The 144,179-nt window shown below is 46.4% G+C and overlaps 12 protein-coding genes, besides 2 other annotated features; 7 read left to right on the forward strand and 5 right to left on the reverse strand.

Annotated features, from left to right (window-relative positions):
* The first annotated feature begins 16,066 nt into the window (after positions 1-16,066).
* Positions 16,067-16,091: a sequence feature (Short protein (GSTUM_00010073001, CAZ85281.1) was converted to a misc_feature.).
* A 61-nt stretch (positions 16,092-16,152) lies between these two features.
* Positions 16,153-16,172: a sequence feature (Short protein (GSTUM_00010073001, CAZ85281.1) was converted to a misc_feature.).
* An 18,555-nt stretch (positions 16,173-34,727) lies between these two features.
* Positions 34,728-36,210, forward strand: GSTUM_00010074001 (uncharacterized protein; the record flags this gene model as incomplete). XM_002841045.2 has 1 exon in its annotated part: positions 34,728-36,210. The coding sequence occupies exon 1, from the start codon at positions 34,831-34,833 to the stop codon at positions 36,208-36,210; it is 1,380 nt and encodes a 459-aa protein (XP_002841091.1). The 5' UTR covers positions 34,728-34,830.
* Positions 36,211-37,272: 1,062 nt separating this feature from the next.
* GSTUM_00010075001 (uncharacterized protein) lies at positions 37,273-38,592 on the reverse strand (the record flags this gene model as incomplete). Its single annotated transcript, XM_002841046.1, has 3 exons — positions 37,273-37,785; positions 37,848-38,177; positions 38,239-38,592. The coding sequence occupies 3 exons, from the start codon at positions 38,590-38,592 to the stop codon at positions 37,273-37,275; spliced, it is 1,197 nt and encodes a 398-aa protein (XP_002841092.1).
* An 8,021-nt stretch (positions 38,593-46,613) lies between these two features.
* GSTUM_00010076001 (uncharacterized protein) lies at positions 46,614-48,487 on the forward strand (the record flags this gene model as incomplete). The annotated part of the gene is made up of 2 exons (XM_002841047.1): positions 46,614-47,203; positions 47,263-48,487. The coding sequence occupies 2 exons, from the start codon at positions 46,614-46,616 to the stop codon at positions 48,485-48,487; spliced, it is 1,815 nt and encodes a 604-aa protein (XP_002841093.1).
* A 6,259-nt stretch (positions 48,488-54,746) lies between these two features.
* GSTUM_00010077001 (uncharacterized protein) lies at positions 54,747-58,396 on the forward strand (the record flags this gene model as incomplete). XM_002841048.2 has 3 exons in its annotated part: positions 54,747-55,269; positions 55,495-56,673; positions 56,779-58,396. 3 exons carry the CDS (start codon positions 54,747-54,749, stop codon positions 57,732-57,734), a joined length of 2,658 nt encoding a protein of 885 aa, XP_002841094.1. The 3' UTR covers positions 57,735-58,396.
* Positions 58,397-63,418: 5,022 nt separating this feature from the next.
* GSTUM_00010078001 (uncharacterized protein) lies at positions 63,419-65,428 on the forward strand (the record flags this gene model as incomplete). XM_002841049.2 has 3 exons in its annotated part: positions 63,419-63,532; positions 63,595-64,012; positions 64,146-65,428. Exons 1-3 carry the CDS (start codon positions 63,452-63,454, stop codon positions 65,426-65,428), a joined length of 1,782 nt encoding a protein of 593 aa, XP_002841095.1. The 5' UTR covers positions 63,419-63,451.
* A 1,105-nt stretch (positions 65,429-66,533) lies between these two features.
* On the forward strand, positions 66,534-67,188 carry GSTUM_00010079001 (uncharacterized protein; the record flags this gene model as incomplete). XM_002841050.2 has 1 exon in its annotated part: positions 66,534-67,188. The coding sequence occupies one exon, from the start codon at positions 66,534-66,536 to the stop codon at positions 66,834-66,836; it is 303 nt and encodes a 100-aa protein (XP_002841096.1). The 3' UTR covers positions 66,837-67,188.
* Positions 67,189-70,274: 3,086 nt separating this feature from the next.
* GSTUM_00010080001 (uncharacterized protein) lies at positions 70,275-74,710 on the reverse strand (the record flags this gene model as incomplete). Its single annotated transcript, XM_002841051.1, has 8 exons — positions 70,275-70,685; positions 70,758-71,044; positions 71,121-71,472; positions 71,528-71,842; positions 71,921-72,092; positions 72,156-72,862; positions 73,096-73,215; positions 73,292-74,710. The coding sequence occupies 8 exons, from the start codon at positions 74,708-74,710 to the stop codon at positions 70,275-70,277; spliced, it is 3,783 nt and encodes a 1,260-aa protein (XP_002841097.1).
* Positions 74,711-97,277: 22,567 nt separating this feature from the next.
* GSTUM_00010081001 (uncharacterized protein) lies at positions 97,278-98,489 on the reverse strand (the record flags this gene model as incomplete). XM_002841052.2 has 5 exons in its annotated part: positions 97,278-97,595; positions 97,642-97,713; positions 97,765-98,145; positions 98,203-98,334; positions 98,397-98,489. 5 exons carry the CDS (start codon positions 98,487-98,489, stop codon positions 97,398-97,400), a joined length of 876 nt encoding a protein of 291 aa, XP_002841098.1. The 3' UTR covers positions 97,278-97,397.
* Positions 98,490-101,914: 3,425 nt separating this feature from the next.
* GSTUM_00010082001 (uncharacterized protein) lies at positions 101,915-103,409 on the forward strand (the record flags this gene model as incomplete). XM_002841053.2 has 1 exon in its annotated part: positions 101,915-103,409. Exon 1 carries the CDS (start codon positions 102,327-102,329, stop codon positions 103,407-103,409), a length of 1,083 nt encoding a protein of 360 aa, XP_002841099.1. The 5' UTR covers positions 101,915-102,326.
* Positions 103,410-104,060: 651 nt separating this feature from the next.
* Positions 104,061-106,826, reverse strand: GSTUM_00010083001 (uncharacterized protein). XM_002841054.2 has 4 exons: positions 106,133-106,826; positions 104,652-104,935; positions 104,424-104,443; positions 104,061-104,365 (listed from the first exon to the last, which is right to left on the reverse strand). The coding sequence occupies exons 1-4, from the start codon at positions 106,647-106,649 to the stop codon at positions 104,215-104,217; spliced, it is 972 nt and encodes a 323-aa protein (XP_002841100.1). The 5' UTR covers positions 106,650-106,826; the 3' UTR covers positions 104,061-104,214.
* A 1,231-nt stretch (positions 106,827-108,057) lies between these two features.
* Positions 108,058-110,523, forward strand: GSTUM_00010084001 (uncharacterized protein; the record flags this gene model as incomplete). XM_002841055.2 has 3 exons in its annotated part: positions 108,058-108,453; positions 108,514-108,666; positions 108,756-110,523. 3 exons carry the CDS (start codon positions 108,058-108,060, stop codon positions 110,310-110,312), a joined length of 2,106 nt encoding a protein of 701 aa, XP_002841101.1. The 3' UTR covers positions 110,313-110,523.
* Positions 110,524-112,185: 1,662 nt separating this feature from the next.
* Positions 112,186-113,953, reverse strand: GSTUM_00010085001 (uncharacterized protein; the record flags this gene model as incomplete). XM_002841056.2 has 5 exons in its annotated part: positions 113,356-113,953; positions 113,261-113,285; positions 112,950-113,191; positions 112,526-112,889; positions 112,186-112,455 (listed from the first exon to the last, which is right to left on the reverse strand). Exons 1-5 carry the CDS (start codon positions 113,610-113,612, stop codon positions 112,186-112,188), a joined length of 1,158 nt encoding a protein of 385 aa, XP_002841102.1. The 5' UTR covers positions 113,613-113,953.
* Between the last annotated feature and the right edge of the window lie 30,226 nt (positions 113,954-144,179).

A 144,179-nucleotide genomic window follows, 5' to 3' on the forward strand; every position in this document is an offset into this window, starting at 1 on the left:
CAATATTATATTGTTAAGGTCTCTTCTCCATTGCTTGATGATGTCTAAAGCTTGGGAGGCACTTCCATATTTATATTCCACGTTTGAGTATTCACGGACTACATCTATCTATCATACAACTATGTGCTTCTTTAATCGTAATTCGCAACGTCGAGTTTTCTTCCAAGGTGCAAACACCTGTGGACTCTGAAAACCATCACACCCTCTTCGGTAATTATGATATTTCTTCTTAGGAAACGTACTGTCTCTAATAGTAATATACCGATTAGCAGAGTCTTTAGACTTATGGCCTAGTTCTCCAGTTGAACTGAGTTGACTCCAATTGTCTTTGCCATTGATAAAATGATCAGTTTTATCCATGGCTATATCTGCACAGGTGGTCGTTATTACAACCATCGTAGGTCGCCTGCCTCCGATCCTTTGTAACTCCATACCCAACTGATAGATTTTCTCTGGATGATTTCCTATTAACTCGCAGGAAGCTATTCTACCAGATTGATAATTAATCCCTCCGGTGGCAACCCTTGGTTGCTCTCTGGGTAGTAGGTTTCAGTATCTATCGCAGTATTGGGAATCACCCCATAACTATGAGGTGTTCCGAAACCCAGTTGCAACACTCTGTGAAGTTCGTTGGCTTCTTTGGTAGTGTCCTTTTAGAGTTCTAGACTCTTCTGGTAGATGTAAATGTATTGGTCTCTTGTAGAGATCCTTTACTATTTAGTGTCATCTCTTTGTGCGAAATCGTCCTGTCAGTTACGGCCCATACCAAAGGTATCATGTTCTTGGAGCCAGGTAACTCTCTAAGTAGTTGACGGAAATACTCCGTTCCACTTCCCTGACCTAGCCGAAGGTCCCCTCTCATATATCCTGCGAACCGGATCCAGTTGGACGGACAGCGGCGACGTATACGGTGTTATTCAGACACCTTCAACTCTGTGGTAACATAGTCACAGGACGCAACTGAGATTGATATATATGATGACGCGCAGGCCCCATAAGAGAGCCGGAGGGGGGTGTTGGAGACCAGAGATTCCAATTCCAAGTGGGGTTACCCTACTTAGGGTGGTTTCTAGGTATCGGATTCTGGTATTCCTAACATGAGCTCTCTCCTCTTAAGGCTTCGTCCTGAATGCCTTTTTGGTACATAAAAAATATACATAATTTAACATTTTTAAAACTTTAAACCTTAACTGCTTTCGGACCCCATGAGAGTAGGGTAAAAAACCTTTCGTGTTTGCTTGGCCACGGTAGGAAAACCTTTCTCTCAGCGTCCTTCCTCTGCCCGCCTTCGTATTTCCGGATTATCACGGTGAAATTCATTCACCATTTCCCTCAAATTATTTATGCCAGTGGCAGGTTCTCAGGTGTTCTCATCTTCAGAACATCCTTGCTATTTGACAAAGTACCATAGTTCACGTACCTGGTGGTAGCAACTGCGTACTCTTTTTCTGTAAGAGCATAACTCGGTTCTTACAATTTTCTCTATTTCTCCTTGTAAGTCGCCCTCAATATCCTCCTGCTCTCTGGGAGGTTGTTGTTGGTTCGCGCGAACTGACTCTCTATAGGGTTCTACTAGAGATACGTGGAATACTGGATGTATGTTCCACTGATCAGAGATATTGAGTTTGCAGGTGCGGTTTCCTCATTTCTCCAAGATTGCGAATGGTCCATATAATTTAGGACTGAGTTTCTTTGACTTTCGGCGTGTACGAATGTTCTTTTCGTTTATCATTACCTTATCGCCAATTTTAAAGTCAGGTTACTCTTTTGCCTTCCTATCGTAGTATTTGGCCATAGTTTCTCGTGTCTGTCGGAGCGATTCTCTTGCTTGCTCGTGGATTGTTTTGATCCAGTTTGCATATAGTGTAGCTCCTGGATTTTGCACCTCGCATTCCTTCATCCATTCAGTTTGTAGATGGAATCCTTAGTTTGTGTAGAAGAGTGTTATCCTGCGTGCATTGGTTGCCGAGTTGTTGTAAGCATGTTCGGCTAGAGGTAACAGTTGGTACCAGTTATCCTGATCATAGTTGACAAAGCTTCACAAGTAACCTTCCAGCACTTTGTTGGTTCGCTCAGTTTGTCCATCTGTTTGTGGATGGTACGCTGTAGACATCGTTCTTTTTATAGTAAGTGTTTTGCATAAGGATTCCCAGAATTCTCCTGCAAACTTTGAATCTATGTCGGAGACGATTTCTGTTGGTAAGCCATGTAGCTTTCATATTTCCTTTGTAAAGGCTGTTGCCACATCTTTTGCAGTGGTAGTTCCTTCCAATCCAACGAAATAAGCCATCTTTGTAAATTGGTCAACTACTACCATAATTTGGGTGCATCCTTGACTTTCGGGTAACTGTGTAATAAAGTCAACTAAAACTGATGCCCATGCTGCGTAGGATACTAACAGTGATTGTAGTAGACCATATTTCGCGTGTCATGGAGATTTGTTGTGTTGACAATCATCACATGACCGTACGTAATCGTTTACCCAATCTGCCAGGCCTTTCCAATAGAAATCCCTCATAATTATCTCAAGGGTTTTTTCTTGCCTGAAGTGTCCTGCTATTTTAGTGTCCTGACATCCTTCAGCTATTGCTGTGTAAAGGTCTTGATATTTTGGTACGAATTGTCTTTGCTTGTAGTAAAGCAACTCGTCAGATAAGGTCCAGTCTTTCGGGAAAGGTTTGCCATGGTCTCTTAAGTTTTCTAACTCATTTCTTCTTTTAAGCCATTCTCTATCCCCTGGGATGGCTTTTAGGACTTGCTCTAGAAATTCTGGTTTGAATTTCTTTAGTTCCATCCGGGCCAGTATGGCACTAGTCATGAGTGCTCGTTCGGGTACTTCGGCTGCATTATACCAATGTGTATTTTGGTTTATTGACGCATATAGTTGGATGACTACCGGTTCTAGTTCTCGGATAGTAATAGCCCTTGTTGCGATGTCTGTGCTGCCGAATCCCAATGTTCCTGTTTCAGTATTCTCTGGGTTGACTATTTCCATCATCTCTGCAGTATTAATTTTTTCTATCACTAGTTGGGCAATTCGATCACCGGCCTTGATATGACAGTCTGCATCTCGATGGTTAAATAGCAGTACCTTGACTTCGCCGGTATAATCTGTGTCGATTACGCCAGCACCGGTGGAGATACTGCTTTTGACTGCGAGTCCGCTTCTAGAAGCAATCCTTCCATATGTTCCAGTTGGTATACCAATTACAATACCGGTTCCAACAACTAGCTGTGCACGTGCTGGGACTGTATTTTCCTGCATTGCGTAGAGATCATGGCCTGCTGCCATTCTTGAGCCCTTAGTTGGCAATCTTGCCTTGGTGTATAACCGTTTTACTCGAATTACCGAGTCTGAGTCATTCCAGTTAGGAGTTTCCCTGTATCACCGATGCTTGTATCATTTGTTTTGCTGCCTGCTATTAAGCATATTTGAATTTCCCCTCTTGCAGTTCTTGTTACTGAACTGATTTGGAAATGTTTGGGTTTCAATAACGCCTGTTCGTGATATGCAGCTCCCTCCTCAGAACGATACTCTGGCCGTCGACTGAGTGCATCAGGTTTTCCCCCTCTCGTTCCTGGGCGGTAAACCATTCTGAAGTTGTAATCCACTAACTTCTGCGCCCAACAGATTTGGCGTCCGCTCCAGACCTTCGAGGTGAGGAAATATTGGAGGTTTTGGTGATTGGTGTACACAGTTATAGGTTTTTCAGTTCCAACGAGTCATTGGCGCCATTCTTTGAAAGCTTCCAATATCGCCAATAGTTCTTTGTCGTGGATCTCATAATTTCGCTCTGCAGAATTCAGCTTGCAGGAATGAAAAGCTACAGGATGTAGTCCTTTTTTCCACAAACTGGGATAGGATACAGTCCAAGGCAAAGTCGCTAGCATCTGTTTCCACCACTGTTTCTCTCTCTGGGAAGAAATGGTGCAAATTTGGAGCCTAAGTAAATCTTCTTTTAAGCTCCTGGAAAGCCCTTTCCTGTTCCGGGCCCCACCGGAACTTCTTTGGATCGCCTTTCAATGTTTCCGTAATAGGAGCACAAATTTTAGAGAAGTTTTCTATAAAACGTCGGTAGAAATTAGCAAATTCTTGAAATATTTGGACTTCTTTAACCGACGTAGGTGATTTCCAGTTTAATACTGAATCCACCTTTCGGGTACTCTTGGATACCCCGTCAACAGCTATCATGTAGCCTAAGAATTCCACCTTTTTAACATGGAAGAAAGATTTCTTTATTGATATCGCAAGTTGGAAATCTGTTAATCCTTGTAACACTTTTGTTACAAGTTCAATATGTTCCTTCTCATTTTTGGAATAAATGAGAATGTCATTCAAATAACATACTACCCCCTGATCTAGATATTCCTGAAGGACCTCATTCATCATGTCCTGAAATATGGCTGGGGTGTTGGCTAATCTGAAAGGCATGACCTTATACTCATAACGTCCATAGCGTGATCGGAAAGCCGTTTTCCATTCATCCCCTTCTTTGATTCAGATGAGATTGTAGCAGTCTTTTAAATCAATTTTGGAAAAGATGCTAGCTCCTGCTACGCGATCACGTAATTTCAACATTAATGGTAGTGGGTATTTGTTCAAGATAGTTATCTTGTTCAAGTTTCTGTAGTCTACAACTAGTCGTAGTCTTCCATCAGCCTTTGGTGTAAAGAGAATTGAGGCACCAAAAGGCGATTGGCTCTTCGTGATCTTTCCTTGTCGTAACATATCATTGAGGTATTCTCGTAACAACTTAAGTTGTTTATTGGACAGAGGATAAATGGGTCCCCAAGAGAGTTTTGCTCCCTCAACTAATTTAATTTCATGATCGAAGGTTCTCCTAGGGGCTAACTTTGCGGACGGTTGTGGGAGAAATAATTTTTTGAATTTCCAATATTGTTTTGGAACGGAGTCGAAGTTGATCTCATCAGGATTTTCTGCAACTCCGATTTTCCCTATTTGGATCGTGTTTTCATCCCAAGCGACAGCTTCATCTTATTCGAACATATCAGCAATTCCTTCATCCTCTTCTTCCCTGCAGCTTTTGCATTTAGTGTCCTGAAATTCCCATTTTGTAGGTTCTCCTACGTTGGATAGGGGGTGCTCTGAATGCCACTACCCGAAAGGGATTATCATCCCACAATCGCCTGCTGCTGCGATTTTGCACCCAACTTCAGACATGTGTTTGTTTCGTCCTATTTCAAGCCAAATAGGGTGTGTGTAAAACTTTCCTCCCGATGCAGTTGATACTCTATCGAAGCCTTGAATATTGACGGGATTCAGTCTCTCTGTGAATGGGACTTTTAATTCTTTTACGAGTTCTTTGTTGATTAGGAACACATTGGATCCTGAATCTAATAGCACTCGTATTTTGTAGCGCTAACGATTCGGATTTATAACGTGAATGCAAGCATGTCCCTCATGACAGTCATATCTTGTAGGCTTTGGTACGCTGAAAGTACGCTTTGTTGGGTAATGCGTCAAATCATTGTTTTGTCATTTTGACATGTTCGAGGTTTGATAACTGGGATGTTTGTTACCGCGCCCATGCAGTTTCGACCAATTAGGTCTCCTCAGACCAACTTGTTTCCACTTGGTATATTGGGCAGCCCACTACTGGCGGTCTTTACCCCCTACCGAGGGGTTCCCATACCTTCCACTTATACTTCCTGTAGAACCAATCAAGGGGGTCTCTGTCATCGTCCAGATATCATGGAAACAAAAGCCGGGTGCGTAGGGCTGGTTGGATGTCTCTTTGATAATCTTCCCGGGCTTATTCTCCACCCTAGCTTAACCGTGGACAGTGTCCTCACTTTATCGAGTTCCGTTCGGTACCAGCACGGCACCTAAGAAGCAGTAACTAAAGGTAAGGTCTAGAGCTCTTGTACCTATTTCTCCTGTAGATCGAAGATGTGCTTCACTTATCCTCTAGATTCTTCATCTTAGCCCTACTGTCGCTCCCTCCAGAACCCTTGGTGCTGTCTGTTTCCTGTCCAGGTTTTGGTCCTTATCTGAGACCTTTCAGTATCCAGATCACGTGCCAGACTACCCTAAGGATCATGTGTTAGTTCATTGGGCCGAGCTTGTATCACTCCGTTGGGAAGCATAGAGGCGCCGTCAATGTGTACATTACTCTTTATTAATCTCCTTATCATTGCAGCATGAAGGATGCGTGTACTCCCACTCAGGTCATGATTGCAAGGTCGTTTTCTTCTCTTCGACGTCCCCTTAATTTGCCATTGATTTCGACTCCTACAGAGTATGTCTCTTCTAGACTACCCGAACACCGTAGTTGTCGGTACCAATGAGATGACCTAAGTCATCTCTTCGTCATCACCTAGTTCCCAGAGTTTATTTCCTCTTGGAACTTGGGTGGCAGAAATCTTTCTGGGACAGTTAACTGTTACCACCCTTCTAGGCCTTAGTGTCTTGAATGGGCGGTCATCTGCCCTTGTTCTAGACCCCTGAATTTGTCCCCAGCAGGTTTTGTAGTAGTGGTTTTTCTTATCACAACGAGTACAATTGCCATCCCTCTTTCTTTTATCGATAGTTGACTGGTGGATTCCTTCATGAGTAGCTTTGAAGTTTGTGTGTGTTAACTTCGTAGTTCCAGTAGATTTCTTTACCGATTTATTTGGTTCTGGTCCCCGATTCCTTTTCTTGAAGGGACCACCTCCCTTTATAAAGTGTTTCTCCCTTTTTTCCTTTGGTTGAATTTTCTCTGCAGGTTTCTTGTCTGAAGACATCCTTACGGGTTTTGATTTGTCCCGGTCCAGGTGGTCCCATTCCTGTTGTTCCTCCTCATCCCTTCGTGCTTCCCGGACTGCCTTTTCCCATTCGGTATCAGTATCATACTTGTTTTAGGCGAGTCGACATCTAATCTTGGAGCGCAATTTCCTATCACATGTTATTCGCCAAGCTGGTCCTGTTAGTTGAGCGTGGAGATTCAGATTATGCATTTTCCCCATGAAGGTCTGAATATCATTTTTGTACTCTACCGATTCCATATCCCATATGGCCCTTCGTCCTTCTTCGAGAGAGGCATACCGACTAGTAAATTCGTGCTCAAAGCGAGTCCAGGAAGATAGTTCCGGGTCTTGTTCTTCTCCTCAGAGACCATCCATTGCACATCGATACCATACAGCTATTGGACTAACCTGATCCCCCATTGTCCTTCCCAAGGTGTAAATGATCCGTTCTCGATCATCATCTCAGATTCTTAGGTTTCGTTCGAAGTAGTCTACACATTGAGTTAACCCATAGTAAACGCATTGACTGGGTTTTGCTTCCAAAAATGGAGGCAGGTCTGCTAGTCGTTTAACTGTTTCAGCCAATACTTCTGCAAGTACATCAGCTGTTGCAAGCTGTTCAGGGGTTAATCTACGTTTGAATCTAGATGGTCCTCCTACACGTTTCTCTCTCTTTCCATCATCATCTCCATTATCACTCCCATCGTCCAGGTCACCACCCGGTATTAAGAAGGTTGGAGGTTCTCCTTCTCTCTGTTTCCCTTTTTCTCGAGGAGGGCTTTCCTTAGGTTCTCTCCATCCTGCCGCGTCTTTCCATTCTTCTCAGACTGATTCCAACATAGCATGCCGACCACTTAGTTGTCCACTATCTAGTGCCTTAAGCTTGTTAGGAACTAGTGATAGGGTATCGGATATGTGGGCTTGATCCTTCTGGATGGTACGGGTAAAGTCACTATACAATTCTGTGTCCCTTTCTTGCCTTGCGGCCAAATTGCATATTAAGGTTCACATTGCAGTATTTTGTTGGGTCTGTTGTACTCTAAACTCTGGGAAAGCACGTTCCAGGATGAGGTCTCGTTCTAGAGCTTCTCGCTGCAGTTGGGTGGTTACCCCTTCGTGATGCTCTTGTCATCCATCTTGTGCTGCCAGTTTGGCGGCAATCTCCCTATTGATCCTTTCTTGGATCTCTCAGACATTCGCTTCTACCATTGTACCCTGAGATAACATAATAGCAATGTCATTATCACATATGTCTTGTCCTTCCCACAATCATTGCTGAACTACTATCAGTTCTTGTACGTTGGCTTGAGAATCTGCTAATAGGGTGTCAAAGGCAATATTGGCAGTATCAATACTAGTTGATATGTCTTGTCGGATTTGACCTATGACAATTCCTACCCTAGCGGCAAGTCTTGCGAGATCTGCTGCATGGGTATTTGGACGTGGTGTGGGTGATGGTGAAGTGGGAGAAGGGGCTCTTGAGGATGGAGGGACACTGTGAGCCCTGCCATCTTGTTCTCCAATAGGTTTCCGAATAGCAGGAGAGAGGGAGGAAGAATGACTGAAACTTGTAGAGTGATCATCTCCCGAGGTATCCATTGGTTCACCTGGCAGAATCTGTTCAGGAGGTTGAGCCATCTCTCTTGCTCGCTCGCGAGCTTCTTTTTCTCGTAAGCGGGCTATGAAGCCCACGTTCTGGGAGGTTTCCGTTTAAGTAGAATATGCGGCGGGATACTTGGTGTCCTAGCCACGTTGTGCGGTAGGAGGAGGTAGATCTTAATGGGAGTTTGGATAAGTTCCGAGTCTCCATGCTAGAGGTATAGTAGCAGAGAACCTGCTGCTAAGAGAACTTTCCTCGCTGGTATCCCAGTCAAGGAAGGGTTTCCAAGTGCATTCTGGTCCGTACCAAGTTTCGTATATTTTTTGAATTTGTTCCTCCATAGGAACTAGGTTGTGGTCAGTATACCATGAAGAAGCTTCTTGTAACAAAAATGGTATTTCTGAAAGCTCAAACTGACTAGAAAATACCTGACCGATAGATGGCATGTGAATCTTAGTCCGTGGTTCGCAAATTGAAATGGTTCTGGATAGTTCTTCAAGCGTATCTAGGCCGACCGTAGTATCTATGACTTCACCGAAAGTGCGCATCGAACCCATGCAAGTGGTAACCGATTAGAGAGCCTTGGTAACAAGGAGATCTAACAATATACTGTTAGGCGGAGACAACTTGATAGACTTCAAGATTGTCTAGGCCAATCGAGATTCGTTTTTGTAGGCGGAGATTGTCTAGGAAGGCTCTGACTTGGCTCGTTTCGTTTGTAACTACTAGGAGCGAAGTAAAGTAGGTAAAGTAGGGTAGAATCGTATGAACAATATTATATTGTTAAGGTCTCTTCTCCGTTGCTTAATAATGTCTAAAGCTTGGGAGGCACTTCGATATTTATATTCCGCGTCTGAGTATTTACGGACTACATCTATCTATCATACAACTATGTGCTTCTTTAATCGTAATTCGCAACGTCGAGTTTTCTTCCCAGCTGCGAACACCTGTGGACCCTGAAAACCATCACACCCTGTTCGGTAATTATGATATTTCTCCTTAGGAACCGTACTGTCTCTAATAGTAATATACCGATTAGCAGAGTCTTTAGACTTATGGCCTAGTTCTCAAGTTGAACGCAGTTGGCTCCAATTGTCTTTGACATTGATAAAATGATCAGTTTTATCCACGGCTATATCTGCAAAGGTGGTCGTTATTACAACCATCGTAGGTCGCTTGACTCCGACCCTTTGCAACTCCATACCCAACTGATAGATTTTCTCGGGATGATTTCCTATTAACTCACAAGAAGCTATTCTACCAGATTGGTAATTAATCCCTCTGTCGGCAACCCTTGGTTGCTCTGTAGGTAGTAGGTTTCAGTAACTATCGTAGTATTGGGAATCACCCCATGACTACCACATGTTCCGAAACCCAGTTGCAACACTCTGTGAAGTTCGTTGGCTTCTTTGATAGTGTCCTTTTGGAGTTCCAGACTCTTCTGGTAGATGTAAATGTATTGGTCTCTTGTAGAAATCCTTTACCATTGGGTAACATCTCTTTGTGCGAAATCGTCCTGTTACTTACCGCCCATGCCACAGGTATCATGTCTTTAGAGCCAAGTAACTCTCTGAGTAGTTGACGGAATTACTCCGTTCCACTTCCCAGACCTAGCCAAAGGTCCCCTCCCTTATGTCCGGCGAACGGGATCCGGTTGGACGGACGGCGGTGACAGATACGGTGTTATTCTGACACCTTCAACTCTGTGGTAATATAGTCACCGGACACAACTGAGATTGATATATATGATGACGCGCGGGCCCCGTAAGGGAGCCGGAGGGGGGTGTTGGAGACCAGAGATTCCAATTCCAAGTGGGGTTACCCTACTTAGGGTTGTTCCTAGGTATCGGATTCTGGTATTCCTAACACAACCCTTGTCAGGAAGTAGGCATCCCTTAGGTCAATCTTGCTTTGGAATCTAGCCCGTCCCACTGCATTCAGGATCTGGGTTTGGTTTAGAATAGCGGAGCTGTCCATAACCGTGTTATCATTCCGTTGTTTGAGGTCAACCAAGTTGCGGATTCTTTTGCCCTCTGCTTTGGGTTGAACAAATATAGAAGCAGCACCTGGGGCTTCTGCTCGGTAGATGACTCCTCTTCTTTGTTGTTGGTTGATCCAGTCACATAGTGGGCTTTTGTATGCCTCAGAGATAGAGTAGGTGGGTTGGTTCTTAAGATTAGTGAGGTCTCGGAGGCAGATGTGGTGGTTCACTTCTCTCATAGGTGGTAGTTCTTTGGAAATCTGATCAGGGAAAACATCAGAGTGTTCATCCAATAGGTATTAGGCCATTTCTTCACAAACTGTGGCTCGGTATTCTCCGCTTGTTGGCTTGCAGGAAATTCTGACCTTCTGATCTGGAAAATCGATGGTCGATTTCCTACACCTGATTACAGCTTCGTGGCGATTCTGGAATGGCATTCCTATTAAGGTATCATATCTGGCTAAGTTTCCGACTAGCATTTCCTGGAGGGGTAGGATGTCCGAACCAAGTCAAATAGTTGCAATGTAGGTGTTATGGCTTGTGAATAGTAATCCCTTTACTGCTATATTGACTGGTATGCATTGGTTAAGGTCTCAAGTTGGGAGTCCATGGACAGAGATAAAGGCATTGCTGATCATGTCTCTTCCGATCACACCTATGTCGAATAGGACTCGAGCCTTCTTGCCATTAATCAAAATAGTACCTTCCAGAGCGGTATATGCTTTAAATGTAGCCGGAGGTCGGACACTGTTGCACTCCACATCGATATATCCGATATGGATTTCCTCATATTCACTGGATTGGGCATGATCACTATCATTCTCAATATTATTGGCCGATGCTTCTTGTTTAATCGCCTTTCCTTTCCCTTTCTTCATAGGGCAATTCTTTGCCATGTGTCCTGTTTTTCCACATTCAAAACATTCTTCTTTCTGCCATCTCGATTCTTTGAAGGATTTGGTTTTCTTCTTGAAAACCCATGAGGTATCGTCTTCAGAGTTGCTGGAGGGTTTGTGTCGCGGTTGGCTATTCCTGCTAGAGGATGTCTGTGTCTTGTATGCCTTGGTCTCATGGAGAATAGCGTCCTTTCATTCTGCTCTTGCAATTATTATGCCATAGCATTATCGTCTTCCTGGAGCAGTTCTACCTCTCATCAGAGCGTAGGGTGCATAGTATCATAGAATCGTCGCTTAAAGATGTAGTTGGAAATGCTTCCTTTCTTCATTCAGTCCTTGTACATCAATAGATCCGTAGCTACATCTTTAATCCTCTTGACATGCATTCCATTAACCTGCTAGAGGTGGTTGAATTTGTTGTATAGGAGGTCATTGGTGATAGAGGATTGGAATCTGCCTGTCAGGTAATCAAGAACTGTAGATCCTCTTAATCTCACATTTCCGCCGTACTCCTTATAGCATTGGTAGTATGCGTCAGTTGCCTTACCTTCGCAGAATGATCCAATGTATAGCCCGGTTGTAGGGTCTTCCACATCTTTCCCTTGCAGGAGAAGATAGTGTGTGAGTTCCGTCGCCTATCGGTCAAAGGCTTCAGGTTTGAGGTCTTTTTCTTCTCCTGTAAACTTCGCTGGGAGGTGGAGTTTAAATTTAGAAAATTCAAATACTGCCAGTACCTCCTCTTCTTCAGACCTAGCCTGAGATTTTCCTCCTCCAGAGGGTCCTCCTCCTGTACTAGCCATGTCTGATTCGCTACTAGATTCGGGGTCGATTAGAGGCTCGAAGGAAGGCTTTTTTGCTGGGTAGATGGGAATTCTCCAGGAGGTAGTGTATCTTCCGTGTTTGCAGGTTCTCCCAGCTCCTTAGCAGAGCGCCGTGATTGTTTCTTTCTTATCAGGTCTTGTCATGGGATTTGCTTCCCACTCCTGGTCGTCTAAGACTCTATCTTGGATTTGAGACGAAGCTGAGTGTGCGGTGATTCTGCCACTTCTCTCCACTAGCATTCTGAGGTAGATATCGATAGGTTGATTAGGCCTAAATCCAGGGACAGGTTCTTAACCACTTGCTGAGGTTAAAAAAATGTAACGTGTTCACAAGGTGCTAATCACATTATCGATAAAAGATACGATAGTTGACAGGTGGCCTGCTCTTCCAGAGAGGAGGTGAGAGTTGAGAACTACAGGAGGCTTCGGAGGTGTACTGAGGAACAAAGAAGTAACTATTCAACCAAGTATATTGAAATACTGTCTGTCGAAGTCTGTCTTTTCTATCGTAGAAACAGGCGGTCTTTAAATACACAAATCTGTTCATGTCTAGCATGAACAAAACTAATCAAAGGTATCAATCGATACACTTTGGTAAAACTACTTAAGTATCAAAGCGATACTTATAACAAAACATAAAACAAAAGCATGTATCAAACGATACTTAAAACAAACCAAGTATCAAAGCGATACTTAAAACAAAACATAAAACAAAACTAAGTATCAAACGATACTTAAAACAAATCAAGTATCAAAGCGATACTTAAAACAAAACATAAAACAAAACCAAGCCTCAAAGCGATACTTAAAACAAAACATAAAACAAAATCAAGTATCAAACGATGCTTAAAACAAACTAAGTTTCAAAGCGATACTTAAAACAAAACATAAAACAAAATCAAGTATCAAACGATACTTAAAACAAACCAAGTATCAAAGCGATACTTAAAACAATACATAAAACAAAACCAATAACTGAGTACCCATACCAGTTACTGTGACACCAAATGATACAAGACGGTATCCTTCAACCCAGATAGGGAAGGAGATATCGACATCGACGATGAAAACCTTAACTTAGGAGGATTTGGCGACGCCCTAGATCACGTTTCAGCCGAGCCCTCAAGGGTAGCAAGCCCAATAACCCCAGAGAAGGGATCACTAGTCGATTGCTCTCCTAAAGAAACCCTATAACCCGAGAGAATGTCGGGATCAGCAGTACCTGTACCACTAGCCCTAGCAGCTCCGGAACCAGGCACGAGAATACTTGAAATGACTGAGAATCAGTTTCAGGCATTTCTGGCAGCAACACAAAATACAGTAGAAGGAAATATCTAATGACAGAAAGCACAAGAACCCGACATATATGAAGGAGCTGAAGATAAGCTACGACTATTCCTGGCACAATGCGAAGGGTATTTTGCTGTCAAGGGATATGGAGAACACCACGATGAGATCAAGATTCCCTATATAGAATCTCTACTCAGAGGACTCGCAGGACAATGGATCATGCCCTTCCAAGATGGCAGGAAGCAGAGAAAATGGGTCACGTACGAGGAATTCAAGGCAACACTCTTTGAACAATTTGGAGATTCGAATGTTAAGAAGACAGCAAGACAGAAGCTGGAGAAACTCCAACAAGGAAAACAGACCTTTTCGGCATATTGGATCGAATGCCGACTATTGGAATATGAGGCAGAGTCTGATGATGCTACCCTCTACCTCATCATTCTAAGGACCTGTAGTAAGAGACTCTGAGAAGTATGGGGAATCTCCGACTCGCGCTATACAACAGCAGAACAATTCGCAAGATGGGCGATTGATAAGGAAAGCAAACTAAACATGGTTAGAAACAACTCTGAAAACACTGTAGCACACAGGGTGGACCAAGCATCATGATATGTGGATGGAATCTTGAGACCACAATCAACATGAAGTGAGAGCCGAATGTTACCACAAGTTGAACCAATGGAGTTGGACAAAATATGATCAGGACTTGCCTTGAACCTATTCAAGGAAGAATACGCTAGGAGGATGGATGGAAAACTCTGCCTGAGATGCGGGAAGGCAGGACATCGGATAAGGGAATGCCAAAGCCGACCAGACAATGGATACCAAGGAACTAAGGTAGCGGGAAACAACCGTTTCCAATTCCAAAAGAAAACCAACATTGGCGAGATGATAACTGAGGATGTATCAGCAGAAAAAGACAAGGGTCCCCAGTAAATGGTATTCTGGGAGACCTGACTTGTGGACCTGGAAAACCCAGCAAGTTAGTAAACTACTACATGGCACTACACATGCAATAAGGAGAAGGAGACTGAGATCATGTATTAATCAAGGTGAAGATATACAACGAAAAGCACGAAGAAACAATAATATATGCAATGCTCGACTTGGGAGTGACCGAAGATTTCATCAATAAAGAAATTTACGACCAATACAGACTCCACATGAAAAAAGTGCACAAAGCGAGACAAGTCTACCGAGCAGATGGAAAACCAAGCGCTATGGGTCCTATAACCCATATGGCAACAGCACCTATGGACATTGACAGCCATAGGGAAATGGCAACTTTTCAGATAGCAGATCTCAAGAACCATGAGATAGTCCTAGGGATGCCATGGTTATGAAAACATAACCCGACGATCGATTGGAATGAGAATAAGATGACCTTCACCAGTGAACTGTATGCGACATGATGTCTCAACAGTTCACCGGTGGTCTACTCGACACCGATACGAGAAGCAGCAGAAGAAACTGTACTTGCAAAGTTCACCGAGATACGACGAGATAAGAGAGTCCAGATACAAAAACTAGACAAAGGGGCAAAAGTGCCTACTAATAGTTCCAAAGGAGTAGGAGGATACGACCTGTATGCCAACAAAGAAACCAAGATACCTGCCAACAGGCAGGTAATGATAGCAATGGGAATAGCCATTGGACTACCAGAAGGCACCTATGGGTGGATAGTACTCTGCAGTGGTCTAGCTGATAAACTTCGACTCATGACAATGGCGGAGGTAATCGACGCCGACTATACAGGTGGAATCCAAGTGGTCTTGGCCAACCTGGCTCAAGAAGACTATGAAGGCCAGAAAGGTGATCGAATTGCACAGTTGATCATCAAAGAAATCAACAAACAGGATCTACATGAAGTAGATCAACTGGAAGAAACTACAAGGAGAAACTAGGAATTTGGAAGTACAGACCAAAACCAGCCTGATACAACAAAAAGGATCCAGATCAAAGAGATTACAGCACAAGCCTTTGGATAGTACTATCGAAGAGGAGATACAACAGGGATTCTCAAATGGACATATGAAGGCGAAAAAGTAGTTCTAGCGAAGATCAATATCAGTACAGAACTAGCAGTCCAAGACAAGAAATACCAAAGCAAAAAAGGTTGGAAAGAATTGCTCCCAAAAGAATATCATCAATTTAGGAATCTATTCCAAGAAGAGGAAGCTATGGGACTACCACCCTGAAGACAAGAAATCGACCATGAGATTCAGCTGGACAAAGACAAGAAAATGGGAAAACTAAAAGAGATTTCCTATAAGAAGTTATACCCACCAGGAGAAGCGGAGCTCAAAGAACTTAGAAAGTATATCGAGCAAAGCCTAAAGCGAGGATGGATCAGAGACTCCTTCACATCAGGAGGATCTCCAATACTATTCGTTAAAAAGAAAGATGAAAAGATGAGACTCGGTGTAGACCTACAGAACCCTCAATTCTGTTACCAAAAACGATCGATATCTACTACCTTTAATTGAAGAAGCACTGGATAGACTACGGTCAGCAAAATACTTCACCAAGCTCGACATCAAGGATGGATACCACAATATACGCATCAAAGCAGGAGACAAATAGAAGACAACATTCGCCTCAAAATACGGAATGTTCAAATACTTGGTTATGCCTTTTGGGCTTACCAATGCACCAGCTTCATTCTAAAGATGGATCAACAAGGTACTTAACAAGTACCTCAACATATGTTGTATCGTATACTTAGATGATGTACTCATCTACTTGGAAAACATGTAACAATATCAGAAGAATGTCAGCGATATCATGGCCTCAATACAAGGATCAGGAATGAAGATCAAACCAACAAAATATGAATTCCATAAAGAAGAAACTGCATACCTCTGATTTATTATCAATCAAAGCAGGGTCAAGGTCCACCCAGTCAAAACAATAGCAATATGGGATTGGGCTAAACCAAACAACAAAATAGATGTTCAATGCTTTATGGGATTCTGCAACTTTTATCGAAGATTCATAAAAGAGTTTTGCAGGCTTGTAAAACCACTCTATAACCTGACCAAGAAAGACAAGAAATGGGAATGGGGAGAAACAGAACAAAAGGCATACGATGTCATCTGGACACATCTGACATCAGCACCAATACTGATACACTTTGACTCAAACTGAATGACAATGATTGAAATGGATGCCTCGAAGTAGGTATGTTCAGGCATACTATCACAACAATGCAAAGACGGAAAATGGATGCCAGTGCCTTCCCGATCTAAGACAATTACCACCACAGAATGCAACTACAACATTGCAAACAAAGAACTATTGGCAATAGTTCCAGCATTAAAGGAATGGAGGAGATACATTCTGAACAACGACCACCTGGTCCGAGTTCTAACCGATCACAAGAATCTGGTCCCATTCATGACTACAAAGAAATTGAATGACCGCCAGATAAGGTGAATGGAACACCTCAGCAAATACAACTTCAAAATTAAATACCGACTAGGCAAAGAGAGCGGAAAGCCAGACGCTCTCACAAGGATTGCAAGCAACAAATTACAAACAAAACAAGAAGCGAAAAAATCAAACAAAAAACACGAGCACTATTACCAAAGACCTACTTTGAGGCAATAGAGGTTATCCAATTCACATCAATGGAGGAGAAGGAAATTGAAAAGGCAAGCAAAGGAGACAAAACAATTCAGGCAATAAGAGAACCATTGAAAGAAGGAAAAAAGGAGATGAAAGGAATTGCTCTGGGTTTATGCCAATGGGAGGATGGAAATATGTGGTGCGATGGAAAACAATAGATTCCTGAAGAAGAAAAGATAAGAACAGACATCATACAACAACATCATGATATCCGAACAGCAGGACACAGAGGAACAGCAAAAACCACAGAATTCATCACGAGGTCATTCTATTGGCCAGGACTGTGTGAAGATGTCAAAAGATATGTCAAGAATTGTGACATATACCAAATGACGAAAATGGCTAAACACGTACCATATGGATTAATGAAATCAAACGAAGTTCCCGAATGACCATAGGAAGCAATTACTATGGATTTCATCACTGGCCTACTGTTATCGGAGGAATGTGATAGTATCCTGGTCATGGTAGATCGTCTGACCAAAATGATTCATTTCATTCCAGTCAGAAAAGATATGGACACGAGGGATTTTATACAAACATTCTTCCGAAAAGTCTTCCGACTTCACAGCCTCCCAAAGAATATCATTACCGACCGAGGAACATTATTCACATCAGGACTGTGGAAATAAATAACTGGGGAAATAGGAATACAAAACAGACTGAGCACAGCATTTCACTCACAAATGGATGGACAAACGCAATGGGTAAACGCAATACTCAAACCATATTTATGGGCCTACATCAATAACCAACAAGATGATTAGTACAAACTGCTATCAATGGCTGAATTCGTTTACAACAATGGTAAACAAGAGATAATTGGCATGACACCCATCTTTGTGAATTGTAAACAACATCGACAAAGGCGGGCCACATATCATACAATTAACAGTATAATACCAGATAAAACACACATGGGAAAACTACACGAGACATTACAATATGAAATGAGTCAAGCACAACAATGGCAAAAATAACAATACGATAAACAGCGAAGACCGGATTTAAACATACAACCGGGAGATATGGTATAGCAAAGACCACGCAATATCCATACGACGTGACCATCAAAGAAATTGGACTACAAGAAAATCGGGCCATTCATGATAATGGAAAGAGTGGGCAACCAAGCTGATAAACTCGACCTTCTCCCCTCAATGCAAATACACAACACATTCTACATCTCACTCCTCGAATTTTACAACAACAATAAGTTTTCCTCCTAAACAATTATTCCACCTCCTCCGATTGAACTCAACGGAGAACCAGAATAAGAACTCGATGATATAGTCGATTCACACTTCTTCTACGGAAATCTACACTACCGAGCCAAGTAGACCGGTTACTCACTAGAACATGATAAAACTTGGTACTCCACACACAACTTCTAACACACACAAGATGCCATCTGAACCTTCTACCAGCGATACCCAAAACCTTCCACCAGTGATACCCAGGCAAGCCCGGTCCAGGTAACAATTATATTCCACCAAGACAAAGGTGAGGGAAAGGCTCCCGAGCTATTGAAACCACTCCAGGGCTGGGACAATAGCCCCCACCAAACTATACCAACCAGCTCCGAATACTCATTCATGGAGCTGACCAATGAAGAACTCAGGAAAAGGGAAAAGCAAGCACAGCATAACGCCATGTCATGGATGGTATGCTACGATGATGGATGTCCCACATACTATGGGGACAAGGAAGGCTTGGGGTTGTTCCTGAGAGAATACAAAAAGTATGGTCCATGCCCGGACCATGCTCTAAAGTACTGGAAATAGTGCTTCAATAACACATGCAAGATGTACAGGATGAAGAAAATCACTATGGGATACTACCCACAGAAGGATGGAATAAAGAAAGAGTTGGATGGAAAGGACACCACGATATGGCAGAGGACTAGGACCTTGAGGATGAGGCTCAGGGAGGGCAGAGTCTAAAGTTCATCTACGGAAACGGAACCGGATACCAGAAGCCAGTACAGGCAAATCAGAGGACTCTGGAAACAACTTGGCCAGGCCAAGGCCACAATCTCAGGAAACAAAAAAACAATCACAGAGCTAAGACAGCTAAATGACAGTCAATAGCACATGATTGAGATAGCGAACCTCACCTTAGAAATGGTGGGGATAAGATGGCAGGAGGCGGACGACAAGTTCAATAGGATTCGGAGGCTCAGACGTTCGGCAGGACGGGAACTATTGAAACTTGGGGATAAAGCCCGATGGGACTCAGGCTTAGGAGGAGAGGAGCTAATGTCACGAATGTGGCTTGGCATGGAAAATGTTTTCACATGACTCATGATTATAAGTCATAGGTATATTATTGTTTTAAGCATATGACTCATTTGGGTCATATGACTTATTATGTTATGATTTGTTATGTTTCACACATGACGTAAGTATGAGTCAAGAGACGTGTGCCTGGCGAGTATGATTTGCGAGTGTGCCTTGTGGGTAAGCCTTGCACATATGATTCATGTTTTACACATGACCTCATTATAAGGTCATAGGTTTCATGCATATGACTCAGTTGAGTCATATGACTTGTTTATTACCTTATGATTAGTTTATGAGTTTTCGCACATGACCTTACTATGAGGTCATGGGTTTTGTCCCTGTGACCACTTTGATCACATGACTAGTTTGTTATGATTGGGTTTCGCACATGTGACCACTTTGGGTCACATGACTACAGGTGGGAAGAATACTATATAAGGAGGCCAAAGCGGCTGAGGAGGATAGGTTCTTCACACTTTGTTCTAAACACATTTCCTACTTATTAATTTAACAAATATACAACACCTTTACGATCTTTATCTTTATTGCAATGTTATCGTTATGCCAAGAAATGCTCTTCACAAAGAAAAGTTAGAGAAAGTTTATGATAGGCGTTCTCGATAGAAGACAAAGGTCTTGTACTATCGGTAACATAGGCAGAGGCCTAGTGCTATTGTAAGACTAAGGAAAGAAATAGAAGAAGAAGAGAAGTATCGTTCCCTATTGCTAAGAACTATCTATCTGAGGAGGGATCGTTACAAAAGGACTTTATTAGGATATTCTTCCAAGAGATCTTCCGATTACACAGCTTTTGAAAGAATACCATCACTCATCATGGAATACTATTCACATCCTGATTATGGAAGAAATCAACAAGAGAAAAGGGAATATCGAAGCGGCTGAGCCCGACATTTCACCAGCAGACTGACCGACAAACTAAACAGGTGAATGTAATACGCAAAAAATACGTATAAGTACATGTCAATTGTCAACCAAACCATTAGCACAAACTATTGCCAGTCACCAATTTCACCTATAGCAACATGAAACAAGAAACAGTAGGGACTACAACCTTTTTTGCGAATAACTGTGAACATCCAAAAAATCAGACCACAAATCATAAGACGAGTGCTATGATTGAGGATCAATCCGATATGAGAGAATTGTATGACACATTACAATACAAAATGGATCATACTCAACAAATGTAACAAGAATACTACAATAAATACTGAAGGCCAGATCTGAATTTACAACTAGGAGACATGGTGTTATTACTACTACACAATATCTGTATGACCAGACCATCCAAGAAATTAGATTTCAAGAAAATGGAACCATTTCGGATACTGGAAAAAGTAGCCACTCAAGCTTATTGTAACGTGTTCGCAAGGTGCTAATCACGTTAATGGTAAAGATACGATAGTTGGCAGGTGACCTGCTCTTCCAGAGAGGAGGCGAGAGCTGAGAACTAAAGGAGGCTTCGAGGGTGTACTGAGGAACAAAGAAGTAACCGTTCAACCAAGTATATTGAAATACTGTCTGTCGAAGTCTGCCTTTTCTATTATAGAAACAGGCGGTCTTTAAATACACAAATCTGTTCATGTCTGGCATGAACGAAACTAATCAAAGGTATCAATTGATACTCTTTGGTAAAACTCCTTAAGTATCAAAGCAATACTTAAAACAAAACATAAAACAAAACCAAGTACCCGTACCGGTTACATTCCCCAAAACAAAACAACTGTTTAAACAAACAAAACTTAATAATCATCAAAAGCGGAGTCAGAGAAACTAAAGGCTTCAGTTTCCGCTAAAAACTCTTCATCGTAAGTGTCACACCAGGGACAAGAGGAAATTCTAAGGAAACACTTAGACTCGAAGAAATCTAAATCACAGTAGTCACGAATACCAGATTCGTGCTGTACATCAACCCAAGCATGATCGCAATCAGGACAGTAGTCAATCCAGAGGATTTCGAAGTAGTCTTCAAGTTGGATAACATCGCGGTTCAACAACAGTCCAACAATCTGTTGTCGCTGCCTCACATTGAGCTCGACATAGTTTGACATCGTTAAGGTATTCGGATGGTGATTGGTGACTAGATAAAGTTGTCGAGGGCCTGCTCCATAGCTTGATTCTCCTCATCGCTACTCTCGAATTCCAATTCAAAGCATGGTGCCGAAAATCCATCTCTAGTTTCAAGTTCTGCATGTCATCGTTCAGTTTCTGGCATCGTGGGTGTCCAGCACATAGTGATGTAGTTGATTGTTGGGGGGAGGGATCCATTCGGCATATTGTCTTTCCACCATTCATACACCATATCCATAGCGTGCTCTAGTCCTTCCAGTTGTTCCCAACTGTTTTCGCTGGTTGGATATCCTTTCCATTTGACTAAGAATTGATCATTTCCATGCCAAAGGCGGTGGTCTCGGATTTCTTCAACTTCCCATTCATCTTTCTTCTCAATGATGATAGGTTCGGGTCGAGAGTGGGTTCTTCCAGAGAACTTAGAATCGTCATTTGGGTGGAATCGTTTGACAGCAGAGGTGTGGAATACTGCAGTGTTACGGTGGTACATGTGTCCATCCATCTGAACAGTGTAGTTCTCTGTATGTTCGTCAAAGGCTAAGACCTTAAAAGGTCCTCGTCATCGGGGTTGCAGTTTCTTGCTGTGTCCAACATTGGTGATGAACATGTTTCCATGTACCATGAGCATATCACCTGGTGGAATAGGGACATGTTTGCGTCGTCGCCTCTGAGCAGTAGTGGTACTTCGGAATCGGGCAGCCTTAACAGCTTGGAAAGTGTCATTCAGAATTGCTTGATGGCGGTTTAAGTGGTCATCGGAGGCAGGGACTGAGGAGTTCTTGAATAGAGTTGTAGGAAGGAGAGGGTATTGGCGGCCAAAGACTGCCTTGTATGGCAACATCCCCAAGGTATCTGAAAATCCGGCATTGATATATGAAGTGAGTTCGACAAGGGCTGGTTCCCAGTTGGTTTGTCGTTCATTGATCATGTTTCTAATTCCAGTCTTAACCTCGCAGATTTTTTGTTCTGCCTGGCCATTAGTCTCATGGTGTCCTGGGGCAGCCATAATGTGGTTTATTCCGAGGGAGGTCAAGGTTTGCTTCCAGAATCTGGCAGTAAAGTGGGGATCAGCATCACTGACAATAGATAAGGGGTACCCATGGGGGGTAAACAAGTATCGTTGGAGGTTATTCCAGGTGTCTTTAGAGGAATCGGTAACCTTCATTGGTATTAACCAGGTGTATCCGGAAAATCGATCCACAGCTACCAAGAGGGTGTCATATCCGGGGGACTTGTTGAATGGTCCTGCGAAATCGATGGCATAGGATTCAAATATTTCACATGGTAGTTGGAGGGTCTGAGCTTTCCCTTCAGGAAGTTGTGTTCGCTCCTTATTTGCCTGACAGAGTTCGCATTGCCTGACAAAATCACGGAAGTCCTTTCGCATTTCAGGCCAGTAAACATATTCTGAGGCATATTGGAGGTTGCGATTTGTACTATGGTGTCCTTTGTTGTGAATTTCGGTAATAACATATTCTCTAATAGTCATTCCATTGAACATATGGCCTTTTGGTATGTATAGGCAGTGTTCACCATAACGGGTGCTGGTATAGACCATTCCATTTGATCTGTTGTAGGGGGCGAGGTCTCCATGCCTGGAGCTATCCATGGCTTTGAAGTAAATCGGGTCATGGCGGTATCCTGCTATCATTTGGCTTCGGAAAGAGGAGGTTAATTCTTCTGTGGTCGATCTAACATCTCGTTTATCTTCGATTAGGGATCCTCTTGTTGGTTCGATAGGGGCTTCCTCTTCCTGACAGGTTTCATAGAGTTGACGCCGATGCTCGGGAATAGTAGGGGGTATGACCGAGACAATGGTTTCATTGTAATATACTCGTAAGGGTCCACCATATAGTGGTCGTGAATCGATTATGGGAGGAGAGGGTGGCGGGGCTGACTGTGGGGGGTGTAAATAGGATATTGCATCCACGTAGGCTGCTGCTTGTTCGAGTTCTTCAAGATCTTGGTATCGTGTTGGAACAGGATTAAGGGTATGAGGAGGTTGAGTCGATTCATCTTCATCGATCATCTCTTCTGCTCCTTCTACGGTGTCGAAGCTGGTGTCTTTGGAATCATCAGCAGGCATATAGTACGGTCGCTGGTATCTGTTACCGAACTTGATCTCAGTCAGGTGAAAAGGGCAGGTGTCGTGATAACAGTGGGACCAGTGGAGTTTGCTTTGTTCAAGTTCGTGAGGAGGTGTGCTGCGGAGTGTGCAATTGTCTTTCCATTCTTCATCAATGTCCTTTCCTCGTTCTGTTCCGGCAGCACTGTACATGGTGTAAGAGAAAGGATTGGAGGGAGTGGCAGCACTCGCGGCAGCCATCGATGGTTCTTGTTCATAGGAGGTGTCGTCAGGGCTGTCCTCGCTTTGTCTTGTATGGTCGTGATCAAGGGGAGGGTTTGCGAGATCTTGATTCTCATATAGGCGGGAGAGAGCATCAGCTAAATAGTTCGTTCCTCCAGGGGTGTAGATAATTTTTGCATCGTATTTGCTGATTTCGCCTATCCATCTTGTTCTTCTTCTTCCAGGTATCCTTTCTGTTTTAAGATTAGTGAGAGGTTGGTGGTCGGTAACAATAGTGAAGGTATTGCCCATGAGGATGTGGTTGAAAGCGGCGAGGGCATCAATCACAGCAAGGGCTTCCTTGTCTGTTGTCCCATAGTTCATCTGTGAATTAGTGAACTTTCTGCTATGTAAAGCGGCCGGTCTTGCCGTTTCATGGGAGGCTCCTTGTCCAACCCATGCTCCAACTCCAACATCCGATGCATCAGTAATCAGCCATATTGGTTCTGGTTTGCTGTAGTCGATAGGTTGTATAACGTTGGCATTTTTTATCAATTCCTTGATGTTGGTAAAGGCTTGGTCATGAGTGTGGATCCAGACAAATTCTGCATTGCCGGTAAGGTCTGTGAGCGGCGCTGTCACAGTGGCATGGTGTGGTAGGAACCGGGCAATATAGTTGACTAGTCCTAGGAATCGCATGAGTTCCTTTTGATTCCGGGGTGTCGACCATTCCGTTAAACAGGCTATTTTTCCTGGGGCTGCATGTATTCCTTCATCATCTATAACATGTCCTAGAATATCGAGTTTCTCGGCAAACAGGATTGATTTGTTTCTGCTAGCGTAGAATTTAGCTTCCCTAAGTTTGGTACAAACCAAACCTATATGGTAGGCGTGTTCTGTTGCAGTGTTCGAGAAGATGAGAATATCATCAATGTAGACCCAAACAAAATGGTGGAGGTATTCGCTCAGGAGGTTTTCCATAATTCGCATAAAGGTGGCAGGCACATTCATATCACCTTGTAGCATAACTCGGCTAATGAAACTTGCGAAGTGTGTTTTGAAACCGTTGTAGCGTTCGCTTTCTGGATCTAACCTTGTTTGGAAGTAGGCATCGCTTAGGTCAATCTTACTTCGGAATCTAGCCCGTCCAACTGCATTTAGTATCTGGGTTTGGTTTGGGATAGCGGAGCTGTCCATAACCGTGTTTTCGTTCCGTAGCTTGAGATCAACCAAGGGGGGGATTCTTTTGCCATCAGCATTGGGTTGAACAAACATAGGAGCGGCACTTGGGGCTTCTGCCCAGTAGATGACTCCTCTTCTTTGTTGTTGGTTGATCCAATCGCAAAGTGGGCTTTTGTATGCGTCAGGAATAGAGTAGGTGGGTTGGTTGTTGAGATTAGAGGGGTCTCGGAGGCAGATGTGGTGGTTCACCTCTCTCATAGGCGGTAGTTCTTCGGGTATTTGATCAGGGAAAACATCAGAGTATTCATCCAATAATTTTTGGGTAGTTGCTTCACAGACTGCGGCTCGGTACTCTCCGCTTGTTGGCTTGCATGAGACTCTGACCTTCTGATCTGGGAAATCGATGGTTGATTCCCCACACCTGATTATAGCTTTGTGGCAGTTCAGGAATGGCATACCTATTAGGGCATCGTATTTGGCTCGGTTTCCAATCAGCATTTCCTGGGGGAGTAGTATAGCAGAACCAAGTTGAATAGTCACAAAACAGGTTTTGTGGCTTGTGGATCGTGATCCTTTTACAGCCATATTGACTGGTATGTGTTGGTTAAGGTCTCGGGTTGGGAGTCCATGGACAGAGACAAAGGCATTACTGATCATATCTCTTCCGATTGCGCCAGTGTCGAATAGGGCTCAAGCTCTTTTGCCATTGATCAGGATAGTACCTTCCAGAGCGGTGTGTGCTTTGAATATAGCCGGAGGTCGAACACTGTTGCACTCCACATCGATATATCCGATATGGATCTCTTCATATTTACTGGATTGGGCGTTATCGCTTTCAACATTGTTGGCCGATGCCTCTTGCTTAATTGCCTTTCCTTTTCCTTTCATCGTAGGGCAGTTCTTTGCCATGTGTCCTGTTTTTCCACATTCAAAACATTCTCCTTTTTCCCTTCTCGATTCTTTGGAGGATTTTGTTTTCTTCTTGAAAACCCGTGGGGTATCGTCTCCAGAGTTGCTGGAGGCTTTGTGTCGTGGCTGGCTATTCCTACTAGAGGATATCTGTATTTTGTAGGCCTTGGTCTCATGGAGAATGGCGTCCTTTCGTTCTACTCTTGCAATTATTACTGCAATATCATCGCCATCTTGCTCGAGTGGTTCTACTTCTCGCCGGAGGGTAGGGTGCATGGTGTCGTAGAATCGTCGCTTCAGGATGTATTTGGAGATACTTCCTCTCTCCATCTGGTCCTTATACATCACTAAGTCCATAGCCACATCAGTGATTCGCTTGACATGCGTTCCATTAACTTGCTGGAGCTGGTTGAATTTGTTGTATAGGAGGTCGTTGGTTATAGAGGATTGGAATCGTTCTTTCAGGTAATTGAGAACTGTAGATCCTCTTAATCTTATATTCCCGCCGAAATCCTTATAACATTGGTGGTATGCGTCAGTTGCTTTTCCTTCGCAAAATGATCCAATGATAAGTCCAGTTGTAGGGTCTTCCACATCTTTTCCTTGTAAGAGTAGGAAGTGTGAGAGTTCTGTTGCCCATCGTTCAAAGGCTTCAGGTTTGAGGTCTTTCCCTTCACCTGTGAACTTCGCTGGGAGGTGGAGTTTAAACTTAGAGGGTTCAAATGCTGCGGGTACCTCCTCTTCTTCAGGCCTTGCCCGAGATTTTCCTCCTCCAGAAGGCCCTCCTCCTGTGCTAGCCATATCTGATTCGCTACTTGATTTGGGGTCGTTTGGAGGTTCAAAGGAAGGCTTCTTCGCTGGAGTAGAAGGGAATTCTCCTGGAGGTTGTGTATCTTCCGTGTTTGCAGGATTGCCCGGCTCTTTAGCAGAGTGCCGGGGTTGTTTCTTCCTTGTAAGGTCTTGCCGTGGGATTTGCTTCCCACTCCTGGTCGTCAAAGACTCTATCTTGGGTTTGAGATGAAGCCGAATGTGCTGTGATTCTGCCGCTTCTCTCCGCTAGCGTTCTGAGGTGGATATCGATAGGTTGATCAGACCTAAATCTGGGGACAGGTTCTTAACCACTTGCTGAGGTTAAAAAAATGTAACGTGTTCGCAAGGTGCTAATCACGTTAATGGTAAAGATACGATAGTTGGCAGGTGGCCTGCTCTTCCAGAGAGGAGGCGAGAGCTGAGAACTAAAGGAGGCTTCGAGGGTGTACTGAGGAACAAAGAAGTAACCGTTCAACCAAGTATATTGAAATACTGTCTGTCGAAGTCTGTCTTTTCTATCGTAGAAACAGGCGGTCTTTAAATACACAAATCTGTTCATGCCTAGCATGAACGAAACTAATCAAAGGTATCAATCGATACACTTTGGTAAAACTCCTTAAGTATCAAAGCGATACTTAAAACAAAACATAAAACAAAACCAAGTATCAAACGATACTTAAAACAAACTAAGTATCAAAGCGATACTTAAAACAAAATATAAAACAAAACCAAGTATCAAACGATACTTAAAGCAAACCAAGTATCAAAGCGATACTTAAAACAAAACATAAAACAAAACCAAGTATCAAACGATACTTAAAACAAACCAAGTATCAAAGCGATACTTAAAACAAAACATAAAACAAATCCAATAACCAAGTACCTGTACCGGTTACGCCGGTTACGAAGCTACTTCAGTATGAGATATCCATAGCCCAGTCCCGGTAATCACAGTGAGTGGTCTTGAGCGAGGATGGCATCTTCGACAGCCTCTTGTGACACAGATTTCTGTCTGTCTTTGAAGGTGTCGTCTCCTGGTTAGTTCGACTCCATCCCTTTCTTCTCACTTGTGACTACCCATGTGGTCTTGTCTCTCACACCCATTTCCAAGGCTGACAGTGGCCTTATACGTACAACTACAAAGTCCTACGTTGCCACCAGGCAGTACTTTTGTTTCCTACCCATTCACTACTATCATGGGTATCAGAATGTAGTAAATCTTCTATTTAAATAATAGGTTTTGCAAATAGTCGCTGATGGGACTATTGCAAAGATGAAAGAAGTATAGGTTTCTGTCAGGGGTTTCCTAATAGTGAAAGGCTGTTCAGCCACTTGTAGCTTGGACAACAGCTCTACCATAGAACTCTCTATTAGATTCAACTCCGACTGTAGCTCAGAGTACTTTCTGGCCCCAGAACCCTCCACCCCTAAGGATACTTAGAGCATCATCCCTGTCTCCTCCCTCACTCCAACCAAGGTTTGCTCGAACCATCTCTACCATCGAAGCTAGTTTATCATCTGTTACCCCTTCCCACCCTGTGGCTGTCAACAATAAGGTACTCTGTTTCCTCCTCCAATGCCCTACCTGAAGGACTGGCTCAGATACTCTCTCCTTTCTAGCTTGAATATCATTTAGTGAAAGGGCACTTTACGAGAACCTGGAGTTCCAGCTGGATGATCTGGAGGATGAGGACTAGAATCCTGCTACTGTTGGGATGCACCGCTATACATAGTCAGAGTCCTCCACCAAGCAATCCTCCACCTCCCTGCTTGGTCTGCAGTTTTTAAGAGCCATTAATGTTGATAAGGGTAGGAGAAAACAAATTGTCTCTGCTCTCTCTGGCATGCCCCTAGACTTTCATCATGGGCAACTGGCCATACCCTCCCCTGTAGTGCTCTCATCGACTATTGACACCATCTCCACTTCTCCATTCCAGCTAGCTATCCAGAATTTCCTTCCCACCTCTGAGGTGATACCTAAAGATACTGCCATGTACCTGGAGAATGGATGCAACTCTGAGGTAACAGGTCTGTATGACAGTCTACATGTCCACTCTCCAGTAATGGCCTAATTACCTCCAGCCTTCTATTACCCTGTAGAGTCCTCCCTTGGAGGGTGGTTAGAAGGTTCTCTTCAAATCCCTCACAGTGCCACGTTAGAAGTTCAGCTACCCGATACCCATCCCGAGGCCACCAATGCCACTTTAGTGCAGGCCAATTCGGTCATTGCAGGTGTCTGTAAGATGTTACATGCAAGTGATACCCCCTTCCTTAGACCTCGCTCACATAGTGTAATTGAATCCATGTTGGAAAGTTTGTAGGACATCTCCTTCTACAATATAGAACCCTTCCTGTCTACAGAGTCTTGGTCAATTGAGAGTGATGTGGTCCAGGATGTCCAGGGTTGGATGAACTAGGGCCCTGTAACCGATGATAATAGACCAATAGCTGGAGTGAAATACTAGGGAGGAATCTACCAGTTGAAACCAGCAGTCAAGGTGCTGACTGATATTGTTGGCAGATAAGGGGACGTGATAGAGACCCCGCAGTGTATGTTATCCTTACGCCATTTTTTCCCTCCCCCTGCAATATCCCACAGCAACCCTACTCTCTGTTCCGTGGCAACACTACACTCTGCTCCCTCAAAGGAAAAAGAAACTACTACAACAGCTCCTACTGCTAAAGCCTTCTTTATGGAAATAGTAAAACAGATAGCATACACGCCTAAACCCCCTGCCGCTCCTCATAAACCAGCACCTCTCCCACGCTTAACGTCAGCAGCTACTTCCCATCAGTCTAGTAGTAGTAGCTCATCCCATGATAGGGAGATAGTACTGCGCATAACATGTGGGGGTAGAGGTAAGACCATCTACTGGGAAGAAAACTGTAGAGATAAGAAGGAGAAGAAGGAAGGTAGGCGACATAGTAGATGCCTGAGTGGTACTGACAAAAGGAGAAAAAAGGCTAGCAGGAAATATGGTGGCAGGAAGGAATTGACGACCGTGGCCAGGACTCATGGAAAGGGGACTGACAAGCACATACTAGTCCCTACCAAATCAAATGTTCTTGTTATTCGGTCTGTTCCATATAGCCCTGCTGCCACCGCTAGTGTCAAAGTAACCACAATAAGGCAGGAATTCCATCAAGTCCTAATGTGGCATCTGGACCTGCTCAATTCAGTGCTAGTACTACTGTCATCATCGCTGAACCTGGATGCTAGAGGGAGGCATATCACTACGCACTTCACTACCCGCAATCTGGTTGACTTACCCATAGGCATTACTATGGAGATGATTCAGAACTGCATTAAAATGACACTCTCCAATGAGGAAAAAATTCATAGGAGCGAGCCTTGCATTCACACTAGCCACATCCGACCCGAGATCAAGTGCATTTTCCTGATCTTAGTAGCACACTCTGTACTGAAACTAGGTAGCTGGCTCAAGAAGGCTAGGCTGGACCTGCTCAAGCACCTGTCACTCCATGAGTTTGAGTTCCAGAGGAACCTGCAAATAGTAAGAATTTTTCTTTCTTGTATCCCACTGGCAGACACAGGAAAAGGATCAATTTAGAGGATTCAGGGGTAGACTGGAAGTGCAGCTATCGATGAGCTCCACACTGACTCAGAGCAATCCAATACTAGTATAGTTACCCTCTCCAGGCCCAACATAATAGAGTCCATCCATGCTATTAGGTTGGACAATGTCGTCACAGGTGGCATCCACTTCATGGTCGAAAAGAACAAGGTGATTAGGGAACGGCTGACTGAGGATATGATCTGGCTGCAAGAAGGTGCCTGCAACATCAGTATCTTTGAGGAACACTATCTCCTTAAGGCATGTGTTAAGTGTTTGGAGACCCACCATTTTGTGGTAACCCATTGTTATCCTCCATACTGTCAGTTGTGTTTTGAAGTACATTTCTCTCAGGAACATATCTGCTGCAGGCTCACTTGTCCTAGAGGTTTTGGCCAGGCCTGTGGACTTACCAGAAGGCAATGTTGGCTCTGTAACAGGATGGATCACTTTGCAGGAGATTAACATTGCCCAAGTATTAAGTGATTGTCCCCCACTCCAACCTCCTCACTACTAAGGCAGGAGACAGCTCTACCTGTGGAGCCCACCAAGGAGCAAGGACAATAGGACGGACAGGCAAGAAAGAGCCAAAGAAGATGCCGCAGCCATGGAAGATCTCCCACATCCTGGCTCGTTGAGATCACTAGTGAGAAAGAACATGATGAAGCCCCCCACTATAACTCAAACAAGTCCAAGGATAAGGAACCAGAATATTCCTCGCCCTCCCCTTTCCTTGCACTTGGAATTTTGGAAACCACCTCTACCACTAAACAGAGCTAAAAAGATACTTTCTAGACTGCTCGGGATTAGAATTACAACTCCCACTTTTCCTCTGGCTCCTGCAGCCCAAGTAGATCAGTTGAAGCCCTCTTTTAATACTTATAACAACAATAGCATTGAATGTAAGAAAGAGTAGTCGGAATCGGGTACAGGTATTTAATTTGTTTTCCTTTGTTGATTTGTTTTTTATTATTGAACCTCCCATTGATTTGGAGGAACAACATGTATCTATAGATATTGATGGGTGGGGTTTGTTTTCCTTTGTTAAAGGGTCCAAGGTTGAGGTATTTGTTCGTTCCCATATTGGTTGAATTTTTGAAATGATTGGGCATGGGGAAGGTAGTGCTCATGTTGGATATTGGTAGAAAGAAATGAAGAGGATACTTGCTGGAGTATATTGTATGTTAACAAAATGAACCACGATTCAATAATCAGTGGCAACCCACTCCTCTTCATCATCCCACACTCTTAGTAGTACCTAAAGAAATTGCTCTAAGTCAACCAAGAAGAAACCATTCTGCTCAATTCTTTTTTTCAATAAACTATGCCTCCTATTCTTAGCAGTCACGCCAAAAAACCTATTCCCTCCACACATTACTCTGAGTTTACCAGGGGGAGGATTCTCAGGTTACACAAGCCTCAGATGAGATATCAGCAAATTTCCCACTACCTTAATATCCCTTACACTACTGTCAGAGACACAATTGCAAAGAAACATCAAGAGGGCAAGGAGAATAAGGATAGAGGAAGACATCCTAAAACTACCAAGTCACAGGATGATGCTATGGTGGTGGAAGCTCTTAAAAATTGCCATATTACCTATTCTGACATTGCTGAACAAGTTGCTCCCAATGTTTCTAGTAAGACAGTAAGGAGAATACTTGAAAAAAAGCATCTTAGAAAGTGGATGGCACAAGAGAGAGTTTATTTTCATGAGAATCTAGCTCAAGAGAGGTTGGAATGGGCATTAGCTCATAGGCATTGGACAAAGGAGATGTGGAGAAGGAAGGCAATGTGGGGGGATGAGGTAGCTGTGGAAAGGAGAGGAGGAAAGAGGAAAAAATGAGTTTTCAGATACCCATATGAGAAATAGAATAAGGATTGTGTTGAACCTAAGGCTAGGAGAGGGGAGAGAGGGATTAGCCAGATGATGACTGGTTGCTTTTATAGTTAAACTCATGCTTTTTTTTTACCTGTTTTTCCTGATCCTTCTTCTGCTAGGAGTAGAGTTACTGGGAAGTCAATTATTGATGTTTATGATCATTATGACTTTCTAGGGATATGGGAGAATATCAGAGAAAAGGCTGGAGAAGAAGAGGTATTTTTTATCATTGACAATGCTAAGACTCACTTGCCTTTTAGGAGATGGCTCAGAGGGCAAGGAATTACACTGATGGAAATTCCTGCCTATTCACCAGATCTCAATCTAATTGAAAATATTTGGTCTCTGGTGAAAGGTAAGCTTCACAAGCACTACCCTGATCTATATCTTATGAAGGGTGATGTCAATTTGGTCAAGAAGGCAATAGTAGAGGCCATCACTCATTGTTGGGAACTTCTTGACCCTAAGGTTTTTGATACTTTAGCTGGATCAATGGTGGATAGAATAGAGGCAATTATTAAGGCTGATGGATGGTATACCAAATATTAATTTCTACTATGTATTTACATCTTTTAATTTTTTTTTTTTTGGTTTTCATGATAGTGGATTGGTGGGTGAGTGTGGTTGTCATCACCGAAGATTTTCCTCTGTTGAATCACGGTTAATTTTGTCCACGCACAATACCATCGAAACCTTCCTGCTAGCCTCCCCAGCCTTGTCACTCGTAAACAAATTACATCCTTGCTGGCTTGACCCATATACCCAGTAACCCGTACTATTTACAGATTGTAATAAATTAGTAAGAGAACTGCATTATTTGTATTTATTTACTCGCCCTAATGGTGCCAGGGATGGCCTTCCTTGTTACCATATGCCGGTTCACGTAGGGCACAGGTCTAGTGAATGCGGAAGATCAACTCTCATCCCGACAGCGTTGTTGTTTTTTGTAGCACTAGTCTAACAGTAGTTCACCATCCTCCTACATTTACTGGTGCTTTGCCCACAGCAATTTCACTCTCACTGCTTCATCCTTCAGTGCTTTCAATAGGCTTCCTTGGTATAGATATTTCGGAGGATTTTTCGCACTGATTCCTGAAGTGTACAAGTAGGAAATTTCCAGACGCTATTGCTTTCGAGGCACACGCCAAGAGAACGGTTTGTATGGGAGACTTACATTGCAACATTGGTGATCCATCTCCAATATGTTCAACCTGGTTACCTGGATATGCGCTTCCGGAGATGGGGGAAGCCGTTTGCCGAACCAGAGATATAAACACATTGTATTTTTTTAGATCTAACCCCAAGGCCATCTTCTCCTCTCTGATCCGCGAGACAAAAACATCGGTTTCGGTGTGCCCCCGCCTACTCCCTCCTCTACCGCGTTCACCCAATCGCCGGGGAAGCAGGGGTGTGAGGGTTAGGTGTGTGCAGCGTGCAGCGCGCCCGAGTGAAAAGGTGTGAGCATTAGCTATAAATGAGAGGAATGTTGTTTCCCACTTCTGATACTCCAAGTACTTATGGTGTGCGCAAAAGTCTGTCGAACCTTACTCTCATACCAGCTATCTGCGCACAAAGCGGCTGGGTTTCCTCGCAAGTTGGTGATGGGATAGAGAGCCTGATGGAATGCTTCCCCCTAGGTAGAGAATATTGTTTGATATTTTGTGATGGAAAAAAGTCTGTCGAACTCTTGGCGTGGTGCAAGAACCAACAACCGTTCCCTGAGTGGTCGAGAAGGCCATAGAGCCAATCGGAGGAATCAGAGAAAGTTCGACAGATTCACTCACAATCCCCCGTACATGAATCGCTGACGTAGGAGGACATAATCATTGGTTTTTCTCTCGCTATTTCTCATTGTTTCTGTTTAGATCTCGTAAATGGCACAGCCACCATGAGCAAAACCTTGCATGCAAGCCCTATGAGGTTCCACTCCCCGTTGGCATTTGCGTGGTCTCTGCTTGGTTGAATTTATGTGTCGATTGGCCTCGCAGACGAAAGCAAGGATACTCGTCGGCGAATGTTGTAATCAAAAAACAAGCTTTGCCCCAAGCCCCCCGAGACTCCGCTGATGCACCTCCCTTTTTGTGTTTCTCCCCTTCCCACACTGCGGATCCGGGAACCTCACCTTCCGTCCTAGTGCTAGGACTATTACCTATTGCTAAGGTTATCCCGAGAGGTTCCAGATTAATCTTACCGTAATTCTTGTCTATCAGGTAACTTAGCTCTTCCAGTTGGCTTCCTATCCGTATCAGCCTCTCCCCCCATCCCTTCTTCTTCACTTCTAAAGTTCAACCCCAAACAGAAAGACGATTTTAAAAAAAGAAGGGACCTCTGTTGCGTTGCTGGTCCTAGGGATCGATTTCTTGGACATTATTACTTCTCTAACACCTATCATACTCCCAATATATTGCGGTACCTGAGGTGTTTCTTTCGAGACGTGACATAATATCCAACCTCCAAGGCATTGGGGAGAATAAGCAAAGAAAGGGCAGAAGAACGGTATTCCCAGATACGAGCGGGAGATTGATAGCGACCTACCATCTGCTCTCTTGATTCCTCACGTTGAATAATTAGGGGATATACGCTAGCCATTGGTGAGAAATGTAGGGCTGACATATGAACAACTTTCTGCACGCCGCACCCAGCCACGATGGAGGAGATGTGAGATCCAGCCTGCATTCAGTAGGAATTATGCGAACTCATACAAGTAGCTGTAGTTTTCTCCTATTTCTTGATTAGAGAGGAGGCGAGGCTGAGAGACATAATTGTGAAATAAAGCAACTCCACTGCCCCGACTTCTCTCAATCTTGAAGTCCCCTGCCATCCTGTTTGATCAAGGACCTGACGCAGATGAAACCTTCAATGCGCGAAATCCACATTAAAGCCTTCGTTACACCAATTTTGCTTTTCTCATGTCTTTCACCCTTGCTATCTCCTGTGTTCTCCCTGCCCCTCAGTTCGACAGAACTACCAACGCTTCTCCCTCCCGTTACCGCCAACAAAACCATACTCTGCGCTCCTATCCAAACGGATGCGCCAGAGCCGCCTCTCAATGTTCCACTACCATCGAAGGTAGAGGCTGCCACCTCCCAAATTAACGGTATGAGTATTTTTTGGATTATAATGCCCTTGTCCATGGCATGTATGACCCATCCGATCGGTTCAGCCTTTGGACTCGAGCCCGCCTATCGCCATCGAATTCGGATTGGACCGCTCATATCGCTATTTGACACTTTACTCCTACTATACGAGATACTCGACCACTGCAGAAATACAGGAGATGTCATCAGCGCAATCTGCCGTATTCCCAATTCTACCCAAAAGGTGGTAGAAATGCGTCATCGTACGAGAAGGGACCACAACGACTGCGACCCACAGGGCGGTCCGTGGACTGTGACCTTACTCGGCCGCTTTGAGACCTGTCTCTATAACACTCCAATCAGGCACCTGCTCTCCGTTGTGTTGATATTGCAGTATGTGAAGCTTTGTGGCTTCCATGGCATTCCAATGTCTTTCTCTCTGGGGACTGGATATTTCGCTTCATGGATTATCATGGAAATGATCCTGCTAATCGGTGAGGGCCTCGGTGGGGGCCGTGCTACGACGGAGCCCCGCCAGAGGGTCCCTCTGGGGTCATCTCAGAGCGAGACGCCGACTATTCTAAAATCAGTCGGAAGAGCTGTATTTTTGCTTCAGAGCATCACGATCCTCACCGGGGTGTACAAGTTGCTCTGGAAAACGCAGAATGACTTCAAGCTTCTGCCAAGGGACGGAGAAACGGTCCCAAGTTTCATTCTCCGCCTCGCCGCATTTTTGACCATTTCGTCATCGCTCATGTACTGGGCCGACAGCATGCCCCTGTTCATCGGGATCTCCCTCATGTCTGGACTCCAGGCCCCGGGCCACAAAGGTGCGACTGGGGTCTCCAATTTTATCGGTCTCCTCATGGCCATCATGTACGTTACCATTACCACCACTGTGTTCTACAGCGGTTGGGTTTTCGGAGCAGCTCACCTTCCATTCGTATCTTATATCGCGTTTGTCTATGCATCTCGTTTGCTCTGGAAAGGGGAGGGGTGGGAGGGGTGTCTGTCTATGGCGCGGCTCGAGCCTGTGCTAATTTTTGGCAGTTCGGCTTTTACGTATGCCGGAGGATTGCTCTTCTTTTATTTCTTCGTTTTCAACCCGGAGGGGACGTGGAGGGCGGCTTGGACGGAAAGTTTGCCGTGATAGATGGAGGGCGCAATATAGAATAGACTGGGTGTAGTTAGCATTATATCATAGCCGGGATAGCAAGAGAAGGGGCTATGCCAGAACGCTTATTTTTGATGCTGCCCCTACCCTCAGTGCAGGTCATCCCATTTATCCCTGGTGTGTTGTGTGGAGACACCGCCAAGGGATATGAACCGGAAGAGTCTTAAACATTTCCTTTTCCTCCTTGACCACAAATATGATACAAATGGATTTTTTATTGATAACACGTTTCAACTTCCTAGGTCTACACCAGGAAAACATAAATCACCTGTTGAAGGTTAACCGTAAATTGAGACACGGTCCACGCTACAGGGCTAAATCACCTCTCACATTGATACACACGATATCATCACGGGCAGCAAGCTGTCTCGCCCGACCAATATTGGAGAGACTCCGGCAAAACTACCAGCATCAGCACCCGACTTACCATAGGTATACTACCATCACTCTCATATTGTAGGTAGTGCCTTAGGTTTGGGACAAGATCAAATGGGATTAAGAGTGTAGTCACGGACTATTACTCGAAAACATGGGTGTATTGGACCCAATCCAAGACTAATCCGAGCTTGCGACTACCGTAAAAGCTCGAATATACCGAGAAGTTTCTGCCACTCCCCAACCCAGGGAGGGGGGAGAGAGGCAGCGTCCTTTCATGGCCCCCTACCCCCCCCTCTCAGAAGGAAACTTTGGACTTCATGTAACACGATCCAATTATTCGAGTTTTTACGGTTAGCAAGGCCCGACCTTGGGGTACAAAGCGCCAAACGTAGCAAAGAAGTCAAGTCATAAAGGGAGCAATTGCCATAGCGAGCAATGTAATATGCTATAGATCAATCTAGGATTTTCGGCATTTTAAGAGATGTTGCATGAAGTCAGGCTGGTTTCAGCGGTTTTCTATGATAATATCATAAGAAATATGATAATTATATTATTATCCCCCTTCATCCGGGTTCGGGCGAAACCCGGCACCCCAAGACGACGGAAAAAATACAATTCAAAGAACCCCCTGAACCGTTCAGTAAACGGCTTTTACGCCCGCTAATAGCACACATACCCCTGCGCGTCAATATCCAACCCATGAGCCCTAGTACCCTTAAGATGCTCAGGAGTATCGTCCTCACCGATGTTGGCAGCAGCACTCATACTGGCAACCTCGGTGGTGGCTGCTGCCGCCTCCAGCCCCGATGACTTACACCTCCTCTTCTGCCCAAGATGCTTCCCGATCTCGGCCGCCTGCCCAGTGAGCCTGATCTGGATAGCATCAGCGAGCTGACTACCCCAGGTAATCTTGTTACCATTGGCATCCTTAATGGCGGAGACATTGTACCCGTAGGATTTGGGAACTTCGAAGACAGCACGGACCCAGTGTGCTGGGCGGCCGCGGGAGGAATCCGCCGGTGTGCCGCGGGTGAATTTCCAGAACTTTTGGACGTCTTCCTCGTCCGGTGCCTCGAATTGACTGCCATCGAAGGAGTCGATGTAGAGACCCACCGGGTCCGCCAGCGTTAGGAGGGGCCCTTGCCAGGCGAGGTCATTCACATTTCCGCCGATCTGTGGAAAAGTTAGCTTGGCGCTGAGGGATGGGTGTGTTTTGGGGGGGTGGTAAGGCTTACGGTTGGGTCGGAATTCCGGTAGATGCCGCCGTATTGACTGCACCTGATCAAGCGATCGTAATCGTGAATAGGGTTGCCCTGAGAATCCACACGGAGAACGGTTGCGTCTGCGCCGAGTTGGATTTCAGCTTGAAGTGTGTTCGCGCCCTGGATCAAATGCATTATTGAGCCGGTGGTTGTGTTGTTGTTCCATTTGTTCTTGCGATTGTAGCGGAGTGACTTATTGATGTAGAGGTCTTCACTCTTGATCTGGCTGGCGTATTCTGGGTTGTTTTCTTTGTAGAGTCTCAGGAGGGTGTCGGGTTGGAAGGTTGCTAATGCTTCCCAGTACTAATCCACTCTTTCAATGCCTATATCACCTAGGATGGTAGGAAGGGGGGATGATACATACCTCAGGACCCTCACAAGTAAACACAACCTTCTTGATCTCCCCTTTCCCATTCCGGAGAACGGACCACTCGCAGTACTCGTCTTGATTGTCCCTGGTGGAGTCCGCGACCCTCCATCTTTCTTTCTCGGGGGTGTTGTGCTTCACAGTGTTTGGAAATGCCGTCCAGGTAATTATCTTCGTGTTTATTTCACCCTCCGTTGCGTGGGTGGTGGCATTGTAGAATTGGGTGACTTCCGCGGTGGAGGCGCTTTGGTCCATCCAATTGCTAATGTAGTCTTTTGACCATTTGCTTGCATTCTCCTTGGTGAGGTCGGTGAGGTAGGCCGGGGGATTGAAGTACTTAAGGGTAGTCATAGCTGCTTTTGATAGTGGGGAAAAGTGAGGTGTATATTTGTATGGGCGAGTTTTTTATGAAGAAGTATTTGAGCTGGTGACTTGAGTGAGATAAGGGGGGACAAGTGGGGGACCTTGGTGTTTATATATCGTGAGCGAGTATCCATAGAAGACTTTAATATCTCAGAAGTTCAGTCGTCTCGCTTACTTGCATACAGGCAAATCCCTACCAACCCTCATAACAGTTGCTTCAGGTCCAATTACGTACATATCATTAGCGCATTTACGGGGACATTCTCAGCTTGTTTCAGCCCGGAAACCCTTGAATATCGTGACGGAAACTTTGTGTCGTGATCACCCAGAGCTTCGAGGGATTTTTCTCAGTCCGTCATAGAGTCGACCGAGAGATGCGTCAAGCCTGCTTTCTTTCGCAGGGATATTAACGTCAGCCATTGATGGCCCTCGTTCGAATCTAAATTTCAGATGGCAGAAGATTGCGATTACCGCAAGCAAAGCTATCCAGAAAGGCCCTAGACTATGGGACGTACCGGTACTCTACGGTGCGTCCTCGAGACGGCCCGGCAACGTTCCATGCAATGCGACAAAAATTCAGATAATTGAACAGTGTGCTATGTCGTTCGAGTTGCCCCCTCTGGCAAGGTCTGGGAAGGGGTTTTTTTTTTTTGCTTTTTTATGTCTCTAACAGGGAGGGGCTGAAGGGCATACCTTTTTCCTAGATTTTCGACCCCTCTCCAGAGAAGGAAATTTTGGACTACCGAGCACATGGTCCAATTATTCGAGATTCTGCGGCAGCCTACGAGTAGTTAGCAAGGTGTCGGCAGTGGAGTCCCAGTTAGCCCGAAAGTGACGATAGCCAACCGGGATGCCCGGGAGCATTGCATGATACTGGACGGTAGATGATGACCTACCGCACTCGAGCGCTCATGTAGCATAACCATCACCGGATGTTCAAGCCGTTGGTATCGGTATCGGCCTTCTTCCCCTTTCCCTCCAACCAGGCCCGTTGGGACCTCACTCTGCGCGCTCATTAGAGGAGGCTTAGGTGATCGGATCGGAAGCTTACAAAATTCGGCAAAGATATGCGGAATCCTAATGAGCTCATACCATCCCACCAAGGCCCTTGTCTGTCAGATTTGCTATATATGAGCGTTTAATCTATGATAGTAAGTCATAAGGGATCTTCGAGCGGCCCCAATCGGTTCAGATGCTAGACGGAATCGTTCGCCGGGGGCCAGTGCATACGAACAACTCACGATTCGACTATCAACAGAAAACTGATAGACTACTTGAGTGCAGTACTCCACTGCAGCCACCCCACTCTGTTGTGATGAATACCTTACGGTGCTCGCAGAACCATCGACGAAAACGGCGCCCTACAGGACGAGAAAGCGAGCTGAACCCCCAGAAGATCAGCAAGGAGAGAAAAACCACAAGACTCCCGCCCCACTCCCGAACAATCCAAAATGAGTGGTAAATGCTACAACTGTCACAAAAATCCTATCAAGTCAGCTACTGCGCGGTATCTTACCGTACGCAGATAAGAAGCAGAGCAAAAAAGCCGTCATTCTCCCCCGGAAATGCTTGATGTTCAATTACAGTTGGGTTTTGACCAGGCCTTGGCGTTGCACATGCGGCAGTTTCTGTTCTATCTTTGGTGAGGGTTAATTACTGAATTGGTTGTTCCTCGCCTCTTGAACAGGTGGGGAATGGGAAGCAAACCTTTCGGATACTGCACAGTACCATCGGCCGGGAAATATACACCCGTATCCGCAAAGTTCTCGCACCGCAGCACCCGAGGTATCCACCAACCTCAGCCCTAGGGACGACTCCTTCGGAAAGTCATTCTCAATCTATGAGATCATAATTATGATAGTATGATATGATATCCTGATGGCAGATTTAATAGGGGCTATTCGTATTCTTTTTTCCCAAGTAAATATCATAGCTTCCGCAATCCTTCAGTTGAAGATTTCCAAGACTTTGCCATGCATTAGACCGGTATGATACGAGTACAGTACCAGACTTTAATCAATATAAATCTATCCTAACCGATACCAATCCGGCCTCAGATGGTACTAGAACTTTGCGGACACAAATTTCCCCATCGAAAAAGTGTCACACTTCGTCTATCACAAAATGGTGAAGAAATAGGCAAAAAATAACCTGGTTAATGAGCCGTTGGATTTTTTATTTTTTTATTCTATTTCTATGTCAGTCGGCCCTCGCTTTATGATGTTTCGTGCGATGAGCTGCGCCAAGAATTCCGAGGAGACCACTAAAACTTTCACTCAGAAATTAGAGGGGGGTAAATGGTATCCAGGAGCTTCGGGTTATGATATTTTCAACTGTTTCCCCTCGCAATCTCCCTAAATTCCCCTGGGTTATCTGAGGAATAAAGGGATTGTCGACAGTCTGCGAGTACCCCCTATCTGTTGTTACGCGAAACCTTTTAGATGGCATGCATTGGCCAAGAATGGTGCGGTATCCGAGAGGTACGATATGCACAAGAATGCATGGTATCGAAAAAGATTTTCTCGTGGAGAAATATCATATGATACTTATTTTGGTTCGAGGTTTGTGCAAGCGGTAAGAGTAGGTCGGGGGGCTTCAGCCCTGCGCTGATTCTCGGAAAGGGTTAATGTCAGGGAAGACGAATTCAGGCGGCCACAGTGCTTGAGGATTTGCAAGATGCGGGGTCTCGGGTTGAGGTTCGCTAATGCAGCTTTAGCCCGATAAGGCTATCGCAAGCAGTCCTTGGGCTACGTCGGTGTGGTGGTCCGGCATAAATTGCGACTTGGGGAGATTTTATATCCACCTTACTATAATAGTAGTTTACCCTCGATTAACGCCTGGGCGGGTCAATTCTTCCCAGCCAACAAGTTCAACTCCAAATTACGGCAGTGAATGGGAAAGGTAGATTCCGACCGCTATCAATGCCAAAGTATCATAAGAAATCATACGGACCCTAGAGCTTGGATCTTCCCCTCCAGTTCCCTCTCTTCACTATGAGTGGAGTCCCGCTAACAGCATTTTTAGCCATCACTTAAACTCGAATATTTGAATATAATGGCTGAAGTGGGGGGCAAATACTTACTGGTCTCTAGTCCGCGCAATACAGGTCACTAAAACATTGCAGATAGTAGGATCCACTAAAAGGACCCTCAACCCTTCTCAGCTGAGAAGATGAAAAAGGCTAGCGGGGCCCGCAGGGAACACTCCCTCACGACAGGTTTTCCAAAGCAACGCCTCCACTGCAGCTCTTTCGCCCTTATCTGCACTCTTTACCCCTCCCCTCCTCCTCTTTCTCCTCCTCCTTTCCAATATCCTCGATGTCCGATTCCACAAGGCGTACTTTGTAACACCAAACCGAAGGTGAATTGGCAACCGGAGACGCTCCCGGCTTATTCCCCGGAACAAACTTTCCAGATGATTCTCCAGTTAGACAAGGAGAGCAGTCTTTTAGGCACGGGGTGTCGTGTCTCATGCTTCTCATCGCCATCATATCATCGAGGTCTTACCATTTTCCTGCTCGCTAGTCGAGACGGCCAGCATAACACAGATGTGAGACACTACGAGCAGCGCAGAAGGAAATGATTTGGGTAACATAAAAACCACCGCCAATGCAGGCGCTAGAGGGGCTTTTCTGGTAAGGCACACGGAATAACTTAAATTCTCCGGAAGTGGGGTAGGCTGTGATTTCCCCTCACCGATCACTCAACTTGCCGATCTAACACACGGTAAGTGTTCAAGCGCTGTAGCTACACTACTCTTATAGCTGAAGCATTGCTTCTAAGGATGGAGTTCTGTATGTCTCGTCCCTCAATCCTTTACTATAGAGAGGGAGGGAGGCGGGGGGGGGTAAAGTGAGCGGGAAAGAATCTGCGGGGCATGGTGCCCAAAGATCTATGTTTGGGTGACACCGATTGTAACTGTACTGTACTTGTAAGGTACGGCAGACCCACGAGACTACAGATACTCGAGTACTCGAGTACTCGTAGGGCGTGGTGCTACAAGTATAAGATTTAGAATGACCGAGCCTCCACGCTAAAACTTCCAGAATTCCCCTCTTTGGATAAAGCGGGGGGAATCGCGCCGAAAAAGAAAAGAAAACTAACTTTCAGCCCCGGCGGAAACAAAAAAAAAATAACAGTGCTTGCTAGGAGGGGAAACTCCAACTTCTTAGCGGAAGGCTCAATTCCTCTAGCGCCGTACTCGAGTACTGTACTAAGTAAGGGTATTCAAAGTTGAAAAGATGATTTTTCAGTAATGAGTAAACACGGGAAGTTGCATTAGGTTACCTTATGGTGTTAGCCAATAGCATCCGCACATTTTGGGTAGCATATTTGAGTGTATTGAGGCACAGTAGCTGAGGGTAAAGTATAGATATTTTCACCGATCTTACCAATACCATAAAATCTCTGTTATTGTTAAGGCAAAGCCAAAATAAAGAGTTTTATTGCTAGAGAAAGTAGAGAATTATTTTCAATGTATGCTCTAATATTTTAGAATTTTCTTCTGATTCCTAAAAAAAATTATTTTCATATTATGTATCAAGTCTAGGCTCTGGTAGAGTTCAGTTAAACTGTAGATACGGACCTCTTGAAGTCCATATCTACTCAAAAAAAAAGTATGGTATGGTAAAGTAAAGTAATGGTAAATTAACTGTTTCTGGGTGTGCCAAGCTTACATGAAACAGTGATGTAAGCTAAGTTTTTTCAAGTTTTTCAACTTTGAATACCCTTAGTACTCGCACAAGAAACTCTACTCGAGCGCTCGAGTATTATACAAGTCGCAGCAACCCCCCCAATCAGCTCTAACGATAAACGAGTGCAGATCCAGCTAGACGATTAGCCAAAGGGCTACGGCACCCCCCTCCCTAAGCTGTCAATTGAGCGTTTTTATTTTCAAGCTTGATTTATTCCTTCCTATCCGATCTTAGCTTAATCAGCGTTTATTTTATCCTATTATTGGTCAATTGCATTGCAGATCTTCGTGTTTCGATCTTCAATAAACTCTTTCTCTGCACCGAACTCACCAGGGTCTGCATGCCCGTACATGCCCGTATGTATTTACGAGCATCCATGTTACGCAGAGACGGGAAGACTCTTTGTTCGCAAGGGATTGAATGACCGAATGATTGATTTTTCTTTTCTTTTTTCCTCTGTGCCCCATCGACTGTACGGTGCTTGAGCAGCTCAGCTGAGCTTAGAAGATGTCATCCGAGTTAGCCTACATAGCACACTCCTACGGAACGTGTAGTTTATGCGGTCCTAATGGGGGCGCCTCATCTGCCGTAGGGGGAGATGGGGATCAACACTTTCTTGCGGATTAACAAAAATTGGGAGCAGTGGATCGGCACGGGTTCGGTACAACCTGTCTAGGTTTGCGAAGGCTGGAGCTAAATTACTAGAGCAGTGATACGCCGTGATCTACCGAACAGCTCCCCAGTTTTCCATGACGGCTGCTCTTTACTACATTTCCGTGCCATGTTGGGGTGGTGTATATGGGGTAAGGCACTCGTTCTCGTATGCCTAACTGTAACAACTTCAGCCTAGAGTTCCCGGTTTCAACGAGGAGCCAATTATTTCACTTATCTAAAGGGCATTTCCAGCTCTATAATCTCCACCCCCAGGGTTCCCCCCATCCAGCCTTCCTCCGCTCAATTACCGATACCTCAAACCATCATGCCATCCCAAATATACGCTCTGATTGAGGGTCGCGACCTTGCCCCCAGACTCATCGAAGACCCTGTGGCCGCTGGCCTGACAGATTGGTTCGGAAAGTATCTGGTCGACAACGAAAATTCTCAGTACCCTATTACCTTTAGAAGTCTCCTTACAGACACTATCCCTCATAAGACTTGGGTTCCTTTCGCAGTCGGTGATGGAACATATCTCGAGTATAGGCCCGAGAATGCAAACATCTCTCGAGATTTGAGGTTTGTGGTTGTGGCTACTCCCACGAGTCCGTCCACCACTAACCCACGGGGGTGGCCGGAGGATGCTATCGTGGCAGACGTGAACCACATCCAGCCGGAGGCGTTTAAGAGAAACATGCCGACGTTGTTCGTTGTTGGGAGCACGGCCTTCGACAGTGAGACGGCTTTCTTGCAGATGGCAAGTTGGGAGCCGACCTCCGGGCGCTTGAACTTTTATCAGGTGTGATACCTTTCTTCCGTCTCCCCTTGGTAATTATTCAGACCATGCTAAAATTGCCGTGTTTGCGTGCAGCGCGATATAAAATTTACCAAACAGTCTGAGAAATACCCCAGCTGGTTATACCTAGGTTCCTCTGGTGATGCGTTCGAGCCAGATACACGAGGGAAGGGGCCATTCGACGGACACGTCAATGGAACCCTTGTCATGAAGGAGCTCAACTTCCCATGGGTCCATTGGCATAGCATGAAGTTCAATATCTCCCAGACATTCCCACCAGATTCACCTATCCGTACCGAACCATTACTCCACCCTTCAAACAATCTCAACAGCTTCGACTTCCTTGCCGGCGCGGAACGCTTGGAGACAATCGTTAAGAAGGCAGCAGACAAATGGTAATTCCTCCGCGATGGGCAATCCAGAGCTTGTTCTAAAGTGAAATTTCTTACAGGTTTACTGCGCGAGAGCGAAAGGACTTTGGCCCTATCAATGCGCCTAACCCAACAATCACCCACGTCCGGGACTGGGTTCAGCACATCCTAGATACGACCACAATAAATATTACTGCAGCAGGCGTCAATTCAGAGGTAGTCATCGCAGACGAAGGTGATTTCTGGACGCCACCAGGGATGTTCTACGATTCCCAGGCTCTAGAGAATGTTGTTAAATCTCTTGGCACGACTGGCTTCGAGGTAAATTGTACCCTTTCGATCGATCGGTAGCGTGAGCGACGCGCGCTAATATTACTACGAGCAGATACCCCAACTTGGCCCCGTTTCATCCAAACACTATAACGCTACCATCCAGAACAGTGGCTTTGCGCTAAAGACGCTCGCTAATTGGACGCCGGAGGTGGTGGCGTTTGATCACGAAGGGCAGGTGCGTAATATTAACCCTGTGCACCCTTGTCTAATGACAGCGAAGCTTACCACCATTACAGTCCCCATGGACGATTCTAGTTACAAGCCTAGAAGATTACCAAGGCTATCTAAGTGTCAGAGATTCGATGCTATTGGATCACAAAACACTGTCCTCATTATTGATGGTAGACTTTTAGTGAGTCATCCCCCGTCACTCGAGATCCCGAATACTAAAATAGCATCATGAAATAGCAACCCAGTCTATTCCTGGCGTAAACATCAATTAATGCGACATATTCCCTCGACAACAAACCGTGTTGGTGACGGTTACACCCTCAGTGAGGACCTACGCCTAGCAATCAGCCTAACGCAAGAAGCACAGATCCCAGGAACTCCGGAACACGAGTTCATACAGAATATCAGTCTCCCAGACGATAAATACGACAACATTTTTGCGCAGCGAGTGATCGATTACCTGAACAAGATCAAAGAAAAGATCGCTACTTCGGCAGGCGTAGAGCAGTATATGTTGCTTGCAGAGTCCCGCCGCAGAATATTCAGACCGCACCCGCAGAGCACAGGCGGAGAGACCAACCCGCTTGCCGAGTTTCCAATGACGCTGCCATACGCTACCGGCTTGCCGCCGAACTCCCCGTTCCAGGAAATGACTGAGCAAGGTGAAGTCGTCGTCATGCATGAGAAAGGCCAAGCACTGTACAATCGCAAGATCCTCGAGCGATACGAAGATAGGCTGCAGCGATTCGCGAACGTTCAGAGCCCATGTGGTGATTTCAGAACTTCCATGTGTCCGTTCGCAGGATACCACATGCCAATTCTCAACGGTATCAAGGATAACGAACCGGAGACCTCCAAATTGTGGGAAGATCCCAAAAATCCCGTTAACGCACCGGGCAATGCTAAATGGGCTGGCGCGGTTGGGGAGCCCCTTGCTTACCCAGGCGTGTCTGGCGATGCCAGTACTGTTTCTCCGGAGGTCGAGAAGATCATGGCTCTTCAGAAGTTGGATGCGAGTGTCGAGGGCCCCGACACCAAGAAGCCGACTTGGGACGACCATATTGCTGCGCTGTTCACCAAACCTTTCTGGATCCCTGAGGGTGCGGAACGGGATAGGGCCACTGCGCGCTGGATCGGGGCTATGAAGGGGTACATGATGGATCTCAAGAGCTATGAATCCGTCAAGCAATGGGCCGTGACCACCTACTATCACCTCCGCGGCAGGTCAATGCCTCTTCCGGGAGAACTTGGAGAGAAGGAGTACTTCCCTAGTGAGGCCTGCGAGTTGATCCGTTTGTGGATCAACCAGGGTATGCGTAAGACCACTAATGACGAGATTGAGCTCAGGGAGGAAGAAATTGAAGATATCGACCAATCGGAATGGGAGATCCCGAAGGTTAGGAAGGATATACTTGAACTCACTCAGACTGAGCTGGATCACTATCGGATGCAACTTGATGATGTCCTTCGTGCCGGCGATCCAGACCTTAGTTCCCCGTGGCAGAAATTGGGAAGTATCCACACAGAATGGTGTCTGCATTACCAAGAAGCTTTCTTGCCCTGGCATAGGGCACACCTCTTGTTTGCCTTCTCCCATCTAACATCAATTGAGCGAAAGAGCTATATTAACACATTGACAGATACATGGAAAGCTTGATAAAATGTCCCATCCCATACTGGAACTTCTTCGCAAAAGGCGCAGATGAGTACGGCAACCCAAGCGCAGGCATCCCTCAAGCCTTCCTCGATGAGGTGTACAAGCATCCTCTCACAGGTCTAATGCGCCCGAATCCTCTAAAATATGCATGTGCAAACGGAGGCATGTCCAAAGCCGCCATATCCCCCAGCTACCGCGGCGAGTTCAAAGACATAGCATCAAAGAGATACGTCAAACGCGACCCGCTCCTGACCGGCGGAGGGACAGAGAAAGAGCGTCGCGAGAAGATCTCACAGGTCAAGCTATACCAAGACCAGATCCTAAACGCCCTTACTTGGCCCATATTCTCCCAACCGCAAGGATTGTACGGCTACCCATGGGCAAACATCCAATCCTTCGACCCCCCACCCGGCGACGACCAATACCCCAACCGTGAAGACTTCGACGGCCTCTTCGAGCAGCCGCACGATAACTTCCACGGGTGGATCGGCCCGGATATGGCGGACAACTCGTACACGGCTTTCGACCCTATCTTCTGGTCGTACCACGCGAACGTGGACCGCATCTTTGAACAGTACATCCACGACCACCAGGACGCCACCTTCTCCTCCATATTCCCCCTACAGCCCTTCACCGGTGCTCGCGCGGACGAGATGAGTCTTGGAGACCCGCGCAAGCACATATACACCACCATCGGAGACATGGCCAAGACCAGTCTGGCCCTGGGGTACTCCATCGCGCCACCAGTGCACCAAGACTGCCCACCGAAGATTGTTCTCTTCGGTCGTGAGGGCCCCACCGCTGGCTCGAAAACTCCATACGTGCTGTTCGAGGGCGTAAAGTGCACGACCGAATCGTACACTATCGACGTGTATATCGATTGCCCGGAGACCAACAGACTGGCCTTGGCTTCGAATAAGCATTACATCGGCAGACTAACGCGCATGGGAATGGGTGCCAGTGCCAGTAAAGGCCGATGCATAAAGAAAGGGGTTACAAGGGTGTTGAACGCTGCCGGGGCAGCGGAGTGTTTGGCTATCAGGGACGATGCGGAAGCGGTGCTCTCGCAGGTGGTCACGGATGTCAAGACCGGCGAGACGGTTCCGGAGGAAGTGTATAAGAAATGGGATGGGTTCGTCGGAAAGTTGGTTTGGGGGGCGGCGATGCCGCAGGGGAAGGGTAGGAGGGTTGAGAAGCCGAGGGGGTAAAGTTGTGCTTGTGTACACATTTCACATTGTAGAGTGGTATGATAATGGAGATGGGGTTGCCTCTCACTGTATCTATATGTGCGCTTTGTGTGAACTTTCGTGGAGGACTGGGGAGGTAACGGGCTGGCGATAACGAATTCCTTATCGTACCGTACTGTACTGTACTCTACACCCTCACATTATTCCTTATGATAATTTAAAAAAAATATATATTTGGCCGGACCGAAATTTGAAAATTATTGTTGATTCCCCTAAACGCTTAAGGCCTCCACGGCTTATCGACAACCCATGGAGATGTTCAGATAGAAAAAATATACGGACGGACGTCATCAGAAGGAAATAGCTATCAACCTTTGTGTATATTCTAGATAACTATGATACCATAAGTATCGAGCACCGCGAGCAAACATGACTACAAATAATGCCCGCTCTCACGGAGCGAAAGGGAGAGATAAAGAATACCAACCCAAGGAGGAGCGCTACATACGCCAGGTCTCAGAGTCGCTCCCAGATATCGACCCCACCAACACTATCCAACCCTCTTCCCTCCCCCCCCCAGGCAGGTTCCCAAATTTAGCACCTTAACTTTCTACGTCACCACTCTTCCGCACGATTATAGCTTTAACTCGCCATGTGCTGTACTAGTACCTACATTCCGAAACAATGCATTTGTAGATTATTATACAGTTTTCGTGACCTTTATTCAGTCGGCAGTCTTGAAAAGAAAAAGAGAAGAAAAAAAAGCTTTTTCCCCTCATCGACCAAGCTTCAATCACACTCCTTAAGATTGCGGAAATTCGCCAAAGAATTGCTCTATAATAGTAGTGCCCTTCCTCCCCCAGGAAGCGGAGGGGGGTGGGGGGAGCGATATCATGCGCAAATTTACAGGTATTGCTTCAGGCAATTTTGTTCTTGAGATATTGAGAGGAAGAAAAGCACCGCTATTACGCTCCGAGAAGAAGAAAAAGGTGGGATTTCCCCTCCCCCCCCCACCCCCACTTATCCGATCAATACAGATATGCACACTTGATAAGATTTTGGTATTTGAGGCCTTGATAAAGAAAGAAAAACTGTCAAATTGGTATCGTCAAAACCGCACCATCCTATTCAGAGACCGGTATTCACAGCAAATCACTCGTGAGACGGTCGGATATAACCAGAGATGTAAAAATCCCAAGTAAAACAGATTCAGCTTATTTTCCAATAGCCCCCCCCCTTGGTCATCATACCCGAGCAATTTACCTTTCCTGTCCACCGACCCACCAGGGACGCCCATGGCTCACAGTAACAGGATTCAATTCCAATAAAACACGGCTCCCTTGAATACTCCACCTTCAACAGCCTTCCCCTCGCTCCCTTCCCCACTTGGGCACCGTGAGCCAATAACTACCTTTACGTGTTCGACCCATATCCATAATAACCCCGACAACCCCCCCCCCCCTCCTCCTCCTCCTCCAGTCGGGTTTAATGAAGAGGATAGGTTGGTGCATATAAAAAATAATAATTTGAAAAATATCATAAGGAGAGGAGAAGGAGCCCCCAGTATATCATCGTTTTCAGTCGCATGTTATGGATGGATGGGATCCGGCCGATGAGATCTGCGGGGTTTGTATCATAGATTTGCCAATTGAAAAGGCCTTACTTTTTACTCGATGTAGGGTTAAGTTACCGCGCTGTGCTTTGTTTGTTTGTTTGTTAGGGTTTGGTTATTCAGTGTGATACTATCATAATATTCAATAAATTTATCCGGCTTTAAGCTGTGAGCACGATATCATATGGTTCCCTCTCCATCATGAATTTTCATCCGTGAGGAAGTGTGTGGGAGGGAGGGAGGGGAGATACAGTAGTACAGCAAGGTACGCTTCCCAGGATTCTGGTGGTACAGTACCTGCGGGAAGGAAGGAAGGGAGAAGAAGGATATGTGTGGGTTTTTTTTTTAGGGTTGAGTTGTCAGCCAGTTGTACAAGTACGAGTACTTTTACGTTGAATTTGAGTGGATAGATCTCCATGGGGATCATCTCCATGGAGAAGCTGGGGTAGAGAGAGAGGGGAGGAGGGGGGGTAGAAAGAGAGAGATTTTTTTTTAGGGAAGCATGATGCAGTTTTTTTTTTCTTCCTAGCTTTTGTCTCGCATTTCCCTCAAGGTTGAAAAAGAGGTTTTTTTTTTTGATTCCCTTACTCTCATGAAATTCCAAACTCCTCATGAGCACCTCCAGAAGTTGTACGATGTAGAACCATACCGAACAGAGCGGTTCAGTTGGAACAAAAAAACGTACATGAAAGTGATTATTATATACCATTGACACCAAAAGAAAAGAAAAGAAAAGAAAAAAGTTTCCTTTACGAAAGTGTCATCAAGAGTGATACCCTCTGATTCGGTACCTCCCGCCCGAAAGACAAGCAAAAACAATCAGGGTCCACACCCCGGGTCTCGCTTTTTTCTTTTCTTCTTCTTCTCCCTTATCACGGGGGAAATGGATTGATAATGCCCCCCCATTACAATACCCTTTCACACAAAAGATATTACGACCAACCCTCAGACTCTCAACCTGTATTCATCATAGCTCTGGATATGATAGCAGTGCAACTCATTCGTCGCGAGTTGGGTAAAGAAAAAAAAGAAAAAAAAGAAAACCGCCATCCGCAGCGCATAACTTAACTTGAACCCCCCCTTCCCCAGCTCAGATAAACTCATTAGCAGGTAAAGTTTGTATGATATCGGAAAACCGGGGGAGGGGGGGAGAGGAGAAGCAGGAGTCCGTATGTGAACCATATATCTTGGAAATCCTCGTATTCGGCTGTACCCCTTGCCTGTCCACGGGAGGAGGAGAGATAGGTAATGTAAATCGTTATGCGCAACTGCTTATTATTCCACTTCAACTCGTTATTATTATAGGGCCCCTCCGCCCACCGCTTGTAGATGTATAACGCGGGCGAGCGATTTTTTTTTTTACAAAAGTTTCAGCGAAACAGTAATGTAGAAGGAAAAAAAAAAAAAAATGCGAACGCTTACCGTATCGGTTTGTTGGAAACAAGATCTCTCTCTCTTGTTTTTTTTTTTTTCCGTCCCAATTCTTTTGGAGGAGGGGGGGGGTTTAATGGGCGGTGCTTGGGGCGAGCTGAGATTCTTACCGATATATATATGCGCCTACCGATTCGTGAAATTTACAAACCAACCTCACAGCTCTTAGCGACCGAAATCCTGGGGAGGAGGGACGACGACTCCAGTGTCACCATTCATTCCCACAACCACCACCCAGGCCGCCCGGAAAGCGGGCGCCATTTAAGCCCCACAAAAAAAAAAAAAAAAACAGTTCAGCCCATCGATACTTTGTATCATACCAAACATTATGTAATTACAGTAGCTGAGTTACATGCTACCCCCTCTTCAAAAAAGAATAATCACCATCAAAGGCCAAAAGACCCTGCATAACTGTGCTCGTACAGTACATAACGGTGCCCGTCAGGCAAAGTGATTTAGCTCCACTGCAGTTATCATGAACAAACCGTAGTGGGGGGGGACTCCCTAGATCGGGAGTCAGGTAACGACATTTATCTTGGCCTGCCAAATTGTACAATAGATTAAATTTGGGTTATCCGCCCAAGTCCCCAAATGAATAGTCGGTTAAATTGTTCTTGGCATACAAACTGGTGTATTATTAACCGTAAAAAAAAATTAAGTTTCGAATTATCCCGTTAACTGGTTTTTTTTTTTTTTTTTTTCAAACTCCAATAGCCCAATCAAGAGATATTTATTAGATTCGTTTCTAATCTGTGATTCAATAGCCCTGCACTTGGAATAGGTGCTATTATTCAGCAGTCTTCGTGAATCCAAAGTTGGCTAATCCCTGGGTTAATTATCATGCAGCCAAAAGTATTGCTCCGGGAGTCCCCCACCATCATTCTCCAAAAACACTCCTCTGTCTTACCATCCTTGTCGGTACAGTGTGCCATGCCATGCAAATGCGGCTTCCATAACAGGAAAAAGGGAAATGTAAAGAAAAAGAAAACAATGGAAAAGAAGAAAAAAAAGTACCAAGGACCTAAACCGCATTCGGAGATATTCCTTATCTCTCGTGGTACCCGAAGAAATAACGCCCCTTCCTCTTCCCAATCCCATCCTCTCTCCCTCTTCCGCTATCTTCACGCCAGATAATTGATTCGTGTCCGGGTTTTTTTTTTGGGGGGGGGCTTCCCTTTGTCGTTTTTTTCTCACACACGCTGCTTTTTTTAGGTTTAGGTGAAGTAAACTGAGATAGATTGGATGGATGGGGTTACGTATAAAGTATTCATCCACCCCACGTTTTTTGATCGTCCTGTGTGGGGTTTTGGCCAAGAAAAAAAAAAAACAATACTGGTTGACGGTGATGATGGCGATGGAGGAGCGCGCGAGGAGCAGCATGAGAGAGGGTTGGGAGGAGCCGCTGGAGGAGCTGGTGTGAGGTGAAAGCCTTAAAACTTGTTATTGTCATGTTTCCTTTCCATCTCGAGAATTGGATTCGGCTTTTTTTTTTCATAAATTTACCATGTGCTTCTGGTAAATATCCTCCTACTTGCGCAAGTACCCTGGGTACAGTGCTCGTACTGTACATGTGCCCCCCAAGTATGGCACGGGAAAGGCAGTCGGTCCAGCAAGACGTCTTCCCCTTTACGGAGAAACGGTGAGGCACATCGTCGTGCCATTATCACGAATATCTTTAGGCCATCATGCTTCTTCTCACTTAAGAGACAAGATAATGGCAGTCCAGTTATTGATACCCGTACCCTCATTGTTGCCCATCCAAGCTATAAAGGTTACCGGTTGCCTGCCCCCAGTTGTAGATTCCCACGGTACCAATTAGCTTACCGGTTAGACCAACATCGCCAGACAGTAAATGGGGCTGCTTCATCCCGCCACCCCCAGTTTCCCTCACATTGTACCACCAGTACAGTACCCTACTGTAATCGATTGCACACTGCTGGTAATACCTCCCCCCCCCTCCCCCTTCTTCCTCCTTTGATCCTAAATACCGTAAGACTTTTCGATAAATTTCATCTTCTCCCTTCACTTCCCAACCAAACATCCTTACATATAGCTCGCATGGTAAAAAAAAATAATCATCCGGATGTAACCCCAGTTGATGGGAAACCTATGGTGGCTCGCATCAAGACAGCCGGCGTACAACCACATTCTCACCTTCCTCCTCCTTCCCTGGGAGGTATCATGCTATATCCTACATACTTGTATGATACACAGCCTTTCTTTTTTCCCCACGGGGCGACTGAGTTATTGTGTAAGTGAGTGAGCGAGTGAGTGAGTGAGCTTGGATGCATAAGAAAACATGAGGAGAGGAAGAAGAAAAAAAGTAACAAGAGTAATTAATTATACACTTATCACTGACGTGAACCTGTCCATAACTCTATTGCTTTCTTCATCTTCTCTCCTTCATAAAAACTCCCTTTCCCTTCCCTCCCGGTACCCCGACGCACTCCTCTCCGTAATCTTCAGACGACACGATAATCCTTACCAATTATTCCCCGTATACCACCAATTCGAGAGGGCAGAGAAAGCATTTACCGTATCTACATCCTATTACCAATATTTCCAAGGTCTAAACCCCACAAGGCTTATCTCATTGCTCGCAGGAGAGGCCCCGTTTCAGATTCCGTTGTCTTGGAAGCAACGAGGGAGGGAGGGAAAGGGAAAAGAAAAGGTAAAGAGAGAAGAAGAAAAGAAAAAGAAAGAAAAGAAAACTGAACCGGGGTGTGTATCCTTCCCGTAATCTACCGGTAATCTAATCTCTTCCACCCGTTGTTCTGGGGGGGTACGTGGGTAGGGAAAGTTGCCCAAGTGAATGGAAAATGGGTATGGTACCGGTATGGTTATGGCCTGGTATTGGGGGGGGGGAAGGAGCGATAAGGCAAGGCGAGGAGTCGAGCATTTACCCCTACCGGTACTGGGGCTCAAGTTGGTTTTGGTTGGCGGAGGTTTTCTCTTTTTCTTCCTCTTCCTCTTGCACACCCGTATCCTCGGTAGCTATTCTTTCCTCCCTTTTCCCTTTCCTACAAACACACCTTTGGAAGTTCACGATAGCTCTTTTTTTGTGTTTTTTTTTCTTCTTCTTTTTTTCTTTTTTTCCCTCTATTTTGGAATGAATTTCTGAGAATTCCGTGACTGGATAAAAAAAATAGTGAGGGTTCGCAAGCTTACGGGTTTCTTATCTCTAAATCAAGTTTCACGATGAAATCGAGCGAGAACCCTCCGACTACTCCCGCGACTATGGGAGCCAGTAACGGGATAACTACCAGCGCGAGTGCTAGTGGCGGCGATGTTACGACGGCACAACCTGCAACCACCTCTACCTCCACTACCAATTGTAGCAGCGGCAACAACAATTCTGGCAACAATGTCAGTGGTAATATTGACCGCAATGCTGTTGCGTCCTCCAACAATTCTACCGCAGGGAATAATGGTACAAAGGCGAAGCCGGCCGCATTATCGGTGAATACTTCTACAACAGCGAATGGGGATGGCGCAATGGCGGCGGCGACGACGACGACGACGAATGGGACTAAGGGACGGCGCGATAGACCCTGTGATGCTTGTAGGAGACGGAAGAGCCGGTGCGTCATGAATGAGGGTGCGGAGATTTGCGTGCTTTGCCAGTTCCACACCCAGGAGTGTACATTTGTGCAGAGTCCACAGCCTCGGAAAAGGAGACTTGCTTCGTCCAATGTGGGCTCGGAGGATCAGGTTGTTATAAAGAAACGGTATTATCAAGTTTTAGTTTATTCATCTTTTTGTTCTTTATTCCTTAGCTCTTCTATTCCGCAACATTTCGCAAAAATCTCTTAATCTTCTATTCCCATCCGCCGTATACCTCATATTATGCTCCAACTAGTGCAATACCCTAAACTATCGTTCCGGCTCTTCCCACCCTTATCTCTCTCCCTCTTGGGGAGAGTGGTGATATATTATGCCCGAATTCTTTTTTTTATTTTACCTTGGCGATTGATTATCTGTGAAGCTAACTTTCCGGAACCCCCTTTAAGTAGGTCTACGGAACCAGAATCTCCCCAAGAAACCGCTATCCGGGGAAACATGCCAGTTGATGATTATGCAAGCCTACGGGGCCCTTCCCTCCTTAAGACAACACTGGGACTACAAGGCCACCGCCACTCCCAGCTGATAGGACCAACGAGCGAGTACGAGTCGTGTCTGATAGACCTGTGTCCCTTTGACCGAAAGGACGAGTACATGTTATCCTCCGCGGGCGGGTCTTTCAGAAGAGCATCTGATGAAATCACTTTCCTAATGTTTCCCGACCACCCAACACAGAATCACGGCGAGATCTTCGACGACTTGGATGCGATAGAGCGAATCGTGGCCCCGCACGGCCAATCGCTGATAAACCTCTACTTCAGGATCGTGCACCCGTCCTTCCCAATTCTGCACAAAAAGGTGTTTCTGGAAAAGTACTCGCGAACGCACCGCGAGTTCTCACCGCCACTGCTGGCGGCTGTATACATCCTCGCGTTACACTGGTGGTCATACGATAGGGACCTGTCCCCACAGAAGAAACCGGATGTGGCAGCGCTGGAGAAATTGGCGAGCAAAACCATCGCAGACGTGATGCACAGGCCGAAACTAGCCGCTGTGCAGGCTGGTCTCTTGTTATTGCAGCGGCACTCAGATTTGAAGGGAGGGTCGTGGGCGCTGACATGTCAGCTTGTTGCTGTGGGGCAGGAGCTGGGACTTCACTTGAACTGCGAGGGCTGGAAGATACCGCCTTGGGAACGGGGACTTAGGAAACGGTTGGCGTGGGGCTTATTTATGCAGGATAAGTGGGGGGCGTTGACGCATGGTCGGCCTTCGCACATAACTCGGTCGAATTGGGCAGTGCCTGCGGTAACCGCCGAAGATTTCCCGGAGAACGCGGCGGACGAGGATGATGGAGAGGGAAGCTCGGAGGTGGAGAAGGGAAGGATGCTGTTCGAGCAGATGATCAACCTAAGCGGCATCATGGCAGACGTCTTGGAGACATTTTTCACACTCGAAGCTCAGCAGAGCCTTGCGGGTAGAGGAGGAACTAATCGCGTGCTCGAAAAGGCGAAACCTATACAGATTAGGCTGAAAGAATGGTTCTCAAAGTTGCCGGAATGCCTGAGAATGGATGCTACCAAGATTAGAAAGCTATCTTCCAACGGTTAGACCCCCAATCACGTTTGTTGGTTTGTTTGTTCATTCCTCGGGAGTGCCGATAAAAAAAAAAACATAACAGAGCAAAAAGGTCCTAACGTGCACTGATTAGGTTACCTGCACCTCGCGTACTTTGCAACAGAAATAACCCTGCACAGACAAATATTGCGCTCATTAAGCCCCCCGACGAACACCGAATCCTACATCCACCACATTTGCCGATCCGCCGCCAAAACCCGATTGATATCGGCAATGGACTTTGTAAACCGTTTGAAACCCGAACACCTACAATCATTCTGGTATTTTGCTTCGAAAGTGAATTTCGCCCTTATCGGCACGTTCGGCTCCCTTCTCTGGGCAACAAGTCCAAACACCCAAGAGGCAGAATTCTACAAAGCGAGGCTAAGCGAATACCGCTGGACCCTCCGCGTTTCCTCCCGCGGAGCAGAATTCATGGAGTACGCCGTGGGCGTGTTGGACGCTTCAGTCGGGTATCTGCAGCAGGAACAGTTCCGCAAACGCGGGTTGGGTAACGCCACGCCGGGGTACACCTCGACCGTAGGAGCGGGCGAGAACTTCGGTTTGGGAATGGGCGTAGGTTTGAACCCACCTTCGTCGTTGTCGGTACCACCGCCGCCGCCGCTTCAGCTACCGCATCCAGAGCCAACTCTCCCTCCGCAGTGGCGCGGGCCGGATGTAACACACAATGAGCGTGATGGCCACCTATCTCCTATAACGGGCTATGATAGTGAAGTCGACGACGACGGAGAAATGACGGATGGGTCGAGCACATCTTCGCGAAGAAGGCTAAACAGCAGCTCCGCTTCTCCAAGTATGAAGGCCTACCAGGGTTTCCCGTTTGTGGATTCGGGTCCTACTGATCCCCTCGCGACCAATGCATCCACGCCTACGTCTACCACCAGCTCTGCATTCGACTTCTTCATGATTCCAAACGGGATGCCGGGGGGCCGGATGCAGGGTGCTGAAGCCGCCGGCGTTACAAGGGGAGAGCTGGATTTTCTGGCGACGACTGCTGGATGGAGGAGCAGGCGGGATGGAGACGATTGAGGGGGAAGGAAAAAGGCACGGAAGTTCTGTAACGGTTCATTTTTCTTTTACTTGTAGTAGTAGTTTTTTTGTTTTCCGTTCGTTGTTGCCGGTTCCGTTGTCTTGGTGGGGAAGGGTGAATGGAAAGAAAACGGGGAAAAGGAAAGGGTGCTTTGGTTAAGTAAGGGAGCAGGCGAAGGAAGCTTCCCACGAGCATTTCCGCGGAGGAACCCGTTCTCTACATGGAATCCCATACCACACTTTACACCACCACCACCCACCACTACGCACTTGCACTTTTTTGCTATCGTATTTCATCACCAGATGGAGATATTGCGACAGCCAGCACATGGTACCATTTATTCTTATTATTACTGCTACCACCACAGCCGCCACAATCGCCCCCCTTTTCTCTCCCCTCAAGGTTTCTATTAGGGGCTTGCTCTAGCGGTTCCAGAAAAGCCTTGTTTTTACTCCTCCCTTTCTCCCTTTCTCCCTTCCTTCTTTCCTCCCTTCCTTCTCTCTTTTATTTTCTTCCACTCTTTCTTTCGTTCAGGGCTTCTCGGGATCGGCTGGCTTTTTCGCTTTTTTTTTTTTTTACTCGTTCTTTCTCTCCCTCTTTTCAGTATTATACTCGTAACCAACCCTGGCAGTTTTAGCGGTCAAAACACTTGAATTCATCAGACACTTTCCAAGATAATCTTCCTTTTCCATGGTAGGCCCTGCGCCTTATAATACCCCACTGAAAGCGCTTTCCCGTTCCGTGTGTAACCGCCCAAGCCAACGAGTGACTAACTGTTATGAATAAGTTGTGAGTGGGGGCTGAAACTGCACTCCGAATTTCCCTGTACAAGTACCGTACTCGTACTTGCCGTCCGAAGTTCGTGAAGTAATACCGGCATACTGGTATCATACTTTCCACAGTATGTACGATACAGTACTGCATGGAGCGCTGTTTCGCCACTTGGGGGTAAGTGGTTGTTAATGAAGGATAGTCATATTGCGTCACTCGTGTTTTCTTTTTTTTTTCCTTGGAGAGTGCAAGGTAATCCTGTAGATGTAAAAAGAAGGGACTGGAGAAGTTAAGTTTCTACTGGAGGTTATTCCACAGATTTATCATTGCCCGGGACTTACAGTACAGCGCACGGGTGGATTCCCAACAAATTGTTATTTCACAGAACCTGATAGCCATGCTGGAATCGGAGTGTCTCCCACGGGGAAGGAAGGAAGGAAGCAAAAGCTCTGGGATCCCGATCAGGGTTTGCCTAATGGAGTTTTACACAACACGACATCCGAAAACCGTTACGGTACAGTACGGTAATGCCAGTTCTGGATAAGTGCCACAAGGAATAGTAACAAATATTGATATTTGTGAAACCTGCATCACTCAAGTTCCCAATACGGCAGTGGACAAGGGGACGCTACCGGATTTATCGTACGCTCTTGGCCAGAATGAGTAAGGTACCGTATGACAGTTAGTTGGCTTTTACCTGTATGATGCTGTACTCGTACATTTAACCCATTTTGGAGTCGCCACTTTTTTTTTTTTTTATCACAGTACTGTACTCGTACTTGTACTCCCCTAGCACGTTTTCACGAACTTGAGCTACAGTAGTCTAACGGTATCGATGATCAACCCGTGCAATGCAAGAAATAAGATAATGCCCCGAGACGACAACCCGACTGAGCATCCTACAATCCTGACAGGTCGGTCCTCTTCGAGGAAATTGTTGGCCAGGCCATAGTGCAGTATAAAGATCGTTGACTTTCTCGTATGATACTGGCTGGGGATCTTCGTCGTTTGTACTGGGGCCATGCGGAATCTGGGAACCGCACAGAGGGGGGGGGGTTTGGGGGTGAAGAAAAGTTTAATTAGAATGCCAAGTCGTGCGATTCCAATCGCAACTACTTGGGGTAGGAGGCGGTCTTGCTGATGTACTCTACCCGCGATGGATACACAGTAGTTACTGGCGCTGTCGTTATGGTACAGTATGCATTTCAATTTGCGAGCTAGCCTTTTCAAGCTAAGGGGATTAGAACTTTGAGGAAAATTATGCTTTATGTCGAGGTGGTCGGTTTTCCACGGTGTTTTCCATCCCCTATCCAAGAGAGGAAATTTGAACGTCTTAGTTAGTGCAAGTGCCAATTATTCGAGTTCTTACAGTGCTTGAGTTTCAGGATTTAGGTTCAAGACACGATTATCTTGCAATCATCCGTTACTAGGTGAACTTGAATGGGACACCTTAATGCTCTGGTTTAACACGGCCTATATGTGTATGAGTATATAACCGTAATTACCGGTGTCATTGAAACTAGACCCGTTCAACTGTTTCCACTGGCAGTGTCCAAATAAGTTGACCTACATCTTAGTTTTACCTCGCAGATCTCAGTTTCTAGAACCACTCATACTATGCTAAAGAGAAAAAGAGAAAAGAAAATCATTACCACCACGCCGGTTTCAACATGACTGCCTTCCGTTATCAACATATAAGTAGCTTGAACGATTCACTCGTCAATTTTCCTGTCAACTCTCCAACTATCCAACATGTACATTCAGGTTACATCCAATCTTGATCTCGCCCACCAGGATAAAAGGGGTCTATCTAAACACGACTCTCTTTTGATCGTCGCCATTCTCCTCTCCATAACCACCCTCCTAACTATCGGACCAAAGGCGTCGGATTTCTGCAAACTAAAAATGCCAGGAATTATACCCCTTAACCTGTTACGCTGCTTGGAGAACCCCTTTGCAGACATGTCCTTGCATAGGCCACACTACTCCTGGGAAGTAACCAGAAGATTTAACTATGCAACGGGCCTCGTCAAAGCTATCGCCGGGGATGTCGAACAAGTGAATGGTATTAACTCTCAGGACGCGTTACTCTTCCTCGAGAGGACTGGTAACGCCATGAACGAAATTCGGGAATTGAAGGATAAGTGCATGGGCATGGGCCACGAACTCACCTATTCCGAAGCGTATAAGGGAATGGGTGTGTTGACAAAGGAGCTCCGCGAGGTCTCGGTCGAAGTCGCAATGTATTTGGGAGACGCGGAGGGACTTGGGGTTGAAGTTTTGGAGATCCCGCCGGAGGGCGAAGAGGGTGGGGTGAATTTGGGGGCGGAAGGCGGCCCCTCCCGCACGTCCTTGGATAATACCCCTGCGTCGCGGCCCTCACCACCACTCCCTCCTCCTGCCTTCCAACGGCCCGACGGAGCCCCCGTCGGGGGTCTTGCTCGGAGGTTTGGTGAGGTTGCCCGTGCGAGGGGCCTATCGCGTTCTAATGCCACGGCCCGTCGTCGTAGACGTCTTTTCCCGAAAGTTCCCCCGGAAGAACGTCAGCGGTCGGCGTACGTGACTACTATTATTAGTCCGGAACCGGACAGAACCGGGCTTCTTGGTGCTCGTAATCCGCTTTTGGATGATGCTGGGGCTTCCAACTAGCTCTGTTTGGATGGCCCGGCCTGAAGTTATTTCGTGGGGATTATATAGATTTATTACGGGTCGGAGTGATGAGCAGGAATTGGTATTACGGTTTGGATGTTGTGGTTTTTTTTTTTTTACTAGGCGAATGCTGTTTCGAGTGACGGATGGTGATCAATGTATCGGGCTTTCTGATTGGTATTGACCTGATTTGTGGTATTTTTCATACATCAATTTAGCAAGGGGTCGGATCATAAGGGAACAAATTTAGCCGGAATATCGGCCGACACCTAATATTGCACCAGAATAGGCCAGGTCCCGTTCTTATTTGGGAAAAGCAGGTTAAGGGTATAGAGACTACTCGAGTAGTGTAACTTTCACACATCCGCTTTGTTCTGTACTGGGCTTATAGGATTCCTTTTCATCGAGGAAATAGGAAAATAGGAAAAGCGAAAAAAAAAAGCAGAAGATGGAAAGGGAGGGCATCCGGGATCCATTGTTCCATAGAGGATTTGTAGGTGGCTTGGTTGTTCGGCTCTTATATCTAGTTTAGGGTGGTGTTGCATCGGCTGTACTGTACGGCACGCTGGTTGTTTGATCCTCAGGTCCCTTTTAAACAAGCTCTTACTTTCATCTCTTATATAACCTATCACAGTTTAGAAAATATTTTCAGGCTCAACGGCCACTCTAACAGCGTTTCCTCGCCTCTAGCTTATATCCGGATACTGGAAAATAGGTTGAAATGTTGCGTCTATCGCATTCTAAACAGCTGCAATGGGGGCTTGCTTCCAACTAAACCTATCATCCCCTGCAGTGGTGATAAGTGCTGAATTTCCCTACTCGTACATCCTACTTAATCTTTGGTCAGTCGTAGTATCATATCATAGTAGCATTAACTCACGGTGGGGCAAGTACCGGCAGCATTCGCATTCCGCAATCCAGAAGTCTACCCGATGGTTGGACTCTACATATACCGGGGACGCCAGAACTCCCGTGAAACCGAGCGAATGGGAAGAAAATGGAGGAATATCTCTACTCGAGTAGAGTGTTTTGTCCCCACTGGAGGTATCATAGCTGCCGTTCAGTTGTGCTACCGTAGGTGCCGGTGAATGTTTTACGTCCTGGTTTCAGCTCTAAAATTATTGCCATATCATATCATACTGCCAACCAACATTAAACGTGATGCGGGGCAGCTCTCTCCTGCCGCCGCATCCGTGAAGCTCTCATGCCCTCCCTTGTATCTTGGGAACTGTGCCAACCAACAAGAAGGGGACAAGCAAAACCTTTTAACTGGCTGTTGTTAGATGTGCCTCTAGGGGTACTGCGGAATTTTAACACAATTTATTTTTGCTGAATAAAGAGTGAGAGAGGGTTAGCAAACCGTTTCCAAGGGCAGGGACCCGCTAACAACCTGATTTATCTAGTGTTTCTGTGGTTGGGGTTGAGTTGGTCCCTGCTTTCATCAATCCAGCTCTTTCTCAGCGCTATTATTCGTGCTCTTGTCGTATCGGCGTCGGGTATATAATTCTTAGCCATCATTGTTCAATTCAACTGATCGCGTAGCAAGAACATCAGCTACACCCGTGGAAAAGCCTCAAAATCAATAAAGATCTGTACTGAAAAAGAGTTTGGTCCTCGGAAGGAAAGAATGAATGGCCCAAGTCTACGCATTGAAGAGCAGTAGGCATGAGGGAGGAGGGCACAAGGTTTGCTGAGATATCGCATGGTAAAAATACCTGCCATAATATTTACTTCAGCCTACCAACGATTTCAAGTCAGTTTCTACCAACACTTGAACTGGTCAATTTTGAACACATACAAATTTTTTAAGGCTGGATCGAAATTGCGCTAGTACGAGAGTAGTAAAGGAACTCCCTGTACGAGTAACTATTCCATAATATACGAGTACCGGTACTCGAGTACAAGTACGGAATAGTTACTTTCCTGTTTGGGATTGGTAACTGAGGGACATTTTGATAGTGACAAGAACACGCCAGGGGTGGACTCTTTTAGTGTCCCCTACCATGCCTGTCCAATACTGATACTCGAGATACCGGTGCTTGAGGATCTGTGCTTGTGCTCGTATCGTGCAGCGCGAGGTGGCACGGCGTCAACGCCCCGTCACACAGGTGCAAGCCATGTCCAGACAATGGCAGACGGAACATGCCGGAAGCCCAATAGCAATTCTTCACTACTGCACTAAGCTTCAGCCTCACAGCAATTGGTGCAGTAATAAGTTCAAAGGTGCCCTGACCCCAGGGCCGAAATTTTGACCTTCGTTGCGCATCCTTCTCTCACCTTGGCATGGAATTCAACCATGAGGAAACTTTTCAAGCTAGATAAACGCTCGAAGCCACGAAGCAATACTTGGCAGAAGGCGGAATTGGATGGAACAGAGGTATTTCGCTACCTAATTTTCCCTGGAAGAGGATGGTAGATTGACTGAAAGTTTCTGGGAAGGTACAAATATCGCCGGAAAAACAGAATAGGACTGGATCAGCATTATCCGGGAATACAGCGGTTGAGAATTCCCTGAACTTTGTAGATCCCAACCGTGGTTTCGCAAAAGCTATTCAAGAGGATGAAGCCAAATCTTGGCCGCATGGAAGCGGTGGGTCCTCAACGCAGAATGTTACTACTCACGAAGGATTCGGCAGTTGGCTCTCGACATTTCAGCCGGAGGCGATGTCGAGTAATGAACACCAGAAAAACTTGGAGAGGTTGAGCAAGTTATCGTTGATTGATGCGCGGGGGCAAATGCCCGCTCCAGAACCACTGATCTCCCCGAAGGTGCTCCCGGACCCTGCTCCCCCTCATGGGCTATCCCATAAAGCACCTCAAAATTGCACCATTGTCTTTGAAGGATTCCAGGAAAGCGGTAAAATAAGGAGTACAGATATCTCCTTACCGCCGGATACCCCACTAACCACCATTATCCAAACTCTACAAGACCAAGGTTCTCCACCGACTGCTTTTTAGTGGGTCTTGAGCTAATATAAGAGGTCACCCAGGCTTCAAAAAAATCCTCGGCTTTTCCCCACACACCGCTAGGGAGTTAGCTATAGCCCCATGGATCAACAGATCGAACGCATACACTATAAGAGTTACTTCAGGCCCATCTAATTACTCCTTCGCTCACGGCTACTGCATAAACGAACACGAATCATTCATCGCCTTCTTCAACGCGAGCATCGCTAAGTCCGACCCAATAGAAGTTATCAAAACCGCCGGTGATGAGCTCTCTGTCGATGGCGGAAAACTGAAAATTAGCTTTCAACGCTCCCTGCGGATCCCCGAAACCAGGAAGACCTACGATCTACCTCCTAAGATCGCGAAGTTCCCGCTGTTCAATGTGAATGACTTTGCTAAGCGTATGCCCGGGAATATGGCCGCAAAGGGAGGTGTTTGCATGCCACTCTTTCAGCGGGAGGCCATGTGGATTGACTTTAATTACCCTGGGAAAGGGGATCCTGGAGGGTTGAGTCCTCAGTATGCTATAAAGGTGTTTTTCGGGGGGGTGAATGCCATTTCCGGTGAGACCTGGAATAGCTCCGCAAAGAAAAAGCAGGACTACATCGTTGTCCCACCACAGCCATGGCTCGACGGGATAGCTACTGGTCCTGGGGTTGTAAAGCAGTTTGTAGCTATGCCTTTGGGCAGTGGATACTCCGTCGAGCAGCAGGTGACTGGAAAAGAAGACATCGGAGGAATACAAATGGAGATATCGCCAGTGTACAACAACAAGTTTGAAGTGTCTGCACAATGCAAATACAACTACTTGGGCAGGGGCACCAGTTACGGGTACGGCTCACCGCCCTCGAGCTGGAGCAACTATAGTACGCCGAAAATGATGGCGTGCACAGTGGGTATGAGAATCTTCATCAAGGATTACCGGCACGGGGATATTTCCCGAGACTTCAACTCACAAGAGATATACTATGACCTTCCCGTCGACATGGCCTGGGGTGATTCGAGTATGGGTAGTAGCTTTGACAGCCCGTTCGTGCGGCCGGCGGTGCTCCGAGATCTGCTCGATTTGAGTCCTCAAGAGCACAATCTTCAGAAACCGCTATTCGTGACGGCATTGAACGTGTTTTCGATTTTCGTGGAGCAAGACGGATCGCTGGAGTACCCACCGCAGGTTATTTTCGTTGTGGAATGTTCCCCTTTTGCGACTACACCGCAGCTGATACAAGCTATCGAGAAGGCGAGCTCAAAGAAGCATTGGTATACCAACGCGGATTATAAAGTACAATGCAATGGAGTAGACATGGACGAGAGACTGACGATCTAGGAGCACGGGATACGAAGCGGTGCAAAGGTGAAGTACTTCTGCTTATCATACGTGCAGCCTCAAATTTCAGAGATGTATACTCCAGCCAAGGACAGTAGCAGCGGATACTGCAGGATACCCAACCCCGGAGGTTACCCCCACAGCCCATATCTACCGGTGTCACAGCCAATACTGCAAACGCAGCCGCCAGTTCAGCATCCCCCGCAAGCATACAGTCCCCGCCCCCCGGCTGGTTATTCGGGAATTGCTTACTACCCACCCCCCCCACAGCAACCCCCAAGTTCCGGTCCGCCTGCACAGACCGCCCATTACCCCTACCAACCTACACAACAACCTTCACCATCACCATACCCATACTCAACTCCACCCCAGAACCAGATGGGTGGCCAGAACCTAGCGCCCAACTATGCACCTATGCCGCAAACATGTCCCCAGCCCTCAGCTAGCCGTCCGGGAGCCGCTTACAGCTCCCCCCCCAAACAGCAATACCAAAGTTGCAGTGCGCCCGCACAAACTACTGAATATACCTACCAACCCACACAATCTACCTACCTACCCACACAGGAATCGTCTCCAGCATACCCGTGCGCAGCTTCACCCCAGAACCGGATGGAGGGCCAGAACCTTGCGTCCAACTATGCATCTGCACCACCGACAGCCCACTCCAGCCTCTCCCCATCATACTCGCAGAGCTGTGCACCCCCATCATTGCCACCACCCCAGCAGCAACAACAGGAAGAGCCCCGTTGGGACATGGGCCTGGCCGCCGGCGGCCGCATTTCCCAAAAAATACACCCAGATCCACTTCCAAAAAACTCATACAATACAAAAAACGCACGCGTGCTAAACATTCAAATACTTAACTCTGTAGCATTCGAAACCTGCACTGGGATGCTAACCCCCGAGACACCAATCACCACCGAGTCCTACGCCAAGGCTGGGCTGCCATTTTATCGTATATATGAGGAGGAAGGGGCGGGTGTTTATGGCTTTAGTGGAGATGGGAACGGGGGGATAAAGAGCTTGGGCACAATTGATCAGGAAGTGGGTGTTTTAGCGGATGTAAAGGTAGATCCTAGGCGGCCCACAGTGTGCTTGAGATGTAATGGACGATTGGTTGATTGCATGTTTGTTTCCCTCCCCCCCTCCTCCCTTCCCTGGCTTCGCTTTTTCTAATAGGTGGAATGGGTTGCCGGTTGTTAGATTGCGCAAGTGTAACCATGCCTTCTGCGCGGAGTGTGTTCGGGGAAAGATGACGACCCGTGAGGGGATTGTTTGCGCGTTTTGTGGAAGGGTTGCAGAATTGCTGGTTGGGATTTCGGCGCCCATGAGCATGCCCGGTGAGGACGATGTAGTGTTGACTAATGTTGTAGTTTTGCAGGAGAGTAAGGTTGTGGAGATAGGTTGAGTTGGGTTTATTGGAGCGGTATGATATATTGGCATCACATGGAAGTAGGGTTATCATTTTGCACGGCAATAAAAAAAAAAGGTTGATATCATACTTAGAAAGGAACTCGGGATGATATTGAGTCTGTAAGGGCACCGGTCGAGCTTGTGAATAATAGTTCTGGGGAAAATACCTGTACTCAAGTCGCCATCCAACTATTTCCTTCGGAAAAATGTGGTTGCTGCTTGGCTCCGGCTCACTACAGACTTAATCCCACCCCGAGAGTCTTTGGGTGGAATACAAGTACGGGATAAACAGTTTGTCCGAAAAGTCCTCAAATAATACACCATGTTTCCTTGTCATAGATAACAAATCCCTTGCGGTATTTCACAGCTAAGGTACAAGGCCGGTAAACGACATCACTGATGAGAAATCTAATACTCGGGGGGGGGGGGTAGCTTACTTATCCATTTTGCCAATGCTTGAAGCCGAGCTTTCTGTGTAATTCTTGAGTAAAATGGTTTTAACTCCAATCCCTCTCCTGAACTCCTCTTCCGTGTTCTCCCTTACCCCCCCAAAATTGTGTTACCCTTATTTTTCTATAATATTATAACCCCCAATAGCCATGATCGGCCTAGTTGGCGGCTTGTCACGTAGTGTAATGTAAACTCAACGCTCCAGAAGACGAGTACTTATCTGTGAAGATGTTAAGCAGCCAGGAATTAATACGCTAGGTCCAACAATGGTGCTTAGCAGGCGGCGATATGAATAGATGGGACAGCAACAGGCACCATGAGCATAAGCCATAGCAGTACTTTTTCCACCATTGGGAGTATGTCAAGAGTGCGTACGATACAGCATCCCTGGGTCCACCCTTTTGTGTGCTTGTTTTTTTTTTTCGTAAGGTCTAGGAGCAAAAAGAATTTTGGGCTCTGATTAAAAGATCATTGACTAGCTGAAATTTTACTAGTCTTTACCGCATCAGTTCCTGGGTTGGAGCCCATGTTGACCAATTTACGCTCAAACTGAAATTAGTGTTAACCTAGGGAACAGCAAACGTAGCGGCCTACCATACTCAGCTTCACCCTCCCAGAATCCCTCTCTTCGCACCCATTCAGATCCCATTTTCCAGGCTCTCTGTGCATTAGCGAAAACCTGCCTGACATTCCTTTCTCCCAGCATGTCAAAGGAGGGTCCACCCGGAAGTGGGGCTCTCGGATTGTCCGGGAGTGGCTTGCTCTGGAGCTTCTTGTCCTGTGTAATAACCACGTATCAGCCCCCCCCCAAAAAAAAGAATACAGAGCACAAATTAGATCCGTATCATACAAGTTCCGTGATATTAGAGACTTTTCACTGTTCAACAGACAGCACTGTGTATTTTTCTCCGAGACAGACAACGCTGCGCCTGCTCTGATAGAGGCGATGTCGAACCAACGGGACTGCGCCTAACACCCACTCACAGGGCTCTTCAATGCGGGCACGCGGGGATGGCTGTGGAGAGGGGGGGGGAGGGAGTGGAGACGTCAGTCCCTTAAATGCCAGGTTCAAATCACCACCAAGCCCCCCGGTTGTATGCTGCTGTAAACGAGCATACAAGAGCAGTAGAGTTACCACGAGACCAGACATCCCAAGTCCTCGGGGGTGGATTAAACCCGAAAAAGCATTAGCTTTCCTACCGCTCTCGGGCATTACTACTCATACCTTCTGGGACAGCCCCGGGTATGCTTATCACTAGGGGTCCCCTCCCTTCCGCCAGATTCCCGGGGGGGGTGTACGATAGGATACCCCCGTGGACATCACGGTTTTCCATCCACTTCCCAACTTAAATTGTCTTTATCGGATCTTGACCTTGGGAGGTGTCCTCGGCCGTTGTCGGCCCGAGGGAGATCCATGGGAATTCACACCCTATTCATATACACACGCAGTACCTGTGCGGTCCTCTGAGAATTCGAGTTTTGAGTAGAATTTTCTTTCATAACATTAAAATAGTCTTTATTTTTTTGGCTCTAGATCCTGTTATTCGTCTACCACATCCTTTAACTTTTTATAAACTTCTCCGCTCTCTCCTTCCCAATGTGATAGTAGGTCTTCAACAAATTTTACCCATACCACCCCGACACATAAACAACCTAATAAAGGGGTGTATGAGGGGGAAAGGGGCGCAAGTAGAAATTATATAATACCTTCAATAGTGAAAAAAAAAAGGGGGGGGGTTAATAGATATCGGGAAAGAAAAACAGGCCTTATTTTGTCCTCTCAGAGATAGATTTCTACCATCCCTCTCCTCCCCCCACTCCATGATATGATAGACATGACTTGATTTGTCAGCTAGCATCTAGCCATCCAGCCATCCAGCCAGGGCTAACTATTGGGAAATACCCCCAATGTTAGACCGACCACCACAGTATATAACCCAATTGGAATATCCATACTCGTACTCAAAGCACCGTACTGCACTCTGAGTTGGTAGCCCTTCCAGAAGACATGTGTTCGTTCTACGTCTCTTACTCGGGTGGTAAGGATAGAGAAGTATAGGCTAAAGCTCCCCTGACAGCAAGCGCTAACGCCAGCTGTCGTACAGGGATTGACATGGGGTCAGGTTGATGTAAAGGAGAATAGTTCCTTGCTTATAATACTTGTACTATCATACAAGCACACATCTGCCAGTGAACCCGCGAGAGGACTTTACAAAACAAGAAACATCCCCTAGCAGTATTTACCGCTACCCCATCTCTAGCGCGGTCTACATATGACCCTCCCTCAAAGGCCGGTATCGTTTTGAGGCAGAAGTTGAAGGAGGTGGTACGAATCTGTCAAGTTGACATGGAGGCGAAGTGAAATCACAGGGAAGGGAGTGTGGCCCTCATGCATCACTGACTTGGAGATTATCCAAACACGGCACCCACAAACTTGTGTGTGGATTTCAAAGGCTGAGGAGGGTATCGTAATATAAGTCACTATTTCCTCAACTCAACTTATATCACGAGTGATGTACCATGCCGCACCACCAAACCCATGATGAAAAAGCTCTAAACCTCGGCCATTTTTCGCAATATGATACATACCTACAAAAGGCAGACAGCAATCCAGAGGGATGAAAGAGAGAAGAAACATATCAATAGCTGAGGTGGATAAAATGCGAAGACGACCAAAAAATGAAAATGGAGGGGAAAAAAATGATATAGATCTGTACCCACTTCCAACTAACACCAAACTTACCAATCGGCGACTCAATCAGTCAAGCATACCATATCATATCATATCGTACCATATACCACATGTATCGCGGGACGCCTAATATACAACTTTCACCCCAATTTCAAAAGAAAAAAAAACAACCAAGAGCATTAATTAGCCCGCCAGAAATGCCCAAAATGGCTCGCAATATGCAAAAATGCCATGCAAAATTAGACCAAAACTAACAACAAAAGCCCAGCATAACAACCAGGCCATTCGTTGTCAAGACTTCCGTTGCCCAACACCTGGAACATACTTTCCGCCACCCCCACCGTTACTACAGCTGGCATTCGCATATACTTTATCGAAAGGATCCGGGGTGGTGCTTGCACGGGGCGTGGCCTGCGACGAGCGCTCTACAGTGCCAATATCTTTGATTTCGGGGTATTCGACAATGCCTTTTTCCGTCACACCAACTGGGACAGAGCCTTCCGGTCGTATTGCTGGTGGCGATAGCGCAATCTGAGGTGGGGGAGAGGCAGGTTTCCTCTTGGCCTGGCACCACTTCAACAGCATCTTCTCCAATGTCGCGCTGCGGACCGGTTTTGCAAGGTAATCGTCCATACCCGCTTCCTGGCACTTCTCCCGATCCCCGCGAATAGCAGACGCAGTCATCGCCACGATCGGCACGTCCTGGAGCCATGTCGCGACAGGGGAGCCCGGGCTCTGTAGGGTCTGAGAGAGTTGCAGGATGTCCTTGTCCACGTTTGCGTGGCGGTTCGGGGCGCAGGGATATGAGTAGAGTTTCCCCGAGCGGATGATTCTGGTGGCGCTGTAGCCGTCGAGTTCTGGCATTTGGACGTCCATTAGAATTATGTCGGGGCGTCTGGGGCATAGGGGGGTGGAGGTTGTGGAGGAGAGGGAGGTGGTGATGTCGCCGTTTGGTGCGGCTTCTTTGAGGAACTCGAGGGCTTCTAGGCCGTTTGAGACCGCCGAGACGGAGAAGTTTAGTTTTTTGATTAAGCGGATGGCAATTTGTTGGTTTATGTCGTCTTTTTGGAAGCACTACAGTCAGTCCCTACTCTAAGACAAAGCTGTACTGGCTGAGTGAGGAGGGGAGATGCGTACTATCTTCAACAACCAGCACATGGGTTCTCTTCCTCTCTTCCGCACTCTCAGGGGACGGTCCCAGCGGTGGAGTAAGCCTTTTCAGCAATTTCTGCGAATTGCTGGAGGATCTTGCCCTCTGCTTGATTGCTGGATCGATAGGACTTTCGGGGGGAGTCGAGACGCCGTAATCTGAAGATTGGCAAGACACAGATAAGTCTGACTGCAGCCTATCTGGCAACGTGCTGACATCAGGCGGATACACCAAACCATTTTGATACTGGGGTCTGTGAAATGGTATGATAAAGTGGGCTGTTGTTCCAGCACCAAGACTGGACGCAAGGCCAATAGAGCCGCCCATAAGGTCGACGAGCTACAGAGGTGTTAGACCTGAAAAAACAGAGAGCTTTAGAACCAAATGAAAACACATTTTTACTAATAGTCAGCCCTAGCCCGGTACCTCCAAACCGTCTTGCAGTGGACGAATCAGCCTGCGTAAAGGGCTGGAATAACTTCTGCTGAACATCCTCGTCGATGCCTATGCCAGAATCTTTGACGACGAACTTGACGACAATTACGTCCTCGTCTTCCTTCTCGACGCCGACAGCCAGCTTGACGAATCCTTCGTGAGTGAACTTGATACTATTTGTGAGTAAATTGGTTAAAATCTGTCTCACCCGACCGGGATCCCCGATCACCGTCATGTTCCCGCCAAATTCGCTAAAGTCCACGGTGTGATCGAACTGCAGCCTCTTCCGCTCGGCATCCAGGGAAAGCATTTTTGTGACGTCCTGGATAACTAGCGGAAGACTAAATTGGACTTCCTCGATGTCTAGACGACCCGATTCGACCTTGGAAATATCAAGGATGTCATTTATGACAGTTAAGAGAGCGTTTGCAGAGCGTTGGATATTTTCCGCGAATTCTCGTTGCTCTTCTTCAAGTGGGGTATCCAGTAGAATTTCTGCCATTCCTACTACTCCAGTGATAGGTCTACGTTGGGTTTAGTACAGCCCATATAACCAACAAAATTGGAATTTGGAGGGGAAAGCAGACGTTCGGATCTCATGAGACATGGATGCCAAAAATTCACTCTTCAACTTACTCGCCTCCTTTGCGGCACTCTCATTCGCAACTAACACCTGATTCTCTCGTTCGCGGGCCTCCAATTCCATGCTCTTGTTATGTATCTCCGTGACATCCACACTAACACCGATGATCCCACCGATATAACTCACGTCATATTGCCCGGCGATGCCTTTCTTCCCGAGTATCGGGACGTACTTCGTCTTTAGCCACCTGCCATGTAACGCGGCCTCGGAGAACAATTCCCTCTCCCTCCCTTCAAGGACATCCTCTATCGGGGAAAGAAACTCTGTACAATCCTTGAACAGGTCGTAAATGTTACTTCCTATAACCGCTTTCGAGGCGTTTGCCGCCTCCCATATCGCTCCACCTTCTAACAGTGTGATGTGATTGCTCCGATCAATCGCCCAGAGCGTTATTTGAGAGTGCTGAAGAACCTCGCGAAGTTGAGCACGAGTGCGACGGGCAGTCTCGCGGGCTTCGACAAGATCGTGGATGTCAGTGCAGGTGCCATACCATTTGATGATTTGTTTAGACTTCGGATCACGTAGTGGTAGTGCTCTGCCGAGCATCCACCGCCAGACACCATCTCGACGTCGACACCGGTATTCTACGGTATAGTCCTGTCCTGTCGCTAAACTGTGTTGCCATTCCTTGCTTACAAGTTCCATGTCTTCCTATTAACAACCAAAGAAGTCAATCAATCTGCTATGGAGGAGGGCAGGGCCATAAGAACGAAAGAATGTAGCTAGTAATGAGCAAACAACAACATCAAATGCAAATTAAAAATAAATAAAAAACGGCAACACAATATGGGCCTAATAAAGCTAGGGGTTTACTGCAATAAATGGTAGCAGCCAACCCTGTTTTAAGGAACGCAGAGTCAGTACTCAAAAGAAAAGGATCGTACTTGATGACAACCGATAGATTTGTCTACCATTCCCAAAGATTCTTCCTTAGTGAGTCCCGTATAATCGTACCACCGCTTTGAATAATAGTCGTGATATCCATCCGGCAGGGTGGTCCATATCTGCAAATTTGCAACCTCTTGTTAACCAATCCCGGCCGACAAGAACTACGATTTTTTGAATCTCTCACAAACATACCAGCTGTGGCATACTGTCGCACATAGTCATAAACCGTAGCTCATTCGTTTCCTGCTGGGTCACCAGCTTTTCTTCGTACTCGGTTATATCCCTAAGCCAGACCAAACCGGCAATAAACTCTCCCGTTTCATCATCATATATGCCCTCCCCGCAAGTATCGAATACGATTTTATCCCCGGTGGCCGAGAACGTTCCAACCCTTTGGGGGGCAAGGACCTTCTTGCTCTTCAAGAGGCGAACAATGGGAACCTCATCCTCGGTGAGCCGCCGCGAGAAGTCCTCTGTCCAGATGTTGTACCGGCTCGCGAAAGTTCCCAATTCGGCATTCTCTGAACTCCTGTCGGTGGGTTGCAAGTCCCGTGCCGCACGGTTCGCCATCCCGATCGAGCCATCATGCCACATGGCAAAAACAGGGATTTCCATCGCGTCCAACACAGCATCTTTCATTCGCGTGATCTTCTGCAGCACAGAAGGCACGGATGAAATGTCAGATGATGCGGGGGCCCCAGAAAGTAGTAAATCCGGCACCGATGCGCCGGATTGGGGGGCCTGGCATGACCCGTCCGCGGTCGTACCCTTTGTTGTGAAGAAGGCGATTTCGGAACCGGGACTGCTCGCGTTAAATGTATTGGAAGACGGGGTCATGGAATTGAACGTAAGTGTGAAATATCTCTCCCCGCCCAGCGCCCATATAGAGACTATCATCTTCGCCTCCACCTGACGCGGCTTGCCCTCCGAAAAATCACCCAACGTTGAGAACAGGACGTCTATAGCCGCATCTCGTATCAGAGTCTGTGGAGCCGATGGATCTTCAGACAAGGGGGGCGTTTCTGTAGAAATATTGAGAAGGGAATTCGCATTTTGGAATCCCTCACCCCTCTCAATATCGCTCGCCAAAACGTCCAAGAATTGCTCCCAGCTCACCCACAAGGGCCACTTCCGCTGAAGAACAGCGAAATGGAGATCCCCTAAGCCCTTCCCGTAGAGTAACTCGGTTATCGAAAGCTCCGGTAATGTCCCACCGACCCTATTTGTGGACTGACCATTTGGTTCCACCCCCAGTAATCGCCCCATAGCCTCATTCGCCAAAACCACCGTTTTATCCTGTGATAGGACGAGTAGCGGGGTAGGGAGGAATTTCAGCGCTGTGAATGCTAAAGACGCACTTGACGGCGGTGGTGGATTTGAAAGGGGAGGATGCGCCGCATATTTTTGGGCAGTTGGATTATCTCTATCCGACGAGCGATACGGGAGCGCGGGGGGAGGAAGGGAGGAAGATTCATGTTCCGGATCGATGAGCAGCTTCTCCGGTTTCTCCCCACCATTTCCTCCGGGGATTTTACTGTTTGTTATCGAAGCCCGAGTGTCACTATTATTATTTGGCACCGACATCCCATCTTGCAAAGGAGGAGGAGCCATAAAGTCGCGTAGTGGGGTTGAAGAAAGTTAGATGATTTTGACCGAGTTGGCGCCTCCGCCTTCACCTCTCTCCCCCCGATAATGTTTTCGATCCTAACTCCCTCCGCTCGGTGTCGTATTTTCGCCTCCGCCCGGATGAACAATACCGGTAACTCCTAAGTGTATAAGGGGGATGATCAGTTATAATGGCAAAGTCGGAAATTCCGTGGTTGAAGTAATCGCAATGTTGAAAACCGATACCAGTTCCGTACTTTGTTGTGCCTCGGAATAAATTATCTCTCCCTCCCTCTCTCCTACTTCCCTTCTCTGACAAGCGCTCTCTTTCGAAAGGTTTTGCTGAATGGGGTAGGTAGCGAGAGGAGAGTAGCTTTTGAGGAAACTGTTTTTCTGTATGATGCTAGGAAATCCCCGGGGGGGGTTTTTTTTTTTCCAAGAGTGAGCGGTGTATGTACCGGTGTCCCTAAAAACCAAAGGTTACATAAGTAACCAGGAGCTAGGATAGTCTACAAGTTCGAATGTCGACCCCTTCCCGAATGGTTCAGAAAATGGTATGATACAAGTACAACGAGAAAAGAAAGCCCTTGCCACCACCGCTCCTCTTCTGATATCTTACCCAACACACCTCGAGACTAAGCTTCTTGCCCCTCTCTGACCCACACACTCGGACTCACTCACACAGGCGTTCAAACATGCAGCCCTTTGTTTTCCCTCTGAATGCTATGATATGATGAAAGTTCACACAGGCACACACCTATCTTCCTTTGCTTGGTCCTCCCCCTCCTCTCCCTTTCTGTCTTGTCCGTCTAGCGAGTTTAAAAGCGGGCTAGCTGCAGAATGTTAGATATGGCTGGGCGACCAGAAAAAAAGGTGCGCAGGCTCAATTAAAGCGGACTAGAGACCGTAGTCATGTGAGGTGGACACGCGAGACTGTACTCTAGTCCGCAAGTAGGACAATTGGTCGAACAGGTCAATGGAAAGCGCAAAAAGGAGGCCGTTTCTGAGAAGTTTGAGCGATCAAGAGGCGAAAGAGTGAGTGAGAATAAGGGGCGTGAGTGGGGGGTTAGTGATGGAGCGACTCGAGGGAGTGAAGGGAGTTGGATAGGGGGGTAGGAGAGGGGTTAACGATTGTTGCTGCAGCGGTGACAAAAGCGCCCAAAAAATAGCAGAAGTCAAGGAGATAGGCTAAGTGTCACGGCACTGTATACTGGAGTAATACCCCCTGATAAGGGGCTATGATGAATTGGCTGCAAGCGCGCCAGCTGATGGCTGAACGGTTGGCCATAAGAGACAAGCAGTCTGCGCCCTCCCCCCCACACCTTCTGTAAGGAAACCCGTGATGCTTTGCTCGCAGGCCACTGGGAGTTGCTTGTCCTCTTCCCTTCCTCACCTTGGGGGTTCCGTTGGACAAAGGTAAACATTCCACCGGTACTCCAAATACCCCCAATCCAAGCGGTTTCTTTAACCCCGCTTAATACAAATTTTGCCCTTCCTTGTTTAGTCGATAGAGCACCGGTACTATAGTATTAGATAGCACAATCCCTCCTCCAGTCTCGACATCAACTCTACTCCGAGAAAGAGCCCCATATGATAGTCCACAGTACTCGTACTTGAGTACTCGAGTGCTGTACCGGCATTGTGGAGGGTCGCTCCCAAGAGGAATTGGAGTCTTGGCGTATTGGCGCTAGCTAGGATGGCAATTCTAAAATCCCCTCTTCCCCTCCATACCTCAAGCCTCCATCGCATAGGGCAACCTGTATGATACAAGTGCGAGTATGGTATTTATATATGAACAACATAAGCCTGTACTCGAGCACAGTACAGTTCTCGAGTAGCTACCGGGAGGAAGGGTTGGTAGGGGAAGCGCTGCGGGTTGGGATCACCTTAGCCAAGCACAGCAGCTAGAAGTGAGAAAACGATGAACCAGACGATCGATAAAGATACTACGAGTAGCTAACAGTAGAGTAGGGGATATATAATATTTGTATCTCCAATACACTAACATCCCCTGAAACAAAACAAAACCACGCAGACCATAGCGAATGAGCAAAATGTAAGGAAGGATTCCGACAATGATAAGAGCTCCGCAGAAACTCCGGGGAATTAGAGGAATGATCCACCGTCATTCCGAACACCGCTACCCGACGCCTACTGGCATAGGATGCGAAAACAATTGCCCATGAACGCATGCCCCATAGGTAATCCAACAACCGAAATGGGCCATAAAATAGTATTTACGGGTAGTGAATTCCCTGCGATAAAAGTATCCATAATTATGATACTTAAATAACTCAAGGCGCTACTATTGGCACAATACCAACGAGCATATTAAGCTCTATCCATCCACCCCACCAGAGTCCGCCCACATTGAATCTTCACTTCCCCTCCGTGCGGGGTGACTTATTAGTGCCTACAAACACCCAGCACAGTAAGGCCACAGAACGCCCGAAATGGGAGAGGGTTTTGGGGAAAAACACCCAACACATTTTGGAGGAACCCTTGCCCCCAAGTATGACCCAAGAGGCATTGTATAATTCTCGCACATACTGTAACGTAGGACCTCTTTCCCACACAAGCAATGGTCCATTGAATGCAATGATCAGGTGTTTCAATACCTAACTCGTTGTTCGTCAATGATGTATACGCTCCATGGTTTCTCCAATATTATCTCGACCCTGGCAAGCCTTGAGTCATCTCGGAGATGTCGAGGAACTCGGAGCCTTTGGACAGCGCAAGTACTTGAGTATGGTAACTGCGATAACCACCTTATGTTATCGGTGGTCCGCTAATTGAGTTAATGTGATCTAATGCCGGTGCGACACAAGCAGCGCCAATCAGTCCCATCCTACGGTAAAATAAACGAATCAGCATTCTGCAGTATTGCATCATACTTGGACTGTGCTCGAGTAGGATTTTTTTTCCCGTATTTCCAACCAGACGCTTCAAATTGTATTTAATCCACCAGCCCAGGAAACTCATGCTGCACTTACCATGCAGTTCAGACACCCCTAATCGCACTGCCAAATGAGAGACGTGTTGCTGCGTTTTTTGTTTTTTTGTCCCCGCTTTGCTCGAAGTGCCCGGCTCCCTCCGGGCAAGGAGGAACACGCCACTACTCGTTGTGAGCTTGGCTCCGATAATCGAGCCCGCTGAGAAATGAAAGCGAATTCTGAATTCCGGACTCGGGGTTCATCGGCTGCGAAAGGGTCAAAGACTTGTTCAACTATCACGCCGCTAGGTATTGATAAGCAGCCTGACTAGGTGTTAGTCTATAGTTCCAATCGTTGACCAGCGAACATTGAGGATTCTGATCGGAGATTGCTCCTTCCAGCATTCGTTTCAACCATTCCTGATAAATGGTCCGGAAATTCTGCTTTGCCGGGGGGAACATGAAGGAATACATGTAGGGGAAATCGATAGGCGTTTACGATGTCACCAAGGCACTCAGTCGGCGCAAAAAAAAAAGAAAACTGAGCGACGCCGACCGGAAAGGACCCCTTTCGCCAGTTACTAGACCATCATACCGGTAGTCCAACTAGAGTTTGGTATGAGACGGGGTTGCAACCACCGGGCATTCCCCAGCAGGGGCGAATACTTGTCATCAAGCTACCGGTGGGCCCAACTTACAGTAATCCTCGCCCCTCTGGAAGTGAATCCTCACCACCACCCCCATCGCCGTCATACGCAGAGTGTGGCCTAAGATCTGCTTTGGCATGACCAAAACGAGATTCACCGAGAAACAGCCCTATTTTTTGTCTGACGTCTCGGAGATGAGCACCCCCTATTTATTAAAGAATCACTGCCCGGGGAAGCAGCACCCAGTGGATCTGTGGTAGCCACTTCCTATCTTTTACCCTTTCATATCGTGTCACCCATCAGGCCCGGGGGGGCGATACCTCGAAGTGTGCCTCCAAAAGACACCAGAACAGGACTGGGCTTTTAACATTCAGGTATGATGCCCGGGTAAATACCGGTAGACTAGACTATTATGAAGGCTGCGGGAAGCCACCACTCGACCCTCTCTGCCCTGCCCCAATTGCGTGAGGCTTTTAAGTTAATGCTCGAGTATGGTATGGCCTATTCTCCATCAGGCACATCTCTTGCCGTGGTGCACGATGGCAATCTAACCACGATGAGTAAGGTTGCCCGAATACCGTGAAAAGAGCTCCATAATTTCCCCACTGACGTAGGCGGCTCAGGGGGCGTGGTAATCGGGTCCCCACCAACGGAGATCCCCACCGATACCAATACCAATCGTATCTTGCACAAGAAAGAAATCGAGGGAAAAAAACGAGAGAGAAGGCCGGTATTTCCCCCGAAGATCCATCGCGGATAATCCACACGAGCCAGAGCACACCACCGACCGCTGAAACCTGAGAGGAGAAACGGAGCGGGGGAACGCTGAAGGTATTAGCCAAGGCTCGGAGGTTGAACTGTACGAGTACTAGTACAGTACGTACTGCACACGAGAAGCCGAATTCTCTTGTTTACTGCCACCAGTTATTGCTCAGTAACCATTCGTATCCAACCTATTTAAGGACTTTATCCGCACCAACAACCAAGCTATGGTAGCGACACACATCTCTCATCTAAGATTACCGGTACAATCTGCTTCCCCCTCCCGCTCCCCTGACTAATCTTACGACTATGATGCTTGCTACCGCCCTGTAGTAGGTTCCGATTCTGCGAGCAACTCGGGTAACGATATTCCTCCCCCTTCATTTTTCCATTATTGAAACTCACTCGTATTCTGTTCCGGGGATCTGGTGACTAGATTCTTGTATTGGTAAAAGAGATATATTTGCGAACACGACAATATACAAGCTACTGCACTTAATATGGTTCCTGTTATGATAAAGGGGCTTGCCTCCATAGGAACTATTAGGAAGTTTCGTAAGTATAATATCAGGTAGTGACGGGCAAGGAGCCGCAAACTGATAAAGTGTACAAGTACAGTACAGTGCCATACACTGAGGTTTCGTTTGATGCACCTATCGGAAAACGCCTATTCCCATAAAACGTTATACAATAACGGAAGAGGATATCTCGTCATGAGCCAAATTGAGTAGAGAGAAGGTAAAACCATTGTAGGTAGGCTTGTTGCGACGCCTCTACAATAGGCAGGCAGTATCTAAACTTCTTGTGTTGTCTTGCATAAACCCAAACTTCTCCATTAACTCCTACCCACTACTTTTTAGATTTAAGCAATACCGGTCATCAAAACACGTTTCTATTCCCTATTGCGCATTTGGAACCTGTTTTAGTTTATTTGACCCTCTGAGCACAAACTTATATCTCGCTCGGATTTAGAAGACCAAGTAATTCCAAGCCTTTCTTACCCAAAAGACCCGAGTGGGGTGGAGAAAAAAATAGGGCAGGATGAGCGAACAGGTGGGTCAATTCCAATATTGCGGCTCCTAGGGTGAGGGCTAAAAAATCCCCTGTTCCTCAAGTTTGGTTGCACGAGTGAGAGAAATTGTGCCGGCATGATTATTCCTTTAAAACGCTGAGATCAATAGAGGGTGACAGACACAATCAACAGATTCTCACTTTGAACAACTGTAACTCTACCAGTCTGTGAGACTTCCTTGCTTTTTCTGACACCTTTCAAACAAGCAGTTTTTCAGAGGGCTATATCGATAATCTATCTCTCTACCCCTCGCAGCATTCGCTTCTGATAGGGGGTGATAGGGGGCGGCGCCAGCTCTTGCTACAGCACCGTACAGTAATGTGCCACAGTAAGGACTGGAATAGTTGATCTTATATCCTACTGGCAAAGTGATATCCCCTTGGCCAAGTAAAACTCTTTGCTGGTGGGATAGAACATAAACCTAGTCCATAATTATTATTTTTTGACTCTGGAGCTCTCCTAACTAGAACCCACAATAGCCCGCGCTTGACTGAGCTGGCGCATGCCTGCTCAAGTACCTGGCATTGCACCGAAAAATAATTGTTGCAACTTGCCAAAATATTCACTAAATATTACAGTATATAACGAGTCCGAGAAAAACGGTCACATCACTTGAAAGCTCTCAAAACAATCCCATAACACCAGGACACTTGTTTTCTCAGAAAAAACCAGGTCTGCTGCACTTGAGTGGAGTACGGTAGAATAGTCTTGGGCTCTAGAAATTACCTAATGGGGGGCTCTTTTTTCCTTTGGTCATGTTTCAGATGCCCAGAGAGGGGGTTTTCCCCCCTCCAGCTTGCCTTCATGAAGACTTTGAAGGGACCGTGCGTCAAGGTTCTAGTACCGTACCTGTGGTTGAGCCTGTGATATGGCACGGGTGTGGCCGGGATAGAACCTGGGAACGATCCCAACAACGATCATTACCGCGGAGATGTGGAGATACGGGTAGTTTAGCGATGCATCCATCCCTTATGTATTTGGATCCTGGGACATCGCTCGCACATTGACACTGTGAAACGCCGAATCGAACCTTTACTCTTGCCTTCCAACTTTCCAAATTATTCCCACCGCGATGACCTTTCTATAGTAAACAAGCCAGCAGACCAACTTCAAATCTGGAACCAGTACTTTGAGTCCCCAGAGCCCCGCAACTATCCGATCCTCCAACTCCAAGATCGGATTTACCCTGCCTTTCCTTCCTCCCCGCCAGCCTCGAGCGGCCCAAGTAGCCCCGAGCAGGCAATGAGCGCTAAATATGAGCCTCCCGAAACCTAAACTTAAAACGGGCTTAAGATAAAGCTCACAGCAGCGATCCGGACACTCGATCGTGCGTGGCATCAAACAGGTCTCGACGCACACGCGGTAGTTTAGGCGATCGGGACAACTGGGTGGTGGCTCCTGACGGGACGATAGGAGCGGGGCACCGAGCGCCGTAGCGTCGAAGAAGATGAGGAGGAGATTCATGTTTCGTGATCTGAAGAAAGAAAGAAATAGTTTGTCTGTGGGTGCGGGAGTGTGTGGGTCGTGAAGGAGATTGCGGGGATGTGACGACGGAGAGGAATTGGTTTAGTCCGGGGGGAGGGTTGTATAGACATTTCTATCGATCCCTTGGGTGCATTGGGGACGACTTCTATCGAGACAGCTTTCGGTCAAAAGTTCTTTGGGGGGTTTTGGTGGGCGTTGATATCTTGAAGTCCTGCTTCGGATGAGTTTTTCGCGATACTGGGAGGGGAGCGCGCGTCGTAGTGGTGGCTGGCATTCCCAGGGTGGATGAAATCGTAAACTTTGATATACTATGCTAGGATACTGGTAATATTTGCTTGCAATAGTAGTAGGAATGTCGATTGATATTTGGTTGGATAAATTGTTTGCGGCAAATAAGGGAACACGGTGGGAATATATTACGGTCCTCTTGTTCATACAGGATCGAGATATCTATTGTTTTGGTGTCTCTTTGTAACCACCTAGTGACCATGAATTGAGAAACAGCTAATGGCGTGGCTAACATTCCACTATTTAGGCTCAGCAAGTTCTTCCCAAGGCACCCAGTTTCTGAACACACCACGTAAACTGATACCGAAAATATCAGCTACTATATCATTCTGCTATCCATTGCTGGTTAGTGGAAAGAGAGACTATTTCAGATAGAGGACGGTTCGACCATGAATCGGTTCCAGCAGCGTCTTTACATCCCCATCCGTTAATCCATCCATAATAGAGTAGCTAAAAGATGGTTAATATTGCGCTCTCCCTGAAGCTTTACACGAGAAATAAGACCAGTAACATCCACCCTTTGGTCTCATCAATATCTTGAAATTTCCCCAGAGCAGAGTGATACAGGCTTTGGCGAGTTAGCCCACTGTACAGTGCCAGCGCTCTCTACCTTCGGTTAAGGATAGGGGCCATTAGAGATATTTCCATGTGGAGAATTCTGCACAGCAATTAGTTGCTAGCGTCTAGTTAGACCTCACTCTCCGCCGACCGAGATCCGCTGTTTTGCGGTAATACACCACCATCATACCTGTACGAGTACTGTATGGTATAGTATTCTACCCAAGCCACACGAGCACCATCGGCACTTAAACAAACTTAGAAAAATAATATCAAAGTCCGTCGATCACCTCCACCAACCAAGATCACCAGTGAACGCACCTTCGCCCGAAGAAGCATGCCTGGAGCTGGTGAAAGCCCAGATCCTCCTCCCCCGTGAAGACTTGCAAGAACGGTAGTAATAACGGTGGGGAGAACGAAGTCTGCGATTTCATCTTCCAGGCTTGCGGAAAGACTAGCCTTAAATTAGCTATCACTTGTACTGGAGTAGAGTTGGATTAGATCAATAATCATTAGGATAATAAACTATATTGTAGTCACAAGCGCTATTGTCCACCAGCCGGTATGATATTACCTTTTTTTTCCCTTCACCGCCACCACAGGCTATCGCACGATAGTACAAGATAGGGAGGTGTGATTGTATACCATCCCACCCAGCATAGCCAGCACAGCAGAGTGCGTGTCTCTTGCCCCAACCACTTGCCAAATGCTTTTTTTCCCCACCCGGAGTGCTCTACTCTATTTCTCGGTTATGGACTGAACCGAAGGACTGATGGTTTTTGGAGTGGAGGGGGATGCTGTCGCATGTAAGGGGTGTTGGAGCATTCCCAACTCTGTACTCGAGTACGAGTACCCGGGAAGTTGAGGCTTGAGGACTGCAATAGGAATCTTGCCGCTATCTCCAATCTTGGAAGGCATCCGGATTGGGTCCAGTAGCATGCCGAGGCTAAGTACGTCTCTCGAGAGATGTGCATCCTACCGTGGATATCGGGCTGGTGATTGCTGGATTCTGGCCCACACATTGTGGTGAGGATAGTGAGTACAATACTGCATTAGGAGCTCATTTATCGCATCTCGTGTAGTGTTGGTGGCACAATTCACGTCGTTTCGGTCCCGGTGGATGCATTATATTGAGAGATCATATTGTGTCACTCGGGTATTTCAAAGTATGGTGTGTTGGATATTGTCATCCAGCCTACCACTGGTTGTGTCACAGCGATGTCTCTATGTCGTAGTATGACATCTCTGAGGGAGTTTTTTTTATGTATTTAAGGGGCCCGTTTATCCCACTTGGAGAGAGGGTCACAACTAAGATTTGTTTCTGGTATACTTCAGTCCTCCATATTTTCCAATATTACAACATGGTGTAAAGCGTTCAACGCGTGGACCACGGCGGGTGCACCCATGTAACGCTTGTATTTGTATAGAGCAAAGGGCTTTCGCTATGGTTGATGGATTTTGGAGTTCTAAGGTTCAACTGAAGTCTAAAGTAGGCTTGCGTTTTTTTTACATTTTTCATTATTGCTAATCACCATCTATTTTAGAAATCTATCCAGATTATGACAAAAATAATTACAGCATACTAGATGTAAATTGGAGTTGGACCTTGAAGCTTGGAGCTCCAATATCCATCAACCATAGTCAAAACCCTTTACCCTATACAAATACAGGCATTACATAGGCTATGGGTTTCTTTTTTTTGCGGGTTGTTAAAGACTTCCGAGAAAACAAACTCTTATCATAGAAACCTAGTCAAGTGTACTAAAAATACTCCTATGCGCCGGACTGTGGTATATACATAGATGAGGGGAAGTAGATATACATAGATGAGGGGAAGTAGATAACAAATAGAAGAATGAGAAATACATGAATAACCAATAACCAATGTGAAAACAATGCTAGGCAAATAAAGCCGTCTAGGGTGTGGTGAAGATTATACAGTAGACAAAACGCCGTGTGCGATGAACCGAAAAATCAAACATGTTTCCTAATGGGGACTTGAGTTTGCACCGGAATCAGGCCTTGATATATCGATAGGCCCTAATATTTCTGACCCCTGATCAAGGGATACGTCTGCTATGTCCATTTCGAGCATGATGATACTTCGAGATCCCTTTCCGTCATCGTGTTCTACGCCGGCTTCGAGATCGATATTAAGATCTTGGGAGCTTAGGTTTGCGACAGGGAATGGATCTGTAGAAATGAACCCCGGATCCGGGGTGGAACGGAACGAGAAGGCCCGCCTGAAAGGTGATTGAGGGGCGGTTTCCATTATGGGGGTAGGTATATGAAATGAGTTTTGATTCCAGGCTGTGTCTGGCCTGTCGAAAATCTTAGACAGTAGCTCAGAGATGAAGGGAAAGCGTTTGGTGAAGAGGGGTCGAAGGGTTGGTAAGGAGCTACATATTATTCCGACGGTTGCTTCAACGCTATTTTTGTTTCACTCTACATCAGCCGAGACCTCCCTGAGCATGAGGAATAGAAGGGGAAACAAAATACACACATTGACCAAAGATTGATCTGATAAGTCATCCACATAGGATCACCGGTGTCAGGTCCAAACGTACCCAGCGCGAGGATCAGTGATATCCTTACAGAAGCTGAAATGAAAACCCTGCGCATCGCACATGCATGAGCAACCACTCCGCTCTGTATATAAAAAAGGAACACTTCAAACCCCTACATTGCGCCCAGTATAAACACCATATACAAGCCGATCTTCTGCGCCCTTGGTAGCTTCAATGGATAAATCAACTTCAGCGGTAGCAGCCATAGAACGAAGTCTATCACTATACTTCCAGCGGGCACCCAATACTGTAGAGCCTTGAAATTTCCACAGCTACCCTTGCCATCGGTTCGGTCCATCCTATCCCAGGCATACGATTGTGGCGTGCAGTGAAATACCGAGGCCCAGAAACTTGCCATAGCAAATCCGCCCATGAATCCAAAAATTGTCCATACTGCTATTGACATTCGGCGGTTCCGGACCAGTCGTATGAGGAGGAGGAGAATGGAGGCTTTTGTGAAGGCCATTACGACCACGTACAGGATTTGCATGCTGTATCCTATCTAAAGGAGTCAAAATGCTTAGCTTTTGGTTCTCTCTTTTTTTCTCCCTTCAAGGTGTGCAGAAGTGTGGAAGACCTTAATAATTTGAAGCAGGTCATCTCTTGGAATTTCCGATACATGCTTCCCAGCTCCGTATTCGGCACCTGGTTTTCACGCAAAAGTCAGACCGACTGTTTCCAACCATCTTGGTAACTGCGGTGAATATACTCTTGCACAGTAACGCAGTCAAAGCAATGGCTGTAGCCTGCGACATACACACTAATTATCAGTAGGCGCCCCCTTTGAAATTCCCAAAATAAAATTACTTCATGGTTAAAAATTCACCATTGCACACAAAATACAATAATCATCCCTACCCACAAACCTCATGATAATTCCCCTACTGTACATCCTCGCGATGACCACCACGCCAGTTACCGACAATAGAATAATTGCAGTAGTAGTCCCCCAGGGGCCCTTATTCGGAACGACAAAATTTGGTCCCGTCCTCTGCGGGTTCGAAGACATTGGGTCCGTAGTTGGGGTCGTGTTATAGCATGAAAGATGAATAAACGGTCTTCGGTAGTGTAATCGGGATGGGTTGGCGACGCACTCGTTTTGGTTGGTTGGTTTAGTTGGTCGATAGAGGAGGCCCCTTCAATTCATTCCCCCTTCCCTTCTGCTCCCGAGGACTTGAACCAAGATCCACAAGAAGAAGAGTGCGGGCCCCGTGCCTTTTCAACTAACTTTGGCTGAGTTCTTTCCTCAAGCCACCATGATGCTCACTGACACACTTTTTGGCTACGGTACTAACGCTGCATCCCGTCGAATATCAAGGTGCTCGGCGGGATCTTGTTTGTTAGTGTGTGTTGGGGGGGGGGGGTGATCGGTCTACAGTATCGCAAAAAACTGATCGACGCTTGGACTACCATGCGAAAATTTGGTATCGTACTAGAGAATGGGTGTGTGATTCTAGCACGACGCAGTTGAAGTTGGACACTTTTTATGGGAATTATCAACTTAGGTATCCAACTTCAACTCGGCCGCGCGAGTAGTGGTTGGCTATGGTTTCACGAATATCCTCTACTGTACTCGTACAGTAGTGTGCCAGAGCATATTGCCCCAGTTGCTAGAGTGCGAGTGGAACATCGTGGCTGTAGCCAAGGTGCCAACCGGGTTGTTATGATAACGGTGCTACTGTACTAGTACTAGTGCGTTGGGATAATTTGGGTGTCGAACAAGATGCATGTTTGAGTCTTTTTTCACCCAGATGTCTTTTGAAGTGCTCAATGTTTCGGGTTGTCCCTACTCGTGCTTGAAGTACCAGGGGCAATGGAGTGAACACCAGGAAAGCTCCCGCATGTTAGAGCGGGATTTTCCACTTCCCCACTCCCCTCCAAGAGCCGTGTGATTATGTGGGGTATGGGGTATCACGGGGGATAACGAGATATGATCGGGTATTGCACCCTCAAGTGTTCCTGCCCCTATTCACCCAATACGAGTATGATACCTCGTACGGTAGAGGCTATCGAGGAGCGGCGGGGGTGTTAAGTTTTGGGTCCCCAACGGGGGCTCGACGAAGGGGTACAGTACAGTACCGTATTGTACGAACAGGGCTAACTTATGGGCAGGCAAAAAAGTGGATTGGTCAAAGTAGGGTAACAACAGGTTTTTCCGATCCTCTTTGTTAACCCTAACCCGCTCGTTTTCGTTCCCAGTTGGAGACCGCAGCTACGAAGGCTTAAATTGACACTCCCGTTGCCTAACTTTACTTAGTAAAAGCGGAGTATGATCCTTGTTCTTCACTACTCGTACTAGTAACACTATCTTAGAATCCCAAGACTTCCGGGCTTGTACGAGTACTAATATGATAGGCTCAAACAAAATTCTCCAGGGGGCCAATCGTTGCAAAATAAATTCTTTGGGTGAGTTTAGGTTTCTGACTTACAGTACAGTCAGTGCTACAGTATCTCCATCGCCAGAAAAGTCCACCCAGAAGGGAAAAAAAGGCCTTGTGCAAGTAGAGGTAAAGTCCTAACTCAGCCCTTGTGCTTGAGGCCTCATGGGTGCTGGTGAGGTCAAACCTCTACCGGTATCGAAGACCGCTAACCTTCCCTATCATACTTGTACAGTACGAGTACAGGTACTTGTATGACTTTCAAGAAATGTATGATAGTCTACCGGCACTTGTAGATCCATTTGTACCGCGCCCTTTGGCGATCTGCCCTGTCGGGGACCCGCACTTCCCCCCCGGGGTCACCCCAAACAAACCAGATGTTCGCTCCTCGGTGACTTACTTATTACGCACCTATTAGCATGTAAGCCCTCCCTTGGATGTAAAACAGATCGTAGAAACCCGAGTGTTTGAACTCTGATGTGCAGTTAAGAAATTCCTTCTCTGGCGAAAAACATAGAAAAAGCACAGTCCCCTCCTCTGGGACGGGGGGGGAACAAAATTACTGGTACTAGACCTTACCAATAGAGGAAAACCCCTGTGACAACGGTTCAATTATTCAACCTTCCGCTGTATCATATGATGGGGCGTTACATACCTTTCGGCCGATGGAAGTGCTCGGCAAGAGACTAAGCCTCTCCGCACCATCTTATTCCCGCAATTCCGCGATTCAGCACGGTTTTGTACAAGTAAGTCAATTTTAGCACCGACTGATAAAAGGCACAACACGCGATGGAGTAAGCCCTAGTGAAAAAGATCCCTGTTCCCCTATGATGAGTACTGTACTGTGTGGTATTGGCACAAGTACTCATACCGGTGTCATACTCGAGTGCCTTAACACCGGGGAGCGAAAACGAGAGGAAGAGAAAGCGACACAGCGGGCCAACCCATCTGAGCTCTCCGAATTCAGGATAAGGCGGACAGCCCTCTCGGCCCGAGGACCCTACTCGAGTACTCGAGTATAATACATGTATTGTAGCACTTATGCATACTGGAGCAGTAGGCGCATGGCTGGCCTCCCGCCTCTCTGAAGCTCTCTCTGCTACTCGAGTGCCCTACAGTACTGTACTCGCACAATACCGATAGTGTAAGTACTGTGCCATATGAAAAGTGGGCTTGTTTAGCTGTGTCCCATGCCGTATTATCTTTTGAAGGAATTGGAAGCCTGAATAGTAGTTGTTTGATGAGTTAATAGTTAGTTTGAGAATTTCGCTAATCGGGGTGTGTGCGCTCGACATGCGTACTTAGCTACCCACGTGTGAATAGGGAGGGCTGGAATGATAGCTACTCCTAAGACATGGTAATGTACGGTACAGTACGAGTACTGTACTCGCACGAGAACGGTAAAGGACAAGCCACTCAGACACCCTCCTTATTCAAATGACTACCGGTAAACTTGAATAGGAAAGCTTCTTGTAGTAAACTTGGTAAAGTGCTGCACAGAATACTTGCTTGTCAAATCCACCACCGAGAAGTTCAACAGAAATCACTATCTAAACCACAATAAGATTGATAAAATAAGTTGATAAAATAATAAATACTAATTTACGAGATCCTGTAAGCTCGGCCTTCCAAAGCTATTCCCTATTTGGATAACACTATTCCTTTATGGAGTGTTTTGGATCTGATTAGAGAAATCCAAGCCTGATCTGAGTTGAATGCAGTGCTCCAAGTGTGGAGATGAGTAGGCGATTTCCTTGTTCGAGTACAATTAGAAAACTAGCCAAATAACATGCGTCCAAGTAGGGAATGTCCTAGCAGCATTCCGCTTTGTCTGGGGTGGAAAAACGGGGTGGCGGTAACGTACCGTATTATTTGAACACCAGGTATGAACGTGGGCGATCGGGCACCCAGGGACCGGGAGACACTAGTTTTTCCTGCAATTTGAGCAATACTGTGCTCGGGTACCCAAATTTACTCCCTTCTTTCCTGTGAGGCTAATAAATTAGGGGTCAGGCATCTACAAGTAGAACCTCCAAGTGTCCGATCAACCACGTGAATGCACGAGCACAATGCGTCGTTAGGTTTTTCGTAATGTGGGTGGCGCCTGGGTGGCACAAATGATCATTGGTCGTGGACTTCACACTAATACCGGTACGCTCTTTTTGTGTCTTTGGAACACAGCGGGAGTTGCCCGGTTACAGCTGTCTATTTGTGGAGTGAAAGATACGGCTATTAAGATAACCATATGGAGACTTTAATAACAAATCTCTAGTGTCAACGTATCCTGCGTGGACATCTGATATTGGAAGTTTTTAGTCCTTGTTGATATCAGGGTCCGTAATTATTCAACTCGCTTGGACTGAATTTCCAAGAGCTCCCGCACCGCAGAACCTGTAACAAGTTATCCCTATATCTATGGATCTGTTGGGTGGTAAAGTGAAAGCACCTACAGTATATTCTCAGCTACCCAAGCATACATTTTCGCAATAATTATGTGGATGATTAACATCATGAAAATTTCCCCCATTCTAGTACAATTTTGCCGTATTATGAGGTGGTATCATAGGGGCGTTCATTCTCGGGGTCGAAAAAGCGTTTTTTGAGTGCCAATTTTCAAGTGGGTCTGTCAGATTTGTGTGTAAAAAAGGCCTTAGACACATCAAGGTCCTTCAACTCGGGATGATTTCATAAACGCTTTCCAACCCCTGGTCTGAATGCCTTTGGTCAAGTGGGCGGGCAATGGTGAGTTATGTCCAAGAACTACAGAACAACGGGGAGGAAGGTGGAGTATCAATTTCATGTGGCCGCCGTCGGAGATTTCTAGGTGCAAATTGGCGGATCGTGGAAATACTTGATCGCGGGAGGTGGCGGTGGTCCCGGGGCTTTTTGCGCCGGGAGGTGAGAAGCTCGGGGTGTATATGGTTAGCATTGACATTGTAAAAATGCTGGTAGAAGGTTTTGAGTTGGCTACTCTGTGCGCTAATACCGTATTAGTAAAGTTCTAGAGGGAAAAGGTTAAAGTTAATGGGTGACCGTGGTCACCACGTTTGGGTTATGATCGCCTACCGTACCAGTAGTATGGCGGGAAGTGGGTCAGATGTAGGAGTGAGCCACCATCCGTGTGAATCCTGGAAAGGCCAACCCAGTATCCCGGTACTATACCGTGGCTAGTGCTATTGATCTACGAGCGCGGCCGATAGATCTATTCGTCACGTGGGTCTGATAAGAGATTTTTGGCCTGGCTTTCTCACCAAAAAGTTTTTTATCAGACCCACGTGACGAATATATCTATCGGCCGCACTCGTACTGTACGAGTACTCTTCTGGAACTTCCCTCCTAATGTTGGATGCCAATTGAGATTCCAGGTTTCTATTCCTTTTGATATGTTTTAACTATTCATTCCCCCGTCTGGCCCACTTCCGGGTCCAGCACGTTTAGTTATGATACCCCCTTACCCAAATGTCTGTAACTCCAGAGTTCACCAGAAAGCTCGATTATGTATGCTAGCAGGGTGAGCGCTTTAGTCCGTGAGCTAACTCTCAACAAAGTTGCCATGAGTTTTACAAAGCACATTACTAAAACGTTACTTTATTTTTTGTTCAGCCTTCCTTTGTAGGTGTGGATGCCAGAAGCTTACTACAAAGGGAGAAGACTTTATGTCTTGGTCAGCTCTGAGTGTAAATCTGTCACGCGAAACGAGAGAATGTAAGGGCCAGAACGCTAGGGAGCGGCCTGACTGCCACATTTTCCGCATGGCCAGTATTCCAGTAATGACCAGGGCTTAATCCTTCACAGCTTTATTAAGTTCCGGTGTTAGTACTGGCACTTTACTCATTCAAGTTCTTTTTCACTTCAGGACCAAGTTGAGCAGAGAAAGTCTAAATATGCAAGTATGTTCATCACACGAGTTATCAGAAAGTAGGACCTGATGATCAGAGAGCGGATAAGATGGGATCTCTTATCAATACTGACCTCTGCGTCCGGTAAAAATGAGCATCCCTACCGTGCCAGGAGGAGGATGAATAGAAGGAAGAAGAAAAGAATCAACATGTATCTCTGACTCGGTCGGAAATCCAAATGAAGGCTTCCCGCCAGTTCTCCCCATTGCCAGGGGATGCTGTTAGTTTATTGAACTAAAGGCCTCAAACCAACTACGAGTACCGTATCATACACAAGAAGCAAATACCGGTACAATCGCTAGACAAAAGTCTTGGTGATGATGCTATCTGACACACTGTCCATGCTCTACCAACAAGACAATCAAATCCTTCTCCCTCTCTGTGAAACGACCGAGGAGACGTCAGACGAAAAAATATACATTTAAAAATTCAGTGAAGATAGCGATGGATGGAGGACCCAGCCAGGGGCCACTTTTCTTTCTTTCTTCCTTCCTTCCTTTCTCCCCCGACGACCACATCGTCTGGAGAGAAATACAGTTTCAAAAAAGTCAAAAACCCGGACTAGTTGCTTTGAATTTACACCCAGTTGAACAATTGAGCATCAAAGTCTAGAGGGAATTTTCATTATCTCAATAAACTCGTATAAAATTGGGCTATCTCTAATTCTGATTTACTGTACTATCATGTTCTTGGGGTATCTTATCAGGCAGCGTAGCTACTCCAAGTTGCTATTGTCTCCCAAAGACCAGTTGTTTCCACGTTAGCCGCTGTTTTGGACCCTTAGCAACAAAACAAGGATCTCGCTAGTTTCTGGTTTTAACGATCCCCCGACTTCCACGAGATGGCGCAGTAACTTACCGGTTCTGGACTCATTGTGAGAGAAAGGGATTTGTACGACACAGGTTATTCCGATTAGAGAAATAGCCGAATGTGGCGTCGAGATTGTTCTTCCACCGACCCGGATCTAATTGCTCGAGCACTAGCCTCGGAAGCTCAAGATCACCAGAAATCTCTGTCCGCACATTGACAGGGGGCTATATCTCCGGGGAAACGAATCCGGAGTCGCCTTTCGCCTATCGTAAAATCTCTATCATATCTCTGCTACGACTTTTTGTGTATATAGAGAGGTGATAGTGTTTGTGCCACAACGTCGACCGGTTCCCCTGATTGGATTGAGAGTTGGTGTACTGACTAGTACCGTGGGTGGGCTGCAACGTGTTTTCAATTCCGCAGGAGCTACCGTGCCGGCGTCCTCCCAGTCCTGGGTCGTGAGATCGGGATTTGGGGAGGGAGTGCCGGTACTCGAGTATTCACATATGGTCACTCGGGAAGGCTAGCGCGAGACTCGGGAAGTTCACCGAACACCGGAAACACAGACCAAAATCATGGTATTTTTTTTGGTGGGGGCCTTTCGACCTCAACAGAGCGCGGGGGGGCCAACTTCAAAATACGGTAATGTGATGCGGTAACTCTGTGTCGTGGCTAAGTGACTTTTCCACAATAAAAAAAGCTTGGGGGCTCATGCTTGTGAGGCAAAGTCCCTGGGTGATAGCAAGCAGCTACAGTATACGAGAGGTGAATCTATATTTCTCATCCGCCCATGGAATACCTGTACAACTGTATACACTTCCTCCGCCTCTACCTGCGTTATGCATAGAGCGAGGCGCATCAAAAATTAGTAAAATCTACTGCCATGTCTTTCCCATGCAAAACACGTACTGACAAGCACTGCAGTGGTGCGAAAAAGAGTTCCAAATTTTAGATCCTGAGGGTCTATATCCCAAGGAATCTCCTGTATTAAACCCTTTTCTTATACTTTTTCTCGTGGAGGATGATTTAGTAGTGATGTCATCAAAACCACTGGTTTTACAAGTAGTATTCCCCCAAAGTTTTTGGTTTCCAATCCTACCGTAGAAAATATACTTTCAGATTAGAGACCTTGTGATGGACACACCCAGACCTTTTGTACGCCAAGAATTTGGTTTTTATATTTGGATGTATGGGTCACAGGACTTTGCAGTGGATGGCATCGAAAACCATAACATTATCATCTAAGTTCAAGAAGTACAAAAACATTCTCACGTGGTACCGGTATAGGGATTCCATCACTCCATGCCACCCAATTCAAGATACAATAGCGGATTCAATTTCGTTCCCGAAAAACCCACGCTTATTATTAACTACAGCAATTTCAGGTTGTAAAAATCCATAAGCCTTGATATAAGCGCAGTGCAGTGCCTGAAGTATGATATGTCTTCTACTCCTCTAAAACAAGCACCTCTAGGTTATACGCTCCTTCATTGCACCTTTGGCTTCTCGATCTCCTATTGTAGGAAAGGCTTACTGGTAGGTATCAAGCTTGGCCGGAGCGAGCTCAATGTCGAATCCAGCTAAGATTGAGGTTACTCATTTTCCTCATTCTCAGGCCTCTAAGGGATATATCAACTCCTCGAAAGAGAGGAATTTTGGTGTAGTCTGGGCAAATGCCGGAATACGGAGACCTATAGGAACGTTGCATCTTTCACTGTTTTCCATTCTTCCATTCTCTAGTTCTCCTTCAGATTCTTCGCTTTCCTCCCCCTCCTCACTACTTCCTTCCCCCATCTCACCTGCCCATTCTCTTCTTTTTCCCTCCTCTTCTCTCGCCTACTTTGCTTTCCCTCTCTTTTTCTATGCTTTCTTTCTCCTCAGGGGTGCACTCATGGTACTAGGCAAGTCTCCGGTAGGTCGCATAGACATAGATATTCGTGGAGGTCACTTTATTAGAGGAAATAGAGGAAGGACAACAATTGGATTAAGTAGTTTTGCTGTTGAGAGTTGGGTAGTAAAATTAGACCCTAAAATATCTTGTAAAAGAGCTGCATTCGGGGGAAATGGATAGTGGAGTACGGGGTTATTATTGGTAAAAAGAGGATTAATGCCTACTCAAGTGGCCCCACCCCGCCCATTGAAGGACTCGTGGTTGTACTCGCGCTATTCACAAGGAAGACTACATAGCATAACTTACTACAATTCCGACCTACACCACCCCCCTCGTTCACGAGGTCCATTGACTTGAATCAACCCTACTCGTCACCGGCGCATATAGTTGAGGAGGCTAACTACAAGCACTCACGCCCAATTCTTGGGAAGATTGCTACCGGATGTTTAGAACATTAGATTACCGCAAACTGAAATGGCCCCCACGAACTAATTTGGCCACGATAGGTATCTGGCGTATCAGTTTCGTGCAGGACATACTGTAGAAGCGCCGAAAATAGATAGCCACTCTCGAACCTTCACCTCATATCCACATTTCTGATCCCTATATATATATCGACATCACCTACTTACCTCCGATGGATATCAAAACCTCGGTGGGGTCTAGTGGTCGAAGGGGTCCGTGATATTCTTGCGATTTACCAAGTTTGGTAATATCAGGAGTGAGTTTCTTTTTGGTTCATAGGTGCTACTTGTATATTGGCGTGTGTTTATCTAATACTTCAGTGTCTTTCCGCTCTTGTCGACTCCTGGATAGTAATTCAGAGACGACGAATTTTCCGCCTAGGGAATCGCCTGGGAAGGGTACCGCCGAAAAGTGTGGGAGGTTCGACTGGGAGGAGGACGCGGAAGTCCGGTTTGGCCACCTTCCGTGTATGCAGCCACGTTCTGGAATGGATTGTCTCCTACTCAGCTCGAAGGCGGCGATTTCCTCGCGTGAACGACGATCCTCCGGTCTAAGGAATTAGCTTTCGCAGGGGTGCTCCTGGAGATCGCCGAAGGGCTTAGAGAACTGGTACACTTACCGTACTCGAGTGCTCGTACTGGCCCCACACGGGGGGATTGCAAGGTTGAATCCGGCTTCGCGCGTGGAAACTTACAACGGCCGGCAATAGAGTGCTCGGATTACCTGATTTCCGGCAAATTCACTGAAACCTACTATTGGAAATAGTCTCTTCTCGTGATCTAACTAGTCGACTTCCTAGCACACATTTCAGTGAATGCCGAAATGAGGTTTTCACTAGTTACGCCCCCACTAAATATTTAGCTTTCTTGTCATGGATGGATCTCGGCGGCGACCGCGAATTTCCCATGATATATAGTCCTCTGTGCCCACTGGCGTGAGAGTTATGCGTCTCCCGCACTTTTGAACATCTGCACCCGATTTGCCCTCCGGGTGACGGCATATGAGTTTGAACACAGAACCAGGTAAGTAACCGGATACATACAACTAACCTCAATTCAAGAACTCCCTAACGCAGGGTCCAGAATATCGGTTGCGCCAGCGGGTACGCTCCCGGTGGGACACCCAGCTCCACCGGTACCGAGGAGCCGGAACATCATCACTGCGAACTGTTATTAACGTCGAGCCTTCACGAGGGAGCTGCTCCTTCCGGGTAGTCCAGCAACGGCGTCTAGCTAATTCCACGAAAGCCTGATCAGAACAAGTACCCAGAAGGACCGTTCAAAAATATTGGGAGAATTATCTAACATTACCCACATATCTCAGATAACAAAATTAATAGACATTCAACACCCCCACACACACTCTCTTTCTGCCCTTCTCTTTCTAAAACCGACCTGTCCTCCTTGATGCACACCAACCATATGAATCACTGGCTCAATGTCACCTTATACCAGATTCTTTAGTTTTCGTCGGATGTCATCATCTAAAGCTATGACATTAAATTCGATGGCGAAAAATACGCCTGAGGACATTGATATCATACTTTCCCAAGATGTGATCAAATCTCCAACTCCTTAAGAAAACTGCATGTGATCCAGGGATGTAGTGCCTTCGAACCATCATCGAAACTCCAAAGCATTTAACGAAGAACCTGAATAGGAAAGCTGCACCAAAAGCGGAGCTTTCTCCATCCTTCCCCGGAACAAGGTCAACCGAGTGAACCTGGGATAACATGCCTCCATTCGCCACCTGCTTGCCGTCATCCTCCGCAGCCATCGGAGTCCTTCGGCCATATTTTATTCACGATCGTTAGAATCTGCATCTCTCTACTTCACCAGTAACCAAATGCCCTAGCCTAGGGGAAGTCCCACATTCTTTACTCCTCCCACAACGCAGTCGCTGCCCCCGCAGTGCTAAACTCCCTGCGGGACGGGTTTCTTTGGGTGAATTCTTCCTATCCGGGCGGCTATAGGGCTTCTCATGCGAGCTAATTTCGAGAACTCAGCCTCAGCCGTGACGGTCTCCCGTACAGGGCCACAGCTTTTTTAGACCTCTAAGACTGACAAATCAAGGGTGTGTGGGTATACAATCCCCAAACATCATCTATCTCTCGCTTCTTCACCTTTGCGGCTTGCGCGACCCCCACAGACTAACTTAGCCTCTCAAGCCTCCAGCAGAGCCAGAAGAAAAGAAGGACCATCATATAGAAGAACAGGGGAGTTAAAAGGTAGTGGTAAGGGAAAAAGAATGTATAAAAGGTGACAAGGGTCATTTTGGACAAGCGGTCCCCAATGGCGAGTGATGTCTCGTGTCGGCTCGGGAAACATTCGGTACTGTACAGAACATGCTGGCGTTCCACCATGCTTTGGTCCGAGTTCTGCGAGCGATTATGAGAGGGAATAAAACCTATCCGAGCATCTCCCTATGATACTAAATTCACTGCTGTAATCAAAACCAAGACAGGGCGGGAAAGGGGCTCGAGTGATTGCACTACTGCACAACCTTCGTCCACATTTCCTTCCTGGTGGAATAATCCCCACGGCAGTATGTTGGGGGGGCATTTCCCTAAGCCTTTGTGTATTCATTGCCTCTTGTCATGCATCTTCTTCCTGTAAGTATAATTTAAGAGACCATCTCCACGCTTCCCACCTTTGTTCGAGCTGTCTTTCAAACACATACACTCCCCCTTCCACAAAAGTGTTTTATTCACTTCGCTACGAAGTACCCGCTGTTTATATTCGCTGTCACTTCCCAAGATCTATTGCCATGGCTTCTTTTCTCCCACCTTAGGAACTAATATAGTATCCTTTTGCGCACGATTGCGAGAAATCCCGGTATTGATATTACGGTTTCTTACAACACCTTGCTCTCCACCTTAGTGTCGGCGAATAATAATAGCATGATACAGGAGTCTTCAAAAGCAGTTATTGCGTCAGTTCCTACTCCGACAGTTGCTCAATGAACTGACTCTCTTCATATCCCATCGCCCTGATTGCAATCTTAGCACTCTCCAGTAATCTCTGCTTGACCCTAGAGTCCCGAACATCTAGCCCTGTGAATGCACCATGGGTAGTCGTGAATTCGTAAGGCTTCAGGGCATTCCAAATATTTACTATAGCCTGTGGTGACATCGGAATCTAATCTCATTAGACAAGCATACCAATGCAGGATCAAAGAACCTACCATGTTCGGAATTGACCACATAAAGCTAAAAGTCGCGGTCCCCGGTAGTCTTCCCTCGTGATACAACGCACTCTATATTTATTAGCAGGCTACCTCATACGTAAGTCCTTAAAGATCGCACACCGGTACAGTGACAAATGAATCAGCAATGAACAATCTGTCCTCCCAGTGTAGCACTAAACTACCTGGAAAGTGCCCTCCCACTTTAACTGCTGTTACTCCCTTAATAACCTCTTTCTTGTACCCCTCGATGAAGACCCTTCCCTGGGGATCCCGCTGACATAGCCACTCTTTATCTTCTGCTGCGAGGTATACCCGACAACGGAATGTTTTTGCCCAGAGGTTGTGTGTGGTGTAGTAGTGTGGGTGTGAAATCACAATAGCCTGGATCCCGCCCTCTTGATTGATTTTTCGGATGGTCTCACCGTTAAGGTAGGTTACTAGATCCCATAGAACGTTTCCGTGAGGCGTTTTAATCAAGAAGGCACGCTGGCCGATCGCAAACTAAAAGATACCCCATTAGCACCAAGCCCCTAAGAGGTAGCGAAATAGCAACAGTACTTTCGGTTCGGTCCAGATGGAAATTATATTATTGTTGGTTTGATCTGGGGCCATCCTAGTCTCATAATTGCCCCTCATAGCCGCAAGGGTTGTGAACGATTGTCCGGTTGGAGGAACAAATTGGCGAGGGTCCTACGAGAACAAAGAGCTCTATTAGCTCCGGTCACGGGCTTGAACAAGGGGAGGGAGCAAACATCGCAAATTCGACAGTTCTTGAGCACATTTCGGTCGCAGGTATCGAATTGGGTTCCGCAAGCGTTGCAGATGAGAAGATCATCGTTGAACATGATGTTTGGCGGTGGTGAAGGGTGGGATGAGGATGGTGTTAGAGTGGCGAATGGAGGAGTGAGGATCAATTCACCGGCTAAGATGGACCAAACTATCGTTACAGGTGGGGAAACCGGGGTTAGGGGTGTAACGATGCAACATATGTAACGTAACACAAAGTTCTAGACTACAGTTCTCTAGCGAGCCTAAGAAGTCAGTTGGTGAGGTCACACTGCTAGAGTGCTAGTGTTCTGAATTATGGACTTCATGATTTATGATTGGATAGGGATTTCTGCACGTTGGAGAGCAAGCGTGATTGCAAGCGTCGCTATCCGGATATTGAGAGTAGGAATCGTATAAGCAATTAAATCAACAATTAAGCTGCCTTAAGTTATCATGTACCTCCCGCCTGGGCCCTCCCCCCCATCCAAAAAGGCACCACAATTAATTGAACAGAGTTTTCTAACGCTTCTAACAGTCCATAGTAGTGAATCGCGATAAGACCAACGTTTTGCGCTTCACTCCGTTCGTCCATGTTGTGTAAGCTTTGGAACGTGAAACGGCAGTCTAACACAGTAGCCTTTTCCTAAACCCTCCGGAATGGGGGGTGTAAGTATGTGACTCAATAATTGGCTGCCCCACTCGTCCCAGGCTTTGCAGGCCTACTGTAACCTGCTCATGGAGATGTGACTCAGGTTACTGAGACTTGTTGAAAACCCGGCCAGATTATTCGAATCATGTGCGAATCCTACTGGAAGAAGAGTCTAGGCTAGATTTACTTGGGTAAAGAAAACGCACACTAAACCTTATTGTTTCATGACTATGACCGTTAACCCATAAGTTACCCAACCAAAGATTACAAAATAGTGCTCAGGGTAGAGATTAGGAAAGCTCCGAGGAGATTACCGCATCCACTGATACCCCGAAAACGAAGGAGCATCGCATGATCTAGGCCGCCTGAATCGGCCAGGGTCGGGCAGTGGCAGCAACTCTATGAATTTTCGATGGAATCTTAGTCTAATTTACCCCTGGATACAAGTACCAACATTTGTACTCGAGTATGGTAGACTCATTGAAGCAGAATCAACTTCCCACGATCAACATTGGAAACCCCATAACAGGAAGCCGCGAGTTACTCAAGCGCTATCATATATTTCAATCAAAACCATATACTCGAGTATCCTTGACACTCGAATGCCAGTCCCAATACTGCCCCCCGCCCATCTATAGGTGATCCCGATCCAGCAACCCGATGCCGAAACGGCCAATGAGATACAAAGGTATTCCTACCAGAAGGCGGCAATATTTTGTAAAAAAGAAAGCTTCTGAAACAGGCTTGAAATAAGGCTTCCATCCTCCAAGACCCCACCCGCCATAAAGGCGAGCAGAGTTGAAACACGCGCAGAAGCTTAGCCAACCGAGTGACTTATTGTGAATGATGACTCATCTGCTCAGCCGCATTACCGGTATGATATCTGCTACTTATCAGACCCCTGTTATCTGAGCACAGACCTATAAACTGTTGACCGACAAAAGTTCCAGTGAGTGAACTCGAGTAATGTGCCCCACACCCACGCCGATTTTTTTCACCTTCACCATCAACAAAAAAGGAAGAAAGGGAAAAGGCACAAATTGTTTTTCATTTTCTACGTTTTTCCGCGAGAATGGTCGAAAACGACATTTTGCACAAAACCACCTTCCGGGGCAACCTACCCTTCCACCCTCTCACACCTAAACATCTCCCCGCCGGACCTCCTGCCCACAATACCGTCAGTAACGTACCTTGCTGTCGGGGCATTCTTGTTCCGCAAATCCCAACTTACCGATGCGCCGCCAACCCTCCTGCTTATTCGCCGTTCCATCGGCGAACTCTCATTCCCCGGCCTCTGGGAGATTCCCGGAGGAGGGGTGGAGTCCTACGAAACTATCCTGGACGCTGTCGTTCGCGAAGTCAAGGAGGAGACTGGGTTAGTGGTTGGCAAGATCACACAGTGTTATGACGTCAATAACTCCAAGGGGAGGAGAAGCGGGAGCGCTATTCGAAAGTGGCAGTTTGAGGTTGAGATTGAAGGGGAAGGGGAGGAAGTTGTTGTCCTTGACCCAAGCCGAGCACGACGAATTTCGCTGGGTTCGGGAGGAGGAGGTTCAAGAACTAGCGATAACGACGGAGGAGCATAGGGGGGTTATTATGAATAGCTTCAGACTCAGGAGGGCTAGTATTGAGGCCATAGGAGGAAAAGGGGTAGACCAAAGTGATGTTGGGGTCTAAGGTTTTTTCCCATGCGAGAGAGTGATTTCAAGATTCACTTTTGTTCGCATAAAACGTCACTCGGGGGTGGGTGTGAGATCGTGTAGTTTTTTCCAATACAAGTATGGTACTTGTACCCGGGTGCAGGTGAAGTGTCGGGACAAATAGGGAAGAGACGGCCTGTGCAAAATTTCCTTCATTAGTATGAGTCTAGACCCCCGGATATCTAAAAAAGAAAATAACACTACTTTTGTAGCAGCCAAGAGAATAAATTGGCAATTTATTTTGTTCTTCGCACTTACTCGTACATTTGCCCCCTCTGTATGTCCCAATACTTCACCCTACCGCCAGTACTCAAGCTACAATTATGACATGTTCGATGAATGATGCAAGGTAGCCCTACTACCGTACCCGTACTGTCCTTGAATACCGGTACTCGAGTACCGGTATACTCGAGTATGCTCTCCCCCGCTTCTGTATTGTAGGTGCCCCGATTGTTCCCATAAATTCTAAAACAGAGCCTCATACAAAACAAACGGCTAAGCCACTTGTGCCAACACCCCGCTCATCGCAATGATCCTTGGGTACGGGTCGTGTATCTTATCGTGCCAAAATTCTGGCATTTGGAGCCTTTCTGCCTCGCCTCACCGCCTAATCCACTTTGGTCAGCGCAAGTATCCCGTACAATAAATAACTGTAGGCCCCGTCTGCCTGCCGCCTTTGCTATGCGTCGCCAGCGGAGCCAACCTGATACTAGTATCAAGTTCGCACCGGCAATGTGACGTACCTCCGCAATTTCACGGCCTTTTCTTTCGGGTGCGCACAAGCACGCTCAGTCAAGGCTCGTACCGCGAGTGGGATACGCTGACCGCTGCACACTAGTAAATAAGAGTTACCGTGGAGGACTGTTATTGGCTAGGTTCAACTTGAGAAGGGGAAGAACGTCAAGTTCGCAGTGCTAGAAGTCATCTTTCCACCGTTATGTGCATGGACGAAGTGGGTAGTCGGTGCGACGCCTCATTGGTTCGTGCGCTCTTGACGCCTGACTGGTTGGTTTAAATGGTCGGGTTTGTTCTTCTGTTCTATATATTGCTATATAAAGTGAAGTTCACCTCTCCCCCTCCCCTCACCCAGTTCACCCCATCCCGCCCCGTCCCACAATCTTGTTTCCTTACTTATACCCCCGCCCAGGTTAATCATAAACATAACATACATACATACCATACCGTAACAGGTCAGACAGAGAGAAACTGGTGCACATCTTTCCAGACCAGATCAGGTTCAGCGAGAGACACACTCGATGATGGGAATTTTCTCGCCGCGATCTAAGTCTCCACTACTACCTCGCAGCGGGGAGGCTAAACAGAAGCAGCAACGGAATAAAAATTTCGAGGATTACTTCCCCTGCCCCCTGATCCTCCTCCCCCTCCGCGCCCTCTTCCAAACCTCGGGACCAGTCCCGCATAATGCCAGATGCCCGCCCCCACCACCGATGGAAATACCCATCTTATATGGAAGAATTAAAACCCTGGCCAAAGGATTTCCCCCAAAACAGCCAAAACAACGACAAGAAAAAGAGCCTCACGGAAGCCCATACACCCCGTGCCCAATGAGAGAACTTTTCCGAGAAAACCGCCGATTCACCGGAGACAGTGATCGGAACATTCGGGGCATGCGAACCCCGTATAGCCAAATGGTCAGCCCGACGGGGTCAGCAAGCAATTTTCAGAATGGCCCAGAGACACCCACGAGCCAGCGGGCACTCTCCACAAATTCAAGCGTCGATTCCCCCGCGATGCCGGAAACACTTGTCAGGAGCCTATGCATTGGCTACCCCACGCCGCTGATGCCGTGCGGTCATTTATCGCCAGGGCTCGGAAGGATCTGCGAGAAATGCGCGGACACGACTACGGCGTGTGAACGCTGGGTATCGGGAGTTGAAGAGGCGGGCTCGACCTACGAGCAGGGGCCTCCCGGATTTGAGCCGATACCGGAAACACCACTGGCCCCGACATGTGAATCCCAGAGCTCGCCATCGCTGTCTCTTGAGGAGAGGGAAAGGCCCCTCATTGGACTTGGAATTGAGATACCAAGTGCTACTTGCGAAGAACGGGGTTTGCTATTGACCAACCCTCCCACGCCGCCGCCTTCTCCGCCTCCACCACCTCCACCACCGAAGAGGCGCAAGGAAAGGCCACCGCCGGTGCTAACCGCCAGGCACCTCCAAAGGAGGTTCTCCTGGAAGTTCGAGAAGAACTGCGATACCGCTAGCGCTACTACCACTACTCCTAGTAGCAAGCGTACCGGAGCAATATTTGCGCCACCGCACGTGCAAAATATGAGCGAAGTCCGGTCCACATTCGAGAACTTCCGAGAGAGGTCCTGCACGCTGGAGAATTGCGGAAGACATGGGGGGGATTGGGCAACGGCCACGGCCACTGGCAGTGATAGGGATTCCTGCGCAACACTTGTTGCGTCCATGTACAGCGAGATCGCATCGCAGTCTGAGGGCGAGCAGCACCTCGGGGGAGCGTATTGCGCCCTCAAGCATTGCAGAAGGTGTCAGGCTGGTGTTGGGGATCGGCTGGAATTGTCGAGGAATAGAAGGTGTGTGACTTGGATAGTGGACGGATTGGTGGCAGCACTCACTAAGGGCGTTGGCTGGCTGAGAGGCAAGGGTTGGTACCAGTGATTTTGGTGTGTTTTCTGTTCTGTTCTGTTTTTTTTTCCCTGCTTTTATTTTTCCCTTTCCATTACTTTTCGCGCTTTTTAGAGGTTGTTTTCTTTCGGGGTTTTTTTCTTCTTCATTTCCCTTTTTCATACTTCTCAAAAAAAGATTCGATGGGGTTTTATTCTTTCCTTTTTTGACTTTTAGCGTTCTTTCATCGAGCTCTTTATTCTCTAGACTTTTTTGTTTTTAAAAATTGCATTGGTGGGTAATTTTCCTTTGGAATCATATTGTATCATAGCTTGAGAAAAAATGAATGGGACCTGCGGGCAGGAGCCTATTTAGCTATCCTTATTTCCTTGCGAATTGTGCTATCAAATCATTGCTGCGCGGTAGTAATCATCATTGGTCACTCGTCATCCCTGAGATCTGGTTCCTACTAAAGCTAGAGGTGGCACTAACCACAAGTGGGGCCCTTTTTATTGATGCCTGTCGCTAAGGTATCAACTAGTTGGCTCGCCCCAGCCGTCACGCCATCCTCGCAGCTGGGGGTACACAGTGTCACTTGGACCGACCAAACAGAATTCTCTGCACATAGCACAAATATGTCAATTGTTAGGCTCAGATATCATAGCAAATCATCATCGGCGTACATGAGTCATAAATATATGGGGTGTTTTCATTAGCCTACCATTAAGAAATAAGGCTGTAAGCAAAATGAGATGATCCTCTAACAAAGAAAGTTTTCTATTCGCTTGAAATTAAAGAAATTCCACTGGTGTCCCACATATAGGCTGAAGCTACTCGAGTAAGATGCGGTTACTCGAGCTTAGATGTGCAAGCCCATTCTAATATATTGCTGTGCGCCTTCTAGATGGTGAGTGATGTAAGGCATCGGTGTAACATAGGGAAAAAAAATAGAAAGAAAAAAAGCCGGCAGAAGCCTGCGAGACACTAAGTAGCCCCGCCATAGAGCAGCCCTAATGAAGCATAAGGACATGATGATACTACTTGTCAATATCCATGGCGATCACTAACCCGGAAAGTACTATCATGAGCTATCAGCAGCAGTTAGTATCAATTGAAGGTGAACTGAGGGGGGGGAAAATTGGGGGCTGAAGCGCGTGGGAGTTTGGGGAAATTCATTCCAAGAATTTGCTCGGGTAAAGTTCATTTGAGTGTATACGGCTGTCGCAACGTAATAGTCTTGGATTATCTTATAATGCCAAGTATGGTATAGTGAGACTAAGTAGATTTGGAACCTACCAAGAGAATTCCAGATGCAAGAATCCAGACCTCTATGCCTCCGGTTACCGCAACACCCCGTAAAAGCCCACTCTGTAGCTTCCACCACCTGAGGACACCGAGAATAGATATGGCTAACGAGAAACAGACTAGCAAAATCGAGATTGGCTTCCCAATACGGTGGAATCCGAAAGTTGTAGAGGGGGTGGGTGTTTGCTGAATCACGGCTAGTTGCGCAGTGATAGCAGCGGAAATTGCGAATACGAGAGAAGTGCGATGATAGGCTAGATAGGTTCTTTCCAAGGCTGTAAGGAAATTAGGTCAGTATCTGGTTTGCGATTATCATAGGACAGCGGTGAAGATAGAAAAGTACAGGAACAGAGAAAATGAGTTAAAGAGGGGAAAAACAAGGATTACAACAACCAGATAAGAGTCAAGTTAAAGAAGAAATTGGGTATATGGCGCCGAATCTTTTCCCTTTTTTGAAACCCCTGGAAGTTCTAAAGTTGGGAAATCGCGATAGCCGAATCTCACGAAAGCACGAGGTCTACCCGAAAATCACTTTCCGGGGAAGCTTGTTACCGGTAGCCTCAAATGCAAACAAATATGTGCGCATGGGAACAAATTTCGGGCTCGGCTCTATCCAGTTGAATTGTTCCCATTCAGCTGCCTATGACCCTGGCCCCAAACTCTGCATAGTCGGTAGATCGGGGCGTGTCTGTACTTCTGGAACGACGGATAGTGATAACATGCTCCGAGAGATGTAAGGCATGTAGATAAACGAGGATAGGTATTCGTGGGTGGGCCATGTCATGGATGAGGCAGGAGGATTAGACAATTGGGGATGAGTGAAGGCTAGTATGATGCCGGTAAAGGGGAGCGTGCCACGTGATAGGGGATACGATCAAGCGCGGGATAGGGTATATAGGTTCGTAGATAAAGGATGAGAGAGAGATCATGGGGGGCAAAGATATCCGTAAGCTGGATATTTGGTTATGCCCTGAGATTCGTACTGGACAAGTGAACGCATGTCTGTAGTGCCATGTAGACGCCTAGCTGCAGTCTCTCGGCCCTTTGCTTCTATTATAACTAAGCAATAAGAGTGCACTAATCGTAGTTGTACGACGCCGGGTTTATATATGAATTCGATCCCCACTCGGGAAATGTGTGTAGCCACCTATCAGGGTTCATGGAGGGAGGCACAAAAGGGCATGCGGCTAACTAGAGTCTTGAGCTTAATGGAACATCCAGGAGTCGCAAAGGGTAAGGGGCTGTTTGGCAACCATGGTTTGCAGCTATGATACAGTACGGTAGATGACGCACCAAACAGCCCCTAAGATCGATGAGATTTATTGGGTGAAACAAGCGTTGTAAATCGTGTAGAGTCGGGCAGAACCAAATAATTGAGGTTGTGAACGATATAAGAGATTTTTTTTTTTTTAGAAAAAAAAGGAGGGGAAGAGAGAAAGACAATTGGGCAAGAGGGAAGAATTTAATCCTACCTAGATGGTCTCGCGCAGCATTAGAAGGGACCACAACCGACATATGGTCATCCCAAAATACAGCAAACCTTGAGAGTAATTTCAATGTCTTCAGAACTGAGGCGTCAGGGCCATCGGGCGTCGGTGGTGAGCCCACTGTGGAACAATTGGATGAACCCGAGTCGTCGGGAGTGGTAGCTGGGCCAGAATAGCCATATTTTGTACTTCCGGAGGTTTGTTCCGATCTAGGGGTTTCACAGCAATTGCTATCATCGGATGGATTGTGTGGTGGTCCGCCATAGTCCCATTGTTGTAGCTCTATTGCATCTTCATACCCGGCGGGAGGCATGGGAAGGATCGGGATTGCGGGGGGGGCCGCGGAGGCAATGGTAGATGTTTGAAATACGGAAGAGTTGGGGGAGGGGTGAGTGCCTCTGAAAGCATCTCTAGGCTGGGGCTCTTGAAGCTTGTTATGATGCTTCTGCTGCTGCTGGCTTTGAGACTGCAGGGAAGATTCTGCTGAGGATGTTGAGACCATGGCGGGCTATTTTTGTTAGAGGTTCCGACAGGGTTTGTCGGTCCCTGGTTTAGGTTCGTATGACAGCTTCGATTACTGCTGTGCGCACGGTTGGGAGGTCGTCCACGAGAAGACGGAGTGATACCGGTATTGCTTGTTGATGCTCGGCTGGTTGGCTTGGTGGTGGATGATGCTGTGTTTGTGCCGGGTGACAAATGCCACGATAACCCTGACTGGCCTGTTATGTTCGCGGCTGAGAGCGTCTCTGCAGAAGGGGGTAATGGCAGATATTTTGACAGTGACAACCGTTAATAGAATGTTATATAGGTGCTCGTATGGATGTCAACAGTCTCTTACATAAAGGCTATGATGAAGCCTGTAGGCTGTTGGCTCGAGCGAGATCAATTAGGGGTCGCGAGTCTTCAACAAACCGGGTCCGCGGCCGATTTTCACCACCACCCCACCCCGGAAAAACTCTACTTGCAAAACCACAGCTACAACAGTTGCATCATGCTACAATGGACCCCTTTATAATGAAAGGCTGTTGTCATAATGAACAAATCATGTGGGAACATGAACTCCTCGAACAAATTTCATGAGCAAGTGCATATATGAGAGCAGACGACCGAAAGTGAATGAATTCAAACAACATTATGATTGTGGATGTGGGAACTAGCCAAAGGATTGTGCTATTCCAAATTATCGTGGACCATCGTTTGATTTTACTTTTTTCTTTCTCTGTTTGTTTACTTCTCTTTTTGAATCTTCATCGATCAACTTGAACTACCATCACGTATTCTCTATCCGACCCGATACTGTTCTTTCAGTACAACTGGAGTCTATGAGATGGAGAACAGTAATATAGGAAGTAATTTGTTATTTCTATTACTACTTGTATTCCTTTACCAGATTCTCAGTATAAATCTCTTTACAACTGCTGACGCATAATGCCTGACTTCCGCCGGATGGCTACGGTACTGTACTTTGCTGAACAATCTGCTACTAGGAACAAAAATGGCCTGATATAATACCTGGCATTCATTAATAATTATTATAACGGGGCGCTGATATGAATGAGGGGGCAGGATGGTTGCTTGATCAATGGCTTGGCAGTTTGTTGGTGAGCGACCCGGCTCAGGGGACGATAGCCTCTGGCTTTTAGGCAAAAATAAAGTTAGTGCAAATACAGTAACTGTCCCCCCCCCCAACAACCTCACTCCAAACCCCATCAACCCGATGGAACAACAATCTCATATGATACAAGTAATATCAACCCACCGCAACCGTGGCAGCGAGCCTAAGGCATATACATAACGCCGATCCCTTTCTTCAGAAGGAGGCAAAATAGGAACTATAAACACAATAAAAATGTTGTATACCCCCTCTTCCAACCTTCCTTCACAATACCCCAACCACGACTACCCCCACAATGCAGCTCCTAGTGCTCCTATTCTTAACACTGTCGCTCCTAGGAGCAGAGGCGTACAACGCGCTCCCACCGGTACCGTGGCGATACTCCACAGGGACCTTCAAATTCTCCCTCCGTCGGCCACCAACCATATACCTGCAGGAATCGGCCGCGGAGGCCCGTGACACGGACGGACTAACATTGATCCCCCCGTCGGTGCGGGAGTTTGCAGAAACCTTCGCGGGAGATTTAAAGGATAGGTTTCATGTGGATGTTAGGGTAGAGTGTGTTGCTTTTGAGCGTGGGAGGGCTGGTCCGGGGATTTACTTGGGAATTGATGAGGGGCCGGGAAAGTATACGTACGAGAGCGGAATTGAGACCTCGGAGGGGTATACAATCAGTGTCGCGGAAGATTCGGTAAGAATATTGGGCGGTGGGGCGAGGGGTATTTGGTGGGGTACTCGGACGCTTTTACAGGAATTGATGCTGGCGCGAGAGGTGGGGGGTGTTCATCCAGGTGATAGGAGGGACGAGGTTATCGAGCTGAAGGCGGGACGGGCGGTGGATTCGCCGGCGTACCCGACTAGAGGGTTCTTGCTGGACGCAGGGAGGAAATGGTATTCTGCCGATGTACTTCTTCCTCCCTTCTCTGTGTTTTTTGCGTTCCATCGGGTGGTATGCCGGACACCTCCCCGTTCTAACCGTCTAAACCAAAATAGTTCCTGAAAGATCTCTGCACCTACGCTTCATTCTTCAAATTCTCCGAATTTCATTACCACGCCTCAGACAACTACCCGTTGAACCGCGGCCGCAACAGCACATGGCAAAACATCTATTCCCAGTTCTCACTGATCCCGGACAACGTCGCGCTCCACCCGCTGGTCGCCAGACACAACGAATCCCACAGTAGGGCGGAATTTGAATCAATACAAAGGCACTGCGCTTCCCGCGGAATCACCATAATCCCAGAAATAGAAGCACCCGGGCATGCCTTGGCAATAACGAAGTGGAAGCCGGAACTTGCATTGACGAACAAGAAGGACTTGCTGAACTTGACGCACCCGGACACCATCCCCACCGTGAAGGCTATCTGGAGCGAGTTCCTGCCTTGGTTTCAAACGAAGGAAGTGCACATCGGCGCAGACGAGTATGATTCCGACTTGGCGGATGTTTACATCCACTTTGTTAATACCATGTCTGAGTTCATCTTTACCACCGCTGGGAAGAAAGTGCGTATATGGGGCACTCATGAACCGAGTAACACCTCGGTGATTTCTAGGGCGATAACCACGCAGCACTGGCAGTACGGGCAATCAGACCCCGTGCAGTTGGAGAGGGACGGTTACGAGATCATCAATTCGGAGGATTGGTGGGGGTATACTGGGTTGAAGAACGACCACACGCCAATCTTGCCAGCGCCATATCCGCAATACTTTAACGAGGCGCGTGTGCTGAACTTTGGTGGTGTCAATGGCTGGCAGTGGGAGCCCAGTCTGTATAATCCGTTTAACACGACGGCGGAGTGGCAGATTCCGATCGAGAGTAAGAGAAATAAAGGTGCCATAATGGCCACGTGGAATGACAACGGCCCAGACGCCACGACGCAATTGGAGGCGTATTATTGTATTCGGGATGGAATTCCTGTCGTCGGAGCAAGGAGCTGGAGCGGACATCGCGGTCCTGAAATTGACGTCGGAACACTGGAAATTTCAAAGTCCATCCTGACCAATAACGCCCCAGGCCAGAACCTTGACAGGAGATTAGGAGGGGGATACAATCTCGGGGACCTACTATTCGATTGGCCAACCGGAACCCTCGGTGTCCGTTTAGCGACCAAATCCAAGGGGATGAATTACACCATGCAAATCACCTACACCTCCCCGTTCACCCTCTCCTCAGCCCACGATGCCGTCTCGCTAACACTAACCCCCGATTCCACCCTCATTTTCACGGCCGACGGCTTCGAGTACCCCCTCCGCAGCGTTGCGGAAAGCGCTTTCGACCCCAGTCACCCGGGCCGTATCTGGTCCAACGACACCGCATCCACACACATACCCGTGTCCCTCCCCCCGATTGCCACGATAACCATACAGACGGACAGGATCGGTGGGAGTAGGGTGTGGCAGAACGGCACGTTCCTGGGCCGTTTCGAGGTATTCATCTTTGGCGGTCGGAATACGCTGTTCTCGTGGAGTCAGATGGCCTTCGTTGCGCCGGTGGAGCAGGTTCGCGGCGGGGTACACCGGGTGAGAATTTGGGAGGGGCTGGTTGGATGATCCCGAGCGGCAAGAGATTTGCCTTTCGCTCCTTTGAGAATGTGGTGTTGGCGGGGGTGATAGATGTCTTATATTTTCTCTCCTCGGCGCGTTGTAAACATCGTGTAGTGTTTGGATGTATTAAACTCCGGGCGGTTCAATATCACCAGCGGAAATTGCAAGTATATAAGGCGAAAGATTACCCCTGACGGGTGATACTTTTTGACCACTTCCTCGCGCTTTCATCATATTCTTGTACTAGTACTTGTACCTGTGTCAACAACCCAATCCACCGATACTCGAGCACCTATTGTATCTGCTGTGCCACCACTCCTGTTCCTCACATCTGCCACCCACAGGCAGATAGCGCCATTTTACGAGCTTCTCCCAAAAGCATTGGCACACACAAAAAAAAAAGAAAGAAAGAAAAAAAAAGAGAGATGCCTCGTGCATCTCCGAAAACCAATCGCTTGCCCGGAAACATCACGTTCGCTTCACTTACAGCCGCCGTGCCGAAAAAAAAAATGCGTGGCATGCATGGCATGTCATGTCAGCAATCGGTGAGGAGGAATGAGATATGCACCGTTTTAGTACTCGTAAAGGAGGCAGCAACGAGATCGCACCGAAATCGGGAGGGGGGGTTTTTCCACCCGGCAAAAATTCAAACGGGTTTTTTATCGAAAAGGATTACGTAACCTTAAGATCTTTCATGATATGAGATAACATCTCGGATTTTTCCGCGCAATTAGGATAGGGTGATGATCAATGTTTTTCTCCTGTACAGTACTGTAAGGGTCCTTTGTGGTACCTGTCAAGATAAGGGTTTTTTTCTTTCTTTCTTGCAACCGCTTCCGGATCATGTATCATCCATCATACTCTACCCCATCGCCACCCGTAACGGAACAGGTTAAAGAATGGGCAGGATGCACTGTGCATTTCAGACGCCCAGTTAGACTATACCGGTATCTCTCAGGTGAGTTTTCTTTCCTTGAAACTCGCTATTGCAGAAATCCGCGCATGGAAAAAGTGGGTCGCTCGCTCGGAAGTCCCGCTTTCCGGCCCAGGTCTCTGTTTAGGTGTGCCCGTCTCGAAAGGAAGGAACATTAGAGTGACAGCTGGTGAAACGATGGATTTGCTTGCATTAATTAATCAGCGATTTACCCCTAAATCTGTACTGTATGCGCCGTCTAACGGCTTGGGTTATATAGTGGTCGACGACGACGACGGTGGAAAGCATGGTTGGGAACTACTGGGAATTGGAAAGGGTAATCCGGGTTATCATCATATCGTAAGTCATTGGGTAGGACTATGGCTGCGCACTTTAACTGGTGCCGCCGAATTGAAAGTTGCGCCACTTTTTGTTGGGCCACCACCACAAAAAAAAACGCAGCAGCAGCTTAAAACCGGAGGAAGATGAGTAAGGTATGGTAATAGCACTTTCTTTTTTTTTCAGGGAAAGGGCAGTTTATCTTTACTTTCCTAAAAGGAGATTATGAATGTTTAGATACCGGTACTAGGTTAGCTATTTACTGATTATGATGATTCCGTTCCTTTGCCCCTTCGCGTTCGCATTGTCCGCTTAGGAATCCTGCACCTTCCCATCTAGGGTCCCCATCCGTCCAGCCTCTGTACTCCGTGATTTAAGTAAGGAGAGCAGGAAAAACTATGAAAAGAAAAAAAAGAAAAAAAGAAGGGAAGAAAGGGAGAGGGGGTGGGGTGGGGTGGGGGTGATAAGGAAGGTAGAAGGAAAAGATTAAAAAAAAAAACGCCATCATAGCGACCTATCGTACACTCTTATATAATACCAAAAAAAAAAAAAACCCCCCAGGAGAACTCAATCCATTACGCAAACAAACGAGAAAGGAAGAAAGAAAAAAAAGGAGGCTCGTAGAATCTATACAGGCTGTAAACTATTCGTACTGCTAGCCTTACTCGACCAGCTTCGCCGGGACCTTTTCCACCGGGCGGCCATGTCGAACGGTCGGCGTAAGCGCTCCCCCAGGTTTCGGCAGAACTCCTTGCAGGCGGGGAGCGTGGTCACGATGTATATGAGACCGTTCCAGAAGCCCTGGCAGGGCAGGACGAGCGCTGCGGCGAAGTTGAGGCCGAAGTGGGTTGCGTCGGGGTAGATGAGGTTGTAGATTCTGTTTACACTGGAGGGAAGCTGCAAGTAAACACGAGAATCCATTAGTACCTTTGCTTCTTCATTTGGGCAGAGTACCTGAGTGACTTACCCAGGTGATAAGCAACGCCAAAAAGAACAACATCGCGCAGCGGCAGTAAGCCCACGCTGCGGTGTTAGCTTCCACAGCGCTGTTCCTGGGCGCCCGGTTGTTGTTGTTGTTGTTCGCAACTGGGGGTTTGGGCCCGGACTCAATGATGACGGTGTAGCTTGGCGGAGGATTGATAGAGGCGCTGGGTCCCGGGGTCAGGTCCGGTGACATGGTACGAGATATGTTGTGGCTCTGTGTGCTCCATGTGTCTTTCACTGGTGGCCCCAGGGCAGACTTCCCCGCAAAGTTGCGGAGCGATCCGCGGAGGCGGAAAATCACACGGCCGGCCAGGATGTAAATGATTATTGTGACGCCGAGGATTATCCTGAGTTTCCCTCGTTAGCTGGAATGGCGAGGAAAAAAGAGGAGGGGAGAAGGGGGTTACCAGACGGGACCGTAGAAGGCGGCGATACGCATGAATTGCCATTCGTTGGAAATCCAGCACCAGAGCGTTGCGCTGCCGTATATGTATACTCCGTTGCTGTTCTGTATGAACAGGAAGATTACTGCCGGGATTGAGGGAACGCCGTAGCAGACGAGGATGTAGGTGAGTTCTAGGTCTCGTAGGCGCTTTGTAGTGTATTTTTTAAACACTGTCAGATAGACGTTTAGGGCCATTGCTAGACACTGATTGTTATGATAACCAAGTCAGTACTTTTTTTACCCTTCAGGTTGAGGGAGCATAGGTAAACTGACGAACAGTGCATCCGCGGGCATAAACCTATTTATTTCTAGTGGTCAGTCCTAGATCCTCTCAGTGTATAAAATAATGGATGAGTGATCGTACTTACCATTGAATAAACGTCGCCTGGAGCTTACATAGCGCAGACTGGCTCCCATGCTCAATCCCCTTCCTCGACGTTATTGTAGCTACATTGGTCAATATATTACCGAAGGAAGCGAAGAACGCTAGTCGGTTTATCGGCTTGTGAAAAGAGGTGGATGCGCAAAAGGTGATGATGATGAAACTTGCACCGAGCAGTGAGAATACTGAAGATACTCTGGAGGTTGTTTGAAGGATCTCCAGTTGGAGAGTTGTCCATGCCATTTCTTTCTTTCTTTCTTTCTTTCTTTCTTTCTTTCTTTCTTTCTTTCTTTCTTTCCCTAATTTCCTTCAGTTGCTTCCTCCTCCGATTGCTTCTTACTTCCTTGTGATGTCGTAGTTGGAGAAAGAATGTGGGTGGAGGCAGCTCTATACTGTTTTTAACTTTATTAGTAAAAGCTATTTCTGTACCTTCTTTTCCACGACAAAGGGAAAGTTATAAAAAAGGAAATATGGAAAAGCAAAAAAATAAAAATAAGATCGGGTGATCCCGACGGACCGCCCGTCAAGTTAGACAGATACCGGTAACTTGAAAAAGTAAAATGCGAAACCTCCAAAGAATGTCCAAACGGTACGAATAGTAGTAGTAGCTCAAGCGTGGAATTTCCTCCAACCTAGCACACGTACAGTACCCTATGTATAAAGAGCGAGAGAGAAAAGAAACAAAATAAAGGAAAAACATACCTAGCAAAGCAAAGCAAGTATAGCGCGGGACAGTCGCTGCGCGTAGGGAGCAGTAGTAATTAGTAGGCACAGCAATTGCGCAGCCTGCCCAAAAGGAATGGCTCCTAGTGTATCACCAATGCAACCCGCTTCCTTCCCTTCTCTTTTCCCTTCCTGACCCCGTGTGCTTGCTTGCTTGGGGAAAGAAAGATACTCTGGCCGTTGCACTTATCGTAAATCCGCAGTATCAGCAGTCCAACTCGGATCCAATCAATCAATCAATCCCCGCGTCGTAGGACGCTGCCAAGCTCCGTGCAGGTCGTATCGTAAAAGCGGTCAGGTATACCCCTCTCCCTCCGAAGGGATATAAATGAGAGGAAGATAAAGATAAAAGATGGGAGATTTCCCAATCTTGCAAAGTTCTGTTATTTGGATCTACAAATAAGCTGCGGGGGGCAGTAGGTGGGCGATGCATGGCTCTTTAAACAAAGGATGCCTAAAGCCAGATTTGGGGGGAGGGGGTGGAGGTATGGGAGTGGGATGGGGGAGGGATTGGTGGATGGGTGGGCGGTTGGATCAGGGTCAGCAAACCCTTCTTGGGGGTGCTGCAGCTGTGTAGCTCTTTTGATTTTTTTGGGAAGGCTTGAACCCATGCTGTGGGTGTGATATGCCGGATAGGGTTTTGTGGGGTGCTGGGCTACTTGCTGGCTATCCAGTGCTCGACCGTATGGGGAGGACTTTTGTCGTTGTTTCTGCCAGGGCTGCTTTGGCTTTGACGTTTGGGAACGGGGGGAGGGGGGTGGATGGTTGGTTGGAAATGTCACCTGCGACGGCACAGCACAGGGTGCGGTGTACAGTACCATATGGATGAAGGGGTGATGTATGGGTTGGGATGTGATAGTGTAATATGGGATCGTGGGGAGGGGGCCATTCACTGCCCAGATATCGAATTCTATGTATTCCTATGATACACAGATACCTGGTTGACTGGTGTCGAGCTAGAGCCCCGCCGCATGATTTTTTTTTAACGAGCAGGTACCTTGCTTGTATTAATTCGCGTATTGACTTGGTTCAGGTATACTCAGTCAGCTCCTCGTGAAAGATGTAAATCTCATCATCTAGCACAGTGCATGCACTGAACCAGTATGCAGCCGATATTAACTGCATTACAAGTAGTATATATGTTACCACTATCACCAGAGCAGAGAAAGCAGACCACCGTATAGTGCGAGTAGATGGGAAAATGTAAGTTCCTCACCATTCACACAATCATTGAAACTCATTCCCACGGGCAAGCCACAGCTCTGGATCCGCAATTTTTACAGATTCTGTGGCTTCATGGGCAAAATAATTGAGGATCTGGTTTTTATGATTGGCGGGTTGCTCATGGTGTGAACAAGGGTGACATGCTCACCCTTCTCATCTTCTCGCACCATATTTTATTCTTCCACCGCAGCCTTTTCTATCCACCCCCCGTAAAAGGGAGCGACTCTTCCCTCAAAAAGCAAAGCTCCGTTACTAAACCTCCAGCACATTTGCTATCATCGGAGCCATACAGGGTTTCTATATAAGCAGTATCCTCAAGCTTACGGTACTTTCTTACGGCTCCTTCAATAATAGTATGATACCAGCGCCAACAATAATGCCACAATAACTTCCAACCACCACCACCACCGCTGTCAACTCCATTCCTGTCCACTTCTACCACCAGTTAAAGGGTTAAAATCGTATGATAAGCGTAGCAAAATCCAACTCTATTAATTCGACACAATACCTATACTACACAGTATCTCCCCCGCCATTCCCCTCGCCCCTCCACCGCATTCCCCCACCGCACAAATGCAAGGAAAACAAACAAAAAAACCAATACGGTGAAAGCAGAGAGAATTTAAAAAAGAAAGGACAAAAAGTCTCGTGACACCATTCAGCCTCAATACTGTACTCGAGCACCGTACTGGCACTGAGCTCGAATTTCACTTTGTGGAAGGGTATTTTTATTTGCTTTTTGAGAATCGGGGCTGTGAGACTCGTGTCAGAGTACCATATCGGTATGCTTGTCAGACTGCGTTCGCAATCCCTTCAGGCAGTGGTAAGAGTGCTCGAGTAGAAGCGGATTTACAGGTCTCAGGAAAATTCCCACCGCGCCGCGATGGCGCGGAAACCCGGCGTCGGGAGTTCGGATGTGGTGATCTATCGTTGCGACCTCAGCCAATTGAAAGCCGCCGTTGCTACTTTTCTCTAATCGTTGGTTGTTCCACATTGCCTGCCTGCCTGCATCTTGAAGGGGTGGGAGAAGATGTTTTTCTTTTCTTTTTATGTCTTTCCGTTTCCCCCCCCAGGACAGCCAAGTAGACAGGAGTGGTTAATTGTGGTCAATGCTGCATCATAGGGTACATTTGGGCATAGCAACATATCGATTACTGTCGCCTAGGTGAGAAGCGATCCTTGAGGAGGAGCAGATGTACAGTACAGTACTCGTAGGGAGTTCCTGTTCTACGGATTCCCGCGACCTGCTCCAATTACTATTGGGAGTAGGAGAGATTGCTACTACGGTTAGACTGTAGGCTCGAGATGGACTTCGGTACCATACTCGCCCTACTTAATTGAAATTGGATGCCCTCATAAAGTACTCGAGTAGTGAATAACCAGGCAGGATTGGGTATGCGCCGAGGCATATTATTAATCCTCAGGAATGACACTGCATACGTATTTAGAGCATGAGCAACTGCCACCTGCGCATGTATGACATATCTGCATGCCGCTTGGGTGCTAGAATTGCTGCTCTCTTGAGGAGGGGAAATCTACCAGTAGGTTCCATTCTAGCTCTTCCAACATGCACTCGAATAATGCTAGCATCTCCTTGCCCAGATGGATATATATGCAGGTTGGCCATCGCGATGAATTATCCACAATGATGCCTTTTATTTGGTACAATATCATATATCCAGCTACATCACTCAGCTTGGCATCTTTTAGACTGCCGGTACACTTTTGTTAGCTCGCTGATCGCTACTTTATGATTGTGTCAGGCTTCAATTCGGCGGCACGAGTACTCCTATGATAGTTTGGCCATTTGGATTGGGAAGTGAGCATCGTGATATTAAGACACTCAGATCACCAGACAATACTTGTACATTGCCTTGCTCAAGCCACTATCACAGTAAGAATATTCCCGCTCACCTATCACGGTACCTTATCGCTCTCCTTCATCTAACAACTTTAACTTGCGCTGAACCCGAGCGTGGTCAAAACATACTGTAAAACACAAAAGACACAGAAACAAGAAAAGATCCTAATAGAACTCGGCCCTATGCCCCGGCTACCAGAGAGTGGAAAAAGAAAAGAAAAGAAACAAAATTAACCAACCTGATTACCACAGTCACTCCCAGGACGGAATATCCCGCAACCATCCCCCACGCATCACGAATCAATCAGGCACAAGTAAACCACGAAATGCCAATTTCACCCCCCAAGCCCCCCCAAGCCCCACTCTCCCCAAGTTCAGGCATGAGCACGGTACTTGTACAGAGTCTTTTCTTTTTCCCTTTCCCCTTCTCCTGGAATGACTGGCTTGCTGGCTGGAAAAACCACCCTGAGAGGGAATTGTCGCAGGGTGTCTACTTGAGTCCACATTCTATTTCGTACCAATCCCTACAAATAGTACTCGTACAAGTACTCCCATTATCATTTATGTGGTATCAGTGTTGTGCTCTGGTTACACTGATTTTTTAAACTTAATCACCTAGATTAAGTGGAACGAGCGTATGCAGTATGTAGCTTGTCAAAAAAGCAACTGGTAGTGATGGTTGTGGTTTTTAGGAAATAACTTTAATTTTTCGATCCCCCCTTTGGCGTTTACTAGCTTGAAAACTACGGGAAGAGTTCGGGTGTTTGACTGCCCCCCCCCCTAGATTTTGCAACTACGAGTATCAGCTTGGGCCCTCCTTTGCAAAAATCCTGTGTGGCATCAGAGCCTCCGAGCTGGGGAGCCGCCAACCCTCCGAGCGATTGTTGAGCCTTTCAAGCCGTGATCCCCGGAACCAAAAATCCCGAATTGCGACAGCAGTTTCTAGAATCACAATGAGAGTAGAGGTATAATAGGAAAAGAGGAAAAGAGCATTCCGGGTGAGAAAGTGGAGTTCGGAAGCATTTTTCCACATAAACATGCATACAGTATCAGCACACTGTATTGTGCTCGTACAAGTACCAACACTTGGCCGGACCAAACTAGCACCATACCACCTTCCAAGTACCAACCCACACTCCTGCATACGGTAGTACAAGTGTCCTACTCTCGAAATAAAAACGCGGGGAAAACAGTGGCTTGAGTGTGGTCATGGTTATGGGTGAAAACTGTTTTGCGCTGTACTCGAGTATTGTGCTTTTGCTGTAGCACAGTATCAAATGATAACAGCTGCGATACCTGCCTACTTGCCGATGTCAAAGTCAGCGAGCGCCTCAACTTTTGGGAAGTAAATTTAGTTGCGCTCGAAGAGGGAATCACTCTTTCCTTGCTTTCCTTTTGGTTATACTCGATTAGTTTATAGGGGGGGGATTCTGTACTAGTATAGTACTATAAGGGGTTGTTTTTATTTCTTTTCTTCCTTTTTTCTTTTTTCCCCCTTATTTTCCCTTCTTGGTTTTGACACCGTATACTCTCTAGTAATACCATGTCGTATCCTGGTGCGGGGATATCAAAACATAGCTTACCGTTATTGATTGGGCCCGTACCTGCAGGTACCTGTGTCATGCGACCCAGCCAAGGAGGGACTTCGTTCGCTCGGGTGGCGGGGGCATCTGCTTGTCCATAACAACCCTACAAACGGTATCACAACATAGCGGCCCCATCGTGGGACTCGTGGCGCACTTTCGGATCTCGGGAGGGGCTAATTCGAATGGAAAGGGTTTCACTCTGCTCAATTTACTCGATATGGATACCTGAGTATGATACTTGATTATGGCATTCATGCACTCAGGTACAGTACCTTTTCGCCGATTTTCGGTTTGGGGATATCATAGATAACTTTGTTACAATACAGCACACGCAGTACTGGCAACAGTATGGCGCCGAATCTCTCTGCTCGTGACCAAGTTCTAGCGACCCATCTTCGGTCTGGCCGGGAGTGGTTGATCAAGTGTTTACTCGTACAAGTATTATGAAGTCTCAGAGGAGTTTACTTTACCCAAACGCTCGTTAGCCAACTTTGGGGGCTTGCCGATAGTCGAATTTAATGAATTTAACCTTGAACTTGGCTTTCTTTTCTCTATCTCTTAGTCTGATTAAGCTTTTTATGCTAAACCCGTTTCCACCAACCACTCCTTTATAAGTACACTCCGCATCCAGGGAAAAAGGCTACTTACAGTCCCTGAAACACTGTTTGCAAAGAGAAGAGGGAACTAGAAAATTTGGGGTTCTCCGGTTTCGGGGTTCATACATGATACACCTTACCTCTCAAAAGCTTTGTATCTCTACCTCGCTAATCAAGCCGCGGTACATTACCGTACAAGTACATTCAACCTGTAAGGAGTTATCATACTTCCGTCGCATTGAAACAGACGAACTCAGTACTCTCATTCCTCACACGGAGATAGAGCAGTATCGTTCTGGCTGTGTCTAAGGAAAAGGGAAAGGAAAGGTCCTTCTTACTTTCCCGGATACCTTCCGAGGTGAGGTTACGATACCAGGGGAATTATTGTAATGCCACTTGTAAACTTATCGGCCAATGGATCTAGCTGTTAGATGGGTTTATTACAGTGCCGTACAGTATCATAATCGCTATCGATTAGCGTACCGCTATGGCCATTCGTAGTTAGCTATTACTCGAGTCGTGGTTCCGTTCCCCATGGGGTACGGCACTCTAGCCCGGACAGCCAAGTCAGTCCGAGCACCACTTCACGGTGATCAGAGTACAAAACGAGTGCCCACAAACAAGCTAGTGAAGTTGACCTAGGTTGACCTGCAACATAATCCCTGTCTTCTACAAGTACTATACAAAAACGTCCCCCGGGCACAGTACCCTTATCATACACACCGTAAAATCCCTTTGAGATCGGTTATCAGATTGCGAATATCGGCTTTCCCGCTCAGGATAGGTTTAGCTTGACCAGTTGACAGAATTGCGAATGTCTGTTGCTGAGGTCCGAGAATCCCTAAGCGCTGATCTTATTGTGTTCGGAGTTTGCTAATATTTCTCAGGAGCCTTTGTCTCAGAATCCCGAGATTACAGGGCCGACGGGGATAGATTTCGAGAGATTTTATGATTCCACACCGTACGATACTTCATATCACCTCCAGCCTCCCACCGGGCAGTGGCTTTTAAAAGGGTGCCGGTATTTGACCCAACGAGTGGCAGCTACCAAGAGGACTTTCCTGTTTTTAAGCCTGCCAGATCAAAAGTAATTGTCGTGTTGCCACTGGCGGCTATACCTCTGACTGGCGAGGAGCGGTACTTCCCGAGTCGCAAAGTCCCTGTCCACCAGAAACCCCCCAAGGACCCTTATGACGGCAATCGCCCGCAATACGGTAATGGCCCCCCGGGCTAAAAATTAGGTTTACATAGGATCGTGCAACTTGTATCGGTTTTTTTGGGTTTATGCGCGGTTGTATCGTGATAGGTTTGGTTGCAAAGGGTTACAAGTACTGGTACTTGTGTGAGGTTTAGGATTGAATGCAGGCTTTGAGGCCCCGGAAGCAGATCTTAACTGCCGGAATTTGTTTTTGTCTTTCCTTTCTTTTTTCTTGGAACTCCTCGATCGAAGCCCGCTCGGGTATACTCGAGGATCGAGTGTGTGGAGTACGGTACGGTATCGGTACAAAGTAAATCATAGAGAATTCGAAGAGGTGGGTGGGAAGAGAAACTCGCGTGTACAACCGATCGATGGGTTGGGGAAGGAAGGGGGAGGAGGGGGCGGTCAGTAAGGTGTCAACATATCATACGAGTACAAGTAGAAATATCTAACGTAACCGCCGCAGTCTTTGTTTTTTGAAGATTACATATTCTTCTGTTAATTAATTACCTCAGATATTAGCCCTCCAGTACCGAACTGGCGGATCGGTTTTTTTTTTTCAGTATGACACCGTACTTTCATACAAGCTGTATGCAGATAATGATGCTTATGATACCATCTATCCATCCAACCTCCTTTCATCTCTTTTTACTACAGTATGCCAATCCCTCCTTCCCTTTTCCTCTCCCGGGTATCGCACATCGGTACCGGGTCAGCGAATATTGGCGTTCCCATGGGTATTTGTGATGGGAGCACTTTTCTGACCTCAAGCTACATCACTCCGCTTCAGTGGTTGTACAATAGTATGAAAAACTCATCCACCTCTAAGCAGCCTAGTGCCACCTGTGTCTGGCCAACCACCAAACCGCTGTATGATAGAAGCCTTATTCTCCCCTTTCCGCTACCAGTATGGGAGAAGACAAGGGGGAAGGGGATTGCTTGAGAACTCATTCCTCCGGGATTGGTGCCACAGCGCAGTGGCTGGCAGGATATGGACCACGGCACATCCCGGTCCACTATTTGTCCCTATAGCCACAAATACCCCCATACTTATAAAGCAGTGCCATTCAATGGCAGAGTCGAGCCAGGAAACTATCATGGCAAGCGGATACATACAGCCCCAGGCATGAGACCTCATTTGATACGGAACCATTAATACCTTTTATTTTTGTTTTGGGACAAAAGGTCAGGTTGCATACAGGTACGTGCCCAATAAACGTATGGACGGACCGCGTCCCAAAATAAGATGGGCAAAACTTTTCACGTGGGAAATTTGCTCGTGATCGAGCGCGTGCATCTGTTTGTTGGGTTGATATTATTTTGTGGAAGGGGATGTTTTGTTGGATCAGATAGGGAGGTAGTAGCGGCCATATGCGCTCACCGTTGTTGGGGGGTATTCCTTTTTGGTGAGTGGCGGAGTGGTGAAGGGGGAGAAGGTATGAGCATGATAAGTGTGAGAATGGGTGCGGTCATTGTATGTCACTCGTTGCCTTTGTGTGTTTCGGTTGTTGGGGAAGGTGTGTTGTTTCGGGACGGGGTTCATATTAGTGGGTTGGGGGGGGGGGGTGGATGGTGATTATGTCAGTTTGGTGATATTCGCTATTTGGTGCGAGGTCATTATTGTCTTCCTGTATGTCCTACTTATCTGCCCGGTGGATGCGATTAGTATCTAGTTTGGGCCTAGATACGTAATATGCTCTGCGATACTACGCGCCTCCATTATCCCTTATCTTATACAAGTGCCGGCCATGGCCATGGTCCACCGGGCAGTTGGCAAGGTAAACGCTGCCGTGTAAACTATCGGTGTGCCTCTTTTCGATATCCGAAACATAGTATCATAACCCGAATAAATACAGTACGGTGTGCATGGGACGAGTAGTACGTAGTGTGGTTGGGTATTTCTACTGTGCCTCTAGCTAAGCTGGGCAGCAAGCCATTTTGAGCAATAGCCAAAGATCGAATTTTAATTTCACCACATTTCTATCACACCGTCTCATATATTACATTCTTCTCTTAAAGGGTGCTGACCTATTGTGCTCGAGTACTCTATCTACCAATAGCCAACCTCCTAGCGCCTCTAACGCCTTACATGAGCGGCAATATCCCCCACTCTCCTGCCTTACCCTACTACCCTCCCCTCCAGCGAGCGTAGTGATATCGGCTACTCCCGCAATCCGAGTAAGCATTCTAAAATACCTCAAGGAGCGGAGGAGTAACCCGCACTGAATGGCTGAGAAATTTACCCAGTTCCTGGCCAAGCCCGATTTCCCAACATGTCACGGGCCCTCAAAATTACATGATATAGGGGAGAGTGATGGCAATCGTCGTTGATCTTGTCCAAGGCGCTGACATGGTCGGAGTCTGGCATGTAAACTCTGGCATTGGGGGTTTCCTCCGCAGATGTGTGGGGCAGGCGGGACTGGGCCCGAGGTAGGGAAGGGTGTGGAGGTGGTCGAGTGCGAGTGAGAATATGTGCTATTGGTGGGTGAATAAGCTTGTTTCTGTGAGGGGGAGGGAAGGGATATGTTGGCTCTGTTTCGTGGCGCACATGAGGAGGCCCAAAGTGGTATCAAGCAAAGGCTGTATGGTAACTGTACAGAAAAAGTAGGAAACATGTGTAGGACGCCGTCGTATAATAAAAGGCAATGATTGGAAATTCCTGTACGTAAGGGTTTTTCCACTCGTTTGTGTGCCTTTGGGCGGAGAGCATATCTTCTTTAACTAAATAGGGTGATTTTATAGAAATGAAACTCAAAAATTTTGTACCTGATACAAGAACATGTGATAGCATTACCTTCGGCTGTGATACATACTTCGTATCTCAGGATTGGTTTTAGCGGAGGGAGTTGTTTCCACAGTAATGATGGATATTTTCTATACCTAATCTATTATACTGTGTAAATCGAGGGCGTGGCACTCACAATCCCCGGTAGCCTCTATGTGATATAAATTATAGTAGCTTTCCGGCAGATTTTTCTCACTATTTTCTATTCCTGATCGTACCCATCCTTGTTCCTTACCCTTATCTGGTCTTGTTGTTCCTATTTTCTCATATCCCCCAAGAATAGCCCTGGGCTCTCGGGTCTCCAACTGGAAGGTTCACTACCTCTCCCTGATCGCGACTCGGAGGCACGGTAGAGCAACAGTTATTTATACAAATTTATTGTTACACGATTGGGATCTATTATCCCAAATCAGGGTTCCATAAAGAAATTCCAGGCCCCTGTTTGATAGGTTCAAAGTAAGAAACTAAGTTAGTAGTTTGACTAGTCGAATTGGGGATAGTTAGTTATGTAGATTCATCCTGTTTTTTTTCCTCCAGGGATCTTATTCTGCATTTTGAGATTGTCCCATTTTCAACATATATATACATTCCTATTGCGCCAATGGCAAGTGTAGTGAGAGCATGAATTACACAAAGATGTGATGGAAATCTTGTAGGCAGCAGACAAATCTCACATGTAGTCACTCGTGATGTTTGTGCTCCTTGATCAGAATCGCTGAAGATATTCTAGTCCTCCTGGGATGAAAAACTGTGTCTCGCAATGTCTACATTGAACAGGAGCGGATGCAATAGTGGGTTTAGTGATCTGTTTCTCTTTCAGCAGCAGGTGAGTAGGTAAGTTAGCTAGAGTATGGGTAGTATCGCACCGTAGTCAAGCGAGGGTCGCATCTAACGCGATAAGGAGTGGCCTACCTGTTTGTCTGTCTAAATCAAGGTACATAAACACACACAGATAAATAGCGGGGTTCATATACAGTATGAGGGGTCATCGCTTGATTAAAATTTGTCTCAATAACCAACTAGGTTGAGTGATTGTAGTAGCACCTAAGCATCAGTTGTAGGGAAATCAAGACAAGGCCGCTTAAGTCAACTTATAATACGGAGGTCGTTTATGGGGTTTTCCTTTCGAGCGGGAATTAATGTATTACCTGGCCTGGCGTTGGTATTTTATCTTCATGTTAGTAACCCCCCATATAGTTAAGGTCAAAAGCAGACCATCGAAAATTTATGTGGCGGTGTCAAGGTAGTCTCATGAGTATTCTGTATATATTACTGGTGGGGTAAATCTGGGAGCCCTATTCAATGCTATTCTTGTAATTGTAGTTAAGAGCAGAAGGGGTTCACCTAACAGCAAGTTTTGAATGTTTGACAAGGCTGAGCTGGTTGTGATAACCGAGTGAGAGACGGTGCGTTGCAAGCTAATTTTCGATCAGCGCGGTGTCATGCTATCCTGAGCACATGTGTGCTGCCTTGAATTATAGCGGTACTGTGGGGAAGCCCAAGGGACAATCTTTCACTCTACTGACAAGCCTATTTCACCGCAGACCGAACTCGAGTTTTAGGTGGGATGTTAAAGTTGGTTTGAATCTTTTTCCTGGTTTGACTCCGTCCCCCAATCCACTAACAGAGGTCTAACTCCTCCCAAAAAAGAGTCATACTATCACCACCTCCCCGGCTCTTAACTTCCAATTTGTTGAAAATAGCCTAGCTATACGCTGCTCACACCTAAATGCACCTTTCGGACACCAACACTAGCAGAATGCCTTACCATGAGCCAAGCCACGTGGGAAAATCATCTGCTCAAGAGAAGTTAGGGGTTCCAACTGTCCAGTCCGTTCGTCTTTGGGGCGGGGCTGGGCTGATCATGGGCTATTGTCTGTCATTTTTTTGGGTGCCCAGATACCATGTTCCCACTAGTCCAGGCAGTAGATGGGCCATGGGCTAGGACGCTTTGCATGATGTGGTAAACTCCGGCAGCCAGCCACCGCCCCCCAGCCCCCCAGTCCTCCTTTATACTACGCGACTAAGATTTACCTCTCATGGTGGCATACCACTTTATCCATCTATCACTCTGGATGTTCAATGTAATTGTAAACCCATTTAACTTAGGCTCCCTATATCTCGCTCCTTCCGTTAATGACTCTACCACCCTAATTGGGGATATGGATACCACCTAGAAATGCATCCTTGGGTTGTGGAATAAGCCTAAAGTTGTTGTTTGGGCGAGAATATAAAACTTGAAATTTTATTGCTTGGTGGATGGCGTATTTACAAATTTAAGCCCCGGGGTCCTTATCTGCTTCACTAGCTCTAATTGTTTGTTTAGTTTTTGGAATAGGTGTAAGCAGGGCCAAAATCATAAAACATCACTGACGTAGTCTTCTGCTGGCCCCGATTATCCAGTATAGTTTGGGGTTCTTGGTAGTCCCCCCGCCGGCCGTAGCGGGGCACCCGGGCCACTGGCAACACTGGTAAGGACTGCGGCATATGGATATAACAACTTGAGCAGGACTTCTGGGTTGAGCAGCGAACATCCTGGAAAGCAAGTAACGACAGTAAGGGTAGTGATGGGTGGGGACGCGAACACTTGAAAATCCTACCCATTTGGACGCTCTAGTGGGGTAGTTAGTTGGTGGCTGACTGGCTATTAACTCAGAGATGTCGTACGGTTAAGGCGGGCCTCCTTACTACCGGAGACTATCACTCTAGGGTCTGAATTCTGGCGTTGATTCAGATTACCCGCGATACGTGGTGTTGACGCTTTTCAGCAGCGATTTAGTGCCACCACGAGGGGGGTCTTTGTGGCCAGACTCAGGAAGTGGGGTGCAAACTGGATGTGGTATTAATGGGGGATTCTGTTTGCTCTTTTTCTTTTTGTTTTTTAAGAAAAAAAACCGATATACTTCCTATTGCATGTTTGGCCTAGCGAAACGAGTGTTTCTCCAATCCGCCTCCCAATACTCGAGCCGACTACGATGGCTAACGAGGAGAGAGTGGGGGGGTGTTCTCTTCGTTTCTCCATCTCAATACCGGTGTTTCTTTTTTCGCCAGAGCAGTATATTTTCCAACACGGGGTATTCCAAATACATACAAGTTTTCTGAACCCAGGCGAAAATTATGCATTATCAGAAATTAGTCTACTCCGATAAACATGGTTCCATGTGAGTTTTCTGTAGGAACCGAGAGGGTGATTGTCTTTATAGATTTTCGTTTTGACATTTCTTGTGTAGTCCTTGGTAGTAGCTTTGCTACAATACTTATAGTATAGCTAGCTTCCGGTCTCAACTTTCAAACACCACTGCATAGGAGAAAGCAACCGTATCCATAGGATACAATACTCTGGGGGAATCTTTAGTTCGGGTGGGGACTTTTAGAGGGCTCATGCCCATCAATTTCCATAGGTCCCTTCGCGCAATAGACAGCTGAGACACAGTACTATAAGGGCTTCAGCAACATCACGAGCTACACTTGGGCCTTAGTATGATTCAAGTATTAGCTATTCCGGACGGAATCATTTAGATGCTAAGCCTGAAAAAAAATCAATTGAGCTCAAGAGATGGCCCCCCTATTGACTGGGTTTATCATGAACTCCTTCTAGGGATTCAGGTTGGGCGATACAAGCCACTAAACTCAAATCGCTGCTGGGTTAATGTGGGGAGACTTGGGGAGCTTTCTCTAGTTCTCAATTTCAATAGTGATTCATACCACACAACATCCCATGGAACAATCCAAGATTCACAGTGATATTCTATGTTACTCGATATCAACCTGGAGCTCACTATACAATACAGCATCGAACATTACCTTTGATCATAGTACATCACTCGTAACAGACTGCCGGCTGCTGTTGAAAATGGCAGTTAAGCACCCGTAGCCCAGGCTGGAGGCTACAGTGGTGTGCGTACCTCTCAGATGAGGACGCGTAAGCAGTGAAAATTTTTCTCCTTATTTCTTCCTTATATTTCTTTCTCTTCCTTTCTTTCTTTTCCTTCTTAACAACACACTGAACAACAACAACGAACTCCACTCCACACCTCTTGTATGAAACTCTCCTCACTCCTTGTTCTCTACTCTTCACACACATACAATACAAGGTTCCCTCATTACCATTAGAGCCAACTCTGTCCGCTGCGTAAAACCCACCTTTCAGTCATTACTGGTGCAACGACAATCGGTTTTATCCTGTCTGTCGTCCTCAATTTCCAACAGCTGCTAACCTTTCTGCTTGATCCGGTGCCCTCATTAAACCCCGGAACCTGTATGGTGATACAGTGTCGTGGCCTCGCTGGGTCCCAGACTGGATGGGCCGGAACGGTCCCGGGTGGTTGATCGCCATTCATCGGGGATGCTGCCGATTGAGGTTAAGATAAGCAAGGATTAGCCCGCATGCTTCCTGATTATTACCGAGTTTTTCGTTGCGTGGTTGTTTCCCAGGAATGCGTTTCCAGAGGGCGGGTCGATGCGCAGGCTCGACTCTTCTAGCCGGAGGTAGTGCATAAGAACATTTTTTCTGGTGGTGTATAAGGGAAACGAAAAATTACGATATAAGAATTTATCCGGGGGTTAGCTTGTTTTATTCTGGAAGGGAATATAAGTTCAATATAAGTTCGGGATTTACTGTGTGAGGGAGATGTGGTACGGTAACTACCAGCTTCATCCTATTTCACATTACTCCTACTTCTGCCAAAGCCAATTGTGAAGCTCCTAGAAGGTCAGCAATCACCTCAGACGAACGCCTCCAACCTAAACCTTGATTAATAGATGTTTGGCGGAATAGAACTCCAGGACATCTTTCTGCAGCCTCTACTATACGCAACCTCTGCTATACAACAAAACAAAAATACCCCGATCGGGCCCTCTACTCGAGTATATTGGGGGGTTTATCTCTATAAACGCCCTTGCATTTCGTTATCTCTATACCGATACCGGAATTCCCACCGAATCTCCGAAGAAGGAAAAACAGCCCAGATTAAGTGAGTGAGTGAGCCCAAACCCCGGATCGGGCATGGTACCGATCTTGCAAGATAGTGAAAGCCAGGGATGAAGTCGGGCCGGAAGCTTGTGGTTTTGGGCCATAACCGCCCACATAACTAAAACCGATAGTACAATGATGAGGAAGTTTTTCTGTTTGGCTCCGGGATTTTGTTTGTGCGGGGGCTACCATCTAACTTACGGGCAAATCTCTGCACGCTTGAGGAGAAAATTCCTGTAATGAGGTGTACCGGAACAGATTCCCGGGAACTCGTCCCCCTCGGGAATGGCGTTTGTCAATTGGCATCGAGGCGAAAGAAGTCCATTTGTTAGACTCCTTGTCTTGTCTATATGCTTGGTTTTATGATTATTTCTGTGGATTTTATGATGGAAGCCGTATAAGTTCTTAGGTGGATGTAGGTCGCCGAAACGGCGGTTCTGGGACTAGGCGATGGCAACCGTTTTAGGTTCCAATCGATGCAATTACATGAATACCTAGCCACAATATCTGTCCTGAGGTTGGCTTACCAAATATTTTATCTCTCAATAACGAGATCGGTAAAGAGAGTCCAAGCTAGTGGGGAAATCGTGGGCAAAGGGATTCAGCTAAATTTCAGCGTATTGTACGCATAGGACAATAGGCATTATTCCTGTGTCATAACGTCTTCGCTGGTGACTCCCGTGAAGTAAAAGCAATTGAAGGTTTCAAGAGCTACACTTTGGGTGTAAACTCTAAACGCATAATACATCATTTTTTCTCCCTAACTTATGACACTCTCTTTCTTTGAAACTCCTAGCTATAGAACCTAACAAAAAGGAATCAGAGGTCGCGAGTATCACACCCGCACCCCGTTGTCCCCGATGGTCAGATCTAGAGTGGACTGTTTGGGACAACGAAACATCTGGGGTAATAAAATGGTGGACAAAATCTTCTTTGGAAATCAAAAATTGAGTGATAGTTAAGCAGTCACAACTATCGACTATTCCCTACAAGCTCTCAACGAGGGGTAGATCGGGAGGTAAAAGGCACAAAGAATGTGCTGAAAATTGGGGCAAGTACTCTAGGACTCGGTATTACATTTCTTTTCCCACTACTAAGTCCTCATATGGTGTGGCCTGCAAAGCTCTCATGCGAACAAAGAGTCCAATATCTCTCAAGTCCGAAATGCTTACTAATAGTAATTAACCAGAATCCGGAGCAGGTATATTCTGGGGACCTTACTAGTTGTACGAGTGGTTGGGGGGAAGGGTGGGAAATAGGGAGAGGAGCGTTTGACCAGCTGTAACATTAAGAGTTAAGCAAGTATGAGGTAAAAATCCGGGACAACAAATATATTTTCTGTGAGAGCGGGGGTTAGAGATTTTTTGGATTTTCATCCGATCCTAAAATGCCCAAAATCCGGGACAACAAGGTGTATCTCTAGGCACCCCCGGCAAGTCTCGAAAAACCGTCCTGGGCAACGAAGAATGCGGCAGAGTAAAATCCGAGACAACAGGGAGCGGGTGCAGTTTGCAGATTAAAACCATGAGCGTCATGGACTCTCTTACTCGAGTACTGAGACAATCTAGGATATGACACTAGGGACATCTGCACGGAATTGGGACCCGGAAACCGCCTTCCCCGGCTGGCGAACTGATGGGCCCACAGTCCCCGAGGGGTGGCTCTGGCTTCTACTTCGGCTTCTACTTCGGCTTACTGATACATGTCCTCCAGTGCCCCGAATAAGATCTCAGCGCTATACCTACAATTGATCTTTGGATATATTTTTGCCCGTTTCGTGTGGCTACCCTTTTTTTTAGCCTAAATTTCGTATGGTGTTTCGATTACATTATGCAGAATGACAGTCAAGGAGGTTTATCTTTACCAATTTTTTGATAATGGAGGGAAGTAAATGATAAATCAGCTTTATGACTATATAATAAGCTAGGTTTATGTATTGGAGCCAGGGGCCCACTGGCCCACTGCTCGGACTTCATTGCAATGTTCTGCTAGGTCTAAAAGACTACCTTCATCATAACTGCAAAGAGCTGCTCAGTTTTCATGGTTGTTTCCTACTCGATCTGCCTTTTTGGGACAACTTTTATGCCTTGATAGTATTCAGCCCCCCCCAAGCGCCTTTCCGAGGGTACCCGGTCCACCCCTGGGGCTTCTAACTTATTGAAGTAGGTATCCTAGATCATACTCACTACATTTGGACTTTTCTGAATACTGGGGGGTTTTCACCTGCTAGAGCTCTCCAATTCAAGGAGTCAGGGACAGTATCGGGTACTTGTCTCCAATAGCAAATATGGCTCATGGTGGCAATGACATCACCTTCAGATCCTTGGAGAGGTATCTGATTTTGATAGATAGCTTCTTTTGTGCTGGTTGAAGCCCCGAGGCGCCTCAGTCGGATATGAATTATTTAATACCAAGCTGCGGCAGGTTGCCTGTGGGTACTCCCGGGGTATGGATAATTAAGGATCCCATTTGGTGTCTTGATTGCTGTCCTCCTTATCTCTTTTCCCTCTTCGCTTGCTTGCTCAGATCCTGGGAACATCTACTAGTTTGGAGTCTTCATTCGTCGTGGGAAGTCTCTTGGAACGAAGGGTCCAAGTCTGCCTGTGCGTGTCCATAGCTTAATCATAGCTTGGCCTATGCCCTTGAACTCTTCCACTCTGCCAACCCCCATACCTCTAGCGTAATATATTTCAGTTGGATCAATTATGATAATTATTATGATATCATATCATACCATCCCGAAGGTTGGCTTTTATAACCCACGTAAAACTTATGTATGCCTTGTTGTATGGTATTTCGCCGAAAGAAAACTAGCGTATTATATAACTGTTTAAAAGAGAGATAGCGCGTACCGTACGGTTGAAGGAAAATCGAAGTATCATACTATTGAGGGGCTATTTTGGCGCGACATTTATCATACTGCAGCTGCAAACCATGGCCTGTCCTAAAACCTAGTTATATAACCCACTTTAAGTGCCACAATCGGTCAATTTACAGGAACTCCACTGTGTCCAACTTGGCCCTGAAGAGAGCTCGGACGAGTATCATACCAGTATTCATATTGGCGCTCCGCTACGCTCGAGAACCAAGCCCAAAGTGCCACCAGGATACTGATCATGCACGCAGCTGGGCCTTTGCCCCTCCTTACTCGCATTTCGTACAATACAAGAGCCCACTGCCGGTGGGCTATTTATTCGCAATATAAATTTTCTAACGAGGTTAAAAGAAACACTTCCCCAGACACACTCGCGCACTGAGCATGACCTAAAGCCTTCTTAATACCTACAAGTCTCTTGATCAGTCAGTATACTCCTGGTATCCGGACCTGCAAATAGGAGATTGAACAGAAGATACCAGTTCGACTAAAAGTATCGGTTTGTCGATATACCTCAAGGCGCGTGACAACTGGGTCGGAGATTGAAACTTGCTGCCAAGAGCACCTACCTTATCTATTTACATGATTGAACCTTCTGAGACCCAATAAATTTCAGGGCAAACTTCAGGCTAAGCATAATTGCCAAACCATGGTATGCAGCTACAGTAGGGGTCGCGCCAAAAAGCACCTATGTAGAGGGGCACCAGGGGATCGCCCAGGTGCAGGTATCCGACACCTATCTTGAACGTTGTGATCCGTATTTGGTGTGGAGTATACAGGGCAAAGGTCGAGTTACCGGTATATTCACTTCTATTGAGGTGCAACAACGAGACTGACAAAAGAGTGGATTGAGAGAAATCTTAGAGAGTAGAGAAACGCATATGAGTATGAGAATAATGAGCGGAAAAGAACGACAAAGTGAATGGTCTTTTATAAAGAGAAAGTCGGCGAAAAACACATGTGCCGGTTAAAGAGAAAAGGACTGAAAATATCACAAGATGAAAGAAATCCGCCACACTCCCCAATCATCAAACACTACTAACATGAATCCAGTGCAGATACCCAGTATCTGCTCCCGTCTGTTTCATCCCTAAACAATCTGCGTCTGCACTATACAATGTCAAACAGATACATGTTTCCCAAACACCGAAGGTTGCTGCTGAGGTCGTCGAAATACTAGGCCCAGCCACAGTACGTTTCAACATTTGGTACCTTTTAGTCGCTATTTGTTGTCCTCACCAAACAGCCCTAGGGGTGGCGACGGGCAGATGTATTCATTGAAACTTCATTATTCACTCCAGAGTGTTTTCCACTGACAGGTTCAGCTTTCCAGAACAGAAGACATAAACAATTCAAGCCAGGCCAATTTTTTATCCCCTTCGTATGGGGTAGAGTCGGCGTGTATTGGCTACGTGAAAAGAGTGAATATGAACTCAGGCGAGCGATGAACACAGAGAAGAACGAAGCAATCACGTGCATCTGCAGATACTCGGTTACGATATTATCGCGGAAGAATAGCGGTATCGTGCAAATTATTCGTACAGGCCGCGGGCTGAACAAGAGTGCACTGGGAAGTGCTATCCAGAACTAAAATGGCAAATGCATTAAACATGAACTAGAGGGCGAAGGTGCCCTATGTTCGCGATTGGCCAAATTGATCTTAGAATAGATATCGGAGGTGCGGATTTCGTTTATGTATGTTCTATCTCATATCGCACCGAGGGTTTTGCAAAAGTTTTACCTAAGGATAGGCTCTTGTCAATCAATCAGAAACTATCTATGACTATTCGCTCCAGTTTTATTTCGTTTCTAAACTGCCACCCTCTCACCGTATCTCAATCCACCCTCTTCCTCTTAAACGCAGCGTGATCCCCCAGCACCTTCCTAATCCACGGCGAAGACCCCTCCACCAACATCCCAACCGTCTTCCCCTCTGTATTCGTCGCAGAGAGGTCAATATCCCCCCTCCCCAGCAGCAGCATAACGGCTACCTCAGAGCTCATCAAGGCTGCAATATGTAACGGCGTATCCCCCGTCTCCGGATCTCTAGCATTAACGTCAACCCTCTTATCCGCAACCAGAATCCTCACTAGCGCTTCCCTGTGCCCACGGATAGCGGAGTGAAGGGGGAGAGCGAGCTTTACGTCAACCCTCTTACAGTCTAGAAGAACACGTAGGGGGCATTCAGCGGGGCATGCCGCAGCGAGTTGAAGAGGGGCCAACCACGCTTATTCAGCGCGTTCACGTTCACGCGTGGATCATCGCATAGAAGCCGAACAGCTGGCGCTGCCCCGGTCGCCGCGGCGATGTGTAATGGCGTCCAGCCGACCTCGTCGACGACGTTCACATCAACTCGAGTATCTTCTAATAACAACTTCACAATCTCCTCCCCGCCTCGGATCATTCCTCCAGCAGCAATGTGCAACGGGGTGCAACGGTTCCGATCTGCAAGGTTGACATCGATGAATGGATGAGACAAAAGTACCTGTACAACATCCTTGTATCCCCGCTGCGCAGCGACAGCTAGTGGGGTACGCAGGTCGTCGTCTTAGGCATTGACATTTACCTCCCTGTGCAAAACCAGCAGTCTGACGGTGTCGACATATCCGTGAAATGAGGCGAGGATTAGGGGTGTCCAGCCTTTATACCCGCGTGAATCTGCCTCTACCCCGCACTCTAATAATGTCTCCACGGCGGATTTGGCAGCGTCGGGACGGCCCAGGGTTGAGATTATGTTGTTTAGAAGCCATCCATTTGTAGGCATGCAGAAGAGGATTCCTTTTTCAAGGAGCGTGCGGGCGACCGAAACAGCTTTACATTCTGCTGCCCAATAGAGCGTTTTGGTAGCGTATGTTTCATCGCGCGCGCAGAGCCGGTAGACACGGTCAATTAGAACAGGAGTTATGAGGAGGTTGAGGCGGCGGTTGGTCTTGGAGAAGGAGTTGAGTTCTTGGATGGATTGGATGCGGGACACTTGCAAGATTAGCTCATTTGGTAGGGAGAGGAGTGGCATTATTGCTTGGGCTATGTCCAGGGTGAAGCGATGATGGGGGTAGAGATTGTGGCGAGAGCATAGGATGGAGAAGGCTGAGGTATGATACTAGTACTGTACATAAGTACTGTAAAAACTCCTACGATTCACTTCCTCGGGCTGGGAGTCATCCAATCTCCGGATTTAGAAACAGCTCTCGAGAAGAGCCAGTGCTTTTTTGACACGGTTACCGGCAGCCTGGGCCGTAGGGTGTGTTGAATCTGACTAACTACCGTACTTTGTACTTAGGTACCGGTACTTAAACCTTATTTCATTCTATCTAGCCCGGGCGCCGCCCGTTTCACTAACTAAATGGTACCAGCTAACCGGCATGAGATGCTCCCCCCAGCCAAGGGCCCCCTTCAATACAAGGAAATCCCCTCCCTTACCCCGCGGCCCCGTTCCGCCCACAAAGGTACCGGTGCTGAAACCTTATTTTCATTCTATCTAGCCCGGGCGCCACCCGTTTCACCAACTAAATGGTATCTAGCTAACCGGCATGAGATGCCCCCCCAAGCCAAGGGCCCCTTTGTCAAAAGAAATCCTCCTCCCTTACCCCACAGTCCTGCTCTGCCACAAAGGAAACTCCTCCTCCCCACTTCCACATCCCTCAACAATATTAGTTCCCTCAAAAAGGGAACACAGTCCTTCACCCTTGCCTGCTGTTCATGAAGAAAGAAAATCCTCCTATAAAAGAAACCTATCCCATCACCTCCGTGCCTGATAGTCGTGTATGTAAGGAAATATAACCAGTAAAGAAAACCTGCCCCATCCCCTCTAGGCCCAGGAGTCATGTACATTAGGAGATATAACTGGTAAGAAAACCCGCCCCATCCCATCTGGGCCCAGTGGTTGTGTACATTAAGAAATATAACCAGTAAGGAAACCTGCCCCATCCCCTCTGGCCCAGCAGTTGTGTACATAAGGAAACAAACCAATCATCCCAGCTATAAAGCCCCTGGGCTCCAAGGCACAGCCAACATCTCGTGGATGGCTCTCCCTACCTGGCCATTGGGCCATGGTACCCAGGCTCGTGGGTCCTAGCATGTACCACCTTGACCGCCTTGGATTTCCTGATCATTGCATTGCAGCCTGGTATGGAACAAGGGTCCTTGTTGTGGATTCTCTTGTAGGGCTTCTGAGATCCCAGGGGCTAGAACATGGGGAGGTTGATGGTAGCTCCCTGGACCTGGGCGGACAAGCCCAAGGTCTGGGTAGGGATTTTATCCTGTAATGTGGGTGGCCAGGTTACGCTCCATGCAAGGACATTCCTCTGCCTCTTGTCAGACTGGAGGTCAAGGTCAGTCAGTTTGATGGTGCTGCAGCCAGACTTTAGGTAGGCGGAGGACACATTAGTGGTACAGTTATGCCTGAAAGGTCTACGTACTCCTGCTTGGCAATACCGCAACCAACAATCACCTTAACATTACTTCCTACCATGGTACTACCACATTTCCAAACCCTCAGAGAAGACCAGAAAATGGAAATCTATGCCCTCTATAAACATACTAATATGGAGTATGGTAAAATTTCAAAGCTTATGAACCTCTCCAAGTCAACTGTTTCAACAGTAGTCAAAAACGCGAAATCCAGAGATGGAAACACCCATTATGCCCCCAGATCTGGCAGACCAACCAAGATTACTGATGCCAAAAGGCAAGTAATTCTTGATATTATTGTCGCTGAGCCTTATTTAGCTCTAAGAGATATTACTCAAAAAGCCAATATTGGACTTGGCAAAGATACTGTTAGCAAGATATTCAAAGAAGCTGGATTTAAGATCAGGATACCTAGGAAAAAGCCTTTTTAGAGAAAAGGACAGAAGGAGAAGAGAAAGGAGTTTTGTAACCGGTATGGGTACTTGGTTATTAGTTTTGTTTTATGTTTTGTTTTAAGTATCGCTTTGATACTTAGTTTTGTTTTATGTTTTGTTTTAAGTATTGCTTTAATACTTGGTTTGTTTTAAGTATCGTTTGATACTTAGTTTTGTTTTATGTTTTGTTTTAAGTACCATTTTGATACTTAATTAGTATTACCAAAGTGTATCAATTGATATCTTTGATTAGTTTCGTTCATGCTAGACATAAACAGATTTGTGTATTTAAAGACTGCCTGTTTCTACCATAGAAAAGGCAGACTTCTACAGACAGCATTTCAATATACTTGGTTGAATGGTTACTTCTTTGTTCCTCAGTACACCCGTGAAGCCTCCTTTAGTTCTCAGCTCTCGCCACCTCTCCAGAAGAGCAGGCCACCTGCCAACAATCGTATCTATTACCGATAACGTGATTAGCATCTTGCGAACACGTTACATTTTTTTAACCTCAGTAAGTGGTTAAGAACCTGTCCCCGAATTTAGGCCTGATCAACCTATCAATATCCACCTCAGAACACTAGTGGAGCGAAGTGGCAGAATCACGGCACATTCGGCTTCGTCTCAAATCCAACATGGAGTCTTTGACGATCGGGAGTGGGAAGCAAATCCCACGACAAGGCCTTACGAGAAAGAAACAAACCTGGCGCTCTGCTAAGGAGCCGGAAAAACCTGAAAATAAGGAAGACACACAACCTCCAGGAGAATTCCCTTCTACTCCAGCAAAGAAACCTTCCTTTGAATCTCCAATCGACCCCAAATCCAGTAGCGAATCAGACATGGCTAGTACAGGAGGAGGGCCCTCTGGAAGAGGAAAATCTCGGGCTCGGCCTGAAGAAGAGGAAGTACCCACAGCATTTGAACCTCCTAAGTTTAAACTCCACCTCCCAGCAAAGTTTACAGGAGAAGGAAAAGACCTCAAACCCGAAGCTTTTGACCAATGGGCGATGGAACTTACACACTATCTTCTCCTGCAAGGGAAAGATGTGGAAGATCCTACAACCGGACTATATATTGGATCATTCTGTGAAGAAAAGGCAATCGACGGATACCACCAACGCTATAAGGAATACGGCGGATATGTAAGATTAAGAGGATCTACTGTTCTCGATTACATGAAAGGCCGATTCCAATCCTCTATCACTAATGACCTCCTATTCAACAAATTCCACCAGCTCCAGAAAGTTAATGGAACGCATGTCGAGAGAATCACAGATGTAGCTACGGATCTAATGATGTATAAGGATCGAATGCAGAAAGGAAGCATTTCCAACTACATCCTTAAGCGATAATTCTATGATATTATGCATCCTACCCTTCGGCGAGAGGTAGAACCACTTGAGGAAGGCGATGATGATATTGCAATAATAATTGCAAGAGCAGAACGAAAGGACGCCATCCTCCAAGAAACCAAAGCATACAAAACACAGTCATCCTCTAGCAGGAATAGCCAACAATGATACAAGCCTTCCAGCAACTCTGAAGAGGATACCTGATGGGTTTTCTAAAAGAAAACCAAATCCCTCAAAGAATCGAGATGGCAGAAAGGAGAATGCTTTGAATGCGGGAAAACAAGACACATGGCAAGGAACTGCCCTAAAAAGAAAGGAAAAGGAAAAGAGATTAAGCAAGAGGCATCGGCCAACAATATCGAGAATGATAGTGATGATGACCAATCCAGCGAATATGAGGCAATCCATATCGGATATATCGATGTGGAGTGTAACAGTGTCCGACCTCTGGCTACATTTAAAGCACACACCGCCCTGGAAGGTACTATTCTGATCAATGGCAAGAAAGCTTGAGTCTTGTTTGAGACTGGTGCGATCGGAAGAGACATGATCAGCAATGCCTTTGTCTCTGTCCATGGACTTCCAACTCGAGACCTTAACCAACCCATACCAGTCAATATGGCAGTGAAGGGATCACGATCCGCAAGCCATAAAAGCTGCAGTGCAACTATTCGACTTGGTTCTGCCGTCCTACCCCCCCAGGAAATGCTAGTCGGAAACTTAGACAAATATGATGCCTTGATAGGGATGCTATTCCTGAATCACCATAAAGCTGTAATCAGGTGTAGGGAATCAACCATCGATTTCCCAGATCAGAAGGTCAGAGTTTCCTGCAAGCCAACAAGTGGAGAGTACCGAGCTGCAGTCTGTGAAGCAACTACCCAATGGCTATTGGATGAATACTCTTATGTTTTCCCTGATCAGATTGCCGAAGAACTACCGCCTATGAGAGAAGTGAACCACCACATCCATCTCTGAGACCCTTCTAATCTTAAAAACCAACCTACCTACTCAATCCTTGACGCATACAAAAACCCACTATGGGACTGGATAAACCAACAACAAAGAAGAGGAGTCATCTACTGAGTGGAAGCACCAGGTGCGGCACCTATGTTTGTCTAACCCAAAGCAGATCGCAAAAGAATCCGCCTCTTGGTTGACCTCAAACTACGAAATGAAACACAGTTATAGACAGCTTGGCTATCTCAAACCAAACCCAGATCCTGAATGCAGTTGGACAGGCTAGATTCCAAAGCAAGATTGACCAAAGCGATACCTATTTCCAAACAAGGTTAGATTGAGAAAGCAAATGCTACAACAGTTTCAAAACACCCTTCGGATGTTTCATTAGCCGAGTGATGTTGCAAGGTGATATGAATGTGCCCGCCACCTTTATGCGAATTATAGAAAACCTTCTAAGCAAATACCTCTACCATTTCGTATGGGTTTACATTGATGATATTCTCATTTTCTCAAATTCCAAAACGGAATATACCTACCATATAGGTTTAGTTTGTACCAGACTAAGGGAAGCTAAGTTCTACGCTAGCAAAAGTAAATCAATCCTATTTGCCGATAAACTCAATATCCTTGAACATGTAATAGATGATGAAGGAATACATGCAGCCCCCGGAAAGATATCGTGTTTAACAGAATGGACAACACCCTGAAATCAGAGGGAACTCATACGATTCTTAGGACTAGTCAACTATATCTCCCAGTTCCTACCACCCCATGCTACTGTGATAGCACTGCTCACAGACCTTACCGGCAATGCAGAATTTGTCTGGACCCACACTCATGATCAAGCCTTTACCAACATTAAGGAATTGATTAAAAATGCCAAGGTTATAAGACCTATTGACTACAGTAAACCGGATCTGATATGGCTGATGACTAACGCATCAGATGTTGGAGTTGGAGCATGGGTTGGACAAGGAGCCTCTCATGAAACAGCAAGACCAGTGGCATTACACAGCCGGAAGTTCACTAATTCACAAATAAACTATGGAACAACGGACAAGGAAGCCCTTGCTGTGATTGATGCTCTCTCCACTTTCAACCACATTCTGATGGGCAATACCTTCACCATTGTTACCGACCACCAACCTCTCACTAATCTTAAAACAGAAAAGGTACCTGGAAGAAGAGGAACATGATGGATAGACGAGATCAGCAAATACGATGCAAAAATCATCTATGCCCGTGAAAGAACGAACTATTTAGCTGATGCCCTCTCCTGCTTGTATGAGAATCAAGAACTCACAGACCCTCCTCTTGTTCATGACCATACAAGACAAAGTGAACACAGCCCTGATGACACTTTCTATGAATAAGAACCATTGATGGCTACTGCTAGCTCTGCTGCTCCCTCCAATCCTTTCTCTTACGCCAAGTACAGAGCTGTCGGAACAGAATGAGGAAAGGACATTGATGACAAATGGAAAAATGATTGCACCATCCACAGCACACCTCCTCTCGAGCTTGAACAAAGCAGGCTCCACTGGTCATACTGCTACCTCGATACTTGCCCCTTTCACCAGACTGAAATTAAATTTGGCAACGGATACAACCGACTGTACTATATGTCAGCTGATGATTCTAAAAACACCAGTTTCGACAATGCAGAAGGAGCAGAAGAGGTAATGGATGATGTTAATAATGAATCAACCCAACCTCACCTCACCCTTAGCCCCGCCCCAAGACGACACCAAGGTCTTGAAGACCTCGAACAAGCAGCAGCCTACATAGATGTAATATCTTACCTACACCCCATGCAGTCAGCACCGCCATCCTCTCCTCCCATAATCGATTCACGACCAATCTATAGTGGACCCTTACGAGTATACAACAATGAAACCATTGTTTCTGTCATGCCTCCCATGATTTCCGAGCATCGCCGACAACTCTATGAAACCTTTGAAGAAGAGGAAACCCCCTATCGAACTGCCAAGAGGATCTCTCATTGAGGATAAACGAGATGTTAGATCAACTACAGAAGAGTTAACCTCCTCCTTTCGAAGCCAAATAATAGCAGGATATCACCATGACCTGATCTATTTCAAAGTGATGGATAGTTCTAGACATGGAGACCTCACCCCCTACAACATTTCCAATGGAATGGTCTATACTAGCACACGGTATGGTGAACATTGCCTATACATTCTGAAAGGACACATGTTCAATGGAATAACTATTAGAGAATATGTCATTACTGAAATCCACAATAAAGGACACCATAGTGCAGACCGCAACCTCTAATATACCTCCGAATATGTTTACTGGCCTGAAATACGAAAGGACTTTCGCGATTTCGTCAAACAATGTGAACTCCGCCAGGCAAATAATGAATGAATACAACTACCTGAAGGGAAAGCGCAGACCCTTCAACTACCATGTGAAATATTCGAATCCTATACCATCAATTTCGCAGGTCAATTTAACAAGTCCGGCGGATATAACACTATCTTGGTAGCTGTGGATCGGTTTCCTGGATACCCATGGTTGATACTAATGAAGGTTACCAATTCCTCCAAAGACACATGGAATAACCTTCAACGATACCTATTCACCACCTATTGATACCCATTATCTATTGTCAGTGATGCTGATCCCCGCTTCACTGCCAGATTCTGGAAGCAAACCTTGACCTCCCTCGGAATCAACCATATTATGACTGCTCCTAGACATCATGAGAATAATGGCCAAGCAGAACGAAAGATCCACAGAGTCAAGACCGGAATTAGGAATATGATTAATGAATGACAGACAAATTGGGAACCAGCCCTCATTGAGCTCACCGCATATATTAATGCTGGATATTCAGATACCTTGGGAATGTCTCTATACAAGGCAATCTTCGGTTGCCAATACCCCCTCCCACCTACAATCTTATTAAAGAATTTCTCAGTTCCTACCTTCGACGACCACCTAAACCGCTATCAAGCAATTCGGAACGATGCTTTCCAAGCTGTTAAAGCTGCCCGATTCCGAAGCACCACCACTCCTCAGAAGCGACGATGCAAACATGTTTCTATTCCACCAGGTGATATACTCATGGTACATAGAAACATGTTTATTACCAATGTTGGAGGCAGCAAGAAACTACAACCCCGATGGCGAGGACCTTTTAAGGTCTTATCCTTTGATAAGCATACAGAAAACTACACTGTCCAGATGGATAGACACATGTACCGCTGCAATACCGCAGTCTTCCATGTCTCTGCTGTCAAGCGATTCCACCCAAATAACGACTCCAAGTTCCCTGGAAGAATCCACTCTCGACCTGTACCTATCATCGTTGATAAGAAAAATAAAGGGGAAGTTGAAGAAATCCGAGACCACCACCTTTGGCATGGGAATGATCAGATCCTGGTCAAATGGAAACGATACCCAACAAGTAAAAACAGCTGGGAATCGCTAGAAAGACTAGAACACACTATGGATATGGTGAACAATTGGTGGAAAGACAACATGCCAAATGAATACCTCCCCTCAACGATCAATTACATCTCCATGTGCTGGACACCAACGATGCCAGAGACCGAGCGATGGCAGATAGAACTCCAAGCTAGAGATGGATTTTGGGCACCATACTTTGAGTCAGAATTCGAAAGAAGCGATGATGAAAATCAGGCTATGGAACAGGTTCTGGATAACCTTATCTGACCATCGTCCTTCATCTGAAAACCATAATGATGTCAAACTATGTGGAACTCAATGTGAGGCTGTGACAACAGGTTGTTGGACTGTTGTTAAACCGCGATGTTATCCAACTTAAAAACTACTTCACTATTCTCTGGATAGACTACTGTCCGGATTGCGATAATGCTTGGGTTGATGTACAGTATGAATCTTGTATTTGTGACTACAGTAACCCATATTTCTTTGAGTCTTGATGTTTTCTTAGGATTTCTTCTTGTCCCTGGTGTGACACTTATGATGAAGCGCTGATAGCGGAAACTGAAGCCTTTAGTTTCTCAGACTCCGCTTTTGATGATTATTAGGTTTTGTTTGTTTAATCAGTTGTTTAGTTTTGGGGAATGTAACTGGTACGGGTACTCGATTATTAGTTTTGTTTTATGTTTTGTTTTAAGTATCGCTTTGATACTTGGTTTGTTTTAAGTATCGTTTGATACTTAGTTTTGTTTTATATTTTGTTTTAAGTATTACATTGATACTTAGTTTTGTTTTATGTTTTGTTTTAAGTACCGTTTTAATACTTAATTAGTTTTACCAAAGTGTATCAATTGGTACCTTTGATTAGTTTCGTTCATGCTAGACATGAACAGATTTGTGTATTTAAAGACCGCCTGTTTCTACCATAGAAAAGGCCGACTCCGATAGACAGTATTTCAATATACTTGGTTGAATGGTTACTTCTTTGTTCCTCAGTACACCCTCGAAGCCTCCTTTAGTTCTCAGCTCTCACCTCCTCTCTGGAAGAGCAGGCCACCTGCTAACAATTATATCTATTTCCAATAACGTGATTAGCATCTAGTGAACACATTACAAGTTTGCTAGAGTGAGGAAGAATTAGACAAGAGCTTGGAAATAGGTGGTTTTTGTTAATGAAGCCACAATTGAATATGTTCTAAATCCAGTGGAAAGAAAGGTCAGACTTAGACTAGGTAAAGAGTTGGAAGAAAAGAACTTAAAGCCTAGCTTTAAGTCAGGGCACATTAACATAGGTGTATATGCTACAACAATGCATGGAGGGAGGACTGAGCTCATTCTTGTAAGGAAGAGGATTGAGGAGAAAAGGACTAGCAAATGAGACAGACTTGGTCGCAATTCCTACCAATATGTAACTGAGATTCACCAACCCTACCTTATCTCCTTCATAGAAGCCATAGACAGAGCTTCTCAAACAATCTATATGGCTGCTGATAATACATCATGGCATAATGTAGCAGAAAACAAAAATTACAAGAGGACTGTGGATATCAAAGATTAGCTTAGCCTCCCAACTCACTAGATCTCAATCCTATTGAGAATGCCTAGACAATTCTCACAAGAGCACTCAGAAAGCGATTCTCCAAGGTTGAGAGAAGGACCCATTGTGCTGCTGAATTATTTCAGGCAGTAAAGAAAGAATGGGACCTCATTCCCCAGGTAATATTTGATGGATGGGTTCTGAGGATGTATCACGAACGTGGCTTAGTGAGGAAAGGGTTTTTCACGTGACAAATGGTTATGAGTCACAGGTATGTTATTGTTTCACGCATATGACCTATTCGGGTTATATGATTAGTTATGTGTGGGATTTGTGATGCTTTCGCACATGGCTCAAGTATGAGTCATGGGACATGCGCCTGACGAGTATGCCTTACGAGTGTGCCTTACGGGTAAGCCTTGCGCATATGATTTATGTTTCACACATGACCTCATTATGACGTCATGGGTTTTGTGCATATGACTCAGTCGAGTCATATGACTTGGTTATTGCGTTATGATTGGTTTATGAGTTTCGCACATAATCTCGCTAGGAGATCATGGGTTTTGAGCATGTGATCACTATGGTCATATGACTAGTTTGTTGTGATTTAGTTTCGCACATGTGACCACTTTAGGTCACATGACTAAAGGCAGGAAAAACACTATATAAGGAGGCCGATGCGGCTGAGGAAGATAGGTTCTTCACGCCTTGTTCTAAGTACTTTTCCTTCTTATTACTTTAACGAATATAAAATACCTTTACGATCTTTATCCTTATTGCAACATTATCATTACGCCAAGGAAGGCGCTTGACGAAGAAGAGTTAGAGAAAGCTTACCATAGGTGTTCCCGATAGA

Source organism: Tuber melanosporum (assembly GCF_000151645.1).
Source record: "Tuber melanosporum whole genome shotgun sequence assembly, scaffold_66, strain Mel28".
NCBI classification, from domain to species: Eukaryota; Fungi; Ascomycota; class Pezizomycetes; order Pezizales; family Tuberaceae; genus Tuber; species Tuber melanosporum.

Excerpts from the sequence above, each read along its gene's own strand:
- GSTUM_00010083001 (XM_002841054.2), bottom strand. The coding sequence starts at position 106,649 with ATGGTCTCAACATCCTCAGCAGAATCTTCCCTGCAGTCTCAAAGCCAG. Across the intron at positions 104,936-106,132 it reads TGCTGCGCGAGACCATCTAG|CCTTGGAAAGAACCTATCTA; the intron begins GTAGGATTAAAT and ends ATTTCCTTACAG. Across the intron at positions 104,366-104,423 it reads CTCATGATAGTACTTTCCGG|GGCTGCTCTATGGCGGGGCT; the intron begins GTTAGTGATCGC and ends ATGCTTCATTAG.